The sequence below is a fragment of the Aythya fuligula genome, chromosome Z, assembly GCF_009819795.1.
Source record: "Aythya fuligula isolate bAytFul2 chromosome Z, bAytFul2.pri, whole genome shotgun sequence".
In the NCBI taxonomy this organism is placed as follows: domain Eukaryota; kingdom Metazoa; phylum Chordata; class Aves; order Anseriformes; family Anatidae; genus Aythya; species Aythya fuligula.
The window spans coordinates 56135031-56279209 of NC_045593.1; the positions used below are offsets into that span (position 1 = coordinate 56135031).

At 42.9% G+C, this 144179-nt stretch overlaps 1 protein-coding gene across 2 annotated transcripts; it reads right to left on the minus strand.

Annotated features, from left to right (window-relative positions):
* Positions 1-1336: 1336 nt before the first annotated feature.
* Positions 1337-118287, minus strand: RNF38 (ring finger protein 38). Of its 2 annotated transcripts, none has more exons than XM_032206365.1 (12): positions 118243-118287; positions 44042-44112; positions 30936-31129; positions 24649-24862; positions 22650-22817; positions 18965-19135; positions 17189-17350; positions 13872-13978; positions 13008-13092; positions 10769-10890; positions 9727-9826; positions 1337-4851 (listed from the first exon to the last, which is right to left on the minus strand). In XM_032206365.1, the coding sequence occupies exons 3-12, from the start codon at positions 31040-31042 to the stop codon at positions 4795-4797; spliced, it is 1293 nt and encodes a 430-aa protein (XP_032062256.1). In that variant the 5' UTR covers positions 31043-31129; positions 44042-44112; positions 118243-118287; the 3' UTR covers positions 1337-4794. The 2 variants fall into 2 exon arrangements, with proteins under 2 accessions (XP_032062256.1, XP_032062255.1); XM_032206364.1 differs by lacking the exon at positions 118243-118287 and adding an exon at positions 105270-105321.
* Between the last annotated feature and the right edge of the window lie 25892 nt (positions 118288-144179).

A 144179-nucleotide genomic window follows, 5' to 3' on the forward strand; every position in this document is an offset into this window, starting at 1 on the left:
AAGCAGAAAACCTACAGGGTTGGCAGTGAGAAGACAGTCTGGCAAGACAGACCTGCCACTTCACCTACCAGCTCACAAGTATGTTTTCTGAGCCTTTCCTCCCCACTCAGAGGCTTCCTGTTGAACAGCCAAACATCCTCTTTTCTTCTGCACAGAGAGGAACTGCAGAGAGCTGCCGAGGGTTTCTCCTTCTGCTGAAGGCCTGCCTCGTGCACTCACACCGTGACAGGTTATGAAGCAGGCTCCCGTTACAGTACCATCCACGCAGCACCGAATGCGCAGTGTGTGTAGAAAAGCTATTGCAAAAAGGATGGGCGTTGTGTGGCTGGGAGAGCTGCCTAACTCAGCACAGCCCACGGGAACGGTGGGTACGGCTGTAGCGTGGCTTTAACCCGGTGCTCGGAGCCTTGCACAGGTTTGTGCTGCCTATTAGATAGTCTGTGTAAATGGAAGCCTTTTAAATGTATATATATTTCTTGTTTTTAATGAGGTGATGTAACTAGAGTGCAACAACCAAACACCTACAGGACGGGCTCCTTTTTGTTTGTGTAACCACTGCTTCCTTGTGTGACCCCAAATCCCTGCAATTCAGTTTCACCCTTAACTCAGGATGATTTTCTTCCCCGCTTTTAGGGCACTGCAAAATGTAACACGTCAACAGATCTCCATGACACACTGTGTGAACTGTGTGCCCAAGGAGCACTTCCATCCCCTCAAATTTCCCTTTGATTCTGTAGCTATTTTCGGAAAGCTGATCTTTTAGGCAAGGCTTTGTGTTCTATTAATTATGACCATTTTACACCTCCAAAATACGACACTTTGCGTCATTTTCTTATGATATCTCAAAGTAGATCTTGTTTAAGTCTGTATCACATCATCCTTGGAGGTATTTAAAAGATGTGTGGATGTGGCAACTAGAGACCTGCTTCAGTGGTGGACCTGTCAGTGTTACGTGATGGCTGGACTTTATGATCTTACGGGTCTTTTCCAATCTGTATGATCCTATGCTTCTATGCACTGCAATTTAGAAGATAAACCTCGCACCTACAACACATCCCGTGGCACAGGTTGCCCAGAGAAGTTGTGGATGCCCCATCCCTGGAGGTGCTCAAGGCCAGGCTGGATGGGGCTCTGGGCAACCTGGTCTGGTGGGAGGTGTCCCTGCCCATGGCAGGGGGTTGGAGCCAGGTGATCTTTAAGGTGTCTTTCAACCCACACCATTCTGTGATTCTATGTTGCCAATATCTAGAGTTGCATCATGAGGCAGAGAAACATAAGGAATACAATAAGGAAACAACTCACCTCCTTCTAGGAGAAAGAACAGGACAAAAGTGTGTAAGTGTACATTATACATTTATTGTTGAACAACTCTCTCAACTCCAAAATTGGACACAGGGATTAAAAATAAGAGTTCATTGCACTACCTAGTAAAGCATTACTAGTAACTCTCATAGAAAATGTACAAATTTTATTAAAAATTTATCAAGCCTTCAAATGATTTGGTTACAGATATAATACATTTAAAACTACACATTAAGTGATACAATAGAGTATGATTTAAAGAAAACACTTGACAAAATATGATTCCAACAAAACCCATAAGCTTTCAGAATCATTAGCAAATCTGAAACACAAGTAGCAAAATGAGGTAACAATGCACCAAAGAAAAAAACAAAAAACAAAAACAAAAACACAGCTTTTATAAAAGGCCCAAAGATAACTCAGTCAAAAATGTGTTTTCTGTAAGTAAAATTAAAAAGGTTGATAACTGTCATCCCCTGTATTACACTGTGTGTTAACAGCTGTGAAATCACATTCAAGAGACCGTACAAAACGGCATAAAACAAAAGGCTTTTTTTTTTTTTTTTTTTTTTTTTTAAAGAAAGCCACAAAATGAGACATTGGAATTATCCATAGGCCTTGATATCCACTAAAATGTCAAATTTAATTGACAGTTTATGCCAAAACCACAGCAGTGCCGATGTGATAAAGCGAACATTTATTATTTTTAGTTTTATTTTTAAGAAGAAGGAGACAGGTGATGGCAGGAAGGGAATTAACCTAAGAAATGTCTTGCTGGATGCTGGTACCGCCAGGTACCACAGCAGGCTGTGAAATTGCACACAAACGTGTGTGACACATGGCAGTTCACAGCTGAGCATGTATCCCCCTCCCTTCACAGCCACAACACAGAGGGCTTGGTTGTAGCTCGTCTGAGCTGATCTAAAATATATGCATGTGTGCTGCTTGTATCCACTAACCACACAAAGCAAGTCCACACGCATCTGCAAGAGTCTCATGCAAACGAAAGAAACAGTCCAGGAGAGACGAGCTGTAAGAGGGCAACAACTCACTTCATAATTTTACCAAGTTAGACCCTCCATCTCCATCTCCCACTGCCTCACATAGTTTCACTAGAGAAAAAGGCATGTTACACATCGAGGTTTCTCAGTTCCAGAAAGAGAACTACTTTCCCTTGGCCTCAGAATGGTTCTTGCTCACTATGCATTTGTGTCTAGCTTAGAAAAAGTGCCCTCTTTCCATGCTTCAAACTGAATACTGAACATAGTGTTAGTTATGGTTAAATCTGTACACATAGAAATTTTTCTTTTGCAGCTATATAAAAGAGCCTAAGTTTTGTAAGACACGTGGCATATGCTTTTTTTTTTTTTTTTTTTTAAACATGATTTCATTCGTTAAAAAAATAAATTTTACTATATGTAATTTAACCTGCTAGGTGTTATTGTGAAAAACCTACTCTTTAACTCCTCTGGAAGAGAGAAGAAATTCTAACATTTTGAATTTGATGTAACAGCATGTTTTTGTTTAGTTAGTGTTCTTAGGTATGAATAGGAATGGAAAGACTCAGTGTTTTTGAGAACTACCTGCATAACTAAATGGAGGCAAGAGCATCTGAAATAGGGCAAAATTGTGCTTTTATTTCACTTGCACCACAAGCTGTGACCGGTCTGTAGAATACTTAAAGAGGGCAAGCAACACGGAGAACATGTAACACTGTCTGAAATTATAACTGATACTAAAGCACAGCAGCATACAAAAACATCGAAAGTGATAAAGAATAAACTTAAAGCTGAGACTGGCAGCAAGTAACAGCAATACTGGTAACTGTGCCACTTGTGCTGCTGAAACCAAAGTAACGACACTGAATTTAGGAGAAGCATTTTGATGCAAAAAGTGCATCCTTTGAATAACTATGGTATATGTGGACCTACATATTTTGGTGAAACATCTTGAACATGCTAACAGACTGAAATGTTATAAACGAAACTAATTTCTTTGAAAGCGCAAAGAAAATACTATTCAGAATAGAGGTTACCTCCTGTTTAATAGCACTTTCTTTTGGAAGGTGTTCCCATTTTGTCTTACTGTGGAAACTCAATTGCTAAAACCAAGGGAGTTCCTTCTTCATATTACACTCATCACGTAAATAAGGAGGGACAAGAAGCAGCATCAGGGCAACTGAGTTCTGCAATGAGTGACCAAAAACCACTCTATTTTGTGATGCAATGAAAAAAAAAGTTCTACTTCTCTGTGAAAATGATGGAAAGTTCGTTTTATTCAGTTTCAGGAATAAAATCGTAACCTCTTACAAGTTATTGTAATTGCATACGAACTCCCTAGTAAATGACAAAGAACGTATATGATTAAAGCCAATGTTTAAAAGCTAAAACACTATGTACTTAGCAGGTACAATGGTGAAAAATGAAGAGCTGTTGCACAAGACCCTCAGCGTTCTCTCTGCTTCCTTTCACAAAGGAAGCACGTAACCCTTAACTCTAATCTGAAATCAACTGAATGCAGTTATAACCCAGAAAAATAGAAAAATTGAAAGGGAGAACAGAAACACACTGATATTCAAATTACCGATTGAAAATGTTAATATTGCTAAATGATTTTTGCGGTATTGTAACTTTACATTGGTAAAATAACTCGTAAATCAGCAATTTAAACATCTGGTCTTTGTAACATAGGCTGATAAAACAAGGCTACTCATGTATGAACAATGCACTCTTCCATGGTACACACTTACAGCCTCCAGTGAAGGGGAAGCATAACCGCTTGTTTGAATAGTAGGCAGAAAAGTCTTTATACCTCTAAGTATGTCGGGGAGGAAATACTAAATGTCTGTAATTGCTGCACCCATCACATTCAGTGTGCAACTGCAAACACAAGGAAAGAAACCAGTGTACAGTCCTAGTACTGTTTAAATAACACACAAGATTATACGTTGCAGCATAATTAATACTACACACATACGTTCTCCGTACATGCTGGTATATAGGTTCTCAAACAGACATGCACACTCGGAAGCACACTTCACACATCCTCCCACTGGCAAACACACGGTCACACCACTCATTCCCACTCACAGTATCTGAAGGCTCTATATAAGGTAGATTGCTATATTGTTTGGAGCTACCACTTTTTTGTCTCTATTTTATAGAAAAGCACATGCTAAAAGATCACATCCACAGTAATCTCGCAGCAACACTCGGAATGATCACACAAACCAGGGAATGTTAGTGCACACACAAAATTAAGCTAAAGAAAAAAATCTTTGGAGTTCCAATCACACTGTTAGTATAACAATCCCTAACTGTGAAGACTAGTTTGAAGCTTTATAATTGATTAAGTCACACAGTGCAAAGTAAGGTCCATTGACCCTTTTGTGGAAAGGGAAAGGCTGGAAGCCACATGGGTAAGTTCAATAGATCATATATACATGTGACCAGGAACATCCAAAACAGATTTGTGCTCTTAGATTGGTCATTCTTAATCACGATGCACTTCTGAAGCATCAGCTCGACAAATTGGGCAGGTACGATTTGCCTGTAAAACCAGAAACAAGAAAGGGTTCATTTTACTGACAAATACATTGTTAGTGAGTACATGACGCAAAACATCTGTGATGAGAAGGCACTTTCAGTGCCGAAGAGTACTCAGAAGCAACAAAGAAGAGACGACAAAGTGTGTTTATGCCCTTTCTCAGTTTCCTTTGTTACTTTAGAGTTGTGCATTTGTCAATTCAAAATTATGTTTACAAAAGTAAGAAAAAAAAAAAAAGGCTTTTTATCTTAAGAGACAGAGGAAAAGAGCAAACTGGGCTTTACCTGTGCGATGGTGGTTATATTAATGTAGACTTACAGTCATAGTATATTGCAGTCAGATGGGTGCAACTTAGAAGTTGTACTGTGTGTTGCAGAGGAACCCAGCAAAACCAAACAAGCCACAGTGGGCCAGAAGTAAACGCCCTATTTGAAGGTGTCATGCTGTCACAAGCTCTACTGATCAGGGATCACAACTCTTTACACTCTCCTTATCCAGTTATTCTCACAGACACCCATCATATAGAATTGGTCAAAGCAAAGCAGGGAAAAACAGAAGCAGTTTTAATATAAAAATAAATAAAATAATAATAAAAAGAAGGAAGATAACCTGGCTAAACAGGTATTAAACCTCAAAGCCTAAGTAACATGCAGAAAAGGTGGTGTAAGTTTATCCCTTTGCTAAGGCACTCACTGAAAATATGCATCCTGCAACTCTTTCACAGCTTCCTTAAAAGCATAGCACAGATGAAATGTAACATTCTTGGAGTTACCAGGAGTATTTCTGTCTTCGTTTCCTCTTTTTAAGTAAAGGCATAATTTCATCTTAAGAAAGTAAGGGGAAACATCACAAACAAAACGTTACGTTTATGACAAACATTTACTTTTGGCAGGGGGAAGGAAACACTTCCCTGTCCCAGATTCTGTATTTCACAATTCCTTAAACAACAGGACCAGCCACTGTCAACTCCAAGGTTTTCAAAGGTAGACAAACTTTTTAGTGAAAACAAATCTGACAGCATGAAGAAACATGGCTCCTCAGGTCTCATTTCCAACCTCAATGCCACATGCTTGAAATCCAAGCTATAAATGCCAATGTAACATGTTATTACTGTAAAACATTTCTTACTACTGTCAGTTAAAATGAATCACCATCTTTTCTGTCAATTGCTTCTGTTTTTATTGATGTATAGTTTATATCATAGTTAATATCGCTTTATAGTTTTGTTAAAGCATGAACTGGAGAATCATTTCAGAAGTTATTCCTTGCTCTTTCTCTAGCAGTTTTATAACTACTTGAAAACAATGCCATCAGTTGGTCACTACTTTGCATTACTCTACATATAGTTCAGCTAACATGATTTCTAAAATGAAAAGGCATATTCTTTAAAATTCAATGGATTAATAAATCAAGGGGTAATTACCAAGATAAGTAATGAAGTATATACCATTTGTAGTGTGAAACAGAGCATTCAGTAGGAAAATATTACGGGGTAATTACCAAGATAAGTAATGAAGTATATACCATTTGTAGTGTGAAACAGAGCATTCAGTAGGAAAATATTACTAAGTGCAATTTCTTGGCAGAATCTGCAGAAACAAACCCACTGTGCCAGGACAAAATGAATAGCCACGCACACTGAGGCACTGCTTTTTAAGCAATTTTTCAAGATTCTCTGTTTTAAGTTTGGTTGCATTCTTTTGTCTTTCTTAAAATTCACTCCCCTTCCTGATATTTAAGGAGACTAACTGCAAAAAGAAGCATAAGATAGTCGATCCTTCAGCCAAGCCAACTTTCTGTGCTGTAACAGAGAGTTGCACCATGAATTAACCAATTTAGTTATGATTGATAGAAATTTTTAGCTAAAGTCAACTGCATTTAGAGCAATGAATCTGTAATGTCACTAGAATTCTCTGACAACCACTGCACTTCTTTAGTGTTAATTGATCAGAACCAAGCGAAAATATTTAATATTTAGTTTGTCTTTTCTCATATATAATACCGCGTTTCCTATCGGACTGTTATACATAAAATCAAGTTTTCCTTGTCAGCTAGACCTAAATCCTAAAAGTGAAGATGGATCATATTTTCAAGCTGTCCTTTTTTAGAATGATGATTAAACCTTACCTTATGAAATAAAAAGTTTCTCATGTATTCATATTTGACCAAAGGATTTATGATATTAAGGAATAACCAAATACTGTGAAATATGAGAGTCGACAATACTATGAAAAGAAAAAGGATAATCTCCTTCTTGTTAATTCTATTTCCTCTGCTCTAATACAAGTATCTCCTCTGCTCTTTCACAAGTATTTAGCCTCGTTTAACTACAAAAATATAACCTGAAGCAGGTGACATAATGCACTTTAAAAGAATTTTTCCTCTTGCTTGCATACACTATATAATGAGTGGAACTATATACAGTATTCTTTCCACTAGTTTAATCCAACAAAAAAGAGGGATAAACTTTTTTTTTTTTTTAATTTTTATTTCTTTATTTTTCAGTCAAGGCTAAACTGAAAAGGTTGACAATTTGACTTTTTAGTTTTTACTTATTTATTTACCTTTTAGGGACTTTTTTTTTTCTTTTTCTTTTTTAAGGTTTACAGTAATAAAAGCTAAGATTTTTACCTTCCTTTGGAAAACTTATTAACACTATGTTGGCTGGATGCTGTGAATTATGTAGATGTGGACATAATCATACTATCAAAATATTCAGCGATTTGTCAAATGTATAAAAAATGGAAATAAGCAAAAAATTACAACCCAAAATATCTTTGTTATCCTCGCTTCCAGATGGTTGCTGCTTTACCTGTAACCTATTTATTTATTTATATTACAATAGACTTACATTGTACAGGTAATTTGTTCTGGTTTGCAAGGCAAAATAATCTTTATTTGACATAGCATCTTCATGGATGTTCCATGAAACTAAACCTACACACATTGCTTCAGCAACTTCCCACTAGGATGCTTTATTCTTGCTAGGTCTCTTTGCATTCCGCTTTGGGATATGTTATGCAAATACAAACCATTTTTGGTAGATGTGCTTGCACCTCATTTACACTTAGATTGTATTTCTTTCACCTTATTTACCCATCTAGGTGATACTCTTATGCTTATACAGTTTTCCTGTGATATATCAAACTTTAGAATGTACCATACTTAGACCTCTTAGAAAATACATGGTGCCTAAGCTGGGACAGGAACATCAAGACAAAGCTGTTTCACCATTACTACAGTAAATCTAAGGTTTTGAAAATAAAGGCTAATGTAAGCTTGCTTTTTCTATTTGATGGTTTGAATTCACTTTCCAGTTCACTACCAGTTGAAAGTAGTGCATATAATGCTAGAACTGCCACAGAGTCCCCCAAAATCTTCATTTCACTTAATTGCCTGGCTCTTGAGACCAATAGCAGGCAATAAGGGGCACAAGAGCAGGACAAGTTGGCATGCCACTTCCCTGATGTATTTTCTTAACTCCCAGCAATTTGCAGATCAGGATCTCCATAAATCAGGGATGATTTTTTGCACTAATAGTCTAGGAAGAACTTTCTTTTTAAAATCTTTATAGTCAATTTAACCTATATAAGCCTTTAGCATCCTCTGTCTCACACGCTGTCCAATGATCCTAGTTCTGTTCCTCATAAAACAGACTTACTATTATCCATGGCTACTTTGTCAACTCCACAAATTACTTAAGTTTTATGCACTGAAAATACTTTAAAATGTTGTGTGAACACTTCCTGAGCACCAGGAGGAATATGGGGTCACTGGAGAATACCACTTTCATATACATTATCTACTTAATTAGCAGTTACCGAATGAAATATGATACATCTATGTGGTTGGTTTTTTTTGTTTTGTTTTGTTTTGTTTTTTTTAATTTGAAGATAAAACAAACAGATGTTTATATTCCTCTTGCTTATTCTCAGGTATGTACATGAATTCAGATACCAAAGGACAACAGTTCTTCTGAAAGTTAGCTGAAAGAATGTTGTCAATATTAACTTGATTATTAATTTTCCTCGGCAAGTATTTTAGTGTATACCAAAGACATATTTTATTGCCTTTATGAAGCCAAAAAGGAAAGGGCTTTTACTTTTTTTTTTTTTTTTAATTTTAGTTGTTAATTAATTTAATTTAGTTTTTAATTTAATTTTTAAGTCCTCTAGGGACTGCTTCCAACATACTTTAACATACAATCATTGCAGTTTCAGATGTTCTACAAAGATTACAAAGATTAAAATAAAGCTGAATAGAAGAAAATACAGAAGAAAGGTGAGCTGTTAGGATACTTTGTTGGCAATGTATCTGGCTAATGCAGCGTGTACAAATGTCTGCGTACTGTCTACTTACTTGTATCTCCTGTTCGTCATACCTTCTATATAGCTGTTATTTTCTGTCATCTTATTGAGCTGTCCTGATTCCAGACCCTTCTATTTTTTCTCAGATCGTCTTGAAATGTATACCATAATTATGTAAAGCCGTAACTATAATTAAGTTTTATATAAGCTTTATATTTTAAAAAGTTTTATTTAAGTTTTATATTTTTTTATATATTGTACTTTATACATGCATACACATATGTACACACATAATACATTCCATGTCCTCTAAAACCTAATGTTGATAGCAAAGCAGGGAAGGAGGGTATTCATATTTACTCTTTGCTATAAAGGTTATTGAAAATAGAATTTCCCTATGGTGAGATAAACAAATTTGTACTTTCAAGTCTGTTGACATTTCTACCATAAATAATAGAAACTTGAAGCAAGAGATAAAATGAAGCAGAACAGTAAAATAAACAAATCCCCAAATAATAACCACCCCTTCTCAAAATCCCGACATAATGAATTCTCTGTAAGATGACTTTACCTTAAGCCATTTATCGACACACTTGGCATGGAACTCGTGGTTACAGGGTAAGACTCTAAGTAGCTGCCTTGACTCAAAATCACACATGCACACCACACACCTGAAAAAAAGACAGCAAAGCTTAAATGTATCAGTTATTTGAGAATGCCGAATATACATTCCACACACAACTCTGCAGGTATGACTGCAACTCAGTAGCTTCTACAGTTACCTGTATTTGTGGTTGAAGAAGTGTAATGGATCAAGGTAAACTAGGAACTCTTTTTTTTTTTTTTTTTTGTGCTTTCACATCACAAAACCAGTGCTGCTTCTCACATGAATTTACAAATCCAATCCACAGAACAGATGTTTCACCAAAAATTTAAAATGGTGGAGACGATTGTAAAGTTCACTCAAAAAAATACAATTGTTTCCTGATATGACTGCTTTTAGCTCTTCTGGTGTAGCTGAGGCTGCAATCTAAATAAATAAAATACAGGCATATAAATTGTGTTCATTCCCTACTGCTGCTGAAGTTGAACTGAGGAGCACAGCCACTAGAATATGAAAGAAAAAAATTCTTGCAATTAATTTGGTACTGAGTCACTTTTAATCAATAGTGTTCTTCCCACTTGGTTGTGCAGATCTTGCAGACAGAATAAGTTAATGGATTTTAAAAATAAGAAAATGCACTCTTAAACCACTGACTAAACTCTATCAGAAGCACTTGAAACTTCAACACATGAAGCTATTTTAACACAGGCCAAAATCCAAACTGACAATGTTATTTTAGATTCTAGGATGCTGAATCCTAGAACACCCTTTCTTCAACTTAAAATTTTTTAAATGTGAAGAACTAAATTGAAACAATTCTAAATAACATGAGACTATGTAGACATTTTACAGTGAAGTCATAGAGTTTTTGATCTGGAAAGCAATCTAAGAAAAAACTGGTTACTGATATGACTGCTTTCAGCTCTTCCAGCGTAGTTGAGGCTGCAATCGACATAAAGTCAAATACAGACATAAATTGTGTTACCTTGAAAGACCCAAATGTACTTACAATGTCTGTTCTGACTGACGGTTGTTTGGATTGAACCTATAAGATGGGAGCTGCTCAATGTCTGCCTTTGTTAGTCCTCGTGGTTTGGCTTCTCCCAGACGTTCTGCCAGATTCAGCAGTGCCTGAAAAATAAGGAAATGAGGTATTTACAAATTCTGTTTAAACAAGTGCTGGTTCTGCTACTGGTGGAGGTGCCATAATATACCACCACACAACCTGGTAGCACAAATCACACTCTTAAGAGATGTTTAGAACCCTACAAAACAAACATCATGGCAAGTCCTGTCCACCAACATCTTTTGACCATCTTTCTGAACTAAGCAAAATACACTCTTTGGGATTTCAAAATCCAGGGCCAAACTTCAAAATGCTACTGTGGTTGCACAGCTTCATGTGTGTTTTGCTTCTGAAAGATCCCCTCATGCCGTTATGAAATTAATAGCATAGGTAAACGGGAAAAAAAAAAAGTCAACAGATTAGCTTCCTAAGAATATACTACGATTCTAGTCCTCTGAAAGAAACCAAGAACTCAACATGAACTGGCAATGTGCACTTGCAACCGTATACTAGGCTGCATCAAAAGCAGCATGACCAACAGGGTGAGGGAGGTGACTTTCCCCCCTACTCTGCTCTCTTGAGACCCCATCTGGAGCACTGTGTTCAGCTCTGGGGCCTCCAGAACAAGGACAAGGAAGTATTGCAGCTGGTCCAGAAGGCAGCCACAAACATGATCAAGGGGCTGCAGCACCTCTCTTATGAAAAGCAGCTGAGAGAGTTGGGGTTGTACAATATGGAGAACAGAAGGCTCTGGGTAGACCTTACAGTGGCCTTCTAGTACCTAAAGGGGGCCTATGGGCAAGCTGGGGAGGGACTCGTTTTCAGGGTGTGTAGTGACAGGACAAGGGGCAATGGTTTTAAATAACAAAAGGGTAGATTTAGATAAGATATCAGGAAGAAACTCTTCACTATGAGAGCAGTGAGGCACTGGCACAGGCTGCCCAGAGAAGCTGTGGGTGCCCCATCCCTGGAGGTGCTCAAGGCCAGGCTGGATGGGGCTTTGGGCAACCTTGGCTGGTGGGAGGTGGCCCTGCCCATGGCAGGGGGGTTGGAACCAGGTGGTCTTTAAGGTCTCTTCCAACCCAAACCATTCGGTGATTCTGTGATTTATTAATGTAAAGGAACAGCTTCTGATTTCCACTCCACAACGTGGGCTAGATGAACTGGGAGATGGAGACTTCATAATAAATCTGGAAAATGAGTGCATACCATCAAAGCTTAAATACTTCATTTTTGTTGAATTTTGTGTTCACTTTCTGTGAGTCAAGCTTTGCAACCAGGAGCCTCTTGTGTACTTAATTTTGCACTCTGTCATGTATGTAACTTGCACTCCCTTCCAAGGGACCTGGGGAAAATACTACTATGAACTTAACAGAGAACCAATGCCCAGAGAAGTTGGTGAAAGCTGCAAAACAGTACTAGTCACAAGCAGATTTCTAATACTGCCAAACCTAGGGGCATTTTTTACAAACAAGATGATGCTTCTTCTGAACTAGCACAGAAGTTACAACAGAAGCGCTCACTGTTCAACTGGCAATGGTGTACTGCTACTGCACAGAGGAGCACTGGAGAAGAGATGCAAAAGTAAGGGGTTTTGAAGAAGGAATTTTTAAAGAGAATCCAAAGGGAATCTGGTAGTTTCAGAACCAGCAAAGGCACACCAGCTTGAATTGCGTCACAACTGCCTAGGATGTTAGACACGGTTATGCATCTATAGATGTGAATTCCTGTACCATCCCAAGGGTCAAGAAGAAGAGCCACTAAAGCAGTTTTACAAGTGTTACACTTAGATCGATTAATCCTACAATATTAATGCTATTCTGCAGTTATGTACACAAGAACACTAACTTTTCTTTTGAATGTACTTTTCTTGTTTGATATTTAAAATCATTTATCATTAAGAAGAAGAGTAGCATGTAGAAAATAAAGGCTGAACAATTTAATGATTACTAGTTTGGAAGGGTGTTTTCTGGGAAAAAGCAACTGGTAAAAGGTAAAGCTAAGCACCTAAGATATCCAGTGCTACAAACAGATATGAAAGGATGGTTTCCGGATTCTGTCTTCATGGTTATTATATTTATTTGGAAGGCAAAACCAGGATAAAATGCAAAATATAACTCCATTTTATGTATTGCTTGATCTAAATCTATTCTTTAAATGTATTTTCATTTTGCGCACCAACCTCGTAGTTTTCTACTTCCCCATCTTCCACATCCAAGTCAAAGCTGAAAGGTGGTCCAACTGCAGGTGGCACTGGAAGCATTGATCTATGAGAGCAAACAATGATAAGGCTCAGCATCTTGCTGAAGGAAAGCACAAAAACATACAGCACAGGTAAAGTTATCTTATCGATCCCTCTCAAAATGTCAAGTTCTCAGAACTGATAAAAATGTTAAGTTTGGAATCACGAATATATATTTGATATGAAAGGATAAAGGGAAAAGCTAATTCTGCCAATTTCTGATACTGTCAGTGTGGCCTTTTTAACTGCATGCATGTCTTTACTGATACTTATAATAATGTTTAGCATTATCACCAATATGGACCTCTTGATTATCACACATTACTATAAGGTGTGATAATAATACTGACATTGCATTTATGGTCTGGACTTAAACAATATTTTATTTCTTTAAGTGTATAAAACATAAACAATGATCAGGAACCCTAAATTCTCCTAACTCCAACACAAAATTCTTGAAGCTTATATATATTTTTTAAAGTCTACAACACATAATGAAGATAATCAGGATATGCTACTGATGAACTTCCATATTGAAGTCATCTTTATGGAGAGTTCAGAAACAAGAGGTACAGACACAAAAGTATATTGTACAAAATCCTTCACTTGTGTTTTCTCTAAGTGTGTATGTTATTCAGAACAGGCTGAAAACTTCACACAGGAACTGAACTTTTCCTCCTTTTTGGTGCAGCCTATGCCTGTTCTCTGGTAGAGTTCAAGCATGAAGATAGCAAATTCCTGTTGAGGGGAATGGTTAACTCACTTCGTTAAGCCTACATGGAAGAAAATGTTCTTGGAACTTACAGCACGTAAGGTAGTAGGCTAGGATGGTAGGGGTATGGTGGTATTGCCTGCTGCGATCGGTACCTGCTGCGCCCTGTGAACCTTCGAGGCATGAACGGTGTGTACGGCTACAAGAGATAAGAAAGAAAGTGTCATTTGAAACTTGTGGAAGTGGAACTTTGAGGTTATGGAGTCTCCCTCCTAGGAAATATTCAACAGCTGCATGGACACGGTGCTGGGCAGCGCTAGGTGTCCCTGACTGAGGACAGGGGCTGGACCACAGGACCTGAGAGGCCTCTTCCAACCCCAACCACTGTTATCCTGTGATTCAATGTGTGGTTTACCTAACCATGAAATAAAAGTATATCTGAATATCAAAATCCATTTTCAATAAGACTTTATTAGAAAAAATCCAGCCTTTGCTCAAGTCCAAAAATCTAAGCCTCTCTTACAAAAATTTGAAATAGGAATTCCTATCAGGAACAAATTCATGCCATTCCATGTTAAGCAATAGTGACATGCAGCAGGAATCCTGGCAACACCTATTGTGCTCAGTCCCCATGTCAGCTGGTTTGGGAAACAGACAGGACATGAACTAGTGACTTACTTTAAGCCTGGTGCTATTATGCAGGCTTGTGCACAAGTGGTTGAGTGGAGAAGACTTAAATCTTAAACTAAAACCTTTAAAGATCTGTACCTGTTATCTTCATGAATTCTTTGGTTAGTATAATGCTTTAATGCCTTCTATGGGGCACTGCTACAATGCACTACAGCAAAATCTCTAAGCAGGATTTAAGAAAGCAGTGGCATATAATTACATTTACATTGAAGAGGCGCTGAAAGATTTAAGCTGTACTTGTGGAGTTAAATTAGTACAACTCCTGCATCTGGACCATGCCTAAAGAGATGGTCAAGCCTACAGCTTCAATTTCCATGGATAAAACAGGGCTCTTCACTTAAATACATGTATTTAGGTTTATGGTGTCATTGTTCAAAATTCCTTGTTTTACCTAGTAAAATGGGAACCTATATAGTAGAAATTTTCCACTTATTAGTAAATTATATTTTCCCAGAAATATTCAGAGTACTAAAAAAATTATAGTAATTTTTTAAAAGGAAACTCACATACCATTATTGAATTCGAATTTGAAGGCTTTAAGGCATTTATTTTTTTGGAACAAAGAGCACTCAAAATCTTCAGTAAACAGTATTTATTCTTTCATGTTTGAAACTTAAGAACATACAGAAGCCCAGCACCACCAGTAATTTAGCTATAAAATTCTTAAATTTACAACGGAGACATAACTAATAGCCATGGACTTACATATAAACACAATATAAAAAACAGGGTCTTTTTCTTGCAAGTAAGATCCCAATTTAGATGGAGTAAATACTAGGTTTACTGCTCTATGAATTCTGCAACTCAGAAATATTATAAAGTGCTGTGTTCCGTTTTCAGTTCATTGATTGAAAGAGAATCAGGCATGCAGCCATTCTACCATAACTGTTAAAGAGAACATTAATGACCACTTGAAAAATACTAAGCTTTTCTGAAAATCATTTTAAACCACTGGAGAAATTTTATAAATACTTAGGATTGCTTTATAAAACATTGTACGATTATTCATAATAAAACTTTATTCCACTGTATGCAACACAGAACAAAAACACCAGAGAGGAAAGATTATATATATCTTGCAAAAAAAAAAATGCTGTTTTGTTTTCTATCTACTTTTAATGAGTGAACATGGAAATCAGGAAAAACTCCAGATTTTTTTGATGATGTGAATAAAATCCAAGCAATTTACTGAAGTTTTTAAGTGTCTTTGAAAGTGTCTCACAGTGAATGAAAATTTCATGAAAAATGTTTGCAACTGTAGTTTAAACTATGTTGCTTGATTTCAAGAGACTGATAAAGCAAAGCTAGCAGTGTCTTCACAGGTCCTAAAATTTCATTCTTATGTAAAGGTTTAAGTGACAATGTGCTTCTAAAACCTTCCGGTGACTTGATGCACAGGTCAAAATTGAAAAAAATCCACCTAGTCTTGCCTTGCAGTTATTTCTTCAAGCATTGCACATGTGGGAAAGGCTTTTTTCAAACAAAACAACATAGCAAACTGAAGTGCACCATAGAGACCATGGAAGCAGCACAGACACTGGACGTAGCTTAACCACAAAGCACAGATTTCAGTGCAGATCTTAACCCAGACCAGGTTTCATTGTTTTGTACTGCTGCAGCTGCACTGCTTGTAGCCCTCTAGACAGGTGCCTTAAATCAACCTTGGCTGTTTCCGTAATATGGAAGTCTGTAGTATGGAAGCATTCCATACAATTGCTTGTGGGCACATGTTGTGGTTTAACCCGGCCAGCAGCTAAACACCACACAGCTGTTTGCTCACCCTCCTCCCTCCTGCTCTGAAATGGGGGAGAGAAATGGGAAAGTGAAGCCTGTGAGTTGAGATTAAGACAGTTTATTAAGAGAGGAAAATAATAACAACAATAACAATAATGATGAAATAGTACTACTACTAATAATGTGTACAAACAAGTGATGCACAATGCAATTGCTCACCACCTGCTGACCGATGCCCCACCAATACCCAAGCAGCCGGCCCCCTCCCCCCGGCTAGCCACCCCTATATATTGCTCAGCATGACCCCATATGGTATGGAATACCCCTTTGGCTAGTTAGGGTCAGCTGTCCTGGTCCTGTCCCCTTCCAGCTCTTACTGCACCCCCAGCCTGCCCGCTAACAGGACAGTGAGAAGCTGAGACCTCCTTGTTTGGGGGTAAGCACTGCTCTACAACAATTAAAACATCAGCGTGTTATCAGCACTCTCACCCTAATCCAAAACATAGCACCCTACCAGCTACTAGGAGGAAAATTAACTCTGTCCTTACTGAAACCAGGACAGCACATTACAAACACTCTGGAAAAGAACTATTTTTAAACCATTCTAGTTTTTCTGACTTGTAGAAACTCACCTTACAGATGAAGAATTAACTACAAGATAAGTGACAAGAGCTTTTCAAAACCACACAAACTAGTTTCTGCAGTGGAAGTCCTGGACTGTATGGTAATATGAAACGTTTTCAAAGTAACTGCTATCACTCACTCTCTCTGCAGATAATGTTGTCAGAAATTATTTACTAGTATCAATACATAGGTTATCCTTAACTTGATTTAAACGAGCTTAAAGGAAACACCACAGCTGCAGCTTTAGCCATTAATGGACAACGGCAAGAAGTGTTACTTTTTGACAAAATGTAGTACAGAATTGCGAGCAAGATGGTCAGCGCAGCATGAATTAGTGTGTCATGCAGAAAGCAATACTTACAACACCAAATGACACCTCCTGGTGTAAAGGATCATGGGTTAAGAATTGGAGAGGAGCTGAGGGAGGCAGTGTTGGTGGATGGGCTGAGGGAGAATACGTAAAACCTCCTACAGGAAGATGTTCACCGAGCAGTTCCACGTCATTTTCAATTCTTTGAAGTGGCTAAAAATAAAAAAATAAAAAAAAATCTTTGCTGTGGTAATAGAGATGCAATTTTTCCCCATTAAAGAACTGAAATCCCAGATGCATACTCTGCCCTTCTGCGGCCAATTGTACGGGATAAAAAAATTAAAGTACTCACTTTGACAGAATACGAACAATTCCTGTGTCATTAACACTACCAAAAAGCAAAGATAGCACTACACATTTGATATAAATTCACCTTTTCCAGCTAGCCATGCTTATTGACTAGGAATTTATGCGATCTAGCAAATAAAGGAGTGGCTGTAATTTCCTGTCTCTTGCATTTTGCAGGACAAATATTTGCTCTCCTTCTTGCCAGGCTGCTCTCACTGTAAAACTATGTGAAAGAAAAAAATAAACAACCAAAGACGAGAACTGAAATTGTGTCAAGACAATCTGAAAAGAGGAGAGTGAGCATGGTGACTTTAATGATATTAAACTGTGAATGACAGCCAGTAATCAAGCAGGTGCTTTCCTAGGAGGATTAGGCAAGAAGTCCCATCCAGAGCACAGTCCGGTGGTTTCAGAACTGTGAGATTCCAGTTCAGCATTGTAATTTGGTCAGTTGCAGCACATCCACCAGGCCCAACAGTTCTGAAGAACTTGTCACCAGAAGTTGTCACTGTTTCATTAACACACCTTTCTGTTCCTGATGCTAAATTCCACCGTTTTGAGAAATTCAGCTTACGAATCCCACCTTGTGGCAGCAAAGGAAAACTCCGCTTCCTTCTTATGCTGACCATCATCGTAACAAAGCTGTTACAATGGTTAGCCACACCTGAGATACTGCATGGATAGGTCTCAGCAACATTTGTAATTAATGAAACTCTTTCTGCATTAGTGGAATATTGGCATCTTCTGGTCAGAGGGGCAAACAAATGGATGGGAGGATACTGACAGACCCACAGTACAAGCCATATGCCAGTAGTAAAAACCTAGCTTCTCTCCCCAAATCCAGAACAGGGTCACATGTTCCTATATTTGCACAGTCCCTATCACTAAGCCAAGTCAGCATAAACAAGAAGTGCCAATAACTTCTGTAAGTGAAAAAAAAAAAAAAAAAAAGAAAAAAAGAGACTGTAGGCTCCTAAATATACCTGGAAGCCCTACGGTCATCATGTTCTAGCAAAACCACTGGTCGTTTAAAAATTAACTGATAAGTAATACTGGGGAAGCATGTAATAAGAGTAACATCCCATCCTTCCTTATCTCTCTGCTAAACCTTCCTCTACTTCTAAGTAATGTAGACCACTGCTGCTCTACACAGCTTCCTCTGGATTCTCTCTGGCTTTCTGGAAAAGAAACACCTGAAGGAACCATTGGTAAAGAAGATATACATCTTATTGATGAAGAGTAAAGGCCCCTGGAGACACAGCACAGACAACAGCTGATGAAATCTGAAGAGAAGCAGGGTGAATTTTAAATTTATTTTTTCATCTTCACACTAAGTAGCTATAGACTTGCTAAGGAAGGATCAGGGCAAAAACCTGTAACTTTAAACAAATTCCACCTGTTTCCTGAGTAAGGTATCAGCACTATTTGCCCATTCAGCCATACCAATCCTAAGGAGAGAGGGTAAGAAGCATTACTTACCGACCGCGACTGCTGTGCTTGGAAAGGAACAAACTGTCCTGGAGGAGGCAAGTGAGGAGGGTGGTGTGGAGCGATATGAGGAGGATGAAAAAGGAATGGGTCACTAGAAATGAGGGGTGGAAATGCTGCGTACGGTACTGGTAGGTGCTGGACCGAACATGCCTGAAGCATCTGAAATAAAATGAAAACAACACATTTTTGACTCTAGCACAAACACTCCCTCTAGAACAATCCATGCTTATCATGGAAAGATGTCATTAAAAGAAAGCAGTTCTCTTGCCTCCTTGGAAGAGCCTCCAAAACACACAAATAGTAACTTGTTCTAATACACAATGGTCAGTAACTAGCACCATGCAGGCTACAAAAATACCATAGTGTGACATCTGCTAGGTGCGATATAGCTCTTAGTTCTTGTGAGGTCAGTGGGATTTTCAATACTCAGTATCAGACAAACTCCTAAGTAAAAAGTGGATATGTTTACCCTGCTAACTTTTTCTCATGTTTTACCTTCAAAATGGCATCTGAAAGCAAAACTGTTCCAAACATTTTAAGCTGTAGATGTAGCTGAGGGACTCCCAGACATCAACCTGTGCCTTAAAACATATGTTGCTTTATTTATTAAGAATAACACATAAGCTCTGCTCAGTTCTGCACTTCGAGGGGAGCCTTGTGCTCTGAATCAGGTGAGATACACCTACTGTGGGAAGTAGCCCTTGTTCTCTCGTCTTTGCAGTTACTCATATGAAAGCAACTTTGGGCACTGAAGTTTGAACACACATATGATGAAGGTGTGCATGTGCTTCATGGAAGAGTTCAGTTTTATTTCCATTTCTAAACATGAAGAGGATCAAGAAAATCTTTGTTCTCTTTTTTCCTGATCTTTGAAGTGTTACCAGAATGTCAGGCGTTCCTGTTGCATTTTTAGCCATTAAAAGAGCAATTCATAACATATTTGCTACCTGTAAAACAACAGGTACCTTTGTCTTGTATAAGCAAAGATGGTTATTAAGACAGTTTTTTATTAAGACAGTTTTTTATTAAGACAGTTTTAAATTTAAAACTCCACCACCCTACTTGCAAAGCCTATGAAATTTTACAAAGTCATGTAGATGACAGTTTTGATCTCTCACTCTTTCATTGAGTCTTGTGTCACACAACATATACTAAACATGCTAACTATAATGGCAGAATGATAGATCCAGTTTAAAATTCGTTACTAGTGAAGGTGGAATCACTACTTCATTGCTATGCACTGTCATCACCAAACACATTTAGATGCACTGAAACAGTATCAGATTAATTTATTAGTTTTTCTTAAATGCTGACTATTCTTTGAGTTACTATCTTGTTTTATAAAAAAGTAAATACCATTGAGAAATGTTTCTGTTAAAACAGTTATTATAGTTCATTACATTGAAAACTGTTCTCCAAAGTAGTTGAAGATAAATTTGCCTGTCCAACATGACTACTCTTTAAAACAGGAAGTACTCTGGAGAATACCATAAAATAGTTTTCATCCCAAGACTCTGTACAGTAACAATTAGCTGCAGGATATGTTACTGCAGTATCTGCAATATACGTTGGGAACGATCTGTGCTATGCTTACTTAAATTTCAAGTAAGAGCAAATGAAGTTTCATGTCTTTCCACTTGAAAGATCATGCAAACTATTTGTTTATTCATTCAGACTTTTGGAAAACTTCTAAAACTTACAGTAGCATAAGTTCAAACAGCAGAACTGATGAAGATCTTTTATAGATAACGTTTGTTTTGTAGTTGCATATATACTGAATTACACTAATTTCGTGAAAGCAACAAAATGATACTGCAAAGTTCACAGGTGAAGTCAGGGGGAGCAAGATGATATGCTGGAGAGCAGTGATGTCTCTCAAACGTACTTTTACAGTCTGGGGAAACTAGATGACAGGAACCATGCAAAGCTCAATGAAGGCAAGATATGAAGTCTGGTACTGGGACAGAATAACCTCATGGATCAGGACACTTTGAGACTGGCTGCAGAGTGGATATACAAGAAAAACAAAGATTGGTCCTAGTGGATGGTTCTGTGTCTGGTTTTGGCCTTCTCAGTACCAAAACCAGACTCTGACATGCTGAGATGGATCTGCCAAAAGACCAAGGAGCCTTGATCACACTGCATAAAAGAAGAGGTTGCAGAACTGGATTTGTTCTGCCTTAAGAAGAGAGAACTAAGTAATGACCTTAATCCTGCCTTCATCTAATTCATAAGAATGGGTACCTGACTCTTCCTCAAGGGGCACAGTGAATGGACAAGAAACAATAGAACCAAGCTGCAACCAAGGAAATTCCAATCAGATTCCAATCAGAAGCAGCTCTTTACTGTAAGGACATACTAACACTGGAGCAGGTGCTCAGAACAATTGTGCAATCTCCATCCTTGGAAACTGGTGACCACCAGATGATTTCCAGAGCCCTGTTGTAACTTACATTATTCTGTGACTTTACAGAAAAAAGTGTAAAGTCTGCCTGCTGACATTACGTAATTTCAACCTTGATTAATTCCTGATGTCCATCCATCCTCTCAACACACTTGATTAAGTGCTTACTGTCTCTCATGGGGATAAATGGCTTCTGGACAACGTGAGTGCACATCACCCTCACTCTTCAAGAATCAGCTTGAACAAAGAAATAGGTGGTCACACCACGAGTTTTGTTTCAGTGCCACAGGCTAGTTGATATTCTCTGGTCACAGAACATGCAACAGAGGAAAAGCTAAGTTACACACTGCTAGGAAATGCACGGCTGGCAGATGTTGGCAATGTATATACCAACATTATAAGTAGTTACTGGACACTGACTATATAATTTTTATGTATGATATTGCTGATTTATACTAGAAAAGGGTTAAAAAAATAGTTGTGACTCTACCAGCAGGTTCTACAACCTTCATTTGTACAGTTAAAACTTCTCAGGTGTACCCGTTTCATTTGTTCAGCCCTGGCTTTTTTTGGCACTTAAAGGTGAAATTTTTACAGAATAACATAGCATGGGAATGCTATTAAATGGAAAGTAGTATCTATAAGTTGATATCTGAATGTTTCTGAGAAAATAGTTCAGATTCTTTTATGTTCAAAGTTGGTAAGTCAGTCAAGGCACTTTATTTCACTCCCAGAAAGGCCGAGAGACATTATTGAAGAATATTTTCATTTTTTTGAGAGCATTCCGGACAGAAGAGCACTTCTCAGCTTTTACTGATCATTCAGGATCAGTAGATCATCTTCTCAGAAGAAAAGTAAATTTGGAATATCAGACCTTTCTGTATAACCAATCCACGAGAGAGGTCTCTATAAAATATGATTTTTTTCTTGGTTAGTTAACTAATAAAAGTCTTAGAAGTGTTCCTCTAAAAATCTAGAAGTACACAAAACAGCTGTTGATATGAAATCATATAATAAACCAGCATGTCACTAGAACAAAAAGCCATCAGGACTTTACACTAAGAACAGTCATGCACTATTAAGCTGGTATGTAAGCAACATACATATGCTTACCAGTTCTAAGGCCTGCATTGCTATGCCACTACAATTTAGCACTTGGAAAAAAATATGTCATTTTCCAGTGTAATTAAAGCCACACAGATGTGGGAGCTCCAAGGTGCAATTTCTGTTTAAGATTGGATCTGGTGTAAACTACAGAAGCCCACTTACAGGCGGAGGTACACTGCAAACTGGAAGGTGCTGTCCACTGAAAACCACTGAGCACCCTGGGACCTGCTGTGCGCTGCAGGCTGGGATGTGCTGGCCTGTGCAAAGTGGTATGCCGTGTGGAGCCACTGTTGTCATTGTGTATGAGACGGGAACTTGGCCCTGATGGATCTGCAGCAAAAAGAAAAAAAACAGTTGAAATAACTTAATTACTGTAAACTCTTAACAGCATGCTGGGTAAGTTAACAAGCCTTTACTTACTTATCAGGAAAAATATACTCACAATGAAGGTCTATAAAAGGAGGCACATGACTGCAATTCCTGTTCTTTCAAATACTTTTCTCATTGGAATACTACTCACTGATCAGCAGTTTCTGGGCAGGGTGGAGAGGGATCTCTCATTTTAAAATGTTAAAACTTCCAAGGCTCTTATTTTGTTTTGGTTTGTTTGTTTAACACCAAGTAAGAAATCTCTGATGCTCTGATAAAACCAGAAAGCCTTAGTGTCAGGAAACATGGATTCACAGAAAGTAATTACTTCAGAGAAGCTCATTCTTCCTTCTTGTTCTGCTAAAACAGAACTCACTCATGGGAAATTAACAAGCAAGGACAGCTCATCAGGAAGGTGAGAATGATTAAAGACAGCTAATTTACTGAACTGGTAGTGTACAGCTAGACATAGAGGCCAAAACAAGAACACGGATCAATGTATGGAACTTAAAGCCTCAACATATGTATCACTGATGACAGAGACCACTCTCAGGAGAGACACTGAATTTGACCTGGTTCTGGCTCAGGTACAAAAATTAGGCATACAGTGTAATGCTGGGTGTGATTCAGAAATGCTCAGAATAAGAATAAAAAACGACCTCTTAATGATTCTGTCTCTGAAGTATAAAACATCACCATAGAAGACCTCAGTTAGTCTGGAAACACTGACATCTGATCATAGATGGTGCTTGGAAGGTACAGGCAGTGGGATGGAACAACTGCTTATCCAGGCTTGTCATGATGTAATCTTGCAACACAAAGCAAGAGCATGTTTTGAATTTTTAAGATGCTGCAGCAATACAGTTGTTCATCTAAACGCTACGTTGTGAGGTGGCTAGACTGGTGGTTAGCTTCCACCCTTGCACTTGGTCCCAAATGCAAATACTTCCTCACTGAGCTCTGCTCTGCAGATGTAGTACAGCGCATCAGTTGTATGCAGCTGCACTGAATGCAGGTACGCTTTCAAGCAGGGCAGTTAAGAGTTGCATTCCATGCATGTGCAGTTTGAGAAGTGGACGTCCAGATAACTAGTTCATGACTGTGTAGCAACTAATGCACTTGTGCTGCAGCCTGCTGATTTGCACAACAACAAAAGGTTACATCAGTAAGTCAGCTTCTTTTATGGGTCTTCATTTATGAACTCTGTACCAATTCCTGTCTCAGGAATTATTTGCTTTCTGGACCAACCACAGATTTCATTTTTTCATGTAATTTAAGGAGTTGATTAGGTCTGGATGACTAATTTGGTTCTGTGACAATACTGTCATGTTTCTGCTGTTATGTTCACAGCCAATTATTGGCATTGTGAATTCTACTTCTGAATAACTTATTTGAAAAATTTATAGGCTCCTGTGCTAAGGAGAGGCACTTCATGTGAAACAGAACACATTCTTGATTATCATCTTACATCTTAATCACATTAAATTAACTTCAGAAGCAAAAGCACTTCAAGGGTGGGCAGGAGGCCTATAGCACTATGCCAGTAGGTGTATTGGAAAATTGTTAACTTTCAATCTTCTTTACTAACGCTCTGAAATTTTTATTTCCCCACTGCCACTGCAGCACTTCATACATCAATAACAGTACACAACAAAAATAACTTCTAAGAGGACAAACAGAATTTAGTGATAATGTGACTTTCATAGCCAACTAATTCGGGGTGGAGAGGGATCTTAAGATTTGGGAAAAAAAAATCTGTGACATTTGTCTGTTTGTACCCTGAAACTCTTACCTGATCGTGAATGTCAACCATCATTGCATTTTGCTGTGGCGGGTGAGCAGCTGGGCGCAACATACGAGGAGATACGTTTGGTGGATGAAAGGCTCTGGGTTCTTCTATTGCTTGCTGTTGTCCATAGGAGAAACGGTGATAGTTTTCATCTAGGTTAAAGGAATTATGTCGAGACAGGCGATCTCTCCTTGTTCTCTGACGCCGAACAGGAGGACTGGAAACACATTAAAAAGATTAGAGATCATACAAATGCCACAAGCCCTTCCTATTAACTAAAACCACATGAAAATCAAATATCAAAGAAAAAAAGTAAACTTGAAAATGTTACTGGAACAGATTTATTAAACTGGAACACAATTTCTTACCAACAAACTTGCCAAGATCTTTAGAGCTGACACTTATCTCAGCGCAGAAGTGCTTAATAGAGCATAGCTTAATGCTATCAAGGAAAGCTGGAGAACTCCAATATAAATATTAACCTGTTAGAAAGATGACAGTGGGATTGCCAGGACAAATGCACAAATGACAGCAAACTTCAGAAGATTTCTATGCATTTATTCTAGGCAAAAATCCTTAACTGTATGATTACAGATTTCCCTATGCTCCGTGCTCCAGCCACACCAAAGAATGGTTGCTCACTTAGTGAGACGGACAGAGCAGTAGACTCCTCTGGAGAAACATGATTTTTTTTTCAGCTCTCACATGTTCACCAAATAACTGAATGCCTCAGAGGCATCTCCTTGGCAGACACCAGGAAATTGTGACTGCAGTAATCGTTCTTTTGCAGTGCAGGGAACTGCAGTGTAAATAGACCACAGCATCTACTTCGTTTGAGTAACTCATTTACATGTGTGGGATTTGATAATATAGTCTTATATAATTACACGTATGTTATGAGCAGAACTGCCACTATCTTGAGCCAAAACTTCTGTAAATCAGAAACCGGCAGCTCAGGCTCAACACTCAGAAAATCAGGCACACACAAGTAACAAATTCACAATTAGAAGTTTTGACTGAGAGGCTTCTCATTTATTTGGAAGGGTAAAGGACTGAATCATAGAATTATGTAGGTTGGAAATGACCTCTAAGATCATCAAGCCCAACTGTTAACCTAGCACTGCCAAGACTACTGTTAAACCACGTCCATAAGCACCGCATCAACACATCTTTTGAACACCTCCAGTACTAGTGTGAGAAACAAAGTTGTGTTTTTGCAGTAGAGAATTACATAAGGAGAAATGCTAAGTAGGTAAGTGGACAGTAGAAGGCCTCACTGCTCCAAAATAAGGTAGAAGCTTGAGAAAAACAGGATGAGCAGTGTGAGAACAGTAAAACAAAGATCACAAGTTCTCTAAACATAAGAAAGGAGAAATTAAAGAGTTGAAAAAAAAAGAAAAATTGTACACACATGGTATAGAGGAGTGTTGAGTAGCTTGAGAACCTGTAGTACTCAGGCAATGAGGAAACAGGGGAGGTGATCAGGTGTCGGGTAATAGGGAATAAAAGGTCATGTTTTTTTTTACTAAAATGCACTCCTAATTGCAGGATGCCTGCCATTGCAGTCGCAAATAAAATAGTTTCATAGAAGACCCTGTCTGAAGAAAATTATTTGAGACGTTTCTCACAAGTTCAACAAGTGTTGAGCAGTGTGCTCAGGTGGCCAAGAAGGCCAATGGCATCCTGGCTTGTATCAGGAACAGTGTGGCCAGCAGGGCTAGGGAGGTGATCGTCCCCCTGTACTCAGCTCTGGTGAGGCCGCACCTCGAGTACTGTGTTCAGTTTTGGGCCCCTCGCTACAAGAAGGACATCGAGGTGCTTGAGCGGGTGCAGAGAAGGGCGACGAAGCTGGTGAGGGGCCTGGAGAACAAGTCCTACGAGGAGCGGCTGAGGGAGCTGGGCTTGTTCAGCCTGGAGAAGAGGAGGCTCAGGGGCGACCTTATCGCTCTCTACAGGTACCTCAAGGGAGGCTGTAGCGAGGTGGGGGTTGGCCTGTTCTCCCACGTGCCTGGTGACAGGACGAGGGGGAATGGGCTTAAGTTGAGCCAGGGGAGTTTTAGGTTAGATGTTAGGAAGAACTTCTTCACTGAAAGGGTTGTTAGGCATTGGAACAGGCTGCCCAGGGAAGTGGTGGAGTCACTATCCCTGGAAGTCTTTAAAAGACGTTTAGATGTAGAGCTTAGGCATATGGTTTAGTGGGGACTGTTAGTGTTAGGTCAGAGGTTGGACTCGATGATCTTGAGGTCTCTTCCAACCTAGAAATTCTGTGATTCTGTGTGATTCACCCTGGTACATCCCTGGAAGTACAAGACCATCCCCCAATACTTCCAATTTGTATCGAGGAGATTGGAAGGTACAAATTGCATGCCCCAGTGGCAACAGCAAAGTAAAGCTACATGGGACAAAATGGTTTCCCAGTTACAGAACAGGCTGAAGGAGCCAAGATGCAGCAAAGAAACAGAAGGGGCTGCAACCACTAGAGCATATCCTCTCCAAGAGAGTGTCAAAGAGAATGTAATATGCTTCACTCTCACTATTCCTTTCGTATTAGCAAATACAACAAATTGGCAAAACAAAGCCTGCTCAAGCTGAGTCCAACTTTTTTTCTGAGTGAAACTGATGCACTCCAGAAAAAGGGGGAGCATCATACCAGTTATTCAGATGATACTGTAAGTATACGATACCATGTCTTAAGCTGCTACTTTTCTGCTCTAATTCATACAGATGTTATGCCATTATTGTCTTAAAACTGAAACAAATGGTCATTCACTCCAGGTCAGACAGAAGGCCTGATGCTGAATTATAATAGCAGAAAAAAAAAAAGCCTAGCCATCGTTCTCCTTTCAAATTATCATGTCAGAACACATAAAACATGTTTTATTCTGAGCACCTAGGACTTCAATTTACAATTTGATGTATTTGTATGTCTTAGTCACAGTTTATTTTCTGAGAAGTGTTTTCCACTCTCCATCTCTGTATTGCTAATAAAATACACATAATTTTCTCATAATTTACCATAAACCGGTAAATTCACATAATTTACCATAAAACTGGTATATACGATTTCTAACCACAAAGCTGATTAACACTTAATGCAAAAGATTTTTCTGGTAACTGAAGTTGCTTTAAAGTTATTTCCTGCTACAAAACAGAAATGGTCTAAATAAATATTTTGGCATAAATGTGTATGCAACATATTTGTTTTGAAAAGCTGTAGTAATAGAGAAAAGCTATGAATGGCAACCCCAGTGCTTTGGAAGACCAATTACAGAAATTCTCTGACACCAGGACTTAGACAAGGTAGCTTCTCATAATTACACTTTGGTAAATGTTAAATGGTGTACGTGTACTTTTTTATGGACTCAGAATCATGAGAAAGCACAACCAGAAAAAGTTTGCATGACCTATGGAATATTTTTATTATTTTTTTTAAACAAATGGATTAACATTATCTGGAAAAAAAAAAAAAAAAAAAAAAAAAAGAAAAACAGTATTTTTCCTATGCAGAATAATAAAGAAACTACAAGTTTCATTCAGCAAAATCCAGTGCGTCCAGATACACAGCTCTACATGCTTCCCAAGTTACTGGCAAGCACTTCAGATGAATAACCAGCACAGGGATCTAAACTATTACTGAACATTGGTAATGAACTTGTGCTTTAAAGTCCTTTGAAAGTAACCATGTAAAAAATTTAGACTTTTAATGCACAAAAATCATGGTACTACACAAATAATGATTATTATAAGGCTAAAAGCAGGATTGCAACCCTGGACTTTTGGAGAGCCAACTTTGACTTCTTCCAGGACCTGCTTGGGAGTATCTCATGGGCTGGGTTGCTGGAAGGCAAGGGTGCTTGTGAGAGCTGGGCTACATTTCAACTACACTTCTTCCATGCTCAGGATCAGTGCATCCCTGAGCGCAGGAAATTGGGGAAGGGGGGCAGGAAACCTGTGTGGATGAGCAAGGAGCTCATGGATAAGATCAAAAGGAAGAAGAAGGTCTATGAAATGTGGAAAAAGGGCCTGTCCTCTTGGGAGGAGTATAGATGTGTTGTCAGGGCCTGCAGGGACACGACGAGGAAGGCTAAAGCCCACCTAGAGATGAGGCTTGCGAAAGAGATAAAAGATAGTAAGAAGGGTTCTTTTTAAGTATGTAAAGAGTAAAAGGAAGATGAGGGATAATGTGGGTCCACTGCTGAACGAGGGGGGTGTCCTGGTAACAGGAGATGCTGAGAAGGCAGAGATACTGAATGCTTTCTTTGCTTCAGTCTTTGCTTCAAGGACTCCCCCCAGGACTCCTCAACCCTAGCGGGAGGACAAAGGGGCTGGGAAATGGAGGGCTCCCCCGTTTGATGACAGAGTGGTTCAGGAGCATCTGAGTGGGCTCAACGCACACAACTCCATGGGTCCTGATAGGATGCATCCATAGGTGCTACAGGAATTGGCAGAGGTGATTGCTGAACTGCTCTCTATCATCTTTGAAAGGTCCCGGAGAACTGAAGAACAGCTGCCTGAAGACTGGAGGATAGCCAATGTCACTCTGATCTTCAAGAAGGGCAGGAAGGAGGATCGGGGAAACTACAGGCCAGTCAGTCTCACCTCTGTCCCTGGAAAGGTATTGGAGCAGCTTGTTCTGGATGCCATCTTCAAGCAATTGGAAGAGAAGAAGGTTATGAGGAGTAGTCAGCATGGATTCACCAAGGGGAAGTTGTGCTCAACCAACCTCGTTGCCTTCTATGATGGCATCACCAGCTGGGTAGACGGGAGGAGAGCGGTGGATGTCATCTACCTTGACTTTAGCAAGGCTTTTGATACTGTCTCCCATGACATCCTACTAGCAAAGCTGAGAAAGTGTGGGATAGAGGAGTGGACAGTAAGGTGGGCTGAGAACTGGCTGACTGGTCGAGTTCAGAGGGTGGTGATCAGTGGCACAGAGTCTGGCTGGAGACCTGTGACTAGCGGTGTTCCCCAGGCATTGGTGCTGGGTCCAGTCTTGTTCAACATCTTCATCAACGACCTTGATGAGGGAATAGTGTCTGCCCCCAGCAAGTACGCCGATGACACAAAGCTGGGAGGAGTGGCTGACACGCCAGAAGGCTGTGCTGCCATTCAGCGAGACCTGGACAGGCTGGAGAGATGGGCAGGAAGAAACCAAATGAGGTTTAATAAGAGCAAGTGTAGAGTCCTGCACTTGGGAAGGAACAACCCGAAGTATCAGTACAGGCTGGGGGACGACCTGCTGGAGAGGAGCTCTGAGGAGAAGGACCTGGGGGTCCTGGTGGACAACAGGTTGACCATGAGCCAGCAGCGTGCCCTGGTGGCCAAGAAGGCCAATGGGATCCTGGTGTACATTAAATGGAGCATGGACAGCAGGTTGAGGGAGGTGATCCTCTCCCTCTACTTTGCCCTGGTCAGGCCTCACCTGGAGTACTGTGTCCAGTTCTGGGCTCCCCGGTACAAAAAAAGACAGGGAGCTCCTGGAAAGAGTCCAGCGGAGGGCCACAAAGATGATACGGGGCCTGGAGCATCTCCCCTATGAAGAAAGGCCTGGGTCTGCTCAGCCTGGGGAAGAGAAGACTGAGAGGGGATCTCATCAATGTGTATAAATACCTGAGGTGTGGGAGACAGAGGGATTTGGCCAACCTCTTTTCTGTGGTTTGTGAGGACAGGACAAGGGGTAATGCCCACAAGAGGGAGCACCAGAAGTTCCGCACTGACATGCGAAAGAACTTCATGGTGAGGGTGACGGAGCAGTGGGACAGGCTGCCAAAGGAGACTGTGGAGTCTCCTCCTCTGGAGATATTCAAGGCCCATCTGGGCACCTACCTGGGCAGCCTGCTCTAGGGAACCTGCTTTGGCAGGGGGGTTGGACACAATCTTTCAAGGTCCTTTCCAACCCCTACAGTTCTGTGATTCTTTCAAAGTACCCTGATAAGAAATAGCATTTTTCCTCACATTGTTCTGAACGATTATTGCTCCAGTGCATAGTAGAACAGAATCAGGTTAATAATTAAAGATGTTAATAAACACTCCTTGAGTTGTCTTCAGTAAATTATAGGATGATGAATCAATTTATATTACTTTAACTTCTCAGTTACAAATATAACAATTTACAGCTCAAAGGAAATGTTAACATATTTACCATGAGATCTGGTCTGAAATACTGATTCATCTGAATAGAGGAGTCTATTCAGAAATACTCCTCTCTTGAGATGAAGTCAGGAAGAATAAAAAACTGTTTTAAAAACAGTTTAAAACTGTTAAAAAAAAAAACTGTACATATTGCTTACCTCCTTCTGTGTCGTGCAGGTGTGTTGTATCGTTCCCCTGAGAAGTGGTGTTGGTTGGGACGAGCCAAAGAAGGCTGCCTGTTTGATGTCATCTCCCATGGTCGCATTGGTGGTGATGAGGCTGGTGATGTTGTTGTGTAGTCAAAGACTGAATGGGAAAGGCGTTGTCGTTTGGGACTAGGACTGTCTTCGCTCTATGCCAGTGCAAGAAACAAAACAAAAACCCACCTTCAGATGAGTGAGTTACAATCCACACTTCAATATCACTTTGCAGCTAGCATTAGAAGGAGGGATTTACTGCAGACTGCACTAGAACACCATGAAATTAATCAACTGCAAGTAGTTACCTACTTACAACCTTTGTAATACAAATTTGTGATTGTTTTCTAACTCCTGATGAATAACTAAGTTATATTTTAGAAGCATGAATATACTGAAATCTTAACATCAATGCACAAAAAAAAAATTGCTTCAGGAAAGAGAGTAATATGAGGAAAATAAGGCATGTCCTATTTTGCATTCCTCCTGCCCCTGCATTTATAGCTTACAGAGGCTTGAAAAGAGGTATAAGCACAGCCCTCATGATACCACTCGCGCTCTGGGATGCATGCCTTTTCAATGAGGACTGTACTAACGTGGCTGATCAGATATTAGCTTTGCTCTGCAGCCAATTTTAATTCTGCCAGCTGAGCACACAAGTGCTCAGTTTCCTACTCATTAGTACAATAATGATCATAGGAAAGTACCTGTACATGATCTGAAAAGAAATCACTTCTGTTTACGTGCGTTTACTTCACTGAAGCTCTGCTGGGACTACGTACCACCTGAAGTTTTGGTGTCAGTGACAGGAACACTGTTCACCTCCAAGCACCGTGCTCCCAGCAGGTTCCGAGTACAAGTAACTACCTCTCGCTTTCATTGTGTGCCCATGCTGCTGACTCGTTAAATGCAGACAGCTGCCATTCCTGTCAGAAGATCTCAAGGCGACCAAAAATCCAGCAGGAAAGGCACTACACGTCCCTTCCCTCCACGCTACTCTTGTGGAAGTGTAACCTGTCTTGCTGGTAACAAGCCTAACAACTGGAAATGTTCTGCTCCGGAGAGCACCGAACTCATGAACACAAACAGCCACACAAGAACAGCCATGCTGCACCCACCTTTGGGTCCAAACATCACATACACTTCACTGACACTGCCCCCGCGAGCCAGACCCTGCTGGTTTGCTGCTCCCCAGCTTACTCGCTCAGCTCACCTCACCCACTTCAGTCCCTCGCAGCGTTATTTCAATTAACAGAAACGGCCTCAAACTTGCAGACAACTGCAGATAACTGAGTCAGAGAATACCTGGCAATCCAGAGATTGTCAGAGGTCTCATTGCAGACGTACTTGTAGATTACAGACCTCTTCTTAGCTTTACAACTAAGTTAGTAATGATACTTAGCTTGTCCTCTGGTTCTTTCCAGTGCAAGCATACCTTTATGTAACTCCTAAGTTTTGTCCATGTGTTTAAGAGAAAAAAAAAAAAAAAAAAAAAGGTATTTTTCCTCTTTTGACTTCTGGGCATTTTGACTAAATTTCACTTCTCTTCAGCCTCATGCTTTCAAATATTTCAATAGAAATAGGAGTTTTCTCCTACCTTATTTTAATTCAAGCAGTCACTAGGAATGATGACTGAAGAGAAAATGATAAGGAAAAAAAAAAGTACATGTGAGGGTGCCCATTTTTAATTCCACATCTGCTTTTAGTGTGATTTACATAGGGAAACAGGCTGATCATGCATGCAACCTGCTTTTCAACTCCTTAACTCACTGCACCTGAATATCAAATTCAGTATCAATATTCAGTATCAAGCAGCGAGAGAAAAAACAGGTCAAAATACAGGCATATTCCTGAAGGTTCACAAAAGCAGATGCCCAGGTAAAGGGCGACTCTTCCAGAAGGCTGCAGGCACTTGGGATTTCAATTCATTATAAACAAACAACTGGAAGAGATGCTTGACAGTTGCCCTCAAAGCAGTCAAAGCTTCTGTGAAAATATGTATCTTACCAGATTTCAGAGAGTCTTACCATAGGACAAATCACAAACAAAGTTACAGTTGTTCTGCCACTCACAGAGCTGCTTGTTTAATCTATCCTACTCTAAGGAGCCAAAGAGAAGGATGATTTGTGGCCCAACTCTACTCAAACTGAAACAGCGGAAATAAAAATGCAGGTAAAGCAGGCACGCTGGGGTCTTGTGAGTGTAGAAGGAAAAGTCAAATGGAAGGAGGAGACACAAGGTTTAGTGAAGCTGGCAGAGAACAAAACATGGTGAAGTAACAAAATAATTGCTGTTGCCCTGCCACAACCCATACATGCCTTTGCTTGGCAATCTCCCACTGCTACTGCAATAATTTACGTCTGGCACGTTTTCCCCAAGCAGTAACACTAACACACCCTGCACTGTAGAAAGTATTTTGGGAAAAAGAGAGATTGTTATTTGATTATTTTTTCATTTTGTATCTGGATTGCACCTCTTCAAAAACAGTGGAGATGGAAACTGCCAACTAGCTAGCTTTCATCATCACTCCAAATTACTACCTCACAATGTTATTTCAAACCCCATAGCAAGTGCTTAATTGCTCGCTACATTAAGCGACCATGCTTTCACTTCAACTTGCTTCACATTAGAAAGAAAATAAAGATAAAATCATTTTTGGAATGACATATAAGTATAGTTTTAAAAAGTAATTATGTTTTCCCCCCCCCCCCCCCCCCCCATATTGAGAAAGAAAGAACCTGAAGCTAGGAGGAGGTAATGTAGGTCCTTAGATGGGAGAACAGGATTGATTGTTTATTTGCATTTCTAAGCACAGTATTTTATAGCAACCTCTTATATTCACATCTTCAAGTTGCAAGCCTGTCTAGAAATCTGTACTAAACTTTTAATTTCAAACAAAATATGCATCAAACTTCTCATTCTCTAAATGTTTAAAATGCCTCTGCTAGATGAGACTAATGGTTCAAGCAAAGAATAAGCATTCATCATTTTCAAAGAATAAGCATTCATCATTTTCTCTTTATGTTTCTAAGATGTCCGCACAATTGTACTGCCTAAGGAATAGTACTCTTGAACTTAAAAATTTGAAAAAAAAATCAATTTCTCTTGGCAAATATTGTAGATCTTATCTCTGAATCATCAGTTTTAATCTGGACAACATCTAGCAAAATATGTTCACCTACATACACCACTTTGTTTTCATACTTTCATGTACTTAAAATGCTATACATTAAAAAAGCTGAAACTCAGGAATGCCACTTTTATTACACATTAAAAACCCACATCTGGGTAGCACAATCAAAAGGATTTTAAGGATTTTAAAGTAGTAACCAGGGCAAAAAAGCACATTGTGCTTTTCAGGAAAGGTGATACACAATCAACCATTTGGAACTGACCAACTTTAAGGCCAGAATATTCTTATTGGAAGGTAGAAGAGCTCTTCTCCACAAAAAAAGTCATTCTCACTTGTCTCTTGAGTGACAATACAAACATGGCTTACACAAGCAACAAATTAATGATGTTTTTATCTCAAGCAGAAGATGACAATTAAATGTTTTGTACATCAGAGACTGAAATTAAGTCAGTATTACAGTTCGGAATCCTCCTCAAAGTGTGCAGTTTCCTTGTTTTTAAAGGAGGAACCCGAATGAAGCCACCCTGTGTCTTCCTGAAACTCTCTTCACTGCAAAAGTTGGCCTTGCCTTTCCATTCTGCAAATCCCTGTCTGAAGCCAGGCTAGCAGGGCTTCCTGACTAAACTCAGTGTCAAGGTTTCTCATTTTCCTCCCCAACAGACTTGGAGGAATGAACGCATGTCATTATTTTTCCTTCTCTGAAGAGCTCTTGTCTGACTGTCACTTTAATTATCAATTCTTAAGTTGATAACCTGGTCTGTTTTCCAGACTTGTCCTGTTTCCTGGACATCATCTTCACAGTATTTCATTCCAGTATTTCTGGTTGCTTTTAAGTATAAAAAAATAAAACTTTTTTTTTGTTGTTCTTAAACAAACAAAACAACAACAACCCATTTCAACATGTCTGAAAACCACAGGCTTCCCCACTGTTCAGATCCTTCTGAATCCAAATTGCCTGAGCAGTAGTTATTGCAGTATTTTGGCAGTTTCTCATGTATTTATATATATATACACACTTTCAAAGAGCATTTGGTTTCCTCCGTCCACTGCAAAACCACTATTTTCCTCCCGTGTTTGGTTCATGTGTGTTACCTGTACAAAAAGTCTGCTGTGATCTTTATCTTTAGTCTAAGAAACAACACTGGTGAAAGGTACTTGTACTTCAGTATAAGCAACGTGACCAGTCATTTGTACTCCCTGCTGTTCCAGCAGCTTGACAAGCCATCACTGTGCTAACATATCCCATGATTTTAACGTGCTGACAAGCTCTTGATCTCCTGCATACTGAGAATGTAAGCAGATGACAAAAAAAAATGTCCCCTCACAGACCAAGGAAAAGAAGCTGTTCAGGGATGTTATGCTGGGAGTGGCCACTGCCACCAGCAGCTCCAGGACTGGGAATTCCTCCCGTGTGGCCAGAGGAGCCCAGTCCCGTGTGTCTAGGGAGCTATGGAGCTGAGGGACGTGGCCACTGCTGTCCTGTTGGCAGATCCAAACCTAGCACACGTCTCAGAGGCACGCACCTGGAGGACAGAGGCAGCCAGCTGCACAAACTGCCACTGATGAGGGGCTGCCCATATACAAGACCCCACTGCTGAGGGGCACAGACTCGACCCCTCCTGCCCTGGTGCAGGCCCACAGGCGACGTCCCCAGGCCACCATCAGATGCACACCAGCCTCCCCCAGCCCTGCCCAGGGACCCCGGCCCACAGCCCGGCCTCTCACCTGCTGCTGCGGCCCCCGGCCCTGCCCCAGCCGTTGGAAGGGAGCCGGCGGAGCTCTGGGGACAGGCAGCGCTCCCATCCCGGGGGCAGGAGGGTGCCGGGCCCCTGCCCTGGGGCTGGCACCGAGACTCCAGGGGCTCCACTCCCTGGCGCCGCAGGCCCAAGCCCGGCCATGTTGGGCTCCAGCTGCCAGCCTCGTGGCGTTTGGTCCCCACCATGCGCATGGGACTCGAGTGGGAGCCCACAGAGGGGTCATTAACCAAGGATGTGAGGAGAAAGGGGACAGCCTGTGGTGATCAGGCACAGTCACACACCGGCAGCCCCTCCAGGCCCTCTTCTGCCTGCCCCCATTGCCCATCCCCGTTCCCCTTCCCCTGCACACCGCCTCGTCTGCTGGCATCGCTCCACCTGCTCCCTCCAGCAGCCCAGACCTCAGGTTTGCATCCCCACTGGTTGCAAAGTCCTTGTTTGCCTGCAGTTTGTTGATAACACATCAGTTAGTGCAGCTGACTGGGTTTGCGCTTGGTCTTCGTCTCTGTTAAGTTTGTCTGGCAGGTCTGAGTCCCGGCATTCAGTCCTGTTTACTGCTTCACCCCCTCGCTTATCATCCCATTTGGCGAGGTCCTTGATCAGGTCTCACTGCAGGAAGCACTCCCGCATTCCACATACTCCTATTAATTACTGACTGACCAGGTTTGGTTCCTGTCACCACCTCCCTTACCGTTTTTTGGTCAAGTTTGTCTCTCAAGAGAGCTCCTTTTTATGGCTTCCCTTCTTGGCACTGAAATGGTCCTTGACCAGACATATATATAGGGGCATACACCCTCTCCTTCCCCACACAGCTAAAAAAGAAAACTCACAAAACTTCTAGTAATTGTACAGAGAGAAATAAGGATGTCAGAAACTACAGTTCAGGAAGAATGAGATAGACTACCCATGAAAACTGAACAAATGGGCATCCCCCCGTGCTTTGTCCTACACAGGAATGTTAAACCAAAATTCAAAAGGCAAGAAAAAATAAACAGGAAAAAAAAAAAAAAAGTGGTCATATTAACTTTCAAGGTGCAAATGAAAAGCTCATCGACTTTATACAAAAAGCTTGACATTACCTTTAAATATTCCCTCCAATTTCTAGATCTAAACAAATCTAGAAGCAACTGCTAAAAAGAAGCAAACACACACAATAAACTTAAATTTAAGAGTAATGTACCAGAACTGGCAAAAGGGTTATGGATTATGAACAGATTATTTCTAAGACCAATTGCTATGCTTTTTCCAAGACAAAATAAACAAAGATTATCCAGTTGGACACGGGGCTGCATCACAAAGGAGTTGTCTGCAATTTGCCAGCAGAATCATATTGGGATGACACACAGTTTTTATTGGCAAAAGCTCTTTACAGAAACGTTAGATGACAGAATAAACATCGGCAATAAGAATCTCTTTCCAGAGTAATTGCTTTTGCCCAATGAATTTTGCTGGCTTAGTTGTGCTTTTTAAGATTTTTTTTTTTTTTTTAAAAAAAAAAAGCTTGTAACTAGTGTGCTAGTTCAGCTCCATCACAAAACCCTTTTTGCAGTGTTAACTTCTGAATTCAGATCTTCTGCTCCAACCCACCAATTTTTATACCACCATTTCACCTGTTCACGAGAGTAATAAAATACCTAGAACATAACACCATAAGAAATACAGGCAGTCCCAAACCTGAGCTGGCTCAAATAAGTCAGGTAGGTGGAAGGAAGCCCAAAATTAAGCAGTTGTTGGGGTAAGTCCAGAAGTCTTAGAGAAAAATACCTGTAGCATGGAGCTCCCCAGTACAAAACTGAGGGAGGGAGGTACCGAGAGAGTCCAGTGAAAAGACACACAGATGAAGAATGAGCTGGAGCACATAAGGAAAGGTTATTATTAACTAAACCCTTTAACTAAAGGGGAAAAAAAGGGAAAGAGGAAAAGGGATGGGGAAAGGGAAAAACAAAACAAAACAAAGGCTATATGGAAGTGCAGAGGAAAGAAATTACTCTCTGCTTCCCACAAATGAGCGATGATTGACCACGTCCCTGAAGCAGGGCCTCAACACACGTAGCCGGTGTTTAGGAGGAGGACCAACGTTTTCACAACAAGAGCCCACCCCTCCCCTCTTCTTCCTGTTTCCACCTTTTATTGCTGAGTGAGACACCACATGGTATGGAATAACCCTTTGGCTGGTTTAGGTCAGCTGCCCTGGTGATGTTTCTCTTCTCACTCTTTTGCCCATCCTCTAGGAGGGTTGGAGGGAGTCCTGGTGCTGTGTCAGCACTGCTCAGCAGCAGACACAACACTGGTGTGATACCACTGCTGTTCTAGGTACAATTGCAGAGCCCAGCACTGTATGGGCTGCTGCAGGGAAAGGTAACATCCCAGCCAAACCCAGTACAATCTGCTTGAGCAGGGGGCTGGACCAGATGGTATCCAGAGGTCCCTTCCAACCTCAACCATTCTGTGCATCTGTGACAACACAAATCAAAGCAGTAGCTGATCTTCACTGCATGCTGTGCTAGGCTTTTAGGAGTGTTTTCCTGTGAATGCAGCAAAAAGCAACTCAACTAATACCTTGGGGTAGAGGTCCAAGAAGGGCAGAGGTCCGGAGAAGTATTCCTGTGAATATATACAGTTTACCACTGAGCACCATGTACACGGCAGGGTATTTAAAATGGGATACTTTCTGCCACTGCACTTCAGAAGGGACAGTCGAGATTTAAGAAAATCGGTGGTATGTAACCAGTACTTGAGATGAAAATTTCAGGACTGATCAAGAAACACTAAATAGCCATTTCTATGGTTACAGAGGAAAAAAATAGTTCAGAAGAAAACCCCTTATGGCCTTCTCTCTGTGGGATTAGGAAATAAATACTCTGTATTTTAATTCTTGGAGACAAAATAGTCCCTAGCAGGCACATCATTCTGAAAGGAAGCCTACATTTCCTCCAAACTTGCTTGTGAAATATCACCACGGGATAAGAAAAAAATTAGTAATGACAGCTTAAAAATGGAAACCAATCTACAATGTTAGGCTGCCAATGTAAAATTTGCTGTGGCAGGTTTACACACCTCAGATTTCTGTGACTTTTGATAATGAAGTAGGGAAGTATTACACAGTATTTCCTTAAAAAGAATACAATTTGTAAAGTGAGATTAACACTATTATATGCAGTACGAAGAGGATGCAAATCCACTTTATTTCAGTGTTTCAGAACCATGATCACTGAGATCTGTGCCTCTTTCTTATACTGTCCTAAGCCCTACTCTATACTGAAAAATGCCAAAATGCGTAACCGGTCTCGCCAGACTGCATGTTCACATCTGAACACTTCTCTCAAATCCATACTCATCCACTTAGTACTTTGCCATTTGTCTTCACAAGTTCCTCCCACATTACTTAAAAGGAGTAGCTATTCTTACTGACTCCAACCTCTACATCACCTCTCGTTTCATATTCAGTTCAGATATTTTACCAACAGATTCATGCACACAGGACACCAAAACAAAACGCCCCCTTGAGCACTTAGTGTCAAAGTAGTTTTAACGTGTCTTCACGACAGGTTTCTAAGAATCAGCTTTTAGAAGTGCAGCTCAACAAGAATATTCATCACGCTACATTCTTTTAAAGTAAATCACCTGAGCAAGGAAGAAAAATTCTCAGAGAGAAGACCATTTCCGAAAGCTTTGATGAAGACTTCCCGGCACAGCCCCTACATAACAGGGACCTAAGTTGTGCTATGAATGCTCTCACCCCAGCAGGGTGACTTATGAGCACATAAGTCATAACATATTATACGTCATAACTGCTCGTAAATCATGACTTACCCTTGCTGCAACGTGAAAGGAAAAAAATGGCTAGTTCTATCAAAAATGAACAGATTTGGCAAAATCAGGCCACAAGGCTATCAGTAAGAGGCTCTGGAGGAGATACAGGTGAGTTCAAGCCACTGGTGAGTTTGCCTAGGACAGAGGCATCAAGAGATCTGAGTGACAGGAGCAACACTGTAAGACTCACCAGATGAAAGGGCTCCTTAAACAGAAAGGAAATAAAGTTTAGGATATGTAGCAGTGCTCACATGAAGAAGCACAGCACCCTTTTTAAAGAACAAAAAACCAAAAAACAAACAAAACAAAACCAAACAACAACAACAAAAAAAACACTTTTTCTTTTTTTTTTTTTAAACACTGTATGATTGTAGTGATAAATACAAAAGGCAAAAGTTATCACAAGTGAACCAAGAGGTAAAAATCTCCAGGACAGCAACCCTGAAAAGCCTGTTTTTCTGCAAGGGGAGAGCAAGTGGTGATGGAGAGGAAAGCCACCGATTTTTTTTTATAGCTGGAAAGCCTATTGAAGGTACCTGCTGAGGGCGCGCTATGCTACTTAACTATTTTTCGACCAAGTGAGGAGCAGTTCCAAAGCGGTCCAGACAACCTGGTCGGGCAGCAATCAGCAAAACACTTACGGTGCAATAGAGCTGCCTTTCTTTTCCCTCCCGCTGCTTTTAGCTAGCTGCTGCTGTTGGCGTTTCGTTGCAGCTGAAGACGAAACCAGCCCTAGCTGCAGGCGTGCTGGCCAGCAGCAGTCAGTAGAGGGCACCAAAAAGCAAAGGAAGGCTACCTGGTCTGCCAAGGGGAGCAGTCCCAAGCGAAGCCGGAGCCAGCACCGTGAGAAGTCTTCCTTGGAAGTCAGAGAAGACCCGGGCAAGTTTCGTCCACAACAGAATTTGAACATGCATCAATTAATTATTCAACTTGCCATGCAAACGCACACAGAGAAGAAAAGCACAAGCTGGAGTCCAGCGCGAACTGGCTGTCAAATCTCCTCCCAGATTTTCAAGCATCAGCGCCCCAACAATCAAACACAACTCCCCCAAACAGGAAGAAATTTCATATTCCACCTGCACCCTTACTGTTACCTTTCGTGTTCCTCCTGGGGACAGGGAGGAAGAGCTCCTGACGAAGGTTAAATTAAAGACCTTTAGGAGGGAGTGTAAGACTTACACTCCCTCCATACAAATTCCCATTGAATGCACCAGCGACTTCTTTCCACGGACAGAGACGTAAGACGGTTTTGAAAAGCCACAAGATAACAGCTTAAGTTTTAATCTGCAATAGCAGTCTTGAAGAACTATCAGAACTACTACTACAAGTAGTCCTGAAGCACTAGAATCACCACAAGACTACTAGCTTCAATAGGAGTCTCGAAGAACTCACTTGCATCCACAACCGCACAACTTTTAACTTTAGTACTACTCTTTAATTAGAGCATAGAAACCATTTAATTCTCAAGAACTTTCTTACCGGAGCCGAACAAGTGACTTTACATCGTCAACAGCAATCAGTGTAAATCATTACCTCCTACAACAACTTGAACAAATGATACTGAAAGAAATCCACGTGGAGAAGCTTAGGCATGGATTTCGCGGATCACAGCCGCGACCTGCTTCTGCGATGCACCCACACCTTGCAGAGCAGGGACAGTCACACAGCACAGCCCCCGCTGCCCAACACGGGGGGGCTTTCTCCCCAATTTGCCCGTGCCCCGGGGCACTCCGCAGGCTGCCCGTGTGCACCTCCCCATGCCCATGCCCATGCCCATGCCCATGCCCAGGGCTCCCCGCCGCTCCCCCCCGCACCACAGCTCCGTGCCGGGCGGCTTCCCGCGGGGCGGCTGTGCTGCCCATAGCACCGCGCAGCTCTCAGGGTGGCCGGGAGAGGCTGTCTGTCTGTCTGTCTGTCTGTCCGTGTGCCTGTCCGTGTGTGCAGGGGGGCGGCCGCCGCCGGCCCTTTTCTTCCCGCCCCCCCTCCCCGCTGCCGGTACCTGCGGCCGCGCCCCCCCGCTGCTCCCCGCCGCCGCCGCTGCCCGCCGCCATCTTCCCCCCCCAGCCCCGCCCCGCGAAGGAGGGGAGGGGCGGGGCCGGAGGGCGCTGGCCACGCCCCCCACCTGCGAGAGACCACGCCCCCCTCCCCCTCCCTCTTTCCCTCCCCTCAGCTCCCCCCTCCCCCCCCCCCCCCCCGCCCCGCACCGCCTCACGGAGTAAATAAATAAATAAATAAACAAACACAGAAATAAATAAATAGACATATAAATAAGCGAAACAGAACTCGTTTCCGAAAGCTTCGGACGGGAAGCCCAAAGCCTCCACGGCATGGGGCTGGCAGCACGCATCCTTCTTGCTGCCTCACACACAGGCAGGAATGCTCCTCAGGTGTGGCGTCAGTGCCCAAAAGTAAAACACGTTTTTCAGCCACCATCCTTAAAGCTGAAATCAGGATAACAATAAAGAGGCTCTCCCCCAGTTCCTCTGTCAATACAGAGGTAGCTGGTATACACTGGATGTGCTCTTCTGAAGTTTAAGCCAGGTCAGCTGCTGCCCCTTCCCATTCCCACCCCCCCCCAAGCCTGTGAAGCACCTCACAGGATTTCCAAAACGCTTTAAAACAGCATTAATAACCCCGATTCCCTCTAATCACCCCGATTCCCTCTAATCACCCATCTTCCCTCAGTTTTCTGTCAACCCAACAGAGGTGTTCCTCCACGCAACAGGAAAGGAAGAATGCTGAAGGGACTGCCAGTCTGAAGCTGGTGCACCAGGATGGCTCCGAAAGGAAATTTCCACCACCTGCCCCTCACCTTGGCACTATTTTTTTCCTCTCCCACATTTTTCCCACTTCTGACCCACCATGTGAAAGTGACCTTCAGCTCTGTCTCTCCAAAGAGGAAGGACAGCGAAGATTTCTAGTTGCTGCAAGCATGTACAGAAGAAAGCAACGCAGGAGCTCCGTCTTTAAGCATCTTCAAAAATAGCTCCAACACAACAAGAAATTAAAAAAATGATAATAGAAAAGGGGAGTTTAGCTGGTTTTGTCTGGTTGTTTTTTTAATTTACCGAGAATATTTTCAGACACTGGAAACAAAAGTAGAGAACATATCGCTGTTAGAGTTTCACAATTCATGGCCAGCTAATCAACAGAAAACAAAATAATCCCACAATCTGGATTGCATGTTTGCCCAATATCTATATATTAAACCAAGCCTCAAATGTAGCATGGTCCCTGAATACATACTTATTTTTAAAAAGAGGGAGATGGGAAAAAATGCAGTATAGCACTAAAAGCAACTTGCAGTAAAAACAAATCCAGCGCTGGGATGAGTTGGAGTAACTATAAAATTGACCTGTTCCAGGATTTTAAAACACAAGGGGTTTTGCATTTATCAAGGCGCTAAGATGCAAATCTCATTTCTAAGAATGATCCTTAAAATTTGACTAATATATGCCACTTCAAGCCAAAAAGTAAGCTAACTATGAAGTGTCATAGTTGCAAACAATGTAGTACATGTTATATGTTGAATGAATGTTTATCAATTTGCTTAATTACTCTAAAATCTTAATTACTCCAAAATCTCTTAGGGATGGTTGAAGTTGGAATCTCTTAATTACTTCAAGACAGTTGAAGTCTAAGGTAGACCCATCAACGTTACCGGTAACTTGAAGGAAAGTCTCACAAGCAGTTCAGTGTGAAAACTTTTCCCTTCCGTATGCCAGACTTATGCTACTGATCCAAGTAATGCTGAACACTGGTAGCACAACCAGTGTGCTACCAACTGTGAGCCAATCTGAGGATGTGATTTCTTGTCAAAAATGACTAGGAAAACACGCGTTACTGGACAGGTTGGTGTTTTAAGACTGCACCACTGAGTGACAGTTTCCTACCTGTAAAATCTGAAGTTCCCATTAGCAGAACAGGAAACTACAGCCGTTGCAAAACAAAACAAAACAAAACAAAACACACAAGAAAACTCCCCAAAAATGTACCAACAAAAAACAAACAAACAAATAAACTTCAACACTTAGCTAGGCTACAACTCCTCAAAGACATCCTACCTTACCTAAACATTAGCAGCAACTGTATTAACTGAGAGCATTAATATGGCAAACCACCAGTGTTTACCAAGGGAATGCAAGCAAAAAGAAAAATATTGTACAACATAAATTTCTCCTTCATTTACTAAGAGATTGTCCCGAATAAAGTATATTTCTTAACATGCCAGAGAGTTCAAAACTAATTTTTAAAATTGACTGCTACGCCTGCATAACAAACAGTCTTTATATAGTAAAAGCAATACATAAATATATATATATATATATATATGCATCTTTTGAAGGAAAAATTTATGTATGCCTCACCTTATCACTGTCATCGCTGCAAATGTGATCTTGATGGATTGACTGGCATTGAAAGGAAGTACCAATGCTACCTACAAAAGAAGGTGGGGAAAAATTGTTAAAGTGATAACCCAACTCCTGTGAATGCTAAAAGTAAAGACACATGTACCAGCCAGAATTTTTTTTCCACACACAGAAGAGAGATTTATTTGCTGAAGACTTATGTCTGACAAGTCATACATTTAAATCTGATGCTGGAATAAGCATCAGAGATGCATTTTGCACAACGTGCCAGCAGTATCTCCACGCAGACTTTTTCCAAATATTTAAACGGAACAAAATTAGAACTAACTACTTCATCCGTCCAAGGCAAACATATGCAGCAAAGTGCATATGCACAGGCACAAACAGAGAGAAGCTACACGCTCCACGTTAAGGTAGTGCAGTCCTGCCCCGTATCTTTTACTCCAGAAAATTTTCAGCACCCTGGTTAGCCACAAAACAAGTCTCTCTCCAATGGTATATTAGGAATAAGAGTGAGCGGAAAAATCCGAGGTCAAAGCAGAAAAGCTTTGCTGTGTTGTTATCAGTCTTGTCTATAGTGGAGTTTCTGCCTTCTTAAGTTTTTTCAACAGGTTTCTTTATGTCACATTCTCTTATGTGGTACAGCACACCTCTACAAAGGCTCACCCAGTTGTGGGACTTTTGTCTAAGGAGAGAACCAAACTGAAGTTTGATCATATCCACACAGATTCCCAAACTTTTTAGATTTACAAAATACACTCACAGAGCCCTTACACCGTAAAGATTTATTTCACGAGTTTTTTCCTTGCTTAGAAACTACAGGAGTCGGGTAACAGCTATTGTTGGTTTTATGCTGCCATAGGCAGAAAAAAAAAAAACTCTTTTTATTCAGCCACAGGCAGAAATCATCACCAGTTAACGTAAGCCCCTTAAATCTTGCTGTAATTGGGCGAGGGAATGTTTGTCCCCCATTATTGCCATCACTGCCTCAGATAAGACTCAATGTGTTTACCATTAAAATTGCATTTTTTTCCTGACTTCTATAACAGAAAGCAAAGAATGGGTGAGAGGGAAAACGAGTTTCCTTCCCCTCCACTGAGTTGCAGGCTCGCTGTAGCCAGAGCAGATGTTCCTGAAGGAGCCACTGCTGAACCCTGCAGCACAGGCACAGCCCGTGACGGCACACTGAGCCCGATCCAGCACTTCGCCTCTGGATGTTACTCATCATGGTCCTCAGCCAATTCACAACATTTTAGGCTTGAATCACACGCTTGCAGACTAGCCAGCTTTACCACAGCTACTGGGAAACAATTCATGTCACGGCTGCATGTAGATGCTGTCCTGAAGTTTCCAAGCTTCATACAATATCTAACAGCCTCCAGTTTTTCTGTCCAAAGGCTTGAAGTTGCACGTGCTAGCTGAACAACATTCAGTCAGAAGAACTTTAACATAAGTTTACTCATCCACTTAAACATTACTTTTCCCAAGAAAAAAGTCTCCATCCAAGCATTAAATTTAATCCACGAGAAAACTCCAACATGCCCTGACTTTCTTGAACATAATAAAGCACTTGACTTCCTTTTTCCTGCCAGGTACTGCTAAAAATTTCATCCCATCAAGTGATACATGTACGGTTTCCTCCTGTTCCAAATCTGAGTTTCTTTTAGAGCTGACAACTTTCAGAAGCTCTTAATGTGTAAGAATGCACAACAGTATTTTACAAATGCTCACCGTTAGCACATTTTAATAAACAAACAAAGCAAATATCTTAAAAAAGGTGGTAGCAGAGGATCCTGTAGGGTACGACATCTACAGCTCTGTTTGGCTCTCACACGCAGAAGGTGTTGTGCTTGGTTTTGTTTTTATAGCAAAGCACAGGAATCCACACTCGTGTGCTGGGTAGGATTAGAGCTTCCTCACACTCTGACCGATCAGAAATAGAAGCTTTGGTTCCTTGATAAATACTTTGCTGTCTGGTAGTTTTGCAGAAGCATGTTACCTCTGAAGTCAGCTAAAAAGCCACGTGCCTTTAAAGGCTGCAACTTTGAAAGAAAAGAGCACTTTTAAACGTGTTGCTTGGTTATTCCCCTCCCTCCCCCTCAAGACTCACACATTCAACTTCTTACAAGTTACCAGAACTGTATGTTATTGACGGGATGGGATGGGACTCTCCCCTGCCCCCAAGTTCCCCTGGCATTTCCAGGATGGAATAGCTCTTCAAGAAAGCAGATGTCAGTTAAATTCTTAGTAATCCCATGGTCCCATTCTCAGGAAATAAATTAAAAAAAAAAAAAAAAAAGGAACCAGAACACACTGCCAGAATCTATATATCCTTCTGGAAAAAAATCCCAAACAAGTAAACAAACAAACTAAAACCTAAATTTTCCACGGAAGTTACCAATTAGTTACAGTTTACATAAATAATGCACCAATATAATAAAAGATCATTAAATATAGATAAAAAGGCCACATATTTATTTGGTTTGAGATAACAAGAACAGCTTCAGATGTCATACAGTTTTCTTTTTGGCATCTGTTCCTAGTACCCAAACTAAAAAACTTGACTCAGCTGTCACAGCTTACTGCAGACTGCTAGGCGTTTGGGCTCACAAGCAGACTTTGAACTGAATCTAGTGTTGCACTTTTCACAGCTATTTTGCTCTAGCAGGTTAGGATGAAAAAGACAAGAAACCTATTTCAGAAAACCTATTATGGATTTTTTTTGTAGGCAAATGTGCTTTCAAATGCTGAAAATTTGTGTTACCACAAACACAGCAGATAATGCAGAGAGATAAATAACAGCATTCTGGTGCCTATCTACACAATCAGTTTTAGATGCTGCTCTCACGTGGCTACAACATGCACAAAAAGTTTAAACACACACAGAAAAGTGTATTGCCTGAAATTCAGGTGAAGAATTTGCATGTCTACACCCATCTTGTCAAGCCTGGATTATATTAGATGCAGCTTAATTTTATAGGCTGCACGAACACAGTTACTCCTTACTGTTCTGAACGCAGGAGACACACATGCTTGCTTCCTGAAGCCAGTCCCATGTTAACTTACAAGGGTTAAAAGAGGACTTCATGTAAATACATGCACGTACTAAATAATAAACACAAAAGTGTTATAACTCCTGCAGACCAGCTCTGGAGTGGCCACGCAGCAGAAAATCCTCGTTAGCAGCGTGGCTTCCACATGTATGAATGTGCTGGGAATCCTCAGGCTGAAAAGCCTGACCCTCTTTTGGAGCTGGGGAATGCGGCTGCTGGTGGAAGCGGTCACAGGACTAATACCAGAGGAATGAATGTGGAGGGTGGGTGGAGTGAAGGAGATGTCTGGGAAGCACATGGCTGGCCCCAAACTTGGAAAAAAAAAAATAGAATAAGTAATAAAGTCATCTGTAGAAGAAAGAGGAGGAGCGCCGACGCCTCCAGGCAGCGATGAGGAGGAGCTGTGGAGCCAACCCCCTCACACAGCCTGACCAGTTCTCGGTCAGGTCTGCACCTCTAAGACATGCTGTGGGGCATGCTAGCGGTGGCGAGACACATCGCCGTGCTCCCACAGCTGCAATTCAGTGGTCATTAGACTGCAAACCTACAATTAGCAGCTACCTAGAAGGGCATAATCATATGCATTGGAATATAATTGCGAACTTCTTTGATGGCCTACCAGTGATGATTTTACTGCTGTACCAGTTTCCCCGTAACTAATTAATAAATTCCTTAATTGCTTTGCACCAGTTATGACTCAAGTCTCCAGTCAAAAGGGTGAACTCACATCCTGACAGTAATGCAGACAGGGAACTACAGGCACCAACACCAACAGGTTTCATGAGATTTGGGGTTTCCCTTAAACATCTCTCTTCTGCACTGTTGTAAACAACTCTGAACCTTCCTGTTTTAAATTTACAAACAATGTACTTGAAAAGTGTAAAAGAAATTGAATTGTGTTGATTTTGTGGGAGAAACACATCAGAGAATAAAAGAGTTTACACACACTCACACAAACTCGCACATTTATTTAAGTTCCCCTTTCAAAGGAAAATCCTGGCTTTCTTGTGCCCAACTCCATCTTGCAAATTTTTTTGAGCTGATTGTATCAAGAATTGCAGTAACAACAATTCAACGCAAAGGTATTAAAAAAAATGGGTTTAGAAATCTCTAATAAAGTATGTTAGATGAAGAACAGATTGTGGAAATCAAAAGTAAACAACACATATGTGTACATGTACACATATGGACATAGGTGTGTATATGTATGCATTTATCTGTGTATGTGTATACATACAAGTGTTTATATAGCCATATATGCAAAATATAGTTTATAATTCTATCTATAATTCTATTCTATTATTTCTATAAAACTTTCCAGTATTTATAAGCATTCATTATTTAGCATCATTCACTCATGCTGTCAGGATATTCAAAGCATGCTGGGCTTAAAGGATAGTGGGATATAAAAATCAGTTCCTTTTATTGTTCAGACGTGAAAATACAACACTTCTAGAACTTTGGTATAAAGGCTTGGCACGTAAACTGAAGATGGGCACACAGAAATGGAAAGGGCTTACTGAGCTTTAGCCATGTAGTGATAATTCATCTCCAGTTTGTGAACACAGAACAAGTTTACAGTAAGTTCCCTGTATTCAGCTCGTGCAGGCAGGGCGAGCAGGGGGGGCAGAGCGATCCCCCTGCCCACAAGAACAAATCCTCTAATTTGCAGGGAGGGGTAGAGAGAGGACACAGAAAGCCCCCCCTGATAAACACGTGGATCAGAGGCTGGTGCCAACACAGAAATTTTGTTTTTTTTTTTGACCATGGGGCACTTTACTTGGCACCCGGCCTGATGGCCGCAGACGGGTCCCTGTCTCTAAGGGGAAAACGGATCCTAGGCCAGGAGCTGGCGGGGCTCATTGAGAGGGCTTTAAACTAGGTAAGAAGGGGGACGGGGCTGAAACAAGGATTGTTAGAGGTGTGCCAGGGGTAACAATGGCAAGGCTGGGAGAGAAGGCAATGGCCCAACTGAAGTGCATCTACACCAATGCACGCAGCATGGGTAACAAACAGGAGGAGCTGGAAGCCATCGTGTGGCAGGCAGGCTATGACTTGGTTGCCATCACGGGGACGTGGTGGGACCACTCTCATGACTGGAGTGCTGCAATGCCTGGCTATAGGCGCTTCAGAAGGGACAGGCAGTATGGAAGGGGTGGTGGTGTGGCTTTCTGTATCAGAGGGAGTTTTGATGTCGTGGAACTTGAGGCTGGGAATGATAAGGTTGAGTCCGTATGGGTTAGGATTGGCAGGAAGGCCAACAAGGGAAGCATCCTGGTGGGGGTCTGTTATAGACCGCCGAACCAGGATGAGGAGATAGATGAGGAGTTCTACAGGCAGCTGACAGAAGTTGTGAAATCATCAGCGCTTGTCCTTGTCGAGGACTTCAACTTCCCTGACATATCCTGGAAGCACAGCACAGCCCAGAGAAAGCAGTCTAGGAGGTTTCTGGAGAGCGTGGAAGATGCTTCCTGACGCAGCTGGTTAGTGAGCCTACCAGGGGTGGCGCCCCGCTAGACCTTCTCTTCACAAACAGAGAAGGACTGGTGGAGGATGTGATTGTCGGGAGCTGTCTTGGGCAGAGTCACCATGAAATGGTGGAGTTCTCTGTTCTTGGCGAGGCCAGGAAGGGGACCAGTAAAACCGCTGTATTGGACTTCCAGAGGGCTAACTTTGAGCTGCTCAGGACACTGGTTGGCAGAGTCCCTTGGGAGGCGGTTCTGAAGGGCAGAGGGGTCCAGGAAGGCTGGGCGCTCTTCAAGAGGGAAATCTTAATGGCGCAGGAGCGGTCTGTCCCCATGTGCCCAAAGATGAGCCAGCATGGAAGAAGACCGGCCTGGCTTAACAGAGAGTTGTGGCTTGAGCTTAAGAGAAAAAAGAGGGTTTATAATCTTTGGAAAAAAGGGTGGGCCACTGAGGAGGACTATAAGGATGTTGCGAGGCTCTGCAGGGACAAAATTAGAAAGGCCAAAGCTCATCTGGAGCTCAATCTGGCTACTGCTGTTAAAGACAACAAATGTTTTTATAAATACATCAGCACAAAAAGGAGGACTAAGGAGAATCTCCAGCCTTTACTGGATGTGGGGGGAAGCTTAGTTACAAGAAATGAGGAAAAGGTGGAGGTGCTTAATGCCTTCTTTGCCTCAGTCTTTAGTGGCAATACCGGTTGTTCTCTGGATACCCAGCACCCTGAGCTGGTGGAAGGGAATGGGGAGCAGGATGTGGCCCTCACTATCCACGAAGAAATGGTTGGCAACCTGCTACGGCACTTGGATGTGCACAAGTCGATGGGGCCGGGTGGGATCCACCCAAGGGTACTGAGAGAACTGGCAGAGGAGCTGGCCAAGCCACTGTCCATCATTTATCAGCAGTCCTGGCGATCGGGGGAGGTCCCAATGGACTGGCGGCTAGCAAACGTGACACCCATCTACAAGAAGGGCCGGAGGGCAGACCCGGGAAACTACAGGCCTGTCAGTTTGACCTCAGTGCCAGGGAGCAGATTATCTCGAGAGTCATCACGCAGCACTTGCAGGGCAAGCAGGCGATCAGGCCCAGTCAGCATGGGTTTATGAAAGGCAGGTCCTGCTTGACAAACCTGATCTCCTTCTATGACAAAGTGACACGCTGGGTAGATGAGGGAAAGGCTGTGGATGTGGTCTACCTTGACTTCAGTGAGGCTTTTGACACAGTTCCCCACAGCATTCTCCTCAAGAAACTGGCTGCTCATGGCTTGGACTGGCGCACGCTTCGTTGGGTTAGAAACTGGCTGGATAGCCGGGCCCAAAGAGTCGTGGTGAATGGAGCCAAGTCCAGTTGGAGGCCAGTCACTAGTGGCGTCCCCCAGGGCTCAGTACTGGGGCCGGTCCTCTTTAATATCTTTATTGATGATCTGGATGAGGGGATCGAGTGCACCCTCAGTAAGTTTGCAGATGACACCAAGTTAGGTGCGTGTGTCGATCTGCTCGAGGGTAGGAAAGCTCTGCAGGAGGATCTGGATAGGCTGCACCGATGGGCTGAGGTCAACTGCATGAAGTTCAACAAGGCCAAGTGCCGGGTCCTGCACCTGGGGCACAACAACCCCAAGCAGAGCTACAGGCTAGGAGATGAGTGGTTGGAGAGCTGCCAGGCAGAGAAGGACCTGGGAGTATTGGTGGATAGTCGGCTGAATATAAGCCAGCAGTGTGCTCAGGTGGCCAAGAAGGCCAACAGCATCCTGGCCTGTATAAGAAGCAGTGTGGCCAGCAGGGCTAGGGAGGTGATCGTCCCCCTGTACTCAGCTCTGGTGAGGCCGCACCTCGAGTACTGTGTTCAGTTTTGGGCCCCTCGCTACAAGAAGGACATGGAGGTGCTTGAGCGGGTGCAGAGAAGGGCGACGAAGCTGGTGAGGGGCCTGGAGAACAAGTCCTACGAGGAGTGGCTGAGGGAGCTGGGCTTGTTCAGCCTGGAGAAGAGGAGGCTCAGGGGCGACCTTATTGCTCTCTACAGGTACCTTAAAGGAGGCTGTAGCGAGGTGGGGGTTGGTCTGTTCTCCCACGTGCCTGGTGACAGGATGAGGGGAAATGGCTTAAAGTTGCACCAGGGGAGGTTTAGGTTGGATATTAGGAAGAACTTCTTTTCTGAAAGGGTTGTGAGGCATTGGAACGGGCTGCCCAGGGCAGTGGTGGAGTCACCATCCCTGGAGGTCTTTAAAAGACGTTTAGATGTAGAGCTTAGTGATATGGTTTAGTGGGGACTGTTAGTGTTAGGTCAGAGGTTGGACTCGATGATCTTGGAGGTCTCTTCCAATCTTCTGATTCTGTGATTCTGTGATTTACTTTTCTCATCATTGGGACCAATATTCTGTGCCCTTTTTTGCAGTAGTACACCTCAATGCTAAGCATAACTGTACTGATCCTTGCCTTAATGCCACCCAAAATTAATTAAGATTATAATGCCATTTTAGAAGATAAATTCTAATATTAAAGAATATATTCTATAATACAAATATTTATATATAATATATATATAAAAAGAAAAAGCATCTAAATAAAGATAAATTCTAACTAAATCCTAAATAATGCCATTTTACAAGCGAAGATAAAGACTAGAACTGAAATAGGACTGCAGGTATTTACAGCAGAACTAAATTATGCAGTGTGCCTGTGCATTGAACTGTGGAAAACTACAACAAACTTCCTTTTTCTCACATACGTGCTTTGAGAATGGGTGTTGCTGCAGAGGAAAGGGCACCTGCATAAGTTTCTGCATCACTGTACTTAAAACTGCTGCACAGCAGACAGCAAACTCCGGACAGCAGCAGCAGCAGCACATTCCTCTGGGTCCCTAACATCGTTAGCAGTGACAGTGTGGAGACGTTCCCGCAGCCAGGCTGTCACTGCCATTGATTTCTACCCCCCTCCTCCCTTAGCAAGACTGCCTTTCAGAGTCTGTTACTTCATGCTCTTGAATGGAAACCTGACATTTAGCACTGACAATTCTGCCTGCTGAAAAAAAGTTTAAAATTCAGAAGAAGGAAAACTAAATCTCCTTTTTCCTGCTTGCTCTCTCTGCAAGTTTCTTTGCCGTGTTGTTTACAGATGTGTATTTGCTAGCAAATGGATCCATCACAACATACTATGTTACTGAAATTAAATAGATGTTAATGCCTGATGGAAGGTGGTAGTAGTGGTGGAGTTCGTTCTTTCTCTCTCTGTCTCTCTCTCGCTTTCTTTCTTTCTCTTCCTTCCTTCCTTTCTTCCTTACTTACTTTTTCTTTTAATCAGAGACTTCCAAGGGCAGTGGAAAATGTTTATAACAAAGCAAAATCTTGTGTCAGGAATCCACCTGCACGTACTGTTTGCCACTATGTTCTGTATTTATCTATGCACAGTCAACTACATTCTATATACGCACACATACAGCCTTGTATGTATGTACATACAGATGTATACACATGTGCATACACATGCATATATATATAAATATTTTACATACGCATATACACGTATTTTGTGTTGTTTATTACCGATTTCTACAATCTATCATTCAGTTTTAACACTGCAACCAGTTGCTAGGAGGGTAATTATCAACTCCAGTAAGGATCAGACAGCCAGAACAGATAAAAAAAAACCTGAGGAGTCTGTTTTCAAGTAAGTGTCCATAATTACACAAGAATCCCGAACTACAGAAAATGTGATTTGTGGGCAAAACTGTCTCCAAAGCTTCATTATTTATTTCTTACAGAACAGCAGAGATTGAAGTTATTTAACTAGGTAAGCATAAGTAATTAGCAACAGGAATAAGCAGTGTTTATAAAAGAAGGCTCAGCAATGCTGGTAAAGAGGTAGGATTCTAGATTAAAATTTTACATATCTATTTTACCTAGAATTATAGCTGATACACCCAGCTTTTGCTTTAATAATAAAATACAAGCTTTAAGTGCCTTGTTTACTCTATTTCCACAAATCATTCCAGAATTTGCAAGTTGACAGAGATTATCAATATCCCTGAGATCAAAACTTATCTTTTATTCAGAATTCATATAATCATAGAAACACAGAATGGTTTGGGTTGGAAGGGAGGGACCTTAAAAATCAGCTGGTCCCATCAGCTGGTCCTGGGCAGGGACACCTCCCACTAGACCAGGTTGCTCAAAGCCCCATCCAGCCTGGCCCTGAACACCTCCAGGGATGGGGAAGCCACAGCTTCTCTGGGCAACACTGTAAGGTTAAAAATACAAACAAACAAACAAACAAAAAAACCCACACAACAAACATATTTAGAATTAGAACAGTTCAGTTGGAAGGGGCTTCCAAAAAGTCATCTTGTCCAGCTAACCAAAAGTTAGAACATGCTATTGAGGGCACTACCCTAATGCCTCTTGAACACTGACAGGCATGGGGGAGCAACCACCTCAGTAGGAAGCCTGCTCCAGCGTTTGACCACCCTCACAGTACAGAATTTCTTCCTACTGCCCAATGTGAACCTCCCTGGCACAGCTTTGTGCCATTCCTGCACATTCTGCCATTGGTGACCAGGGGAGCAGAGACCTCTGTGCTTCCCCTCCTCAGGGAGTCACAGAGCCATGGGGCCACCTCTTGGCCTCTTGTCCCGACTGAACAGCCCAGGTGTCCTCAGCCTCTCCCAGAAGGACATCTTCCAGCCCTTTTATGCAGCTTCACGTCTATTTCTTTGTTGTGCTTCATGCTGCTGCTGACTGCGCAATGCTCCAGTCCAACCAGATGCCTCTGAAGGCCCCTCCAGTGAGTCTACAGCACCTCCCTGTTTAGTGTCATTAGTGAACTTGTGGAGGATGCATTCAACTTCTGCATTCACTTACCACTGTTGTTCTAGAAACACATACCAGAAAGACACTTGGGAAGAAAAAAGGCAGTGTGATAGAACAGCCTGGACTCCTCCACATACACAGGTTAAGGCAGCAACACACGCCTCCATTCACTCCTCAAGCATGGTCTAGTAAAACCACAAATAACCACACCTGACGTCTGCAGCACCATTAAACCTACTCGTTATCCATTACGCCTTCTGTTTTTGCTGGAAACCATAATGCAGCAAGACCAAGAACGCACATTCTGAGAACCCACAGCTACCTGAAAGACACCAAGGAAGTTTAGGAAATGCACCGAGGAGAGAAAGAAGCAGTCGACTGAACCCTGGAGAGGAAAAATCAACAGTATTCACCCAGAGGGCCTTTTCTGATGGTAATACTGATCAGCTGAATGCAAGACACATTAAGGCAAACATGAAAATTCATTTAGTTCTTTTCACAGGGCAGGAAAAAAAATCACTTAGCCTCAAACTGATAATTCTGGACAAAACAGTAATTGCACTCTGCAAGCTTATCACTCCGTAGTTCAAGATACAATCAAGACTTTTGTTGTCAAAGTACACAGGGATTGTCAGTTAGGTTTCTTGTCAAAACTTTTATCAATGCAGATGCAAAGACTGATGAAGATATGTTAGAGTAATGAGTTCCTAGTGAGTTAGCTGGCTGGCTGACCTCTTCAGACAGAGCTGACAGTTTCCAAAAAAAAGAAAAAAAAAGAAAAGAAAAGAAAAAGAAAGCTGCTTTTTGGAAGGCCATCATTTTGAAAAACAGGTTATTTTCCTCCAAACATTAGTTTCATAAAATTAACTTCTGACTCATCACTTTGGAAAGAAGTAACTTTGCCATAGGATTCACTGACATTGGCTTACACAGGCCATAAGAGATCCAGAAGACTTCCTGTGTATTTCTGTAGGAAGTGAGAACAAAGAAGAAATCATTATTAAGTTTAAGTTTCAGGGTGTGAAGTTAAAAAAAGACCAGTTTTAAACTGCAAAACATGCTAAGCTCATTCCCATTTGATTTAGACCTGTGCAAAACACATGTATTTTCACTGGAAACACTCCACATGCTTTACTGAAATCTGGAATCAATTCAAGCTCAAAGGCAAACTAAAAAGTCATGAAAATGGTCTTAAAGATAAGGCTTGGCAGCTTTCTGTCCATTACTCTGGATGCAGAATTAAAGTATAATATGACCTCTTGAATTAGCCTAAGATAAAACTGTGGAGCAAGTTCAATTCTGCCAAATCATGACAAATACTTATAAGCATGTTTTGGGCATCTGTGCCTTTGGATAACAAAGGATGATTCCACAGCTGGTGCATTTATGACATCTGTAGCTTAAGTCTAGACTCAACATCACCAAAAACTTGTTCTCTAACAGAGTAAATTCACATACATGGACGTTGCATCACACAAGGAGAGGCAGGTAGCACATGCTGTTCATTTACAGATGCAGTTTTCAAGAACAGTGATCACACACACATTGACAATCAGAAGCTGGCTGCACTCCAGCTGTAATTGATACCAGCAGCAGCAACACAGCTGCCGCAGAACAGATTTCGGCTAGCAAATACAAACCTTTACAGCATCTGGACAGCCCACTACATTTCAGGTCACCAGAGCCACAATTCCACCAATGTCCACATTACTAAGAAAAAAAGCTGGCTTGGGATAAATCTATGTGCTTCACTCATACTCAGCCGCTCCATAAGCTGAACCGTGTACCACGGAGTGCAGTTAGCCACAGACACAGAAATGCCTTCTTTCTCTTTCTTTTGAACAAGGTTTTCCATGGTCTTCACGTCGTATTTGTTTCATTTCTGGTCAATGGCTTATTAAGCATACTGAAGTGCAAGAGCATGATATAAAGCATGACCCCATAACTGTCAGGACTTTACAGACGTCCTGCCTGCTTTGCACTAGTGAGCTGGCTGAGCTCAACCACAGCCTCCCCAGAGGCAGCCTTGCAGAAGGGCTTCCTGCTTCCTTCAGAGACCATGCTGGTAACGTGGTCCCCCAGATGGGGCCAGCAGATGCAGCAGAGCCCGGGAGCTGGGACAGGATTACCACCAGCTAGAGGCTCAGCTTTGCAGCCGCGCATCTATAATGTTCAGTTACACAACCAGCAACTCCTGTAGGAGTTGTGGTTCTTTTTTTTTTTTTTAACATGTTTTTAGTTTTAAACAGACAGGTTTAGTAATTGGGTTATCATGCTTTTAAAGTATCTTCTTTCTGAGAAACAGATAGCTTCTCCTTACACTGAGGCAACCCTGAAGAAAGGTGAACTGCATTTCATGCCTCTGTAAGGAAGGTCAGATGAGCCCAAATCCCAAAGGTAACATCAGCAGCTCCCTACTCTGCATCACCACTTTTCAACCGTGGTTCAACTGGGATACAACACCAGAGCTGCTGCAGGGGCTCTCCATGGGCCGCAGCCTCCTCCAGGCCACATCCACCTGCTCCACCGGGGGCTCCTCCACCCATGGGGGGGCTGCAGCGTGGAGATCTGCTCCATGTGGGACCCATGGGCTGCAGGGGGACAGCCTGCTCCACCAGGGGCCTCTCCCTGCACAGCCCGCAGGGGAACTGCTGCTGCCTGCCTGCAGCACCTCCTGCCCTCCTGCTGCACTCACCTGGGGGCTGCAGGGCTTTCACACTTTCACAATACTCTCTCCCAGTTGCTGTAGCACAGCAGTATTTTTTCCCTTTCTTAACTCTGATCTCCCAGAGGCCCACCCAGCATCACTCCCTGTCTCAGCTCTGGCCAGCAGCAGGTCCCTTTTGGAGCAGCTGGAGCTGGCTCTGCTCTGACATGGGGCAGCTGCTGGACTCTGCACACAGAGGCCACCCCTGCAGCCCCCCGGCCACATAAGCCCAATGCACAGACTGAAAGTGGGGGAAAATGCCAATAAGACTCCTGTGCAGGTGACAGAGCAAGGCATGCAAGCTACTGTCCCCACCACCTTGCCAAACACATTTCCTTGTTGCAGTGTTCAGCAGATGCAACTGTGAGGCCTAATGCCTACCTTTTCCCTATGAAACCTCCTAGGTTGTACTCCCCCACACACAACCCAAAACAGTCTCTCTCCTGCGTTAATAACAGGGCAGTTTGTGACAGTCAGCAGGTTTGCTCAAACTCACAGCTTCTAATACGTCGGTGACAAAACTGTGGCCTCAAGTTACATTGAGAGGCCTCCAAGAAACAACAGCCATCTGTGACACACCACAGCAGCCACCCCTTCTGCATCACTGATACTGAGAGGATGCAGAGTAATGCCCTTCAAGCGATGCACACACAACTTCTGCTTGTATATGTATGTGTGTACGTGTATCTAGATGTAATACATGCACCTCAAAGACATTTAAAGACAAACTTGCGTTTTCCCTCTTCAAACACAGCTAAATTTTTTCAAGTCCCTTTTTCAAATCCAAGTGAGACATGCTGTGTGGTATGTCTTGAATTCACGAAAAAACATCAGCTATACTGTAATAAGCAAGAAAGAGTGCTGGGCTCCCCACCTACCACAGGAAGGGGATTGTTTTCCTTCTACACCCACACATTAAACAGAACAGCAGAGAGAATCTTCTGAATTTCATGGTTTCGACCTAACTCGTGGATCGTGATAAAAAGGGAATCAATATCAGTTTCGAATGGCTTGCCTCACGCCTATCAATATGAGTTCAAGCTCATGAAGTGGTAATGCAAGGGGAAGAGGTAGGAGTTCAGTCCTTGAAATGCACTCATTTCAGAGCTACTGTACACACCTCGTTGCTTAAATGAATGACACCGATTGATACACTCATCCCCTTCCCAGCACCAGCCTGAACAGGAAACCGCTTGTATATGCCACATAAAGTACCACCACATATGCCACATAAAGTACAAACTTTATGTGGGATGATGCTGTGGAGCTCCACTGACTTACCTAAGTCAGAAGAGTCCCAGGGTGAGTGTTAGCAGGTTTGAAGGCTGGAGAGCAGATTTGAAGGCTAAAGTTGCAAAGGCACGGAAACAAAGCTTGAATTGGAGCAAGTTTAGGCTCTTTAATCAACTGTTCCTTTGATAACACCTGTGAGCTGAGAGGAGGATGTACTCTCATGATATGATACAGCCACAGATGGCCAGTCCACCTCTGAACATACAAGGAAGAGAAACAAGTTCCCCGTGATACAAAAATTTCGTCTTCCATACACAATCCAAAAAACACAGGCACGAAAAAAAAAAAAAACAAACAAAAAACTACAAAACACTCCTGCAGATGTCTATTATCTGCTAGACAACAATATTCCTGTTTGTAACACACTATTTGTATTTTAGGTGCTCCTGAGAATTCAAGAACCCTGAAAAGAACATTCACCACAGTGAAAACACTATTGACAAGGCAAGTGGAGTATTTCACTATTAACAAAGAAAAGAAGTTAGAGATGAATTCACAAAATGCCAATCACAACGTCCAATCAGTTGGGGTGAGGAAGAGATGTCTGTAAATCAGCTGTGCTGCAGAACTTCTCCCCAGGAACAGAAGTCTCACCACGACGAAGAAAAGCTCCCTCTCAGTAGCTGTCAGGGAAACAGACTGTCTGCCTAACAAGGATCAAGAAAAGTTGATGAAAATGAGACCACTGCAAGCTCACAGGGAAGTCTGTGCCCGTGCTACCTCACACTCGCTAAACGTACCTTCCAGTCACGCTTCTGAGTGCCACCTCTCAGATACGCCAGGGGAAAAGCAGAGGAATGAAGCTAAGGGAGGTGCCTTGGCTTTTAGGAACTTAGTCTGATGTCACTTCAAACACTACACAAATTCTATTTTGAATTCCATGCAAGTGCTAAATGAGTATTTTAAACATAGTATTTCCCTATCTATATAGTGCACATATACCAGCCAGCAGCATTTTCCTTAAGGTTACTCACAGGCGGTTGCTTTGCTCCAAGGATCAGCTTTCCCTGCTTGTTCAAGGAGCACTTCAGGAAGAAGCCACTTGGGGCAAAAAATTTACAGCAGCCATAAACCTTCAGGAAATTAGGTTAATGCAGAAATACTTTTACACCCACAAGCACACTGCCACCACTCTTTTGCTGGTAATCTCGGTACTTAGAATTTCAGGAGATGAAGTGCAACTGATGAGATTACACAGCAAAGCGCCAACAAAATCTGTTAGCACATTGTCAGTCCGGCTTATAATAGTTAGGCACCCTCAGAAAAAAAATACTTAAAGCAGTAAGGTCAAAGGACTACTTGTGTCAAATAAGCCAATTAATCTTACGGCCAAAAAGAGGAAGTCACCTTCTGTTCTGAGGACAACCTCTCCAGTCTGAGCACTGATGTTGCTAAAGTCACAGATTAGAACTTTATATGTGATGTAATTGCAAATATATTCTTAAAAAAAATCTAAAAAAAAACAAACTCATTTTGCTTGTCTTAACAGTCTATACTACTCCCCTCAAACAGCGTTGTAGATTTCATTCGAGACCCATTTTTAAATAGAAATTCAAAAGCCACTTCTTGATTTTCTTACATAACATGACACTGCTCATAACTTTACTCCCACTTGCTGTGCCACTCGAGTAAAACTTCCATCAAGTATTGCAAGGATATGTATTTAACATACCCTGTTTATAAATACAAGCTGTTCAGTTTTTTTTTTTTTTGTTTGTTTTGTTTTTTTAAGACTAGAAAAGAGTTAGACCGTTCACCCTTCACTGTATCAGGATTTTAAATTAATTGGCTGTGTCACTTTTGTATCTTCCTGTCTCTGACGAACTGGATTCGGTAAAATCACCTGGTTTCTGTGCTATCTCATTCAAGCCTCAAACATGAAACACTACCAACCAGTAAATGGAGATTAGGAGCTGTTTAAAAATGTTCAGCAGCAAGATCCACCTCAGGTGACGGCCCAAGTAGTCCCAAGGGAAAATGACAGTGGTGCACATAATCAATCAGTAGGGCACGAGCTTATTTACAAAAGAAGGCCAACAAAGAGATGTGCCTGTGTGATTACTGCAAGAAGGCAGATCCAGCTTGACTGCTCCCTGAGCATTCGGAAACACCACCTAACACATATACCAACCTTTGTGTGGGGAATTGAACCATTTTCCAAAAAGCTGCTTACTCCCACAACCGTCATGTTTGTTAAGGTGCAGTCTACCTACACATTTTGGAAGCCCCCTTCGCACATTATTAACATGCTGCTGCAGACGATGCCCCCAGACTCAGAAGAGGCCATCCCTGCTGGCCTTGGCAGCTGGATGCTTGAACCAAGCCAGCAGCACAATGACCAGTTCCTCCTGTGTCAGTGATCACTCTGCCCAGATCTTCTCTCACAACAAAATCATTCTGAGGATACTTTCTGAAGAATTGGCATCAATGTAAACTGCAGCTTGAAACACGCTGCTACTGTAACATGACAACATACTTCCTCCTTCCTAGCTGCTGTCATTACAGGAATCACACGAGACTTACCTACACAGAAATCAATGCTTGGAGGGATGAGAAGCAGCTGAAAGACAAGTACTCTTGTATTTTTCCATCTTCCTCTCCTTTGCTGCACAGCAGGATCCACAACTCCTACACTGGAATTATCTTACCAGAAGGAATTTTTAAATCGCTATCAAACTAGAATAAACCTTGTTTTCTTCGTTAAAACTCTGTGAGAGGCTGACACTACTGCCAACACACTCTGAATATGGTGTCTGGCCCCTGTGACACCTTATTTTGGAGGCTAGTTACACCAGCCCCTGGCTGGTGAGGGGTGGCTATCTCACCAGGTGTGCTCCTGCACAAGTTATACTTTCGCTGAGGGCCACTGAGCTCTGGATCGTCTCATCCTGCAAGAGCTGGCTGTGGAAACGTGCTTTGGGTGAACTTCCAGAGTGAAGCACAGCATTCATTTATGCAGATACATAGTGGGGTGAAACCCACCACAGAAAACAGTTCCTAGGAGCCAAAATTTAGCACTTCTTCCTGCTCTTGTCATCTTACAAAAGGAGGCTAACAGCAGCACCAAAAGACAAAAAGATATGGAAACATAATTATTTAAAAGCATGTGCAGATAGATACAGAATGTAAAGAAAACAAGTTTTTCAGCAACTCAGGGCTGACTTTGCTGAGACCCCGGACCAAAAAAGTATGACATGCAAGCCACACAGCATTTGTAAGAAGAAAAATCATTTAATCTTGTCATGGAATTCAGTGTTCATCATCAGCTGTTTGGGAGATGAAGCAACAGGAGAAAACACCCTGTTAAAAGCTGGGTATGAGCAGACGAGCCCACAGACATCCTTATCCATCCTACAGGACTGATACTAATGGTTCTGAAGATTCAGCTGACTTCCTGAGACACCTGAATGCAAGTTATTTTCATAAAGCTAAAGGTACCTGAAATTTCAAGCCATTTGTTATTCTCTATTCGTAACCAGACCACTGAAGTGATTTTCTTGAAATTCACCTTCTCTTGAGAATCTCATTAAGACTGACGAATCAAGGACTGCATATGCAAATTGTCTGGAAACGTATTTTTGGATGCAGCAACTAAGAGTCCTTTCTTTGGTTTAAACTTATTGTCACATATTCATCATTATAATAACTACAACAAAAGCAAACAGGCATAAGTTTAAATGTTAAGCTCTAAACTTCAGAGGCTCGCTGCCTTCCTTCTGTTTCTTTGTGGCATCACCCAACAAAGCATCAAACCCATCGCTAATTTGCACAAAAATCCAGCCTATTCTGGAGAATAGAAAGCTTTAGCACTGAAAATGTTCCTACTGCTGTCTGACTCACACAGGCTTTAGTCCAGATAGGAAACAGTAATCTAGATCATGCATTTGTGATCAACTTTTTCCAGTTTCCTACTTCTATAAAGAAAACAAAAATGTCAGTGAAACCTTGGGACAAAAAAAATCAAGCATATCTCATTTTTATTTTGTTTTGTATTTTCACTACCTGTTCAATCTAGCCATGAAGCAAAGATTACCAGCGAGGCACTGCCTGCTTAGGAACTGACCTTGGAAGCACCTGCTTGAAGCAGGGCCAAGCTGAAAGCTTGTTTACTTGAAGCTGTGTGATCAAGCCATCTCTAGGAAAGTATTTCAAAGGAAAGCCCAAATTCTCTCTCACGACAGATTATCTCCAAAAACAGGAAAACCTGAATATAATTAAAATTGGTTTCAGGTCAGAGAAGCCACAATTAAGTAGCACTTTGTTACCCTACATGAGTTTTCTACAACCCTGGTCTCCTGGCAGCTGATGAAGTGCTTACTATTGCAACTTACCAGTTACTTATTGCAACTAATCAGTAGGACTGACTTGCCAGGACAAAATGATTATAAATTAAATTAATTTATATTTGATGGGCCATGAAATAACTTTCTCTCTTCCCATCGTTTTTCGTCTCACTCCAATTAGCGAGCGTTGGTCCCAGCCTTGTTTCCAAGGAGGAACGCTCAGCACTTGACTTGCCTTTTTCTTATTACACCTGCAGAGTAAGGACATTAGCAGACACAGATACCGTGCCATTCTTTCAAAAAATGAATAAAATATTTAGTAATGTTTAGTTATCTTTTTGTCTGAGCAAGTCAGGTTCTAATGATAAAACACGGGTTAGTTGGAGGGAAAAGAAGAAAAGACTGGCAGCACGCCTATTTTATCTCAGCCCCGCACACGGTAACAGAGACATCAATTACATGATACCACACTATTCCCCCCGTTCTGGATATACCATGTCGCAAAATGACTGTGTTTCCCTAGGGAGAGAAACGTTCCTAAGGAATCTCAGTTTGCTAAATCATGAGCAGGCCTGTTATTGCAAACAACAAGGCACAGATCCTGAGAAAATGACAAGCCAATGTGTTACCAGCACAGATGAATGTTTCTCTGGTAAACCAGCTTCTGCTTTTTTGGAGTACCATTCAATAAGCAAATTCCATCAAGCCTTACAGCACTGCAATTCTGTATTAATTTGTTGCACCTCTCTTGGAGGAATGCTGCAATTCCTTCTGACTTTTTTTTCATGCTCTGTTTTTTTTTAAACCCAAGGTGCATTACCACATACTTCAACCCATTTTGGTGCTCCTTTCCTTGCTGCTCCCTCTAACGCCTTTATCCAAAGCATCCCTACAGCTCCCAGCTCCTGTCACCACCTACACCCCTCCAGCTTGCTCTTGTCCAGACTATACTCTTTGGCAAAAAGCCTTTCTCTCACATTGTTTAGTCTGAGAAGAAAGGACATAAACGGGTACACAAACTCCCCAGTTTCAGTTCTGGTGCAAATACAGTACACATTGTCACAACCTGTAGTTAAAACAAGGTAAATCAGCCAGCAAACAGATAAGCAGGAGGTACCATGCTCATGAGTCTCAATTTCCAGCATTTCTGAAATCTGATTTGTTTTTTAATTATTTTGATATTATTATTATTTTGATTGTTAAGTACTCTTCCTTTCTCTAACTGAAATGAATTTCCACAGGGATAGTACAACACTGACACAAGAGTCCAAGCCTCTCCTAAGTTTCAAGGAGTACACAACTAAAAAAAATTCTCATAAACAAGTGCTCTGAGAACCAAACCTAACCTGGAAAAATGCATTTCTGTCTGTCCTGGACCTTGAAGATAGCAGAAAATTCCTTCTAAAGTCTTTTCAGATGTTGTGCTGGAAAAAATTCCATCTACCATGTCACAATTTGGAAAAAAAGCTCTGAATAACTGACTGCTACCTTGTACAGGGAACTACTGCCTCTTAGCAGCCCAGTTATCAGGGATTCATACGCATACTTTATCTGCACACAAAACTCCTTTTTTTTAAGTATCCTTTTTTTAAGTAATGCAACTCTCTTAATTCTAAGAGCTTCAACTTCGAATTCAATTTCAGAATTCAAAAATCAGATTATATTTCCATTCTGCCTCACTGCTTCTGTTTGAAAAAGCAGCTGGCCAACATTTAATGCACATGCCACCGAACACCACGTCCTGCCCCTCCAGACCATTCATCTCGTCATGCCATTTCTTCCTTTGTTTTGCAAGCCGATAATTTTATGTACTACAGCAATAGTAGCAGACAAAAAAGAACCTCTGAATACGTGCTACAACAGCATGCATATGGGCTAGGAGAGAGGTGAAAGGCTTCCAGGGTTTAAGTAGGTTTCTTTTCCAGTATCACAAAACACACTGCATCACCCCATCAAATAAGGCAACTTTTTAGCATGCTTAAGTCACTCACTATTTTTGCACACTGTTGCCTTTTCTATTTTAAAATACAGAAATTCTTTGGCCTATCTTTCCTGCTTCTGTAGGTTACCAAGTCTTAGCAGGCTTATTAAATGCTAACACAGGCACTCTTTTGATACATATTCAACATTAGAAGCCTGTCACCCAAGGAGTGGGCTAGTTTCATGCACTGAAGCACACAGAAAAAATAAACAACAAAAAAATATGTTTCCATTTATTTTGCTATTGTTAGACGTCAGTAATTCTGGTAAGGGCACTCTAGAAACCTGTTACCAAAGAACACATACTCAAGCTCAGATGGATGGCTTGTTTAAGCTTGTGTCTTGTTTCACTGTTGGTCAACAACAGATCTGTCAGGAGTGAGCACAGAAGAGCAGCACAATTTTCCTTTTCCTTTTTTTTTATTTCTTCCATAGCCTATCAAAAATCTATAGTCCGCGGATCCCTGAGCTGCAAGTTGCATGTGAATAATGGTGTCTAATAAGCAGTCATGGATCCATCCCTCATGAATTTGTCCAACCATTTTCTGGGCCACTTTAGCCGATTTGAAATTGATTTACAACTTCCCTTTTTATAATCCCTGCATCTTTCAAAAATCACCTAAGGTTCTTAACAAGAGTTCCTAAGGTTCTCAGCAGAGAAGGACATCTTCTTCAAAAGATCATATTAAAAAAAAAAAAGTTCTAACTTACAATATACCTTTCTACAATCATAAATTTGCCCTCTATGTAAGCAGCTCAAGTCATGCAGAACTCAAACCCTGACGTGTGATAAAAGACCAGTGTTACAAAGAAGCAGTCTCAATATTTATTCACTTTATAGTTCTTCAGAATTAAGTTGCTTGAAATCACTGGACTTAATATCAAACAGAAATTTCATTTACCTTTCTGCAAAGCACAGGCAGGCTGTGTTGCACCCATTCATTTAAATTATAGAGCACTGCCATGATCAAAATCAACGAGGTGGATAATAACAAGACTAAAGGTAAGGTGCCTCTTGGTTCTGAAAAACATTCAGCACACAGTCAGGTTAATTCACAGCATGCAGAAAGACTCCTCCCACCCGGAGGACTTCTGAGACCCAGAAACAGCCTCACAGCACCACTGTCTGGACCAGACATTCAACTTTTCAATATTTTAAAGCACGAGATTACTCGGTTCGGAAGAAAGCAACTCCATTCCAAACCCTTTCATAATTAAGAAAGAACAATGCAGAACAATGGAATTCCATAATAATACATCGTTCAAGAAAAATCAAGACAAAGCAGAACAGTGATTGTATGCACAACCTTGATTTCAATCCCTGATCTAAGGAAGAATATTTGAACATCACAAGCTAGGAGGTAAAAAGGAAAAAATTTAAATTAAGATGCTGAATTTAAACATAAAAAATGCTACTTTAAATGTACTTGAAATAGCAAGAATTTATATTAAGGCCTAGATTTTATTTTTTTTTTTAAGTTGAAATCTGAAATGGTACATATTAATCCTGAAGTTTTAGCATCAGTCAAGCCTCTGAAGGAAATTCTTGGTTGCGCAAATGAAGTCAGAATTGTTTAGGGTGTGCTTTCAAAAGCTGTAGCCTTTTTTCCTCCTTCTGGTGAAAAAAGAGTAATTTTCCATTTCAGGATAATGGCTTACTTGTTCAAAGCGAGGAAATGTATTACAAATTGTAGGAGAAAACAGGATAATTTTTATAGATTAGAAAAAGAAGGCAAAGCACAAGCAAATTCTAAATCATGAGTTCTACAAATCCCACATATTGAGAATGACTTTGAATTTGCAAGTTCCTCAAATATTTTTGTTTTCATTTTCCCGAGTTTCTTAAGCTGATTTTTTTTTTCTCAGCACACTGACTTATCAACATATGCCTTGCTTCTAAGAGTGCTTTAAGAAGCTTTTTGACTAAGATTAATTGTATTACATTATTATTCAACACCAGTACAGCATCAATTATGAAATAAAAACTAATCCTAGCACGGGGGAAGGGGGACACACTTCACAATTTTCCAACAGAATAAACCATGGAACACAAGAAAACAATAAATTGCTACATGAATTGCTCAAGTATGCCTGCAGCTTTCATAAAAATTATTCACAAAATTTAGCAAAAAAAAACCAAAAGCTATGTTCAGTTGGAAGTGTCATTAAGAAATAAGAATAAAATCTTATTCAACAGAAACCTCCAAAATATTAAGCCAAAAAAGCATCATTCAAACAGAGGCATCCTAAATTAATTAAAACCAACGCAGCTTAGCTATTGGGTGAAGGGTTGTTTTTTGTGTGGTGGGCTGAAGGCTTTGTTTGAGGCTTTGTTCTCTTGAAAGGAGGGAAAGAAAGCACACACAACAGTGCCTGTTGCCTTTGAGCTGCCAGAGCACAGACAGAGCCTCTGATTCCATTCCTGACTCTGCAAGCTTCTGTTACCCATCCACGCCAACAGGCTTCTCCATTACGGGGTGCATCCTGACCTGTCAGTCCACGCTGTTCCGTGCTGACACCAGTGATCCTCATCACTGCCAGGACTGCCACCCCGTGGGCGGCATCCAGAGGCTGCCACATGTGGTGCCAGATACCTGCAAGGCGTGCTCTGGAGTATCTGAAAATGAGAGCTACCCACAACTGGAGAGCATCCTGACCCACAGGCACAAGGGGGAGCAGGCAGTTGCAAGAGGAATTTCACTCGGGCAGGCTTTAAGCTTGGTTCTGGGAGCACCCTGCCAGCTGTTAGAATCACCCAGGTTGGAAAAGCCCTCCAAGATCACCTGGTCCAACCATCACCGATATCACCCACTGAACCCTGTCCCCAGGCACCACGTCCAACCTCCCCCTGAACGCCTCCTGGGACGGTGACTTCACCACCTCCCTGGGCAACCCGTCCCAGTGCCTGACTGCTCTTTCTGAGCAGAAATGTCTCCTCATTGCCAACCCAAACCTCCCCTGGCACAACTTGGGGCCATTCCCTCTGGTCCTATCACTGGTTATCTGCAAGAAGAGGCCGACCCCCAGCTCCCCACACCTTCCTTTCAGGTAGCTGCAGAGAGCAATGAGGTCTCCCCTGAGCTTCCTCTTCCCCCGACCAAACACCCCCAGCTCCCTCAGCCGCTCCTCACAGGCCTTGTGCTCCAGGCCCTTCACCAGCTCCATAGCCCTGCTTTGGGCACACTCCAGGGCCTTGATGTCCTTCTGGCAGTGAGGGGCCCAAAACTGAATATATGTAAATGACTCAGTGGCTCAGCTGTTGAGTTTGCAGGTGCCTGACATGGAGCAGTGCTCCTGCCCCCAGCCTCCCTCTCAGACAGGCCCATGCCTCCACAGCCGCATTAGCCCAGGCACCGTACGCTTGCTGGGCCTTGCTCTTCTGCCTCCCACCTCCTCCTGCAGCCATCAGCACAAGCAGCCTGGGATGCAAGCAATGCCCAGAGCCATGTGTGACCAGCAGCTTGCACACGAAGTCCTAGGACCTTGCCACTACCTTCCTCCAAACTATAGTTTACATCAGACGGATTTATCAGATGCTAGGTAGAAGGTGAAGCACCTTCAACTGCCAGACAAGTGAACTAAAATGGGCCACAGGGAGCTCAACTTTTATTTTTATTTTTTTTTTCCTCCTGTATAACTACACCAGCCTAATGCTCTCCTGCCTGTTTGAGAGTTTTTAATACTTGGGGAGCAATCTGAACACGATGTTTACTGTGACACTAATTACAATTTTAAGATCATTACTTCACCATCAACTTTACAAGGACAAGGCAATATATATGAACACAAGCATATATTTAAAAACACATACACCTTATTTTTCAAAAGTAAACTTGGGTTAAAGAGAGTTTTTAGATACAAGACTGAAGCAGTTCTCATTGGTAAAAAGTGTTTTTGCTAACATAAACCACCTCAGTGCTGGGGACTTGGTTTCAGTTACACCATACTAACCTGAAACTAGCTAACCCTATCACACGACACCCATGCAACTCCCAACAAATCAAAACTTTGTCAATTTTCCTAATCCTGTTATTCTTCCATAACCACAGCTCTAAACCCCACTCAGAGTTCAAGCGTTACACCAAGGTTCACCTGCGGTATAACAGAATGGTGTAAGGTAGCAAGCAAAACCAGAAGTGGATGCAGAGCTACCCACAGCTGAATAGCACAAATCTGCTGAAGAGGCTCCCCTCCAAAACATCCTCTTATGAAGTAATTCACAAATGGAGATTTCCTTTTAATCACCTGCCTGAATCACCGAGATGGCTGCAAGACGCCTGCAGCAAGAGCTGAACAAGGACGACCATAAACGTGCACACGCTGGCAAGGCAGGGGGCCCAGCCCAGGATGGCTGTGCTGTGCTGTGTTATCAGCTTCACCGAAATTGCTCGCTCACAAGCACACGCCAGCAACATGAGCTGCTGAAGCCACAGCTCCTTTCTCTTCATGAACTGCATGCGCCTGCGCGCCTCTGTGCGAGCACAGGGGAGCATCAGAGTGCATTTGGTTGGGTATAAAGTAAATCCTGCAAACGCCCTCTTGACAGAGGTAACTACCGGTAAACACTCAAGTAAAAGTTTAAGACTGTGTACATATAATGGAAACAAATTAGATCACATTACTGAATTAATGACCCAGCAATCCCTATATAAACAAAACAGCTGTAGGAACTACAAACACCAGCCAAAACCATTAAACCTCTACTACTCGGGCTTTTACAAATCAAAATAAAATGATGGTTTTAAATTAAAATAAAAACCCAAATGAAAACAAAAGAAAAAAAAAAAACAAACAGCAGCAGCATTTCCTTGGGCTCTGGCCAGGAATGCCAAGTTTCATTGCCCGCAGTATGTTTTTACCACAAAGTAGTAAGTGCTGCCATGGATGAGGTTATAGTGGAAGAGTGCGGCAATTATTTTAACTGCAGTACTAGTAATGGGAACAGCTTTAAACAGGTTTCATGAAACCATTAATTTCATTTAAGATTTGAGTTTAATAACCAAATATTTTCCTTCTCCTCCGTTTCTTGAGTGGTTTTCAAAGAAAAAAAAAACACACGTAAGAAACCAAACAAACCAGCAAACAAAAAACGAAACAAAACACACCATCACAGGCACCCTTTTCCCTCTCCAAGAAGAAGCCTTCTCCCACACAAGGTTCTGCCAACTTCCAGGCAGTACTCCGAAAATAAGTTGTTTCATGAGTTGGGAATGCAACATCAACAGCAGCAGGACAGCAAGAATCATCACAAAGTCCTCTGTCAGAAGAAGGCTCTCCAGCAGCTTTTAAGGAGAATCAAAACAACACTCAGGAGTTTGGTTCCACTTTTTTTTTTTTTTTTTTTTTTAACTGACTGACCTGGTTGTAGCCTTTCTACCTTGTAGAGTTTTTAGATCAAAATGCAAATAGAAATCCTTGCTGGTACAAAAAGCTGAAGAGGATCCTTTATTTTGAAAAACCTTTGTTTCCATTAAATAAGCATCACAACGTTCTGATCATTCTTTGATTGCTGCACAGTTCCCTTACACAGAGCACAAAATTGCATCCATAACCACACCAGTACAGCATGGCACAAAGATCCTGCTGTCCTCAGGCAAGCTGGTGCTCCCTGCGATACTTCACTAACACCATGGCTGAGGTACCACCTCAGATGTTACAAGGGCACTCCGAGTGCTACCTTTAGGCACAGGTGGCAGAAAGCAAAAAGTCTGTTACTGTTTCTTAACAGTAACAGACAGGGACAAAAAAGCGCTGGCTGAAGCAGAGCTACATGAACTGGTCGCAAAACTCAAGCAACCTCTGAGACCAAATCCCCCAAGGAGCCCAGCCACCTAAAACTCTCCAGGGACTCTCAGCACCATGAAGCAAAGTCGCTGTTGGAAGCATAACAGAAGCCAAGGGCTCTTCAGCTACGGCAAGCTGTACTAACCTGGTGCATTCGGCATGCACAAGGAGCATCACCAGCTGTCCAAAAGAACACAAAAATGTCACAAACACAGTTAATGGTATCACATGCAGCTAACAGATACAGAAAACTGAAGGCAGTGTTAAATTTAGGCAGTAAGTAGGTCAGCAGCACGAAGATTTGGGCACGGGAGGAAGGAATCAGATACAGTGGGCAGAAGGTAGCCAGCGTGAATGGTCCCAGGATATTACACTTCGTACTTATTTCTTTGCACAGCAACATCAGTGAATGCAATGCATTTTTTTCCAGTTAATTACTCTGTAGCTTGCAGCATCTCCAACAGGAAAAGGAGATTTTGACCTTGACCTAAAATTAAGAGAAGAACTAGGGAGCAGTAGCAGCAGCAAGTGAAGAACTCGGAGTGAGAGGAACAAGAGGCACCTCAGGAGCACCACTACGAGCTGAGGGATGCCTGCCTCAAATATGTGTGCACAAACACTTGCAGATGGGAACAGTCAGGAGGAAAAAGAGCCCTGCAGCTGATTGCAACACAGCACGATTGGAGTAACTGAGACCTCTTGAATGACAGTGAGCATCATCATAGGCATACAGGTGCTCTTCAGGAGATGCGGGCAGGGAAGATGAAGAGGAAGGGATGCCTTCCTTCACGCAAAACAGCAGTTTGATACAGGGAGCTCTTCCAGGGGACAACAGCTGGGTGAGAGCTTGTGGGTCTGGATCAGAGAAGAGGCCAATAAACATGGCATTGTGGCAGGAATATCTTTCTTACAGATCCAAGCTCCTTCAGGACATAATACCTGGTTGCAGTCTGGAAGTAAGCTAACATAGTATTAAGCATCTAAAATAACATGGGGAGAACCCTCGTGCCTGAAGAAGTCTCCCTTCAGGAAATGTCTTTAAGCAGCAGTGGTTCATCACAAATTCTGGCTTAGTTCCCAGTCTCCAGAATAAGCCTGAGAAAAAGATGATGTGTACAGGAACTCTTTACCAATTTACATTTATTTGGTAAGCACCAGGAATAATAAAATGTCTGCTGACTATATTTCCAATATTCTTCATTGGAAATATAATATCTCATGACACACGTGATTCTGGCACCTGATGTTTTTGTCACTGCATAGTTTCCCTTCACAACTTTGCAGGTGTGCCTCTTGTACATGTTAAGGCTAGATCACTAGACTTTGTTTATGCTTAAATATATTTACTTTAAATTTTCAAGACAAATTTGACTCCCAGTCCTGCCTGCCCCAAAGCTCTCCCAGTCATTAAAGTCAAACAGAAAGAATATAATAAAATACTCCAACTTTTTGCACTCTTTCTGTTTGCAAATGTGAGGTGAGATGCACGCTGACAGACTTGCAAAGACAAATCCTGAAACAACAGCATTCTAGTTGACAGCCCAGCTTAATCTGCAAAAAAAAATTTTTTTTTGCAGCTCCCATCTGCCCTCTCCCCATATCTGAAATTCACCAACGACAAGCATCGGAACTGAAACACATCTTCTAAACAAAGAGAATGGGCTGCCCTTTTTAAACAGGGAAGCATCTCTGCAGATGCTCCCAAAAATCCCTGCTGGAAGCTCCCTGGCAGCTGCAGGCAGCTTGGAAGAGCTCAGCTGGGACCCAGGGCCCTTGGCACCAGCACCTCCCCAGTCTCAGAGCATGACACGAGAGCACCCCTTGAGTGCTGACCCAGACAGTCCCCAGAGAGAAGAGGCTTGCACTCCCCTGGGATTTACTCTGAATGTCAGCTTCTCCCTCATTATAGTATTACTGTCCAGAAACACTCACAGAGAGCTTCTGAGCAATCTGCAACTTCTGTGATGAGAGAGGCCTTCTCTCTCAGTCCACCTCTATATTGCCCTGCTGGCACATCACACTGGCTTAAAACCATTTACTGAAAACCCATGCTCAGATCACTGAGAACCTGTGGTGCAACACCCCATCTGAAGTCTCCCCCTCCCTCCCCTCTGCCTAGGTCTGTTATATCCAGGGACCTCCCTGGATGCAAAGCAACATTTGCCAGTGGAGCACTGCTATGAAGCATTCTTTTAGTGCAGTTTCAGGAGACTAATTCCAGGGGTGATGTACACATTTCTGTCTGTAAAAGCTACCTTAGCCTCTGAACAGTGCTGTACTCAAGGCTCAGCCAGTGATGGCTGCTGTCTTGGCATGAACTGTGGAGCTGTTGGAGCCCTGGCATGATTCAAGCATCTCTAAACGAGGCTTTGAGCACCTCATGTCCTCAGTGTGCTGCCAGAGAGAGGGCCACAAACCGTACCTGTGTATGTGTTTCACATCAGACAGTGAGAGAAGCTACGTTAGCAGCCACAAAGCATGAGTCAGCTTGCATCTACCACTAGGTTTTTCTGTCATGGAGAGTAGTGAGCATACTGCATGAATCTCACACGTGTACTTCAAGCCACAAGAGGTCTGAGAGACCTGAAGAGCTAATGCTACAGCCAACATGTGCTGTCAAACAACCTGCCTGGGTGAAAACCGAGCCTGGAGATCAGGTCTATGTGGTGTCTTTTCACCAGCATGGATGTGTGTATCAGTTTGAAGGAGAGATGATCCTTACCTGCAGCAACTGTGCCCAAAACAACAGAAAGAACGCACGCAGCAACACAGCAAAACTGTGACAGGTGCCTGACTTTTATTTTGCATAGATGAGCTTTGTTGTCACTGCCATGCTCAGCCCAGCAGCACTTTGCCATTTCAGCACTCCAGGGCAGTCACACCTGCCACATGCTCTCGGAGTCAGAAGCGGTGCCAGGCGACTCCATAGCTGCACAACCAGTGGGATGAAGGCTGATGCCAGCAACAAGCCACGGAAAGCAGTGTGGAGTGCAGGGTATCTTCCTGCTTCCCCCTGTCTGCCACCCACATGAATAAGCTGGAGAAAACATCCACATTGTAGTTCAGCTGCTAACAGATATCATGCAGAGGATTCACAAGCAGCCAGAGCCCTGCATAATGCCCCAAATCATCAGCATGGCTGAGACTGCCCCACTCACAGAAAGGAGGGAATCTGAACATGACTGTGGTAAGAGGGTGCACAGCACAGCACGAGACTTTCATCTATTACATGCCCGAAGAACTCGAGAACTTCAGGAGTCCATTGGGTCAGAGGGGCATGTTCCAACTCACAAGGCTAAGTTACATGGGACAATGTCACCACCAAAGTGACACCAGGGAGTCTCACCTAGCAGGCAGAGTGGCAGCAGAACTTACTGACTATGCTATGCCATCCTTTTTTTTTTTTTTTTTTTTTTTTTTTCCTTTTTCCCTTTTATCTTTCCATAGAGAGGAAAGGGTTGCTGTGTGCAAGGACAGCATGAATGCTAATCTGATAAAAAGCAGCAAGTGATCTGGCAGAGCTGGAGAACGGAAAAGCAAAGCCAAGGATTGCACTGTCATCATTTCGCTACCAGCAGAAGGGGTGGGGAAAAGGAACCCACCCACCCAACAACCCTTGCCAAACAGTAAAACTGCAAAAAAAAAAGTTTGAGACTCATCTGTGTATAGGTCAGCTTGTGTTGGACTGCCTCCCCCCTTGAGGCTTGAATTGAGAAAGTAAAAGATGGAGAATGAAGGACAACAGCCATCTCTTCTAAAAAATACCCACATGTACATATGCTTGCTTATTTCTTAGTTTTTTTTTCCTCCTGATCAAAGGTAGAACGTAAATGTGGGGAAAAAAATGTCAGAAAAAGTGAGGAAGAGGATATGCAGTAAAAACAATGCTGGGCATTCTCTCTCTCTCCATCTACGCGGGACAGTGAGGATCATGGAGATGCTTTTCCTAGTATCTGTCACATGTAAACAGAACTGATGTACTCAGATCTTCAGCAAGAAACCCTTGCTATTCAGAGCAAAATTATACAGTGTTGGTATCCTAATCAGGCTGATTTATTTAGTTAAGTTTTTATGTCTCATCCTCTTTAACCAGAAAACTTTTCTGGCCTTATGCAAATAATTCTTTCATCATGATAACGGGAAAAAAGGAGGTGTGAGCTGGGAGAGCTCTCCTTTGTGTTATCATGCATAGCCCTAAAGAAAAAGCCCAGAAGCATAGTCGAACCCGGCACAGGTATATTAATAAAAGCAACAGAAACAGGATGTCAAAGCATGAAATAAAATCTCTGGTATTCCAGCTGCAGGAGGTCATGTGCTAGGAACCATTCTGACCTTCCTGGATTAATCAGAAAACCTGAAGGAAAATAGTCAACATTCAAACCTTGAGATTGCACCACTCCCACATGCCCCAAATGCTGTAGCAAACAGAAAAGGGAATGAAAGGACTGCATATTGGTAAAAATAGAAAGGCAATGTTACAGACCTTCTCTGAAGCCTTAACTACTACAGTGCACAAATCATGTCTTCAGTGAGTAACAATTTGTCAAATAAATCACTAAAAAAAAGAGGAGAATGATAATATAGCCATTTACTACATGCAGGACATGCTCTCCCTCAAGCAATTTAATTTCTAATTCTAATGTGCGATGCACAGCCATAGAAACACAAACTGAGAGCTGCAGGACATTTTGCTGGGCTTCATAAGGAAGGGACAGGTACAAATTAAACCAACTTTAGGCTAATAAAAAAGCCAGCCTAAAAGGAAGCCCAACTGCATTTCTAAAATAAATTAATTTATTTAGGAAGGCAGGGAATCACTCAGGAGGACCAGCTGACATGGTCCTGCTCGACCTCGCAAGCAGCGCCTTTCCCTACTGGCTCCACCTCCCCAGGTGCCCTTACACAACAGATTTGAGGCCCTGGAGCTTGAGAGACCAGTGGGTGAGGTTCAGGTAGATAGTCTACCCAGGAGAATGCCTAGGGCGAGGAAGTCAACTCCACGCCTCAACATTGCCTCCACCAAGAAAGACATAAGGGTGATCATTATAGGTGACTCCAGAGGGCCCTATTTGTTGGCCTGACCCTGCCTATAGGGAAGGAAGACTGCTGCCTCTCTAAGGCCAGGGTCAGGGACATTGCCAGAAAGCTTCCCAACCTGGTTCACCCCTCTGATTACTATCCTCTTTTGATAGTCCAGGCGGGCAGTGATCATGTTGAAGAGAGAACCCTGAAGGCTATCAAACAGGACTTTAGGGACGGGTAGTGGATGGAGCGAGAGTACAGGTGGTGTTTTATGTCCATCCCTACAGTGGCAGGGAGGGGTACAGAGAGGACACGGAAAGCCCACCTGATAAACACGTGGCTCAGGTGCCAACACAGCGATTTGGGATTTTTTGACCACAGGGTGCTTTACTCTGCACCCGGCTTGATGGCTGCAGACAGGTCCCACCTATCTCTAAGGGGAAAACAGATCCTAGCCCAGGAGCTTTCAGGGCTCATTGAGAGGGCTTTAAACTAGGTAAGAAGGCTGAAATAAGGCTTGTTGGAGGTGTGCGGGGGGAAACTTAGTTACAAGAGATGAGGAAAAGGCGGAGGTGCTTAATGCCTTCTTTGCCTCAGACTTTAGCGGCAATACCAGATGTTCTCTGGATACTCAGTACCCTGAGCTGGTGGAAGGGGATGGGGAGCAGGATGTGGCCCTCACTATCCACGAAGAACTGGTTGGCAACCTGCTACGGCACTTGGATGTGCACAAGTCGATGGGGCTGGATGGGATCCAGCTGAAGGTACTGAGAGAACTGGCGGAGGAGCTGGCCAAGCCACTGTCCATCATTTATCAACAGTCCTGGCGATTGGGGGAGGTCCCAATCGACTGGCGGCTAGCAAATGTGACGCCCACCTACAAGAAGGGCCGGAGGGCAGACCCGGGAAACTACAGGCCTGTCAGTTTGACCTCAGTACCGGGGAAGCTCATGGAGCAGATCCTCCTGAGAGTCACCACGCAGCACTTGCAGGGCAAGCAGGCGATCAGGCCCAGTCAGCATGGGTTTATGAAAGGCAGGTCCTGCTTGACGAACCTGATCTCCTTCTATGACAGAGTGACGCGCTGGGTGGATGAGGGAAAGGCTGTGGATGTGGTCTACCTTGACTTCAGTGAGGTTTTTGATACCGTTTCCCACAGCATTCTCCTCAAGAAACTGGCTGCTCTTGGCTTGGACTGGCGCACACTTTGTTGGCTTAAAAACTGGCTGGATAGCCGGGCCCAAAGAGTTGTGGTGAATGGAGTCAAATCCAGCTGGAGGCCGGTCACTAGTGGCGTTCCGCAGGGCTCGGTGCTGGGGCCAGTCCTCTTTAAGATCTTTATCAATGATCTGGATGAGGGGATCAAGTGCACCCTCAGTAAGTTCGCAGATGACACCAAATTAGGTGCGTGTGTCGATCTCCAACCTAGATGATCCTGTGATTCTGTGAAATAATACCTGGTATTGTCCTTGGCTGTTCAGTGTGCAAATAAAAGTTTAGCCAGAAATTTCACTATCTCAGTGCCACAAGCAGGCTACTTTTTCAAGGGTTTCAATTCTCCAAAGATTTGTTTAATCAAAAGCAACGCAAAGCCATGCTGATACGTCTTCGCTATATAGCTGATGAGTCCTTTTCCCTGTCAGGGAGGAGGGGACAGCAAAAACAAAAGCGAAATGGGCACACAAGATCCAGCCCAGCTCTCAGGTAGAGCAGGATGCACAGGGACATAGCTACAAAACAAGGACAGAAACAGAACTGAAAAGACACACAAAGAAAAGCCAGCCAAAGAGGTCATGCCAAGATGCAGAATCCCAATGAAAAAGCTATGTCTGCATGCTGAAGCTGATTTCTGTCTCCCAAGACTTAGTCTAAAAAGGATCTGGTACCTGACAAGAGACTGAAGGAATACCAGTTTCTAAGTAACAATAAGTTCATTATCAAATCTGATTCCTAAAATATTCTCTAGAAAATGAAGAACTGGAAATTCTTTCAAGACATGAAACAGCACAAAGCAAATGAATACAGCATCTCTCCTAGATTGCACCCCAATTCCACCCACTTTCTGCGACCACAACACAACAATCATGTCTCCTTCTCTCATGTTACCTTGGAGCAAACCTAAATCAACCTGATCTCTCTCTCTGTTCAGCCCAGCAGCCTTAAATAAGCATGCACACAGCCTCTGTTTAGAATTTTATACCACATCATTACTTAATCTTCTGGGGGGGGGGACGACATAATCCTCTTGCAACTGCAGCTGAAGGGGCTCAGAGCTCACAAATGTCACAACATTTGCTCCACGCTGTGCAGATGAGAGCAGTCTCTGTGTTGGTAGGCACCTTGAACCCATTGACAAAAATCAGTATAATGGTTCTGCAGTCACACACCCATACATGACACAAGACCTGGGCAGCAAGCTCCCTATAGTTAGTTTCAATTCCTGTTTCAAGACTAGAAAATGTCAGTAAATCAGATCTGTACACTAAGGTCACGCTGCCTCTTACTTGAGTTAAGCACAAAGGCTGCCCATTTCACTACCTCTGTAAATAAGGAACAGCAAGAAAGCTTTTACTCCTTGTGTTTTCAGCAGTTAAACGCATTTCGGCTATTCTAGCTCACTGGCGCCACCTTCAGACAAACCATTCATGTAATTTTAAGTAAAAAATTGGGTGTCATTTCTTAAGTAGTTACAAAATAATGACTGAAAAACAGTATTAGGTACTGCACAGGCACCTCCACCTCCACTAGCTGCGAAGCAGGGACTATGACTGTTCATTTAAGCAAGATAACATCCTTTCTCCTTACTCTATTGATACATGAAAGACAGACACACACAGTAGTCAGCAGGAAACATCTACTGAGGGTGATGGAGTGGTGAAAACTAGGACCCCTACATCAATTGCTGTCAGATACTAAAAGTAAATCAATTAGAAAGAATGCTCCAAACTCACCAGTGTTTTCTGATCTTGGTAATTTCAAATGTTACACGTAACAGTTCATGTATAGCACAAAGAAATGCAACCTTTATGCAGAGAAATGCAACGTGACCTAGTGGCTTGGCATCCCTGCCCATGGCAGGGGGGGTTGGAGTTACATGATATTTAAGGTCCTTTCCAACCCAAGCCATTCCACAATTCTGTGATTTTAAAGGTCATAGAAGAAACACGTACATGCATTATGCCTACAAAGTCTTACCAGTTAGTACAATGGATAATGATTTGAGGGAAAAATTATTCTCTCAGGCTCTTTTCATGAAGAAGTTATACACTGCATGTTCTTGTTTATTTTCATTTATTTTGAATAACAATGACCCAAATGACATCTTTTGGACTACAAGACTCTTAAGCAGTCCTAGTGCTATAACATAACAACATTGGCATCTTATTTCTTAATTCTGACTTACAAGAAAGGGCTCTAATCACCTCAAAATTACTGTGTACAGTTGACAACTATGAGTACGGATCTTTCTCAGAGTACCTGAATTTAGAATGCACAGTGCACTCCACAGCTTTTTTTTTTTTTAATATGGAAAATTGGCAACACTTAACTGCTGGGGATCATGTGTTTTATCTCTTAGGAAGAAAAAGAAAGCTAAGAAACATTTCCCTGATCAATACAGAATAGTTCAGTAAGAGAAAGACTGCCTGATAGTGCAAATCCCTTCCTCCACATCCCTCCACAAGGATCAAGAGGGAACATTCTGCAGAAAATGCATTTTGTTCACACAGAGGGAAGAAAGAACAACTAATTCCCCTTTCTGCCTCCACACAACTTAGTGTCACTCAAATGCACACAACATGACAGAATTACAGGCTGGGGAAAAACATGTTGTTAGTTACTGAGAGATCAACACAAATGAAGAATCAAAATTGGTCCAACCTTGTTTGTGAAAGACCTGTTCTGTTTGGCTCTCTAACACATAATTCAGCCTTTTTCCACAACAGCCATGCTGTGACAGAGAGGCCTTGCCTACATAGCAAAAGTCACAGCAGTTGGTACCCTGAAATTGTTTTCAGGATCTGGAGATATTCAAAACCAACTAGGCAGTGTGTTGGGCAGCCTGCCTACATGACCCTGCTCGAGCAGTGAGGTTAGACTAGGTGCAACAGGTGCTTTCCATCTTGCTGACAGAGATTACTCTGGGATAATTAGGAGTAGAATGAAGGTAGACATTAGGAAGAAAGTCTTCACTCAGTGGGTGGTGAGGCACTGGCACAGGCTGCCCAGAGAAGCTGTGGATGCCCCATCCTTAGAAGTGTTCAAGGCCAGGCTGGATGGGGCTTTGAGCAACCTGGTGTAGTGGGAAGTGTCCCTGCCCATGGCTAGGGGTTGAAATTAGGTGATATTTAAGGTCCGTTCCAACCCAAACCATTCTATGATTCTCATTGGAGAAGCCACCTCCTCCATAACGACTTACATGTTCCCACACAAACATCATGGGGTAATTTAAAGCTTGCCTTATCCCTTTGTAGACAAGCCCATATGAAAAGGCATTCTAGACAAAAGCTGCTACACTGAATAGTTTAAACTACTCTGTTTATGATCTGATTCAAATTTTGATCACTGTCTTTCATTCTCCTGTTTTACATCTGAGCAGAGAGCCTGTTTTGTCCTTTGCCCAGCTTCTTCACAGGTAGAGGCAGACCACTACTACATAATCCCGCTTCTGTCTCTTCTGCAGGTCAAACAAGACTCAGTCCCTCAGCCTCTACTAACCACTACTCTCTGAGCCAAAATATCTAACCAGTTTTTCACCTGTGCACACAATATCATCCCAATTTGGATGCAAGGATGCCATGGGAGCCCATATCAATAGTCTTACTATAAATCAAGGGTGATGACAGCCTCTGCTCTCCCATCTTCCACAGATCTAGTTGTTTCCCCACAGAAGAGAATTCAGGTTCATAAAGCCTGAGTTATTCCTCTCCTCCTTCATGCATAAGAAATGGTTTCCAGGAGGATTTATTCCACTCAGACCAATGCCATCTAATTCTCTCAAAAATGAGGAACGCCGCGCTGTTCTGTTTCTTTTCACAGCTCATTAAAGATCCAGCTCACAGGGAGAGAAGATATTAATTCTCCACCAAGCGGAGGGGGGGTGCTATAAATGTTTTATGAGACTAACATGATAACAGAAGGCGTGCATAAATGATTCTTTAAAAAAAATAATAGCGGTGCTAAGGCAGCTCCCCAACACAGCATTCTATCTCCTAAGTCAGTCTCCTACAGTTTCACAGAGCTTGCATTTGTTGGCATGGTAAGGTTTACATCATTTCTTGATGTACTATGCAGAGCTTTGCACGACCTTGCTGAGCATTAGTTTGCAATCTGCATTTAGAGGAGGGAACGCCTGCATTTTGTTAGCTTCCGTCACTCACAGCTTTCACTAACGCTGGACAACAGGGGGCAGCTCAGTCATCTGCACTGCACACACCTGGGGTATATGCCCATGGTGACAAGTTGGTTTACTGACACTCTGGGAGTTTTTAACACCTTCCAATAAAAAAAGTATCACAGGTTACTACTACAACTCTACAACTCGCCCTGTTGCACCCCTGGGGCAGATTGCTCATTTAACTGCTCTGCAATGAGCAAGAACTCCCAGCACAAGCAATGACTGCTACAACAAACATCCTAGCTTTTAGTTCACACAGCAATCAAAATCAACAGTATTTTGAACTACATAACTACTACTGTCAAGCATACTGAACTTTTTGACAATTTTGAGAAAGAAGTGTGATGCAGCTCAGTAGATTCAAATGGGTTTTCTCTGTTAGAGAAACGTGTTTTTCACTGTAGAGCAACATGCTAAGGATGCTTTCCTTAGAGCACAAGAGGTCCTCATTCCGCTGTGTAAGAAAGCAAGCAGGGAGGGCAGGAAAACAGGATGGCCGAGTGAAGACCTGCTGGTCAGACTGAGGTGCAAGAAGGAAATGCACAGGCAGTGGCAGCAGGGACACATGGCCTGAGAAGAGGACAGGGATGCTGTTCAAATGTGCCAGGGTGGGATCAGGAAAGCCAAGGCACAGATGGGAGCTGAGCCTGGCAAGGGATGCAAAGAGTAACAAGGAGGGATTCTACAGGTACATTGGCCAGAAAGGAAAGGCCAAGGAGAGTGTGCCCCGTGTGATGGATGAGGAGGGAGAACTCATAACAACAGACATGGAGAAGGCTGAGGTACTCAGCAACCATTCTTCCTCAGCCTTCACTGATAGTCAGGCTTCCCACGTCTCTCCAGCCCCTGACCCTCTAGGCAAGGGCTGGGGGAGCAAATTCCCTCCCGCTGCAAGCGAAGAGCAGGTTGGAGACCCCCTGATGAAACTGGACAGGTACAGGGTCTGTGGGGCCCAGTGCCATGCATCCCAGGGTCCTGAGGGAACTGGCAGATGGAGCTGCCAAGCATTTTTCCACCATATATTTAAAATTCATGGCAAGTGAATTCAGGTCCCCGGTGACTGGAAAAAGGTATTCATCACTGCTATTTTTAAAAAGGGTAGAAATGAGGACCTGGGGAACTACAGACCAGTGAGCCTCACCTCTGTGCCTGGCAAGATCATGGAACAGATCCTCCTGGAAGCAACATTAAGGCACATGCAGGACACGGAGGTAATCTGACACAGCCAGCATGGCTTAATCAAGGGCAAATCATGCCTGACAAATCTGGTGGCCTTCTGATGGTGTGACTGCATCAGTCAACAGGGGAAGACGGACCAATGTCATCTACCTGGACTTCTATAAGGCCTTTGGCACGGTCCCACACATGGTCCAACCGTGTCCTGCACCAACAGAGGGGTGGCCAGCAGGGGAGGGAGGTGATTGTGCCCCTCTGTTCTGCCCTGGTGAGGTCCCACCTGGAGTGCTGTGTCCAGGCCTGGGGCCCCAGCACAAGAAGGACACAGACCTGTTAGAGAAGGTCCATAGGAGGACCACAAGGATGATGAGAGGGTTGGAGCACCTCTTATATGAGAAACCTGGGGATGTTTAGCTTGGAGAAGAGAAGGCTCCAGTGAGACCTTATTGCTGCCTTCCAGTACTTAAATACAGCCAACTGGAAAGATGTTGAGAGACTCTTTTATAGGGAATGTAGTGATAGGATAAGGGGGAATGGTTTGAAATTGAAAGAGGGGGGATTTATATTAGATGTTAAGATGAAATTCTTCACTCTGAGGGTGGTGACAAACTGGAGCAGGTTGACCAAAGAAGCTGTGGATGCCCCATCCCTGGAGGTGTTGAAGGCCAGGTGGGATGGGGCAGCCTGGTTGAGTTGGAGGTGTCCCTGCCCATGGTGGGGGTTTGGAACTGGGTCATTAAGGTCTCTTCCATCCCAAGCTGTTACATGATTCCAGATCATGAGAACAACAGACGACCCTGTGCCACCCTAACAATCGAAATAACATATTAATACATGGGATTGTTACCAGCCTCAGAAGGGACACATTGTCTGACATTTGAGAGTCAGCTAGAAGTCTTTTTCCTGCTCTCTGCTAGACAGAAGACACTAAGCTGCAAAACACTGCAGTCGACATCCTACAGAAGTCCTCGTATTAGCTGAGCAGAGGGACACTGCAAGTCAGTTACTGTACAGTCACTTGGGCCGATGAAAAAAGCAGAAGAAAGCAGATGTACATTAAAAGCAAGGGAACACTAAACATGATTTCAGGGTCAGAAGTAGAGCAGATCAGGAGAAATTCTCACTCAGCATTATTTAAATGGGAACCTGCCAATCAATCAAAATCTTTTGCTTTTGACAGTGCTCCAGTGAACGCTTTTGGTCTCCCCCCACAGAAATGCCCTGCTCCTCAGTAGACTGCTTGGCAGGTTCTCCAGGAGCATGAACCCCAGCTGGGTCTCTGGGGCCACCTGCAAGACTGCCCTAAGGCTCCCACCCATTCACTATCTCTGCAGTAATCAAATCCTCTATACAACACTTCCCCAGCTCACTCATCCAGAGCCTTAATTAGGGACATAATGGACACAGTAACTACCATCTATGTATGCTCCCACTGTCATCATCGCTTCCGCATGCCTCAGAACTAAGAACAAAAGTAAGGGATAAGGAGAAAACAAACGAATAAATAAAACCAGCACATGCACAAAATTTCAAAGAGGTAATAAAGTAAAAGAGAAAACGATAAGAGATCTGTAAGGAACACTACCCAACTAGCTAGAATAGGAGGATGGCTGAGGACAGGAGGGCAGGCTGAAGGGGAAGAAAAGTTTCTAGACAATTTTGGAGAAAGACAGGTCTTTTTTTTTTTTTTTTTTTTTTTTTTTTAAGTGAGGGGGAACTTTGGCACAGAGGGTAATGCACTTTAAATTCCCACCCTTGGCTGCTCTTCCATCTTAAGAAAAAAATATCCCGTGCAAAGAACAACATTACAGAAACATTCTGACAGCAGAAGTACATGTTACCTTCAAGGTAAGCACTAAGACCTTCTGCACTCTCACCCTAAAGCTAGACCCACAACCCCAAGGTTTCTTGAACGGGGACCCTTCTGCTCCAGTAAAGGTTTGGAGCATTAGCAAAGGCTCTTCCCTGACACAAAACAGCATCAGAAAGACCTTTGTTTAAGTAACATGGCCCAGTTACTTTACTGCATTCTTTAAAATGTGCTTTCTGAGCACTTCAGGTAGGAGAGAAACATTTTCCAACACAAGACACAGCCTACACCGTGAGAAGTGGAGGCTGTACTGGTAAGGAGCAGGAATGATGAATAAAATCCTAGATCCTTTTAAGTGTAATAGGACACACAGAGCACTCCACCTGCAGTGCTGTGTCTTTTTAAAGCTGCTCTACTAGGGCATCAAACAGCTACTGCACAGCGGCTGCAGTAGGCTGCTGGAACTCCATGGCTTGATGAATCTCTCCCCAGATCTGAGATGCAAAGGGGTGTACTGGCCACTGGAAATGATTCCAAGCACCAGCAAGTCAAATAGCCATGTATGCGACACATGCTGGTGGAGAGGAACACCTTAGGAAGCAGCCTTTTTGCTCAGCCAAGCCTCCTGTGCTGCTCTCCTGGAACTCTGACTTAGACAACAGGCAATAAATACCGCTGAACTGTTTATTGGTGGACAATTTTGGTAGCACACTGTCAAAGGAAGAGCTCAAGGAAAATACCAGTGCAACAGAATTACAAACCATTCCTCTTGGCTTCAGTTCGAAATCAGAGCACAGAGCCTGATATAGGGCATGTGCAGTTTGATGTGAGCCATCAAAGCTGCTGCAAAACATGGATGTTTGGTTTCTAAAAGAAGATACTACTTTAGATTACCTCTAAAACAAACTCCACCCTCACCAACTTTCCCAGCATCTGATTACATAAACTTAACAATATCAAGAAGGTAGAGGTATATGATAAAAGAAAGTGAGGTCCAGCAACCAGACACACCCCAAAAAGTCTGTTTTTCTTATGTCTTCTGTACAATTTCCAGATTCAAAGTGGCTGCCAACAGCCATTTATAAAAACACAGGATCTCCATCAAATGTTGTTAGTTGCAGTGCACAAAGCAGCCAGGCCTGAAGCCACCAGGGGAGTTTTGGGGCACAGGAAAGGTGTTCACTTGATTCAGTAACATTATCTTCACTAACCAAGGTGAATTCATCACAGTCTCTAGGACTGAAGAACTTGCAGCTGCTGCAGGGTCTGATGTGGTTAGTTTTTCTAAAGAGCTCCGCTCTTGGGCAAGTACTCTCTTCTACCATCATCCCAGGCTAGCTCTGCAAGGACATCCAGATTTCATTTCCTTGTGAAAGCTCTGGTGAACAGGCAGCTCATGCCATCTCCAATGAGCAGACCACTTTTCTTTTGAACCATTTTTGCTGCTAAAACACCTAAAAATTTCACATATGATCCTTCCCCAACAGATGCTCAGAGAAATTATAATCATTAAAAATGGGACCAACAGATCTTTTTGCCTTGTACATTCCTCTGCAGTGGCATGGGTTTCTTTTTCTAGCAGCTCTTCTTTCATACTGAAGGGAGAACGTTTTTGCAAGGTAAAGTGCTATCTCAGCACGGAATTAAAGAACAAATGAGCAGATTTTCCTGAATGATCAGCAATTTACACTGCTGACACATCTGAATATGTGCCTTAGTTAGAACCACCTCATCTATCTGCCACTCCAGAGGCAGAATATGCATGTTCTCTTCACAGACTTGTAAGAAATAGCTCATTTTTCAAATAACTTTTTCCTTTTTTTTTTTTTATTCTTTCCTAAAAGGTATTTTTTCCTCCCATAAAACTGAAGAGCTTTAAAAGCTCATAATCTCAACCTGGCAAAACGTCAGACCCAGATGCCAGCTAATTCATGACAACCCAGAACAGGAAAGAACATGTATCACCTTACCTTCAAAGAGACTCTCATCAGAAAACAAGACCCTTCTGCGATAAAGCCAGCTGCTTTTTGAGCCAGCTAAATAAAGGCTTAGTAGGTTTCCGTTGTCCCCAGAGGAGTAGTTCTCACTCTCTGATTGTCACAGATCTTTCATCCATCACTTTCTCTCCATGGAGCAGAAGTTTTTCCAGAAGGTTAAAAATGAGAGTAGGCTTGCCAGCTGACAAAGCTTTAGAGAAATTAGGCTTTTCAACAACAGAAACAGGATGGTGAACCCAGCCATTCAAATGAAAACATACCTCTCACCTTCCATTACAAAATTCCAGCTTGCATGTTACTTAAGTTTATCAGTAAGCAGAACTTCTGGTCTGTGAGAAGCTGATGACCATTTTTATTTCAATTCCAAATCAGAACAGAAGTTGATAATCTCTCCCACTTCCATCCCTGATCTCTCTTCCTCCTGCCCCCTCCCAAGAAAACCAAAAAGTTTTGAACTTGTAACCAAATATATTACCAGGTGCAAACTCTTTAACAGAAACATGTGTTTGCTTCAGTTTTCCCTCTCCTTTACAGAGCTTATTATGGGAAGCTGCTTTCCATCTTTGCCATTACAATCAGGCTTATGGGCAGAGGCAGCAGCAAGAAGTACCCTCCTGCAAGAGGACTTCCAACTACAAAGCAGAAGTCTGAATGCTCTACCTGAAGTCATCATCACCTACAGTCTTCAGCTGCAACTGGACAATAGCTGAAGAAAATCTTGTCCACCCTGCTCTGCTCAAGCAGGGTCAGCCAGAGTAAGTTACCCAGCCTCACATCCAGGTGGCTCTTGAAGATTTCAAGGAGAGAAGCTCCACAATTTCTTTGAGCAACCTTTGCCAGTGCTCAGTCACCCAGTGAAGATGTGCTTACTGATGTTCAGAGGGAACCTCTGAACACCTCCTGTGCTTCAGTATGTGCCTATTGCTTCTTGGACTCAATTCTACAACCAGAATCACCTCAACTGATGGCAATACCTTTTGCTCCACTTAGCGGTTTTGGCCACTTCTCAAGATAACCCAAAAATGAGGATGCAAGAACATACTATACTGTCCACTTGCTTAAGGGTGAGAATACACTGAGGCATCAGAAAATAGAAGTATTCTAAAACCACAGTACTGTTTGCCTATTTGGAGAATAAGGAAGAAAATCCAGCACTTCTTTCTCTCAGGATGTATTTGCAAAGTGTCCTGCATATTCACACCAAAATACAAAAAATATTTTCATTTTCAGTAGGATGTTAAGTGTATCTGAGAAAGATAAGTATATCAGAGGATGAGAAACATATAATCAAAGAACAGTTTCCCAATTACATACATTTAGACAATGAAAAGCAGTGAATTTGGAGTCATAGAATCATACCACTCCTCATACGTCTTGTCCTCTAAAAGCTTCACCATCTTTGCAGCCCTCCTTTGCACAGGCTCTCTGATAGTTTTATGTCCTTCTTATGTTGTGGCACCCAAAACCACACACAGTACTGAAGGTGAGGCCACACCAGCACAGGGCAGAGTGGGACAATCCCTTCCTTCACCTGCCTAGCAGTGCTGTGCCTGATGCACCCCTGGGTACAGTTGGCCCTCCTGACCACCAAGGCATGCTGCTGCCTCACGGTTAACTTGCTGTTGACCAGAACCCCCACATCCCTTTCCATGGGGCTGTTCTCCACTCTCTCATCCCCCACTCTGTACATACAACCAGGGTTGCCCCAATCCAGGTGCAGCATCCAGCACTTGGTCTTGTTAAACTTATTATTGATGATTGCCCAGCTCTCTGTTTTGACAACATCTTTCTGCAAGGCTTCTTCACCCTCGAGGGAGTCAATAGCTCCTCCTGATGTAGTGTCATCCACAGACTTATTTGAAGTATACCTTCACCTCCTGCATCCACATCATTTATGAGAACACTGAAGAGAATTGTCCCAAGACAATACTCTCTCGCCTAGTGGCGTCCCCTAGGGCTTGGTGCTGGGGCCGGTCCTCTTTAATATCTTCATTAATGATCTGGATGAGGGCATTGAGTGCACCCTCAGTAAGTTTGCAGATGACACTAAGCTATGCGCATGTGTCGATCTGCTTGAGGGTAGGAAAGCTCTGCAGGAGGATCTGGATAGGCTGCACCGATGGGCTGAGGTCAACTGCATGAAGTTCAACAAGGCCAAGTGCCGGGTCCTGCACCTGGGGCGCAAGAACCCCAAGCAGAGCTCCAGGCTGGGAGATGAGTGGTTGGAAAGCTGCCTGGCAGAGAAGGACCTGGGAGTGATGGTGGATAGTCGGCTGAATATGAGCCAGCAGTGTGCTCAGGTGGCCAAGAAGGCCAACAGCATCCTGGCTTGTATCAGGAACAGTGTGACCAGCAGGGCTAGGGAGGTGATCGTCCCCCTGTACTCAGCTCTGGTGAGGCCGCACCTCGAGTACTGTGTTCAGTTTTGGGCCCCTCGCTACAAGAAGGACATCGAGGTGCTTGAGCGGGTGCAGAGAAGGGTGACGAAGCTGGTGAGGGGCCTGGAGAACAAGTCCTACGAGGAGTGGCTGAGGGAGCTGGGCTTGTTCAGCCTGGAGAAGAGGAGGCTCAGGGGCGACCTTATCGCTCTCTGTAGGTACCTCAAGGGAGGCTGTAGAGAGGTGGGGGTTGGTCTGTTCTCCCACGTGCCTGGTGACAGGATGAGGGGGAATGGGCTTAAGTTGAGCCAGGGGAGTTTTAGGTTAGATGTTAGGAAGAACTTCTTCACTGAAAGGGTTGTGAGGCATTGGAACAGGCTGCCCAGGGAAGTGGTGGAGTCACCATCCCTGGAAGTCTTCAAAAGACGTTTAGATGTAGAGCTTAGGGATATGGTTTAGTGGGGACTGTTAGTGTTAGGTCAGAGGTTGGACTCGATCTTGAGGTCTCTTCCAACCTAGAAATTCTGTGATTCTGTGAAGAACAGAGCCCTGGGAATCCCACCTAGTGACTGGCCACCAGCCTGATGGATCCCCATTTACTATAACCCTTTGAGCCCAATCCATCAGCCATTTGTTTGCCCATCATATTATGTACTTGTCCAGCTGCGTGCTGGACATTTTGTCCAGAAGGATACTGTGAGAAACAGTATCAAAAGCTTTACTGAAATCAGAAAAACATGTTTCTAATTTCTGCTCAATTTAACCTTAGCAAAGTTCAATGCAAGAACTAGTAATAATTATGCTTTAGTTGTTTTTTTTTTTCTCCCTCTTAAAAAAAAAAAAAAGGCAAAAAAAAAAAAAAAAAAGCTAGCATGATTTTGGAGAAACTTGCTGACCTTGCTGGGTTGTGGTAAGAGTTCTCAATCCACAATTTTAAGCATGCAGAATCTATTATTTTTGGCCGGTGTGCAGACAGCGCTAGGAGGGGCTACGAGCTGGAACAACCATTGTTCACTGGAACTCGGATGGCTCGTGAAGGCTTTCCACAACATGCTCCCTGCTGTTCGGCTTGCTGATTTCTATGTACATTTAAGTAGGATCACCACAGACAGTTACCAAGGAGAGGATCCTATGTAAGCGAGTACAAAACAAATTGAGATATAATGCCAAATATGTAATCAACATAAACAGAGAATTCACATGTACAAATGCTCTTCCTTCAGAGTTGTGAAATCTGTGGAAGAACATTCATGCTAAGGAGATTCATTACAACACTGCTATGCTGTCACCTGCAAAAGGTAAAATTCAGTGATCCAAAAAAAAAAAAAAACCCCCCAAAAAGGTAAAATACAGTGATCCAACAAAAGAACTGAGAACTACTGGAAAAAAAAAAAAAAAAAAAAACAAGCAGTGACTTCTTACATTTCCTGGTTTTAAAATGGCCCTTTTCAAAAAAATAATTATATATACTAGTGGTTTTCTGCACCAGGATTCTGTTTCTCATGAACTTAAAAGTCCTGGTAATTTCAAACAGAAAACCTGAAGATAGCAAGCTCTAAGAGGAATAAAAAGACAAATTATCAACACTGCTCAGAAAAAAAGAGTCAATATTGTTCCTTAGTTCAGAACAACAGAACTTTTTTGTGAAATCATGCATGGGTGACAGAGAACTTAACCTGGCCTGCATTGTTTACTATTATTTTTTATTATTTTTAGACATTTTGATTTGCAGGAAAATTCTGCTTGCAGTCAAATAAATCTTTTCTACCCCAAATGAATCCATTTGATAAGGAAATGAACACACACACACAGAACCCCGTTGTGCGACCTTTCCAGAATTAGTACGCTTTCTGAATCACTCCCTGCATCACAAAAAAAGTGTGCAATTAATGAAACAAATTATCCAGGCACAGGGATAAGGACTGGTATATGTGACAGGCTCTTTCACTGGCTGTCAGCACACCATTCCCATGATCTGCTAGCTGAGGTTAGGCTAGCTGGGGATTTGCTAGGCAGCTCTAATAGCTCATCTATAAAGAAGATGCCAGAGCAAGGCTTCAAAATTCAGGAGAGAGTAAGCTGGTAGCAGGAACTCATTCAAGACACAATGCAGTTACACATGGATGTACTTCTCTTCTTTGCCAGGCTTCAGCGAACAACATAGTGTGAACATTACAAGAGAGCTGAATTTGTCAAGGAGGCGGATGCAGAGCACCAGGAGTCAATGGCGTAGGTGGTGTTATACCTCAGATCTGGAAGACAGCGCAGAGACATGCAGTAAGAACGATCAAGACATGGAGAAAGCACGAGACCACCAGCAATTTTCAGCTCATAGAAGATATAACTAAGGGGCACTACACTGAAGAGTGAAATGTTCGCGTGATATAAATAAACAGGTAACAATTACTCACTACTTCTCTCAGGACACCTGTCAGCATTGATGTTGTATGGTTGTTGTTATATGGTTAACTCACAATTTTTCTGCACAGCCCCTGTCTCAGCTCTGAACTTTTTGCTTCAGGGTGCCACAGACAGCTGTGGATCAGAAGTGATTATAGACAATGAGATCAACATCCACTACTAGCTGCCAAATAAACTGGAAGTACAGACCTTGAAAGGATCCCTCACTGCTTTTGATCCTAAGATTCTCCCAAAGCACCCACTAGCTGCAACTCATCAGAATGAAAGACTAAGTGAGAGGGACATGGCCCAAGGACAGATAGACTTTTTTTTCCTACACAAATAGAGATAACAGATAAAATTTCACTCTTTTACAGCCACGGACAACACATGCCACAACAAAAGCAACAATTTCCCAAATTCTACTCTAAACACCACTCAGTCAAAGCCAATCCCGAGGTCAAACTACTTATCCTCTTAAGATGGTTTGGCAACTTCAGCACTCTTGAGCGAAGGCATGACATCTGTAGCCAGGCTGATCTGCTTCTGCTTACAGTACCCACTGGAGTCTACAATGCACTTGTCACATTCAGGAAAGCCAAGATTTCTTATCAGGAAGAAGGAACTAGAACTGCAAACTGTTGTCCCAGGTTAGCTGGACCACTCTGCAATCTGCTAAATCCACTGCCAAATGACTGTTTAAGCAGAGGAGATGGAGTTACAAATCATAGGATCATACAATGGTTTGGGTAGGAAAGGGACTTTAAAGATCAGCCAGTTCCCACACTTCCCACCAGCCCAGGTTGCCCAAAGCCCCATCCAGCCTGGCCTTGGGCACTGCCAGGGATGGGGCATCCACAGCTTCTCTGGGCAGCCTGTGCCAGAGCCTCACCACCCTCTGAGTAAAGAATTTCTTCCATATATCAAATCTAAATCTACCCTCTTTTAGGTTAAAACCATTACTTCTTGTGTCCTGTCACCACAGCCCCTGACAAAGAGTCCCTCCCCAGCTTTCCCATAAGCCCACTTTTGGCACTGGCAGGCCCTGTAAGGTCTGCCCAGAGCCTTCTCTTCTCCAGGCTGCACAACCCCAACTCCCTCAGCCTGCTCCCTGATCATCCTCTTGGCCCTCCTCTGGACTTGTTATAATAATATTTCCACACTCAATGCCACAGACAAACAAGACAGCCTACATCCTATTTATCAAACTAAGAGAAAGTGAAAATGTACACAGTGCATTTTTGTAAGAAAAGCCTGCAGGAAGTCCCTTGCCTAACCTACTCACTCAGACACTTCAGGGGGATTTCTCTTTTCATTATCTTTTATGGCTACCATAAAAGACTCTAAAATAACTTTAAAAAGGTTTGGGGGGGTGACCTGGACATCAGGTTAGAAGAGATGCATTTCATGGTCTGGAGACAGCATTTCAGTGGAAAAACAAATTAAATCTCTTTGTGCTTAAACCCTCAACTTCCGTAAGAATAAGGAAGGGACTGCAAACTGTATTGTCCTCCAGCCACTGGTGCATCTGGTTTACTCCATACATTAACCGAACAGAGCGTGAACCCCAGAACATCTCTGTTGTTGCTGGACTCCTGTGCCATTCACAAGGTAATATTCCATTTTCATTTGCCTTTGTTTGCCAACATGAAGACTAACAAATGAAATCAATTTATCTGTTCCTGCTACTTTGCTGGAGAACCATTCAGATACATAGCCATTAAATCAGCTTTAAGCAGTAGTGTTTGGAGTGACTTGTTTTGGAAGCACAAAGAAACAAAGAACTTCTTCTTTTAACTATTCCAAAGATGTTCCTATGAGTGGCAAAGGTTGGTGATCTGGATTCCAGTTATCAAAGCAGACTGTGAGAAATGGTGCTTTCACAGTTGTTTCTGCTTTACAAAGCTCTGAGGAAGTATTTGCAACTGGACAGCCATATTCCTCTACATTCAGTAGGCACTCTTAAGGCACACAGGAGATTCTGTGTTTTCCACATGCACTGTTTTACACACCTGCTAGTTTAAAAGGAGATCAGCCACCAGGGAGGCTGAGTCTGAATGACAAACCTATAACCCATTTACTCCTGCATACTGCAGTAAAAAAATAAAGAGATGTGACTGCATACGTGTCCAAGCATACATGTGTGCACAGGAGACTAACACACCAACTTTCTGTCTAGGCTGCTAACAGATTTTCTGGTTTGTCTGTTCCTAAGAGGACGCAACATTACATACATGACTTCTTAAAACAACTGAAAGTACCTAGTGCTTAACCCTATTCAGAGATCATCTTCACAAATTCACAGGAGCTCAAGAGGCCTGCTAGCAAACTGGTAAAACAAAAGTGAAAGCATAAGGAAAGATTCAATTCAACTTGTTACTAACATTCTCACAAAGCAATACACAATTCTGTATTAGCTCCTTGGTTTCACCTTTTACAGAAAAAAAGGTATCACAGCCAAGAGAAAGCAGAAATTTTTCAAAACCCCATACATGTTTCTAAATTCCAGCTGAACTTTTCAAATGGCCTTAAAGCAAAACCACATTACAAACGAGAAGTGATCTTCAGGAAATGGCTGAATTACCATAACTTGCACAATGCTAATTTTAACCTCTCTGGATATTATGACAGTGGGAAAACCACCGTGTTTCTCCCTGCACTCCTCCCTCAGCAAGCGGACGCTTGGCACAGAGAAGGGTCATCCCCTTTCGCCTCACCTTTCACAGCTCACCACCACACACCAAACCTGCACAGATCTCGCCCTCAGTTTCCCCATGATCGTATCTCAGATGCCAACAACATTAACGAGTCCACCATGTCCACAAGACCACAACCCCCTGCTGCCATTTTGCAAAGAGTTGACTTGGCAAATGTGTGCCTCCTTTTCTGTCTGATCCTCCGGCGCTCGGCGCACGCTGACAGCAGGCTCGTTTCCTAACCTCGACAGGACTGCTTTCATTGATCTCAGCTGCAGTTACACATGCCCAGAGATCTGCAAAACCAGACAATGGGTTTATAGGAGGGGAAAAACAAAGAGCTCCTGCAAAAAGCATGGGCTGCACAGTTTATTTGCCTGACATGAGGTATCGGAGGCAGGAACAGAACTCAGTTTACCATGGCAGCTCCCACTGTCATAGCCACCACAGCCTTTCTGGGCTAGAAGGCTCTGTCCCAGCCACTGCTCATTCTTGCATGTGACACGAAGAGGGGATGCTACAGGCCACACGCTCTCGTGATGCACCCTGATTCGTTCTGCAGCAGCATCCGCTGCCTGCTCTGGACGCAAAGCTGAAGTGCAGTAAAAAAAAAAAAAAAAAAAAAGTCTTATGTACTGTTAGGCAGCATCGTAACTACATCTCAGAAAGTTATCTTAAAGCTGTCCATGCAACTCAAAGGTTATAGAGCAAGAAATCCAAAATATCACTGATTAACTCTTAATGCTGCACTTTAAAGATACCTTTGTTTTCTTGCTCTTTTAGACAAGAGCTCACCAGAAATTTAATTTTGCAGAATGAGGACAATGCACAAACTCTGTTCCACACAGGAAACCTCAGCAAAGCAATTGGGATTTCAGCCTCCTGAGTTTCCTACTGACACAGCAAGTGAGCATCCAGAAGCAGCTGGAATCTGCAAGGACCAGCTAACAGACTGGAAGGATGCAAAGACTTCCACAGGTCGCTGCTACACAGCTCACTGTGATCCCTAATCCGACTCTGGAAAGAGAGATTTACCCAACTGCTACAGTAAGGTCTTGCCCTTCTGCCAAAACCTCTGCATATTTCTAACCATAACCTTCTGCAAACTGCATCACATGGCATGAAGAGCTCCTTTAAGCCAGGAAATTACAAATTTCACACTGCTCCACTGCTGCTCATGCAGCCAAACTCAGGAGCTGTAAGGGCTGCGTGCCCTGTGGCCACACGACAGCCCAGCAGACAGGAGTCCTCCTGGGCAGCCGGCACACTCGCAGCCTTGCCATGCTTTCACATGGGGGACAAAACATCCAGCACTCCCACCCACTGCTGGTTTCCCTAGCTGAGACCCAACAGCTTCTTAATGAAATCGTTGCAAGAGTACATACAGCACATGGGGAAGGAAAGGAAATGTGGGGTGTTTTTCTTAATCCCATTCCACTCACAACAATTCCACAGCCAAGCCTGTGAAACAATTCAGTTTCAGGCACAGTAAGCATGAGAAATAGAACAAAAAAGTAATATTCTCCCAGTTCTTGCAGAGTCTTATTACCCAGAAGAGCTGAGTCACATTAGGTGCTGTTACCTAACACCTCCTGTAATCATGACTACATTCATCATGTTTTTGGTGTGTGTGTTTGTTGCTGTTATTGTTTTATTTTAATATTTATTTTAATAAAATTACAAAGCACAGTGCAATGCAATAAATGGGTTTCTTTTCCTTATAAACAATCAGAGACATTTGGTGTGCAGACTTTCGTGTTTTAGTTTAAATTTTGTTTTTTTTGAGCATTATTCTTTCTTCATGCTTGGAATTTTTTCATGAGCTCCACCAAACTGGTTACTCAAGCAGCTAACAGCACCAAGGTGTCCACAGAAAATATAAGCTTTAAAAAAAATAAATATAAATAAAAGCAGGAAATTGCCCTAAGGCAAACCGAAAAAAAAAAAGGAAAAAAAAAAACCCTCTCTGGGCTAAAACTGCACATACAACAAAATGAGCAAGCAAGGAGTAAAAAACTGCAGTAACACCATCAAACTTGACATAAGCCTTGAAAGAAATAAAGTATAACTTCTTTGAATCATAAAAAAGATTTGTCTTCACTCAGCAACTACCGACTATATGCAAAAGATCCACTATGAAGCTCATGACTACAATGTTAAATAACGTGAAGAGCCCAGACATTCTGCATCTTTAAGTCTTAAAGCACTTTAAAGGTAATTAACCATCATTATGCGTTATAGTCTGTGCTTTGACAACTGTTTTATGACTTCAAGGGAAAAAGTTACAGGAACAGCTGTCCAAGGCATTCTGTGCTAGAAATGCTGACTTCCCAGACAGTCTGTTACAGCTGATGTCATTTTCACTCAATGATGACAGTAACCCAATTGAAAAGTTAAATAAATTATAATTAATAATAAATTAAATTGTTAACAGTTACAGCATTCACAGAGGCCAGAAAAAACAGGCATATAAGAAAGACACATTAGCATGCACAATTTAGGAAAAAAAAAAAAAAAAAGAACGGGAAAAGCATAGCTAACAAAATACAACTACACCAGGAAAGCTGGGGAACGAAGAACACATTTCTCCAGTACATTTCAGACAAATGTATGACAGGAGTTTAACTATACCCCTGAAATAAACTAACGATGCATCAAATGGGAGGTGAGAAACACGTGTTGGAAAGGGAGGATTTCAAATGGACTGCTTTCCCTTTCAGCACTCCTCTTTCAGCTTGTTGTCTGAGAAGCTCCTTGCTCCTGTTCTGGCAGTCTCTTTCTGAACAGCCCACCAAAGTGCTGCTCCTGAACAGTGTCTTCGGCAGCAGTAGCCACCAAAAAGGACTTCTGTCACCCACTGCAACCCCTGCAAAGCTGTCGTGTTATAAGGCAACTCCTGGCCCTGCTACCAAGACACGAATGAGCAACATGTTTCAACACACAACACTTCTGGAGCCATTTGTCTGAAACTCCATTGCCTGGAGATCCTTGCAGTCCCACAAAAAACAAAACAAAACAAAACAAACAAACAAACAAACAAACAAAAACAAACCAAACCAAACCAAAACAAACAAACAACAACAACAACAAAAAGCAAAGGGCACAAAACCACCACCACGGCCGTCTGGTTCCAGTAGCACTGCCTTCAGTTTTCAGTGCCGTCACTGAAGCTGCCCACTTTAAAGGCGCCCAAATCCATAAAACTGCACCCCAGTCACACAGGCTGAAAGAAAAGGGCCCACGCAGTCTGTGTACAGAGGATGGCAGCACAGTGGTACCACATCGCTTACTGCCAGGGGCGAGGAGCACACGCCACCGTCCCCACCACCCGTGTGAGGTAGGCCCTGAGATGGCGGTGGTGTCCGGCCGGCCACAGCCTGCCCTCTGACAGGCACCAGAGGGACAGCTTTTCTCCTGTGAGAGGGCAGGTTCAACGTCCAGCACCTCCCAGATCTCTGCATATGGATAGTAATATTTCCATAATCTCACTGAGCAGAAGGCTTTGCAGCCTGTATGCAAACACAAACAATGCTGACTTTATTTGTTAACTTATACGGCATCCTCTGTGTCTATGGACAGGAGGCACGAAGACAAGTTTCAGAGACAAAAAACAAACAAAAACTCAGTAGTCGGGACACAGGGCTTATTAAAGGCATTTCATTAATAGAACTTATAAGTTCTATTAAAGGCATAGAAACATACGTATCACACAAAGTAATAACATCAGATAACTGCATGGAAGTCAGTGATTAGACAGGGAAGGGTGTCTTTGAAAGTTACAGGAAGGAAAAACCATAGAAAAAGCAGGGGCACATCTGAAGATTAAGAGGGGCAATTTTGCAAAAGGTCCAAAAAACCCAAAAACAAACAAACAAAAAAAAACACAACAAACAAACAAACAAACAAAAACACACAACAAACAAACAAAAAAAAACCTCACCCAGAAGGAGCTTTCACGAAGGAGGAATAGGTAAAAGCAGAAAGTACATCCAGCATGAGATAGTAATTGTAACTATTTATGAGACGATCACACGTAACAAGATCTAACCTGCAACACCTTAAGTTATGTAAGATATTAAAAAAAAAATAAGATTTACAGGGACCAGAGGCTGCTGATGTTATTCACAAAAGAAACAGATGAACAAAATGAAAAGGTGAAGTAACTGCCTAGCCCTTGAGAAGCTGAACTGTGTTCACTAAACAGTCTTTTATTCCCTGAAGCCAGTTTTGCTAAACCTACACCAGCTTGGTAAATCATTTTGCCTGGCATCTTGCTTACTCCATCACCCTGACATGCTGTGGAAAATCAGTAAGGGATGCTCTTCAGAGGAAAACTTACCCTGAGCTGACAAACAGAACAGCTGTCCTGCTTGTACGCTATAGCAAAGACTGAACCACAGCAGAGAAGTTCACCTTCAAGCACTAAGCAGTAGTTCAGTACCACACTTACTGCTTTAACTGATCAATTTTCTTTCTTTCTTAATCCCAAATGTGCCAGAGATATTTGATACTATGACTAGGTATGCTGTCACATCCAACACCAGTACCAAATGCCCATTTCTCTTACTGCAGCACTTTTTCACTTATTTCACTCATCCTTCTTTCAGCACAGACATTAATGATGAACTGAAGTACACTGTCAAATAATACAAAATTAACAACATGAAGGTAAACATCTAGCCAGTAACCTAGGTCAACAAGTATATTAATGACAACCTGCATTTCAATTAAGGCTTATTTTTAATAGAAGGTATTAATGCTATCCATAATGGCCACTGTGGCTTCCCCATCTGACAGATGACTCAAATACTCACTCATTTCTTAAGCGGGACAGCAAGCAGGCTTCATGTATCAAGAAGCTTAGAACTCCAGGAGAGGCTTACTGGGGAAACAAGAAGGACGTGGTTGCAATGCTTAGGATAAGCAGCAGCTACCTGGAGTGAATCCTTTTGCCTTTTCTCTTCCGCAGCCTCAATTGCGGATGCAAGATACGAACTCTGCCTCCAGTATTTCTACCACTGCAGAAGCCCTTAAGGGCTCAGCCCATCCCTCTTTTGTGACGCTGCCCCAATTAGAAGTCAATATATTCACAAGCACATTGTCAGTACAGCGTTTACTTTGCCTCTGAAAACCAAAGCTTTCAGAACAAGAAGACTGCGCACAGTGTGCCACTACCACATACAGTCAGGAGACTTTTCCACAATAGCATTATTTAAACCTTATTTAAGGAACTTACAGCTCTCAGGATAATTACTGCACGGGAATGATTCTTTTGTTCTCTCTTGAAGAGAAACAAAGCAGACCAAAGACATACTTTTTGGTATTACTAATTTCAAGGAAGCCGCAAGATGTTACAGCTAGGGGACAGAAGCCAAACTCCCTAAGCAAGGTGGAAAAACACAATCTGAAGCGGAAATAACAGCATACAACTTGAAGCAGCTCTCACAGCAACCTGCTAGACTCAAGCAGACAGTTTTAAGATCTTCTAGCCTCTGTCTGAGTTCAGTGAAGCAACAGTTTTGAGCTCTGGCTTGACAGCAAGATCACCCAGTGGGACCTCTCTATAGAAAAGAGGTGATGCCAGCAGTGGGATCTGCAAGGTACACATTCCCAGAGAGCAGGTGAAACAGGGATCAGTAGATTCAGAGTTCATCATGAAGAAGCAGTGAGGGGCGTAATATAAAAGCTTAGTAATTATTCACAGCAATTAAAATCAATGCTGTTGACCAGAAAACTGGTCACATACCATTTTAACAAGGAAAAGTGGTTTAAGTCATTTAATAAGTGAAAGTGGGAAGAGGGCCAGCAAATATGTTCAAGGAGGTGGAAAGGGGAGCAACAAGATAGAACCATGAATGAAAAGAGAGGGAGCCACCCCTGCCACAGACCTCTGCCACCCCTGTCAGGCACTGCCTCCACATTTTCAAAAGATCCTCAGGCCATGCTCAGCTCAGGAGCAGGCAGAGCAGCACATTGGCAGTAATGGAAATAGGGTAAGCGTGCCTGAGCCAGCCCCACACAGACATGCAAGCATGCTAGATGAAGTGGGCTGAACTGTTCCTCTAAGGAGTGCTCAGGCGCATCTTTCCAGCATGGTTCTGCAAAACCAGACAAAGATTTAAAAGCTTCAATGCAATCCTTGTTTTCTAGTCTACTAAGGTCAGACACAACCCGTGGGCAACACAGAAGACAGACAACAGAGAGTTATGAAAGGATTTAACATGGGATTTAACACATTGGGCAAATAAAATGACAGATGAAACTCAGTACCAATACATACAAAGGAACCCAAACAAGGAGGAAAACAACCCCAGTTGCACTTGTGGACCAAAATCTTTCTTCTCCTGCCTCTCCTTAAAATGAAAGAGACTTTTTGCTTCTGATAGAATTAACAGATAAACATTCAGAATCAGCAGAAAAGGGCCATGGAACAAGACTGAAGATGCCATACAGTCAAGGTTAGCTAGTACCTTGAAAACTGCATTCTTGAGAGCCTACAATTCAAATCACAAAACAGTGGTGAAATAAACAAGAGGGGAAAGAGACAACATACAGACCTGGACCATTCTGCTTTGAAGACAGAAGGCTGACTATCAGTTCATTAGTACCACAGAGAAAGTAGACAAAGTTAAGTTACTCGCTGTGCCTCAAAAAAGGTCCAGTTACTGAATACAATGTGCCCAATGGTTAAGTGGGTGACACGGGTAGTAAGAGGAGGGTTGGAACAGATGATCTTTGATGGCTTTTCCAACCTTAACGATTCTATGATTCAATACAACTTCCAGCTCGGAAGTTCCCAGCCAGGACTTCCTGAAGCTGGGGTGATGCAATGAGAAGGATTATTTGGTCTGTGCTTCTACACAGACCAAAGAACCTACTCACAGTAGGTTGAGTAGGTTCTCAAGCACCTACTGTGGACCACCAGCAGCAAAAAAGGCGCAATCTAGGCTGACCTAGGACCAACCTGTATCTGACAACATGAGAAAAATCTGTTCCAAAAATACTGTTTACCTTCCAAAAAACATCCCTCCAGATGCTTAAGTCCAGTTATAGATAGGTTCCAGGTTTTGCAAAGCACTTTGGTACTTGTGTGAGGCCTCAGTAAAATTGCAGAACAGACCAGGTTATCACCAATGCAACCAACAGCAGTTCCTCTCAGTGTAGAAAACTCTTTTACAGGCATTGTGTGGCTTACTGGGCATAAGCAGTTTTACACTGTTGGAGGAGTCCTATCACAGACTGACAGGTGCCTTAACAGGGCAGCAGAAACCTCCTGGCATGAGATCAGACAAAATCTATATGGCACTTTCTCCCCACTTGGAGAGTGGTCTGCTTGATTACCACTTTTTCTCCCTGCTGTGTGCATTTGCTGCGTTTTGCAAACTAAAGCTTCTCTAAGCATGACAGCAATTTAAGTAAAAACATTCTGACCCAGGAAGCAATAAAGTACGACACATTATTTCCTGGTTCGGGAGCCAGGTACCAAGCCCATGATTTTCCTGGAATGTGACCAAGTGCCAGGTGTTGGTTTCTGGCAGGATACACGGACTGAGGAAAAACCTGAAGTTTGTTTTGATTGCTCAACGCTTAGTACGTGACAGACGCTTTTTCGACCTGGTACCTGGAAAATGAAACTAAAAGAATGGCAAATAAAGTTGAGGCTGGAGAAATTAAAAGAGAGAAAGACCTTCTGAAAATGGTTTCCCTCCCTCGTCAAATCACCCAGAGGAGATGGATGGACGGTAAGAGAAGCTGGAATGGACAGGAACACTGTTAGGAGAGGGGGTTTCAGTACCAAGGAAACAGCCACAGACTACTGGGTTCCAGACCACCTCCCAGAGACAAGATCAGCCCAAGGACTCTCCCATATTAAAAGATGAAAAGATTCCCCCTTCTGCCAACAACGGGATGTTACAACAAGTTCAAAGTGTCTGTTAATAGGAACCCAACATGGAAAAGCAACTGAAGTAAAAGTGCTTCCAAATGCACAAAGTCTCTCAGAAGCCATCAGAAGCACTAAAGACCCTGCTTACTTCTCCTAATAGTCCTACATCAAGACCTTCTTCTTTCAAGAGCTAATTTGAGATAGTAAACCACAATCCAGCTTTCACAACTCAAGTACTATCAGTAGCTGGCTTTAATAAGCCACTGAACATTAGTTCTCCTAAAGTAAAATGACGAGGCTTTATACTCTGGATTTCTAGACACAAATCCTCACTTGTCTAACTGCCAATGCTTTATATGTTATTTTCATAACAAAAGCAGCTCTTACGGTGGGACACTCTCCCAACTTTAACACAAAATTGTTTCCCTCAAATACTGGCAACCATACTACAAAGTTGAAGAGAGTGTACTCTAAGATGAAACTAGCTGATACTAGAATGATGTTTATGAACAGCTTTGCCAGAAAATAAAGTCACTCGTTTAGTTTTATAGGAGAGGCTTATGAGAGTTTTGTGAAGGGATGTCATGCACTTGGGTTTAAAGACAGGTTTTCTGCACTTGTTAAGAAAGAAAAGCCACCAATTTTTCCGTGTGTGCCTTAAGCACAGCTTACATCATATTCGTACCTGTGCATACCAAAACACGAGGCAAAAAGCACCCAAAAAATGTGTCTGCTGAAAGCACAAGAGGAAGGCTACCTGAGCAAACCACATGAAGCCCTGTAAAAACTCCACTCAGCTGCCGAGGCTGGTGCCTACCAGCCTGTGGCTTGCTGAGCTGCGGGGGGCGAGGCGGGATCGATTGCTACCCGCACAATGGCAGGGCTCTAGCCTCAGACTCCTGAACAGCGAGGATTACTCAACACAGCGAGTGGAAACCAAGCTATTCTATCCGATTCATGCAGCAACTGAATCGGATGAATGGAGGTGCAGTTCAGAGAAATATTATCTGCACACTGAGGACATTCCATCTACACAGTCATTTTAAACGCTGTTTTTCGTTCACTTTGCATTACCGTAGAGCTGCAAGCAACAGAAAACAAAACCTTTACCTCTGATGTACCAAAACACTCTCCCTCCCCCCACCAAATATATGTCCCTTCAGCATTGATGCTGCCTCTATCACTACTAATCTCTACATGGGGAATAAATGCATACTTTATTAACAGCCAAAAATATAAACAACTCTCATCTGTACTTGTTTACTTTTTGCAAAACACCCATTTACTATGTGAGTCTGTCTGAAATTTAATCTGTATATGCTAAAAGCCCTCTAAGGACTCCACAGACATTACTAGTTATGGCAAACTATCTTTCAGTGTATTAAAAAGAAAAATTCTCTATATTCAACAATGCAGCTATCAGTCCTTCCCTGTTACTCAGTGCCCCTATCAATTTACTAGAAGGTACCATGGATGAAGAGAGACAGAAACAAGCATCACTTAGAAGTCACCAGGCAGACCGAAAAGTAATTGCAAGGTTTTTGCTTTGTTTCTTGATTACACTCTAGGGCAGCACTGTCACTGAGAGAAATACTTCCCCCCCCCCCAATATAGCATGGGTAAGGATCATGGGATCATCTACACAGATGCCCTGTGAACCCAGACAAGGGATTTACCTCATTTAACACTTCATGTCAGCGTTCATCCAGCTTAGGATGGAGGCGGTCAGAAGCCAGGGTGATAGATAACAGGCAGCCTTTTCTGCTTCTCCAGCTGCAGCTTAAGTGCGCATGACGTTATGATCTGAGAAACACGCTTAATTTTCATAACAATCCTTATACTGTTTCTAGAAGGTTAATAAAGGCGTGGATGCCTGTTTCAGAGCTTCATGACATCAGCTAGAGAAAACACACACAAGAGAGATAAGGGAAATGCTTTATGAACTCTGAAGAGACCAAAGCTGGTCTTGTCTGCCTTTTATGCAACTGATTTCAGCCAAACACTCCAAGGCTTTAGGATAAAAAAAAAAAAAAAAAAATCAAAAACAAAAACAAGGAAAGGTCTTGCAACATGCCCTAATTTCACCTGCCTCCTGTTTTGCTGTGAAGGCCACACAGCTTTGTGCTCAGTGTGAAGACAGCGACTGCCTAATATTGAAACTCTCCTAGCGAAGATGCAGACAGCGTTCTTTACCCTGCAGACTGTCTGTCATCACAGTAAAAGCCTCCTGGAGGAACCGCCTGCTTTAGAGTCTATGAAAAGGCCTCACACCCGCTCAATCCAGCAAAAAATTGATCCCTTCAAATGTATTTCACAAAATTTTCTTTGAACCATACTAATATCTTGGATAAGCCACAGCACCTGCATTACTTCAGATGGCTTGAAATGGGCAGCTTTTTGCCGTAGCACACAATACCAGAGGGGTCGCCTAAAGCAACACACGCTGATCCTTACAAAAACAAAAGCCCTTAACCATTCATTCTTGGTAAGCAAACCAAATGCTCCTTGGAAAGCAGCACTTCCTTACAAACACAAGGATAGAAGCCATTTCCCCCTCCTCCTCATTCAAAAATGCCATGCAGCCTTCTAGAGACACGGTCTGGATGATTAGGAAAGATTGTTACTCTCAATTATTGCCAGCAACTTGGATGACGTCTGTCCTGACATGAAAATCTGTAACAAAGCTCCTTCTGTCCTTGTGATGGGCACAACTGCTGCCTGAAATTTACTCTGAACATCACAACCCTCAGCATTTGACCACAAGATATGTGCTAGCCACATGTAATCCACTTAAAAGGTTCTCACAAAAATGCATGCAGAAATCTCCATACGGCATTTACAAAAGAATACACAAAGTGCAGCAATTCTGTCAAATGACAGAACAGCAGGTCACTCTTAAGTAGATTTTGTTGCAAATCACACATCAGTCTGAACACTCCCGTTCCCATTCCATTTACATGGCTGGATTATTTCTGCATCTTTGTTAGTCTTGCAGGAGACTTCCGTCTGCTGTGCGAGAAACAAAACAACAACAAAAAAGATTTCTGGAAGCCTGGGGAAAGTTAAAAATCTCAACACCCTCCCTCCCCCCCTCCAAATGCTAAGCAAAAAGCAAAAGTCATAATTCAGCCTTTAAAGATCTGTAAAACATCAAATGGTTTTGGTTTGGCACTTTGTTTTGAATTTGGTTATTTTCTTTTCTTTACAATAGCAGATTCCCCCCCCCATTTCAAACTCATAAGTATACATATAGAAATCCTAAGATTTCTGGCTAGTGGGTAATCTACAGAGCATTAGCAGGATTCACAGCCCTTTTCTGCAATCTTCTGCATATACAAATGACTTTATTCAAAATAATGGCTGCTGTGCAACTCACTTTCAATTTTAGATGTAGGCTATAGGATGAGGAGGCCAGAAACACCTGCCTTTGGGGTCAACTACATTACCCTTTTCAGCTGTAGAGCTTCTCTAGGCAGCAAATGGCATAAATCATAATACAATAATCACACACAACGCAATACAGGGTGCTGAGTTCATTCTGCTGCCCTGCATTAGCTTTTTTAACACAGCTCTTCCCACACCTCCTCTTGCCCCAGGACACCCTATGGATATTAGCTGCATTTCCTTCTTCTAGCACCTGTCCTCGAGTTGTGTTAAAATTATGAGCTTAAATTCCCTGAGCAGCTAATGAAGAGATAAGCACACACAGACAGGCAAGGTTTGTCTGCATTAGTTATCATAGTAATTCCAGGTCTCTTTATTCCAGGCCACAATGAGGCCTTGCACACAATAACCCTTTTTCTTCACAGATTTCCACATTAGTTTCCACAGTTTTTAATTTTTTTTTTAAGTTCGGCATAAGAGAACTGCACTCTTCGTGTCTCTTGATTGAGTACAGGGCTAAAAAAGTACTCAGCTCACTTTCCTTTCTAGTGGATTTCTTACTGTTTTCTTCTCTGTAGTTTCTGATTCTCAGCTGCTGCTATTTTCACCTCTGAACTTAGCTACGTCTCTCATTTTCTCATGGTCTAGCCTCGCTAGTTATCACCCACTCTCACTCTGTTCCATCAGGTGTCCCCAAGCCCCATCACACTCTTACCTTTCTCAAGTATACAAGACCCAGCTCTCCCAAACACTCCCATTACCATAGCTCCTTGTGCTCCAACTGATACTGATGGTAACATCTGAAAGCAAAAGCAGCAACACAGATGCACGTCAGCCAGTACCTGTGACAGGTCCACATAGCTCAGTAGTTTTCAATTGTTCATCTAGCAGCTTAACAACAAAAGTACATATTGTAGTTCAAACTGTCGTAGATACAGGAAATCCAAATTTGATCTTAAGGGCAAGCAATTATAGCTACTCAACATTTTGGCCATTTTAAGTGACTAATTCCTTCTGATGGGGGACCACTATTATGTTTGTATGACTGAACACATTACCTCTTTTGCTTTTAATGAGGGCATAGCTGTATCCAATCCAGAACAAAGGGCTCACAGACGTAGGCACAATGCATATACACAGATTTTAAAACATACATATTGCGTTCTAGTTCAGTTTTAAATACACATGAGATGAAGCAAAGATCTTGTGAAGTAGTGTGCAGAATTGAAGAGAAGTAGCTCAGCAGCCAGGTCAGCCAGCCCCAACAGCAAGTCATCACACAGCAGAGATGGATACTGCAGACAGTTTCACAAAAGAGCCCTGCAACGTTTACAATGCACTCAGCATGCATCAATCTAAGATGTTGTAGAGCCAGCTTCCTCCCCACCAGTATCTCTTTTCACATCCTAAATAACGCACTGATGCAATCCGGAGTCAAAGAAGTCGCAGCTGTTAAACCCTCTGATGTTTAAGAGGTGACTGTTTTAGATATAGCAGTGTGTAAATCCATGTGTGTGCCTGTGAGGGTTCCCCATGCATGGGGTGCCTGTCTCGAGCAGCAATCAAACAACTGAAAAGATGCAAGGCAAAAGAGAGTCCAAACTTAAGATGCTGTGCATGTTTTGAACTCTCAACCCCTCTTTAAGAGCAACAGTATGTTAATAACAGTAATAATAACATGCAGGAAAAAAACAGAATATTCAACAGAAATGTCTATTTAAAGGAGACTTTGAACAGGTAATGACTTGTAAGATATCCATCTTTCTTGCAGCACACTACCATTTATTGAGGATATTTTTTACATCAACTGCCTGTGTGTCATCTCCAAAAGCCAAAAGAGGCCGTCCAGTGGCCTCTCCACAGCAATGAAGCTCAGCCACTGGAATTAAGGAAGTGTACAGAAATAATCTCTCTTGCCTTCCCCTCTCCAAATACAGTGCTCACAGTACACAAGCACATGTGACTCCTTTAACATAGGCATGAACAGTGAAATCAGCACAGACCGACAGATCACGGATCAATATTGTTTTCATAACATTTGATTTGCAAAGTTGAAGCATGAGTATTCCTGGTTACAAGGAGAATTATGCCTACACTTCTGGGGACAGTAGAGCAAATCTGATCCCAAAAACCTGCCTGCATCTGCTCTGTTTCACAATGGTTTCTGGAAAATTATATCTGCACTGCAAGCGTGAGCGAGTGAACTCACTACCCAAGCTTCTGCAACACAAAATATGCCACTTCCAGAGCAAAACTCCAGGAGCTCAGACACATCCAGAGACCAAATTGCTACATTTCTTTTTTGTACATACACCAAACAAGATCCACTTCCTCTTCTTTTTGCAAGTTGTAATTTGTAACAATAGCAGTTTTCTTCACATACAAAAACCTTCCTTATTAACACCACAAATACAAACTTTAAAGCCTAGTTTCACCAGAGTTTTAGCATGAAATGCTCACAGAGACTCCAAGCACTTGGAGCAAGACAGCTTTTTGTTTACCAGAACTCAGAATCACTTTCACATTCCAGAAATGTGTTTCGCAGAGATGTTTTTTCAGCCTCAGCCTGCTAACTATACTTTCCAAGAAGACCTCAGTACAGCCCTGGAGAACACAGATATCCACAGGCATGGGTGTCCCCTCTCCTACATGATAGGTCTCCCACATCGACACTGCTTCTCCTATGATATAACGAACAGCTCCACTAGCCACAAAGAATGATGGACACAGTAATCTTCAATAGGTGTGACTCAGCCCACCAAAGCATTTTTATTACACTTCAAAATTTGTTGCTTCATCAGTTGCCTTGAAAATGACAAGCTTAATTGAATTGGGATGGAGCAAAAGCCAGGAAAAAGCCTGGGAAGTCTGGCTATCAATCCATGTAGCTCCAGCATGACTTGTCAAATGAGTTGAGAAGAGCACAAAATTTTTGAACACAAAGGCCAACAAAACCAAAAGAGCAGAAGTTAGGCAAAGAAGAAGCTAGGCAATGCAAGATAAAAGGAAACAAACAAACAACAAATGTTTTGGAGGAAACCATCTCATAAGTTCATCACATGGGCTGCAGGAAAACGAGGCTTAAACCAAAAGGTACCATGTGTTCCCAGCAAGGCTGGAAATTTCTTTGCAATATAAAATGTAACTAAGCAACTTCAGATTTCAAGAACTTCTAAGCTGCTGTTCTACACATAAGAACTGGCAAGTATATTGGTGAGCAGTGAGGTTCCAGGTACACCGTGTCTGTAACTCTGTGTTAACAGATCAAAATGTTCTTATCGATGGCTTATCCTGTTTCTCAGAACAGGACAAACTCTCCAAGAATCAGCAATGCAAAGCCACTTTCATCTTTGAGAAGAGCATCTTTGTCACTTTACCTACACTGATTAAATTAACGTGTAACTTTCCAGCAATGACAAAACCTATGCAGTAATGCTGGACAATGTCAAAGCTTCTCAGTACACCGACAGTCAACAATGTCATCCTCACTGTAGTAAACACAAACAGCATTTAAGGATTTGTACCTACTGCCATCTGTGGAGTACATAAAATCTTTACTGGTTGTCCTGGGCCTGCATCTCTTCTCCAAATTGTAAATTCTGGCTCTAAATAGAAAATAATTTTGATGTATCTTTGCTGAACAATTCACCTGAATTTGTGCATCCCTTCAGACATAAAAGGCCTTTAAAAGTAGACATGCTGCCTTGAGTGAAGCTCTCCTACAGCTTTGTACAATGATAGATTGATTTCCTACGTCTTGCCGTCTGATGCAGACTATCAGACTTCTTCGCCACTGCCCTGTTTGTCACTACGAAATTTGAGAGAAAAAAGAAGGGCAAAGCAGTAGAAAAGGAAGAAACACCAACCTAAGTAGGAACTAAGATACCAGAAACATTTATCTGCCAGGTCCAGATAGAAAACACAATATCCAAAACATGCACCAAAACAACAGCAACAACAACAAAAAAAAATGCCAGGAAACATGCCCACAATAATATGGGGAACTCGACAACTTTTAAAACTCTTTTTCATAACATGGCTGTTTCAAGAGTGCTCCTCAGACCAAAGCAGCAGTCACAAGAGCAGCAGTCGGTGAAGCCCGGTTTCCATGGGCCTTCGCTCTGTACTTCCATGCTCCATCCCTGCAATAACCCCGCTGTCCCCTGAGCCCTCACGACCCCCTGCCATTGCATTTCCCTCGGCCTCCCATGCCCCTGCCGCCCTCCACTCCTCCTGCCTGGAGGCCTAGCAGGCCTGTGGCTGCCAGCCCGGCTGGGCACCATCAGCACCCATCACGCTGTGGGGACACACCGCTCGATGGCTGACTTCTCCCAAGTTGAGCATTTCCAAGCCTCCCCCCAAAAACTCTGGAGTTATTTGCACAGAAACAGGACTAAAAGAGCAAGCAGGCAGCTTTACATTGAATGCTGGCTTTGCATTTACATGAGAAAGCAGCCCGAGGAGGTCACATACCAGAGTTTTTGCTCTTTGCTATGCCCATGTTCTGTGCTACTGATAGAATTCCTCTTTGTACCGCTACAGATGATTTCTGCTCCAGTAGATTCACCACACCACAGATACTGACAAAGTAAAGGCTAACGGACAAAGATGAAACTGTCATTGCATAACTTTTACTTATTTTATTTTTTACTTATTTTACTCACACACCTTACAAACTTCAAAAAAACACCTTCCATTACCAAACAACACATCCCTTGTTGCATTTAGCTGGCACCTTCTGAGGCAGCGCACCCAGTCTGACAGCAAAGACCAGACTCAATATCCCCTACACCTGTAATAAACAGAAATAAAAATTGAGGTGCACGCTTTTGTCTATGAGAAGAAAACAGATGCTTGTAGGTAAACCAGCAAGCGCAGAAGTTAGGAAGAGGTGCTGAAGGAACGTGGCTCTGCTTTCAGTGCTCATTTAAATATAAACAGCTAATTATGTTTTAATCAGAAGCATTTATATACAAATTATGCATCTCAAAAGGTTTTCCGGGGTGTGTGGGAACGAAGTGTGTTATGATGATCACAGGGAAAAATTCAAACTTAAAAAAAAAACAAAAAACAAAAAACAAAAAAACACCACACCACCTAACACAACAGAGGTGGCACTTGTATGTCCAAGAAAGCTGAGTCCTTGTCGTTACTTCTGACTTCCTGCAATTAGAGCAGTCCCGAGTTACTGTTACTTCTCTATGTGAAGTCAGAGAGCTGCTCAGGTGGCAAGAGACCGACTGCTGGGGCTCACTTAGTCCAGTCCCCCTACCATTCAGGCCAAGCTGCTCAGGGCCATGCCCGGCTGAGTCCTGAGTGTCTGCAAAGACGGAAATCCCACAGTCTTCAGGTCTCTGCTCCAGTGCCTGAACACCCCAGAGAGAAAAATATTTGTTCCTAACACGTAGTCAGAAATTCAAGCATTCCAGACTCAGTCCTATCTGCAGCCTCCTGTCCTACCAGCATCCAAGCATCTGGCTCCCTCTTTTCTGTGTCCTGCCATGAGGGACAGCAGACATTGCTGAGATCTCCCCTCGAGCCATCTCTCCTCCAGCTGCCCACTGAAGAGCACGGCTGCTATCCAGCATACTGGCTGGTCACCACAGCTTGGTGTCATCCGTGAACCAGCTGGAGGACCGCTGCTCCGCCAGAGACACGCTGCTGAGTAATGGGAGGCTTTACGTAAGTCTGCAAGGTGACTCCACCCTAGCCACTGTTGTTACATCATTTTCACCATATTTGCCATTCTCGCAGGTTTTGCCTGTTTTTTCATATTCACTATCCCCTTTTAAACAGAAACAGCCAAAATGCAGTAAGTCCTTTAATTAATTTTTCCTTAATGCTGAAATTCCTAGTTACTACTACTTTTGGCATCACACTGTATAAAAACAGAATCAATAAGATTTATGTCAAAAAAAACACCATACAAACAAAAAGGATATTTGTTTTTCCAAACCGGCAAATAACCAGCATACCATGAATTTACAGACTGGCTGAACATCTCCCGAGAACTCCTGTGCAGGTTTCAGAAGTAAACAACTCAACGGTCAGATTCAGGGTCATTCAGGATGGCTGAATTTCTCCCACTGCTAGACTTAATTTAAAACTAGAAAAGAGGAAAAAAGGAAAGGAGAAAAAAAAAAAGGTCCATTTAACATATCCTTAATCTAGAACTATTGCAGATTATTGGTTTGAACAAGGATTTGTATATACACATCTATGGCTTAGCATCATGGATGACCATCCAAAATATTATACAACAAGTGAAAGACTCTATGGGCACAAAAGACTGCCCTTGTTTTAAAAATAAAATTACATTCTAATGAAGAAGGGAGTATTTTTCTGGGTGTGTCTCCTTCACTTTTTCAGTCCAACTCCAGCAGGCACCTACCAAGAACAACATCAAGTGTATCCTGACTCCCACTTTTTTGGAAATACACTGCTGCAGCATGTGCCACGGTTTGCTGCTTTGCTACTTCATAAGCACAGTCACAGAATTCTTACTTCCAGCATGCTTTTTGTACCAATGACTAGAAGCATCCACTCCTGTATCTCCAAAAATCAACAGGAATTTCTGGAATTGCTCAGAAATACAACCTGTACCCAACCTAAAATAGCCCACAAAAGCAGTTTTCATATCATATCGCGTCATACACACTCTATGTAACCTTGCTCAAAACCACACACAAACCACAAGGATCATGGACTCCCGGCACTTCAGTGCCAGAAGGATCAGTAAGCTACTGCTAGTAAACCTGCACCAAAACTCCTTCCACAAGATACCTCTTACTCCTGCGTGGCTTGCTGCAGTATCAGCTCACAAACAGGAAAAAAGCAATGCCACTTGGAAGATCTATAGAAAGCCTGCATGCACCAAAAATAGGCAGACAAACAGGTTATGTGAGGGGGCATAAAAAGCACATAGAAATATTGAGCCGTAGGGACAAAAAAACACAATTCAGATCCTGCAATGAGTTGCACGTGCTCTTAATGAATGCAGAAGCATCCACATGCCCAAGAGACAAATCTTGGTGGAGCACAAACCCAAGCAGCCTATAAACATAAGCCTCTAGCATTTTCACTGTGGAACCAGAACGTACCCCAGCTGCAAGAAAGGATGAGAGGGGACGGTTTTCAGCTGTGGCGCAAACAGGCAGCAAATGTTCACAGCCCATGTGCTGCATCTCCTTGGTGTGGGTCCAGCCAGACGATGCTCACTGCCGCTCCACACGTCCCCCAGCAGTCCCGGCTGCTTCACTTGCATGGTTAATGCACTTGGCCATACTCGGCGGGTCAGGAATCCCTCCCCAGGCTCTCCTACTAACAAACATTATGCACACAGATGTTCTCTGTGACTTTTAGCAATTTTTAGGCTATTTAAGTGTTTGTAACAGGTAATTTTCCAAGTACTCAGATCGGGAGGTATTTAAAAAAAAAAAAAAAAAGTCACAGAATTCATATTTAGTTCTATTCCTCAACACACAGATTGACAGAAAATGTATTTTTTAACATAAATGACCACCTTTCTCCTGCCCTCCTTCTGGTAAAAGTTGCCCTGGGGCACACATTAATAGCGTAAGAGAAAAGTGCAATTCCATATTCATAAAGAGAAATGCCAAACAATCTTAAGTACACCTTTAACAGAGTAAGTAGTGTTCTTTACGGTACGGCTGTATACAGCAGAAGCCTCTTGTGCTACACTTGTGCACATTACACAAAACAATAAAAACTCAAAGGTTTAAGTGAACTTCTTGATTTTTATGCAATTAAGGAGATGGAGCGTGTCTTCTTTCAAGCTCATCACTTCCCAATTTTCTAGCAGCTGGTGACCAAGCCCAAATGTACGAGCTCAGAAACACTGGGGTGTTACACTAAAGGCTGGCTATGACAGCACATTCGCATCCCCTCTATAGAGATGAACCGCAAGAAAACCTCACCAGCTTCTGGGCAACGCAGCCACAAACATCTGCATCATGGCACGAGAAATCCCAGAAAGGGTTTGGTGTGCTGGACCACTGACAGATCGACCCCAGGTGGCACCTCTGCATGCATCCTGTCTGCTGAGGGCTTGTGTGAGTGAAGGGAGGTGGAGGCTCAGCCAGAACGCCGTAGTGTGGCACTGGGAGGTGAGAGCTGGGATATCAGGCTCTCCACAGGGCAAGATCTAAGACAGGGAGTTTTACGAATGAACATTTGGAGCGCATGCACGCCTCTGAGAAGCCTGGGAAACAGAAATGCTGTATGCTGTGCTTGCTCATAACACTTAAAATACGTATGACTTACAACCACTTCCTGCTTCTTTCCTTAAATAGAGCAAAGTATTCATTCTTTGCTATGCATTACACATCAAATGACTTCTGAAAGAAAACTTGATCTTTAGTCACCAGACCATAAGGACAACAATATTTTTCCCCTCAAGAATGGAAAATGTTTTCCACATTCAGGGAACTTCAACATCCAATTGGTATTTATGGTTCTCCATATACACAAAGAAAAAGAAAGAAATATTTTTGAGCAAGCATAAATGAGCGCAAGCAGAAGGTGTTAAAAAAAAAAAAAAAAGCAACAACAAAACACAACAACAACAAAAACAAACAACCCAACCCAGGAAAACAAAGATGGAAGAAAGCAGCACCCTCATATCAGAATATTCATGCAAACAGTTTCTCACCGCAAACTTCTTACGATGCTCTCAGGTAGTCTGCCTTCTCATCATCCCACCCATACCTTGCCTGACACAGCTTCACCTGGACTTCTGTTATGAATCAGATGGCACAAGAGACCACCTAGAATACCCACGGTGAAAAATCTAAGACAAAAATAGCTGCAGTGCTATTGACAGAAAAGGATTTAAACTCTTTTTTGGAAACAAGCGAGCAAACAAACAAAAAACAAAAAACCCACAAAACTGACAACCCTGGCTCAAAAAGATCCTGTGCACGTGTGGATTTAATTTTGCCAATTAATGTTGTGGGTGGAAAAAAAGGGTTGGATGAGCAGCAAAAGTGAGTATGAAAAGGCAAGAAATTGTTTTGCTGGGTTTTGTTTTTGTTTTTTAAATTGAGCACAGTTCTTCCAAGGATTTTCAATGTTCACACTCATGTTTAGTAGTATGCTTATTAAGCAACTTCTCATTTTAACCTTTTTCTGTGACAAGGCAAACATTCTTCTCTACGCTACGCCTGTGAAATTTCTGTCACAGAATTCCAGTCCTTACACCTGTCTTTAAGCATAATCCCTGTGTGATGTAGCGAGAGCACAAAATCTGCCTTGCTGCCTTATTTTTTTCTGTAGATATTTCACCTTGGAAGGAAGTAGCTTAAGGATCAAATGGTACATGCAGCGTGCCTGGGATGTTGACTTCAGGTGGACGTAAAAAGGCAAGTGTTGTAGTTTTGTCATTAAAATACAGAAGAATCATGCAGACATAAGAGGGAACTGACAGGACATGAACCAGGATAGTACACACGAATATATACGTGTACTTGTAATTTTGGGTGACATTTCATTTCTCTGAAGTGAGACTTTACTGCACATTGAATTTTCAACTATTTGTTATTAGTCAGGATGGATTTATCAGTTGCAAAATGGGACAGACCAATACAAATTGTACAAGATATTAGACCCAAATTGCTTTCTAGCTACATATCCATGAAACCTTCACTAATACCTGTGGTGTGACACCAGCAGAAAAAGCAACAGAGAGAAGAAGTGTTTGTCACCAGTTATATACGCACACTCACGTCTAACACTTTTTTTGTTTTGATGGAAGCACCTGAATTTATCTTTAATTTGGAGCAGCAAACCTAAGAAAGTATAGAAGGAGATGCAGATAATTACTTGCCCACTTCCGAGGCACTTCACAACTTCTAGCTGAAAAAAGACAGATGAGTTTGCAAACCAGGTCAATTGACAGCCACACCACTGCTCTTCACCACGTTTTTCTGTGTGGGCCCCAAACTCTCATCCTTCTGACAGCTGAAGGATCCATTCCAGGAGACCATGCAGTTCAAATCCACAGACACTGACAGAAACTGGTATCCTGACAGATTACACCAAGAAGGTAATTTAGGTTATTTTGTAAGCAGACATTGCAAAGCAGAGTACGCATTTCAAAATTAAACATTTATCTTTGGTCTTCTTCCTGATATTATTCAGATCTTTGTACTGTAGAGACAGTTCAGATTTTTTCATTCCCATGCTCCTGCCTATCCTACATTTGAAAAATGCCAGTGTAAACAGGCATAAAGTAGTTTGTGCTGCTAAGACTACAGCTTAAAGACCCACATATTCATTTTATTTGATTTCTTCTCCTGCAAATGTAGTCATCCTAGTCTGACACTACCTTTAAATACTTAAGTCTGGGGAAAAAGAAATACTTGCTAGCATTTGCTTGAACTGGTTGGTGCTCACAGCACCTACGAAGCATACTTCTAAAACAACTTTATACAGTATATTTATAGCATAGAACAATTTTATGTCATAAAATTATAATTTCCAGTTTACATAAATACTGCATATTTATTAACTTACTAAAGTAAGCCAAAAAGAAATGAAAGTGATAGGGAAGATAGACACAGAGCATGACTTAAAAGCAAAGTGCACATTACCTGAAAACAACTAAATTACAAAGAAGTACATCTGCATTTATTTCCCAAAGCAGTCCCATGAATATGCAACTTATTTCTATTAACGTCTTGAACTAAGTGCTCAACATATGTCTGCTAACTTTAATTCCACTATTACCAGGATCTAGTCAGAATACAACTACTTTATGTAAAAACCAAGGCCTTCTATCTTCAATTTTAATTCAAAACTAGCAAAAACAATGCACCAACGTTGCAATATGTAATTCTGAGATAATAAATGCAATTACGATTTAGTGTCTGAGATAAACTGTTTCTACACACCGAATATACACAATAAAACACTGCAGATATACAACAGTGTGGTAGTCCTAACCAAGAAGTACCACCAAGCCATGTACTCCCGAACACTGCACTTTAAACAAATTCAAATACAGGTGCTGTGAAGTTTTAGTTTGTTGTTTTTGTTTTTAATCTACCCAAATCAACCAAGATACTTGTAAACCATCCACATACTGGATGCACTTTGATTAGGAAGGAGCTGTATGTGCTTCTTGCCCTATTTCACACGTTTATAAAGCTGTGCAGGCATCACTGTGACACAAACCAGAAGACCTGCGCCCATCTCCAGATCATCAGGTCCAACCATCCACTTAACCCTAAGTGTTCACTGCCAAACCACATCCCTTGGTGCCACATCCACACGTCTCTTAAACACCCCCTAGGACAGGGGCTCCGCCACCTCCCGTGGCAGCCCATTCCAATACCTAACCACCCCTTCCGTGAAGAAATTCGCCCTGATATCCAACCCAAACCTCCCTTGGCTCCACCACACATCCAGAGGAACTGCCCCACAGCTGGGGCACGGAACCAGATGCACCACATGCAGGTAATTGCTCGAGGCACACAAGCTCATGTGGGCCCATCCCAAGAGGCAGGGTGCTGGCACTTGGTGCTCAGCACGTGCTGCATTCGGCAGAAGCACCGCGAGCCCGGACAGCCTCCTACCACGCTTAGCGAGCCGCCCCGGGGTTCTGCAGGGTGGGTTATGCTGGAAAACTGGCACCCATCCTTCCATCAGCACTGCCAGCTTCTCCAAACAGAAAGACTTTGCAAATGATGAGTTATCTGCCCAAATATGCATCACCCGTTACTCCTTCTAACAATGTTTCCCGAGAGGACTTGGCCTCATGTGCATCTTAAACGTTGTTTTTAGTTTTAACATGATACTAGATCAAGACTTTGTGTTGTAAGGAAGACGTTAACTAACAGCAGCAAAATTCAGCAGGTGACATCCAAAGGGCCAACCTGCGTAGCAAAGGTGTTTAAGAGAGCAGCTGTTTTCAGCAGCGTAGACATCACCTTTATACCTTTGGTGCCAAGCACATTGCAAGTTTCAAAGTTACTTTTCAAACGCTGCAAAGCCTCAGAACAGTAATATAGACCCCTAACAAAAAGTGAATCTAAAAATTTCCACTGCAGCCACACTTTCCTCCTCCCAGCCGACAACCACGCCTCTAGGTCATTTTCTCTCTTGCACTGAGAAGATGCACGAACCCCGGTGGAAGCAAAGTACTTTACTGAAGGTGAAGTGCCTCTTAAGATCAGGATCAATTTCCTGAATGAAACAAGGAATCAGCTCTTCTGTGTGGTGTTTTCTGGTCCAATATCCTTTCACTAATTTGACAGCCATGAATAGAGACTTTCCCTTCTGCTGACACACAGGGGGAGAACAGACACACACAAAGAAACAACAGCAGCCAAAAAAAGAACCAGACAACACCAAAACTACTTCTGCCGGGGGAAAAGAAATAAAAGAAATAGCACGTTCTCTCAATCCTGCTCATAAATTATGCCACATTTGCTAGCCTCTCGCACTTGAAGGCTGGATCGTAAGAATACAGGCTCTGTTTGTTTGTTTTATTTTCCCCTAAAGTTAAAATACTGGGACCACCAATGGGAGACTACTGCTTTCAACAGCAAGTCCAGGAGGATGCTCAGCAAAACAATCCAAGCTTGGCCCTGACGCCACAGCTTGGCACATCGCTTTTTTCCTCTGGTGGCAAATATCTGAATGGGACAGGGAGAGTGCCACACGTTTGGTACGACAGCCTTTCCCTTTGGAGGAGGAGAAAAATACACACTTCTCACCCGCACGCTAGAAATCTCCTGGATCGGCCCGTGAATTATGAAATTATCTCGAAAACAGAAGATGAATCAGAGATCACACTACATAAAAACAATTTCTGTATTTCTGAGATCACGACTAACAGCCAGCATTCACCCACTAACGGCACCCGAAGCGTGCTGTAAAACTTCACCATTTCACCCGGGCACCGGCAGCAATGACTCTGAGCAGAGGTTCTGGCTCCCCCGGCTACCTCCAAGCACGGGAGCGCTGCCGGTGAACACCCAAACTTCGGGACAAGCCCCCAGAGCCCTCTTCATTTTTGGGAAAAGGGAAGGGAAGGTGCTGCCCGACCCGACAGCCAGCTGTGGGTGCAGCAGGGCTGCGCTGAGCTCGCCCACCGCAGGGTGCGGGCTGCGTTTCCTCCTTCCTCCCTCCACCCAGGGCCCCCGGGGCACGCAGGGGCATCTCCCACCGCAGGACGCTTCAGGCCGGCAGCGGGACCTCCACCCCCCAGCACCGCCGGGGCAGTTTCGGGACAAAACGCTGCAATACAGCTTCGGGCAGGCGAAGCCCCTCCTGCCGCCGGGCTGTACCTGCGGGCTCGCCTCCTCCCGGACACCCCACGCGTGAGGCCCACGCAGCCGCGTGTCCTGGGCACCTCGGGAGGGCGATTTTGGTTAACCCCACCCCCGGCGCCCACCCAAACACCACCAAACTCCATCCCTGCCTCCCGCTGCTGCTCGGCAGCCCCCCGCCAGCCCGCAGCAGGCCGCCGTGCCCTCGGGCAGCCCCGCCGGGCGCACGCCCACCCCATACCCACCCCAGGGACCCTCCCGCGGGCACCCCCCGGCTTAGGGGGGGGTCCCCGCACCCCCGCTCCCCGCCGGCAGCTCCGCCCCGCCCCGCCCCGTCCCGCCGCGCCCCCCCCAGCCCCGGGGGCGGCAGCTCGGGGCCGTGCCCGCCCCGCTCACCTGGCGGCGAGCCCCTGGGTCCCGGGGCGCTGCGGGGCGCGGCGGGGCTGCCCCGGCCCTGGCTGCGCGCTCCCGGCTCCGGCAGGCTCGGCCCGTGCAGAGGCGGCGGCGGCGGCGGGGGGCAGCGGGCAGGGGGCGGCGGCGGCGGCGGGGGGGGGGAAGCGAGCGGCGCCGCCGCTCATGGCGGGTGCGGGGCGGCCGGGGAGGGGGCGAGCACGGGGCCGGGGGGGCGCCGGCAGGAGGCAGGGAGCCGGGGGGGAGGCGGCGGCGGCGGCCTGGGCGGCGGGGGAGGGGGAGGACGGGCAGGAGGAGGAGGAGGAGGAGGAGGAGGGGGCGGGCGCGGGGGCGGGGGGAGGCAGGAAGGGGGCGGTGGCAGGGGCCGCCCAGCAGCCGCGATCCGAGCCGGGCGGAGCCGCCCCGCGCTGCTGCTGCCGGCGGCGGGCGGGGGGACGGGGGCTGGGGGCGGGCTGCGGGCGGCGGGGCACGGGCACGGGCATGGGCATCGCCCCCCGACGGGACGGGACCGGGGCGCTGGGGAGCCGCCGCCCGGCGCTGCGCCGGGGTGGAGGACGACAAGCAGCAGGAGGAGGAGGAGGAGGAGGAGGAGGAGGAAGTCTCCCCGCCTGCTTCCTCCCTCCGCCGGCCCGGCGCCTTCCCGGGGCCGCCCCCCGCCGCTCCCGGTGCCGGCGGCCGCCCCTCGGCTCGGCTCCGCTCCGCTCCGCTCCGCCCGGCCGGGGGTGGAGGCGAGCGGGGCCCGGCCGGACCCGGCTCCCCCCCCCCGGGGCCCCGGAGCCTCCGCCCGCCCCGCGCAGTCGCGCCGAGCCCGGCCCCGTCCGCGCCTGCGGCTCCGGCTCCACGCCCGTGGGGCTGCACCTCGGGGGTCTGCAGCCCCGGTGCCCACAGGGCATGGGTGTGTTGGGCTGCTCCGTGCTGCTCGGGGTTTGTGGTCTGAGCTCCACGGAGCTCGCCCACGCCTTGCTGAGCCCCGTCCCGTCGCCTGTGCCACCCGTGTGGGGTGCCCGTGCCCCTTCCAGGCGGTGTGTGGTGACGGTCAGGGCCGCTGCGGGGTGATTCATTTCTGGATGGCTTCCTGAGGGGAAGCTGCTGCTGAACGGCTCCCCAGCCGAAGCGGTTACACAACGCAGCGCTGTGGCACTGACTTCCTTCCTCATCAGCCCTCTGAAGCGGGGCAGAGTCAAGGGCTAGAGGGTGGCTCTGCTGCAGGAAAAGGCCCAAAAACAGCGTCAGTCGTTCAGCTAAATCCAACTTGGATGCACATAGTTGGTCTGACAGAAACAAGGAAAAGCACTTCAACCACTGAGCTAACGTGCACCCCTGACCACGGGCTCTCAGGGAGGTCAGGGAGGCCGCTTCTGAGGGGCTCAGGTCGGTGGGCCCATGGATGTGTAGCTGGAGGGCTCTGGTGCCTGGCACTGCGTTTGCTCCTGGGGCTGGGCTGTCCCGTCCTCCTGTCATGCTGGTTCTGAATAAAATCTAGAGCATATCATTACAACAGCCAGATCCAGCCTTTTTCCAAGTGTCTTTTAGCTCAGAGGGGACGGAAAAGGTGATCCCTTTAGCCCAATAACTTATTAGGCTGATTAGTGTATCTGGAAAACAGACAAGCTTTTGACAGGAGCCTTCTTCAGGTCTATTTAAGGCCTCCAGATACTTAAAGACGAGGTTTTCTCTCTGTAATGTTGAAACAAGTGGTGTCTCATTTCTCTAACTAGAAATGAACTGACAGAAGTCTAGAGGTAAACTCACTGGTGGGTTAAACTCAGCAAGCAGACCCAGGCAAAAGTTAAGGTGAGTGATTTATTTATTTATTTTATGTTACAGCTTTCATTTTGTTTTAAAGTTTACAAACTTGAAATACTGCAATGACCAGACAGCTAATGCTCTCAGTATTGTAGACGTAGGTGAACTCAAGAGTTCACTGGTTTGGCTCAGAGCAATCAGTATAACAATGTCTCATGCTGCTGCAAGCCACCTTGCAGGTCAGGAGCGCTTGTTTCCTCCAACCTCATAACTAACTCTGTCTAAAACAACAACAACAAAACCCCACAAAATTTGAGTGTGGATTTCTGCCAACTGGTCTGCCAGAATCAGGCATACAACACAGTTCGCAGGTTTCCAACCAGTCCTGAAAAAGGTGACATTAGCTATATTGTTTCATTAAAAATTGATCCAGCTGAGCCTCCACTGCACCCAAAGGCATCTCGTAAAGACTGATAGCAGCTGAAGTGGTGTTTAAGGCTTTGTGTCAGCCACGCATTGCAGTGGGATGCTATTTACCCTGAATACTTTGTTTTCTCTCTCTCAGTGATGCTGAAGTGCCCAATTATGAGGGGTACACGTAGAAAAAAAAGAAAAAAAAAAAGCTTAATCCAAATATGACTGACACAATGGCAGTTAATTGAAAAAAAAAAAAAAAAAAAAAGGATCATCAGAGAGTTGTGTCAGATTAAAAAAATAAAAAGTTTTCAAGAGAAAGCTGATATGCATGTTTTAAAAGTGTTTTCTTCATGGGCAAATAAGCATGTTCTTTCAGAAATTCCATGTAGAGAATATCCATGTCCAGCTTCCTGCTGACATTAAGCTATCTTCTAACTAGTTAGAAAGACATTGAAATCAAGAAGAATTAAAACAACAGCTTGACTGCAAAAATGCAGGTGTTTGCAACAATGCAGGTACCCCTGCGAGGTATTTCCAGTGGTGCTAGCTCTGTTTCTGCTGCATGTTCAATGTCTGCAGCCATCCATCCCTCCTTTACTGCAGGCTAAGAGACCCTGGGGGTTGCGCTCAGCCACCTCCTGATTGGGAAACAGAGGGGACGCAGAGCAGAGGACGTGGAGCAGGCAGCAGGGCTGGCCCTGCTGGGGACAGAGTAGGTCAGTTGCTGAAGCTGCTGATGAGACATTGCTAACCTCAGTGAAAAGTGAGGTATGCAACAGGTAGAAGATGTAACACATTTCTCAAGAAACAAATTTTAGCATTAGTAACAAATGGAAATATATCCAGATCCTTTACTCCTCCTACAAGATAACATTTTCCTAGTAGGCAGTCACACAGACAGTGCGGAGCTTTCAGATGGGCCCTCTGATTTTCCTTCCTCATGCTGCATCCCAGCATTCACGTGCTTTGAAGCTGCACTGTTGCTGGACTCCCCGCTCACAGTCATTCCTGTACTCTGCTGTAGGTTCTAGCCGAGCTGCAAAAACCTCACCCTAGGCAAAGCTTCATGAGGAGACAAGAAATCATGTAGCTGAGCATACATAGCTGAAGAGCACGCACAAATACTTGCTTATCTCTACTCAAACAGGAACAAGGAACCTAAGTGAAAAGAGAAGGGCTTTGCCTGTGCTTGGCAAGAACTGTCTGTACTGTCTGCAGTTCTTCCAGGACATACTTCTTGCTTCCTATCTTCACACTACCAGTGTGTCACTCCTAGTGGACTTTACTGAGTGACTTCAACAGTGTAGATGCAATGTTGTGATAGGGAGAATGTCCCAAATGGCAGACCTTAGAGACAAAGGAGTGCCAAATGTAGCAAGTTCTTTCTCTTTTATATTTGTGTTGGGATGTGCTGGAGAGAGCTCAGTCAATTGCAGCACCCCGCTGTGTGAGGTGCTGTACAAACATGTTCATAGTCCTGAGGAGGTTGCAATCTATTCAGAAGAAAGGGAATAAGGGAAGCTAAGGCATGGAATAGTGCACTGATTTGCCTCTAGAGACAGGGCATCTCAGTGGCAGAACTCACATGCAATGTCTCAGGTTTGATACTGCCTGAAAGCACACCATCTGCCTCTGGCTATGCTTCACCTCAGAGTGGAGAATGAGGTTGGGATGGTGCCCTTCCTGAAAGTGCCTTGGACCAGCAGGAGCACTGAACTGATCACCCTTCATCCACAAGCATGAAGTGATCACCGCTCATAAATGCAAAATGGCTAAGGTGGCTGTCAGTACTCCCTGATGTGCGTTCAAAGTCAAAACCCTTCAGAGAAAATCTTACAGGTCTTATTTATCACTGTCTCTGCTTCAGATAAAAGGGTCTCAGTCTGGTGAGCCGTCCTCTCCATCAGAGTTCTCCTTCCTGGAGGATCTGTGCTGACAAGAAGAAGAAATGCACTGGCCAGTGTGACCTAAGGTGAGGGTTGGCATGGGTTCACTGCCCTGGGGTGGCAGAGACACCCACACAGTGTCAGGTGCAGAGGAGAGGTGCTGCTCTTTTTTGACCTGCAGGGGTGAGCACAGGAGTCAGTTGCCTACAGGGCAACTTAAACCAGTGGAAAGATCACACTGGCATCAGGCTTCAAGGCTCTTTGCATCAGTGGCCACAGAGAACAGTGGTTTCTATTTCAACAGACAAGTGGGGAAGCTGTAACTTCTGAAGTTACATCTTGACCAGTAGGCTCAAGTGCGTGAGTACAAGGGGAGCACAGCGTTTGGGAGGCAGAACCAAAGAATAGGGAGGCTGGGAAGGCAACCAAACTAGAACTGTCCCGGCATTCTTGGGAACCCTTCCCAAAGTATGTCTCATCCCTCAAATATGTCAAACCAACACACAGGCAAACCAACATCCTGCATGCTGTCACAGCAGCACTTCCCTCTCGCTCTTCTCCCTGCCTTCTCAAAGCTGCCCGCCCTGCCTGAACCATGCGTTGCCTTTCCGGCAGAGGTGTGTTGATGTATCATCCTCTCAAACGACCAAGGCTGTGGTGACCAGACACACGGCTCAGCTAGACAGGATTGTCAGGTGCTGCTACCAGTGTGCTGGCTTAACCTAGTCCCAGAGCAGCACCTGGAACAGCCCAACAGGATGGGTTTTAGCACACACTTGCAACAGGAAGGTTGTACCCCTGTGGGGGCATTGATCTGCTTGCTAGTGTGTGCTGAAGACCAGCTGTTGCATCCTCACTGCTCTTTTTGTGTAGATGACAGTGGCACACTGATGCTGGATGTAAAACATTCTCACCCTCTGCTTGTGGGGCTGCACATCTTGTTGGCTGGCTGCTGTGCTTCAGACCCCTATGTACAGCTGGTTCTGGGCAATCTTGGGTTGCAGTACACTTTGAAGGAAAAACAATGAAAGGACTGGTAGCTAAGCTGGCTTTGTACCTTTTTCATTGCATCTGTAAATTAAAGCTATGCTCTCGCACTAACGGGGGAAAAAAAAAAAGCCATTGTCCCCTGCTTTAATCTCTGCAGCCTGGATGGTAAGAGGAACCTCCATACACTCTCACACAGAGCTTACACTAGATGAATGAAAACTAGCCTAGTCAACGAGGTGCAAGTCTGTGCACAGATGGCTGATACTGAAAAATGAAGTGAATTTTAAAGGAAGTAGGAAACCTCAGGCGTCAGCCCTAAGCCAGTCTCCAAAAGGTTAAAGATAAATTCTGTCCAAAGAACAGATTAGACTACAGCTGCCAGCAGTGGGCTTCTTGTAACTTCTGAAGTGTCTGGTGTTGGCTATAGTCAGAGAAGGGTTCCTAGGAAAGGTGAACCCTGTGCCAGAGACATTAGCAAATTGTCTGACAATGTCAAGGTTCCTTAAAATAAGTAGAATTATGATTCACTTTGTATACATAAATAGCTGTAGTATAGCTATACCGTATTTATTGCTGTGTAAAGTACCCCTGTAGCTGATGCAAAACCCAAGCTAAGCTGCTGGTATGTTAACCAACTTTTGCAATACTTCAGTCAGAGCAGAGTAAGGCAGCAAAATGACAGAGCTGGCACACTAGGCTTCTCTGCAGTGTTGGTGCTTGGCACGATTCACCTGCCACATGTGTCTCCAACTCAAGACCAAATGCCCACCTATATTTTATGCCAAACATCTGCGTTGTACAACAAATTCATGTTTTGCTTCCAAGTATAGAACAAAGCATCAGACCAGCTCAACATTAGAACAGATGTTGGTTACATGAACAATCTTATGTGAAATGTCACTGTGGTTTGATTAGGAAATACTCGAAAAGGAAATATGCATGAAATATTTCAGTACCTAAGCCAGACTCTAAAAGGCTTAGAGATACCACATGAGGAGCAGGCAAACTACGTGACCATTTTGCTATAGGCAGGACTCTAGTGATGATAATGCATGTCCTCTCATGTTGTCATGCCTCTACATACCAGATTAAATACAAAACAAAACAAAACAAAAAAAACACAATATTTTCTGTTTATTTTTTTGGGTTTTGTTCTGTTTTGTTTTTGTTGGTTGGTTGGTTGGTGTTTGTTTTTGTTTAAAATCTTTCACTGGCAAGGGGTAATACTATGATTTTTAATTTTTATTTTGGATTAGTATATATTTTTTTAGCTTGGTTTTCAGAACATAACGGCACATGTGCAAACCTTTCAGTACACTTTGAAATATTCTTTACATTTTCAATTATTAGTTCTTTGTCCTGCATTTTCCTCCCTTTCTATTTTTTGTCACTTGATGTAGTAGGAATAGCACTGGGCAGGTTTTAAAGAGGGCAAGTTAAAGCATTTAATTTCTCTCCCCCCCCCCCCCCCCCCCCCATCAGGTTTCTGAAGTTTAAACAGTTTTGTTTAATTACAAACAATTTAAACGGTTTTCAATGGCAGAAGAAAAAAATAAACAGTTTTTAGTCTTATTGTTTCCTTTCCAGGGGTTCTCTTGGAAATCAAAGAAAAAACAAGACAAAAAACCATCAGAATTTCAAACATTTCCAACTTCAGAATAAAGGCATCGAAAGCAGCGTGGCCAGCAGAGCTGGGGAGGTGATTGTCCCCCTCTGCTATGCTCTCATGAGATCCCACTGGAGCACTGTGTTCAGCTCTGGGGCCCCCAGAACAAGGAGGACATGGAGGTATTAGAATGAGTCCAGAGGAGGGCCACAAAAAATGATCAGAGAGGTCTGGAGCACCTCTCCTATGAAGACAGGCTGAGGGAGTTGGGGTTGTGCAGCCTGGAGAAGAGAAGGCTCCAGGCAGACCTTACAGGGCCTGCCAGTGCCTAAAGGGGGCCTACAGGAAAGCTGGAGAGGGACTCTTTGTCAGGGGCTGTGGTGACAGGACACAAGAAGTAATGGTTTTAACCTAAAAGAGGGTAGATTTAGATTTGATATATGGAAGAAATTCTTTACTCAGAGGGTGGTGAGGCCCTGGCACAGGCTGCCCAGAGAAGCTGTGGATGCCCCATCCCTGGCAGTGCCCAAGGCCAGGCTGGATGGGGCTTTGGGCATTGTGGTGTGGTGGGAGGTGTCCCTGCCCATGGCAGGGGGGATGGAACCAGGTCTTCAAGATTCTTTCCAACCCAAACCATTCTGTTAGTTATGGAAACTAACCCTCTTCCCCCCCCCAATATGTATATGTATATGTATATGTATATGTATATGTATATGTATATGTATATGTAAATTTAAAAGATATTAACCAGCTACATTAAAAGAAGTGCAAAACAGTTAGCCTGAAGCATTTCAAATTAAGTTTTCAATTTACATTTACAAACAGCTCCATTTTTAAAGTGTGCCCTCCTCTCAATGCACAATAAAAGAACCTTTCTAATCTCTGAAACTTGTCTTTCTTAGATGCAAAGTATTCTGGAAAGTCGAGCACAGTTGGGCACTCTGGAGTGGGGCAGAGAGTGAAAGGGTTCAGCACGGGGGAGCTGAACACAGCTAAACCTGCTGTGATGAGGTTTGGGTTCACTTACACCCTGAGCAGCTGGCAAGGTGTTTGATCTGTGGTTAAATGATCAGCAACCTACTTCGTATTTTTAAAGTCTTGGTCTTGGTAAGATTCCTTTATTGAGAGAGTAACACAGATATAAGGAAATAATGACAAAATTTTGAATATGTCCAGCCTGAGCGAGTTTTATTTTGGTTTAGGAAAAATCAAAAGTGCAAAACAAAGCCAAGAAAGAGCGCAGGTATTGTCTCTACCAGAGGCTGTAGAGGTCACGTGCTCTGAACAGCATGTATATTATTTTCTTGGCAGAAAATAAGATAGGTAAAGAGAGTTTGGGAGCATGAGATGCATCTACATTAAGAAAACACTAATACTTACCTCCAGGGATATGGATTGGCAACTCCTACCACAAGCCAATCCCTTTCCTATGTTAAAGCTTGGCAGGGGAGACCTCAAGAGCTTAATTCTACAGAGAAATTTTACTCCCAACACTATCAGAATCAGGAGTGATGCACATGTCATATTGTAACATATCCACAGAAGGCACCATAGCTGCCAGACTGACACACCCTGTGTTTGATGTATTTGATGAAAACAGAGTCGGTATTTTTCATTCTGGGTTTTGCATGCCTCCCCAGCAGTGTTTGCAGAGCATTCAGTGCAAAGGGATTAGACAGGGACACCCTTCGGCTCTATTTCTCCCCACCATCATCATACAATGTCTCATGGTGCCCTCAATCTCTGGACAGGTTTTGGGGGCAGAGAAATCCCTTCAGACCCGAATCTGTTGTTTTCTTATTTTCATTGCTTATATTGTCCTCATCCCAATCACTGTGCTGGAGCACTAACTGATTTCTCTATGCATTGTCCCTGTTCTTTATCGACTGTCCATCTGCAAGCCATGGAAAAAAAATACTGCTTATTAATTCCCCAGAAAGAAAGCCTTTCCCTCTGTTTCTAAGAGGCAAGATGCCTGAAATCCTGTTGTGAACTTGTACAATAAAAAAGATATGAGACAAACCACCCCATGATCTACTCTAACAGAGTTCCTTGCCAATAGTCAGGCACGTAGACTCTCTTTTAAAGGAAACAGGATAGTGTCACAGAGTGAAAGAGAAACCCAATATGCCAAGCACACATATGAGAACAATGGGTGTGAAGTGTGGAGTGAAGACAATGTTAGGAGAGCTCTGCTTGGGTAGCATAGGGAGGAGAAACCTTCCCAAGGCAGTACCACACACCCTGGGGCCTGAGACCCTTCAGGCAGCTTGTGCAGTTGCAAAGGTTGACCCAAAAACCCAAACACCAACTTCCAGGGTGTCTCTGCACCTCACTGTGAGGACAAACATATTGCCTTTAATCATGCTCATTGGCTTTTCTTCTCTTCTACCTCCATGCTCATACAGGGCAATCATCACTTTATTGTAGCAGTTATCAAATAGTTAAATCTGTAAGGCATGCCACTTTTCAGTTTGCTCTTCTCAAGACAAACAAATATGAAAGTGTTCACTTCATTTGGATTAAATGCAGAGATCCCATGCTCCGTTCAACAGACCCATACTGTAGGGTGAAGATTGAATACCTTCCTTAAATTGCAATGGCCAAAATCAAATCCTACTTGTTGTTGTTGTTATGACTCTTGCTACTCTTCTTTTTCTGACTGTAATTTTTGCTGAGTCTCCTTCTACTTGCTCCCTGTAATTTTTTAGAGATTTGTTTTTACTCACAGCTAGCTCTAGCAACGTACTACTGACGTTTGTAGGTATAGGCAAGTAACTGCTAAAGAAGGTCGCTGGTGTTGAGGCTTGCTAGAAATGACTCTTTTCACTACCAAACAAACTGAACGTATAGCTGTGCACACGGGGAGAAGAACGGCACTTCTGCTTCTCCACAGGTGGTACATCCCTGCTGCAGCTGCCACCCAGTGGTTATTTGTCATCAGCATGCCTATTGTACTTTTTCAGTCACGCTGAAGCCTTGGAAGTCTGTAACAAGGTTTTGCTGGAACAAAACCCTTTTCCTGAAAAACCTCCTTGTTTTAGCTGAAGCACTGATTTTAGTGGGTAAATTTATCTGTATCAACAAGCATCCTGTTTGGAGCTTGCAAACACAGGAAAAAAAAGTTTTTGTTCTGTTCTGTTTTGTTTGTTTGTTTGTTTTTGAGGAGGGGATCAAACATGGGAGCCAGCCCTGCAAAATGAAGGAGAACTGAAGGTGTCTACAGTGATGCGACCTGTTTGTTTTTGTTTGTTTGACTTTTAATTTAAATTACTGCTTTTTAATGTCTTATGCCCACTAATGGCAAGCTGCAAACACCCTAACTAGACAGGCAGAACAGTCCTGGATTGAATTTGTTGTTGCATGTGCTTCACCCAGGATGCTTGCCACACTGCTTTCTGCTGTAAGTGTTCTTTAAACCAATATTTTGAAGGATAATAGTTTGCATTATAATGCTGTAAAGACACAGAAATTGTTCTTGAGTAAATTTTGTTTTAGGTGAAACATGAAGGACATAGTACTTCAGGGAAAGAGTTTTTCTTTGTAGATAATGATTAACTGCTTTATGGACCAAAGTTAACAGATACTTTCCTGGCTGTAGGTACACTAAAAGCAAAATGGCAATAGCCTATAACGTTGTTTCCATTGCTCTCAGAATATGAACATGCATGAAAAGGAGGAACATGCAAATAGAAAAGGAGTAGGCAAGATGAGCATAACACTTGTAGCAGTGTCTGTTTCTCTGTAATTCATTGCAAATTGGCTCCTTAGGGCTGCACCGAATACTTTCCCCCTCCCTGCACCATCTGACCAGCACAGCGTTTGGGATGCCCAACCACTATTGCCACATAAGCTCCTTGCTGAAGCATGAGACTGGACGTCCACATCCAGGTGACTCAGCTGCTGCTTTTAAGACTGTGGAAGTTCTCAGAGACATATGGGCGACTAACGGGGAAGGTGTGATACAGTCTCACTGTCTTCTGGTGGACTATTTCCAGAAAGTTGGGCTTAGCAGCTGTTTCACATATCAGGAGGAATGTCACAAGAATTCCTTCTCCACAGTGTAATTCTACAGATCTCTCTGCCAAGTACTGGTCCCTCCCATGGTGATAATGCAGGAAATTCTCAGTAATGGACACAGCTTTTGATGTAGCAGTCCAGTGGACACGAGTTCAGTGGCTCACTGGCAAGTTTTTCTTCTGAGACCTGCACTTATGAATGGTTCAGACCACTGGCACTTCTGAAAGCAGACTTCATATCTGGCTGTGCAATTTCAGTGCATCCTAAAAGCATTGAGGCTCCTTCAGTGTATCTGCAAAGGCTGGATGCTTTGCCATTAAATTCCCTTTGACTTTAAGAGAGAATTACATCAGGTATCACTTCCACAAATGGATCTGAAATACTTTGTATTGTTTGAGGGCTGGGATAGAAGGGTATGACAAGATATTTTTTCAATACAGAAGGGCGTTGCAATGTGGAACACTAAAAAAAAAAAGAGAGCTGGGCCACTTCCTTGGGCACAGAAATAAAGCAACCATTTCTAGTCAAAATGTAGCGCCACATTTTTGAGTGTGGTGACTTCACAGATAGAATCATAGAATCATCTGGAAAAGATGTGTTAAGATCACTAAGTCCAGCCATCAACCAAACCTAATGAGTGGCATCACCCAATCTAAACCTCCTTGGTGCAGCTTTTTGCCATTCCTGCACATCCTGACATGGGTGACCAGGGAGCAGAGACCTGCACCTCCCTCTGAGCTTCCCCTCCTCAGAGAGTTGCAGGGAGCCATGAGGTTGCCCCTTGGCCTCCTCTTCTCTGGACTGGACAGTCCAAGTGTCCTCAGCATCTCCTTACAGGACGTCTGCCAGCCCTTTTACCAGATTTATTGCCCTCCTCTGGATGCTTTCAAGGACATTTTCACATTGTGAAGCTCAGAACTGCACACAGAATTCAAGGTGAGGCTACATCAACGCTAAATATAGTGGCAGAATCACCTCTTTTAACCAGCTATATGTCACACTGTATAAACACTGTAGAACATAAATTCACCTGAGACCAGATTTTCTTGCCTTTTGCAGATTACACCTTCATCTCATGCAATAAAATTATATTCAACCTTTAGAAAAAATGCCTCCAGTCCCCACCTGTGGGGTTGTGAATGGGGAGAGAAAAAAACAGCTGATAAAATCCAATAAGTTGTTCACACGCAAGTGTGAAGCAACCCCAGGTCTCATGTACAAATACTGTGGTAGAGTAGAAGGGAAATGCCACAGCTTCTAAGAGGACACTTCTAGGGACTGAACAAGGTAGGAATATCTGTTGGTGTGGCAGCAGAAATCCAGAGACCAGGGTGATGTATTTAGAAACTGCAAAGAGACCAGGTGTATGCACTATTCAGAAATTGCAAAGGAATATTTCATCTTAGTATAACATTGGAAAGGGGGAAGTAGAGGAGGTCCCAAGAAGAGAAAAATGGACATGAAAAGCAATATAATTAAGCATTATACTGTCAGCCCAATAAAATGCTGGGCTAGAGAAACTTGTCCGTTGTACACTGCCAGCACAGCAAAGTGTTGATCCTGACAGGAGCCTCAGGCTACTGCTGTCTTTTATGAATGCTATGTAATAATAATAATTATCTGAAGAAAAGAGAAAATGTGATAGTTATGGAGAAGCAAGGCTTGGCGCTACTGTAAGCTCAAAGCACATGAAGGGAATTTTTGAAGAACAACATTGTCTAGGTGGGAGATAGAAGACATATTGATCAGGGATTCACTGCATCACAGTTTTTCAGATGATGCAGAACAACCCTGTATAAGAAGAGGAACATTAAAAACATTTTCTTCTTAATAACAGTATAATAAGATAACACGATAATATAACAAGACAATAATATAATAACAATAAGATATAATATAATATAATATAATATAATATAATATAATATAATATAATATAATATAATATAATATAATAACAAGATAATTTCAAAGGTCTGATTTTCAAGAAGGGTACCTATGCATTTTTTTGAAAGATGGACACTGTTGGGGTCTTTATGCACTGGTACCCAATGTTATTTTTAAAAATCCGCCTTGGATCCAGAAGACAAATGGGAAATATCAGTGGCCATTCTTGAGTCCAAGGATGAAGCAGAAATTGTTGGGACAGCTCACAAAACCATTAACAATCAGAGACACTGTATAAAGCTTCTCCTGAAAGATGCAGTTCTCTCCACAAAATGTTTTAATGAATGCATGTTAAGGAAGGGGTTATAAAGCACCGATTCAATTACAGGAAATATATATAGCCCATGAAAATAACCCTGACTGCAAGAATTGGTTTACTTTACAGCAAGGACAGCAATTGCATCTTCAATGTAGTGCAGTGATAGGTATTATGGTATGTTTGGAAGTGTCCAGTACACTCTGAGTTTTGTTCCAGCAGCCAGTGAGAAACACCACCTCAGACCAGCCAGCTCACTACACATATATCAAAGTGCTGAAGAAACCATCACCCCCTTCCCAGTGACAGAAACTAGAGCAGTTCTTCCCATTGCAGAGGGAGATGAGAGCTTCAGCCTGTGTGCTCATCTGTTGCTTTGTTGTTAAAGGAGAGTCAGTAGGTTGGGGAAGAGCCCAGCTTCCAGTGCTTGAGTTGCCACCTACAACAGAACCTTGTTGAATCACCCTGTTTCAATCAGTTTTTGAAATACATGTATATGCACCCATTGATTTATTTTTCCATCTGTTTTTGTACTTTAGTTATACCAGGTGTTCAGACAAGGCTCTTGTGAAACTTTTTTTGTGATAACACAAGGCTCTTGTGAAACTTTTGCAGGTCATCTTGCTTTAAACCCAATCAGACAAAGCGCTCTTTGAAACAGTGAAAAATATTTTTTGTGGTCTCCTGTAGGAGTCATAGGAATGGCTCATGACTCTAGTGGGCAAAGGGCTGTACATGTTAAGAACCCCTAAACTGAAATTTTGGGCAAACTTGTTCTTTTAAAGCTAAAACACTACCACTCAAACTCAAACCCTCTTTGGTGTAAACTGCATTCCTGCCTAAATTAGAGTCTTGGCAGAAATTAATATAATATTTATATATTTTCACAAACATGCAAAACCAAAATAAAACAAGTAAATAAAGAAACATATTTTCACCAGAGAAGTTTGTGTTTGTCTTTTGATAAAGAAGAAATTGTTTTTCCATAGAGGAAACTTGCAGACTGGTAGGCATATATCATGTATATAAGTATATATTTCAGTATTAAACTGAGTAGAATTAGATAGAATGTATCTGGATTAAAATTAAATCCCTAAAACCCTAACTTTTCCGAATTAAAATTAAAGCCAAGTGTTGTTAATTTAATGTTTTTGACAAAATTTATTTATTTATTTATTTTGACACAGTGGTATTGCTGTTTCATCGATAACAGCAATCACACTCAGGAATTTTAAACATTGTTTGGAATGACAGAAGCCATCATTGCTGACTGTGTGACTGTGAGGAATAGGGAGAAATTACGAGGTGTCTACAGAGTGAGAACATTCAGGATTGACAAGCACTGACTCAGTGCCTCTGGAGGCTGAGTTTCACTATTAAGCACATCGAATAAGTAGTAAAGAAATTACCCATTCATCCACTAAAATCAGAAGACACTCCTACAGAGTGTGGCACTGATTAATGTGACATTTACCTCCTTGCTTGGCTGATCTAAATATCTCATTGATGCAGATGCATTTCTTCCCTCCACATGCTGTGCTACTTTGGTGAAGATAGTCATTGAGAAAGAGTTCTGCCAAACAGGGTGGGAGCAGCCTGCCCTGGTAATGGAGAAACCTAGCACTGATCTTTCTTCTTAAGTGCAGTTAGGTCTTGATATGAGAAGAAAGCCTAGGATGAGGTGGCAAAGGAGGTGCTCCCATTGCTTGTTTTACTTACTAGATTTTGAAGGCTTTGTTAGGTATAAACTAAAAAATAGCCACTTAGAAAAAGTGGACCGAATCCAAGTGTCATGTGATGCACATATATGCATTTACCATGGAGATGAATGAGGACTAAGGCAGAGTCAGGCATTTCTATTTGCAAGAAACCTTTGAAATCTTGATGTGACAGAGGAGCTAAGATGACCTCACACCTCCTTCTGGAGCTGATGCAGGGATCCTCCAAGCAAATGGGATTTATTTCAGTGGGCTGATTAGGTTTGGATTTCTGCTGGTGAATGGCTACATTCATGTGTGTGCATGTGCAAGTCCATTTGTGCAGGTTGTGTAACAAGTTTCCACCCAGGAGCGTAAGAATAAAAACCTCTCTGTGGAAACAGAAGATAAAAGAGAATGTGCAGAGAAACTGCAGACAATTCCAGAACATGCTTTACAAGGGATGCAGAGGAAGATGCTAAGAGGTTTTTGGTAAAAGTAACTGCAAAGTAACTGATACTTGATTCTTGTTTTGTGTTCAGGCAAGTAGGAATTTATACTACTCATGAGTAAGCGGGCAATGGCTGTTGGGGAATTGTTATTGTATCCCTTGAGGTAAATTAAACATGTCTTTATGCTTAAGTATAAAGTGATTTAATGAACAGTGCATTGCACCGTCCTATCACTGTAAGCAGTTCCACAAGGAGTCTGCAAAAATATGTCATGAGCCGATTACTTACATACTAGCCCCAGCATCAGTTGTTAGTGTTAGCACAGCACACCTTTGCCTGATGTTGGGTTTGTGCCCCAGCACCTACCTCCAATCCCCACAGGTGTCCTCCAGCACCTGCACCACACAACCACTACAGGAGAAAGCTGCCACGTCTTATCTCATCAGCAAGGGGAACTTCACTCCCTACATGGAGTTGCTCTGTCCCTGGCATTTCTGTTTCCCCTTGGCTTAGCCCATCCGGCAGCCAGCCCTTGCCTTCCGTGCCAGAGCCTCCCCTGGTCACAAGTTACCATTGCTATACTGGGCCTTAGTGGGTTTTCTGAGAGTTCCCTCTGTGACCAGCCCTATCTCCTTTGCAAAATCACCTCCATAACAAGATGCTTCTTATAGCTTGAGTAAAAAAAGGCAGAACTGGACTCTAAAAAGAAAATCCCTTACTGGCTGCAGTGATGCAGGTATTATTTATATTCTAATTTCTGTTTGTCTGAGGAGCCTTACTTCCTGGCCAGTACAGCCCTGCCAAATTTCTCTCAGAACAGTAGATTCTGTGGCTGGGTTAAGTCAAGCCAATGACTCTTTGCCTGAGGCAGCCACAATCACTGTCAACTTGCTGATCAAGTTATTGGTCTGCTTTTCCACTGAGCTGTTTCCAAGCCATTCAGCTTGGCACTGATGAATGAGATGCATTGGAGGATTCCAACTCCTCAGTCAGGAACTAAACCAAAATGTCATTTTTGACTTTATCACCACTTCTTATGAGCAGCATAATTTGATAATGGCAGGTGGAAAGGAGATTAAACTGTCCATTTCCCCACCCCTCAGATATTGTTATAAGTCTTGATTTGTACCTGCCTAATGCAGGACAGGTAATTATGGCTTTATGACTACAGCTCAGCAAGTAGCAGAATGGGGAACTGTGTGAGGGATATGTTTATGAGAGGGTTTTTCTGGCTGAACACATGCTACATCCAGACAGCAAGAGCATCACTGGTAACCGATGAACAGCTGGATTTCACTCCATTCACCACCACTCTCAGACACACACAAAGGTATGTTTGGACAAAACAAATTCTGGATATGCAGAAGCTTCATAAACTCTGAGAACTCTAAAGAAGGTAACAGTCTTTTTTTTTTTTTTTCCTTAAAATACAGATTTTGCCTATGAGCAGTCATGTTCCCTGCTAACTGGGACACAAATCCCACTCTGTCTGCTGCTCCCAGTTTATCCTTCCCATCTTCTCCTTAAGGATGGCCTGAGCAAACTGCTGTCGCTCCATGCAAAATGCAAATTTGAAACCTGCGCTGTTGGCTATCTTAATTATAGGATCATATTTTTTTCATCCATTTTGCACATAGAAGAATGTTAATCATGTGAGTGACTGCTGTTTCAGGTCTCATTTTGAAGACGTGGGCTGATTTATGCAGCAAAGGCTGCTTATTCTGAGATACATGCACCCTCCTTCTCTTTTTCTCTGTTTGGGATGAGTAACATCTGATTCTGATTTACTAATGAGAAATCTAAAGTCACCAAACAACTGTCCTCATATGACCTGTTACTGAGCCTTCCAAGTGACAGCAGCAGGAGTGCAGTTTAGCCATCAGAGCATTAAGGGAATAAAGAAGTTTTGTCCATTTGTGATGATTATAGTTCACAAAATATAGTTGAAAAAATACCACTTAGAATAAAAATATATTGCTCTGTACTTAGATTAGGTAATTTTTTATTTATTTTTTAATGGTAAATCATCACCACATAAAGCCTAGCAGAAAGTTTGCAATAAATCTAGCATATATTAATGCTTCTTTTATAAAACATATTGATAGCATGATTAAAAGATTAAAATCCCAACCTCTCCTGGCCTTACTGACATCAGGAGGAGCTCATGTCTGTGACCACAAAGAAGAGTGTGCACATTTAGAAATTAAAATTGAGAATCACAAATAATCACAAGAAAGTAATGGTTTCAGGGGACAGTATTTAGAACATGATCCAGAGCAAGTAAATAAGTAGTCCTTTAAATTACCACAATTTAACCTCTTAAAGTATTTCTATGAGTTTCTGTGCATTGGATTGTGTGTTGTATATCCTTGCTATTGATTTAATCTTTAATACATTCTCACAGCAACAAACAATAGAAATGACACCAGCAGTATCACAATGATTTACACTGATGGGACCTAGTTCAGATTATTTTGCTGTGGATTGGATGTGAAAGGTTATTGCCTTTCATGGAGGGGTAGAAATTGCACAGGCAGATTATTTTATATTAGGGTGGAATCTTGGTTCAAGGATAAAATATGAAGCTCTCACCTTCTAGAAGTTGAATGAAAGCCAAGAATACTGAACAGGCTATATATAAAATGTAAGAATTTTATTTTCTTTCTCAAATAACTAAATGAAAGGAAGAAAGGTCCAAAAAGACCTGAACCCCACTCAGCAAATAGCCACGCCATTTATAAAGACATCATAGTTACAGCTAAAGTTACACAACACAGGACAGACAGTAATCAAATTTAGTATGGATAAACAGAAGTGGTACAGAACTGAAGAAGCAGCAGTTACAATTGACATACAAATAACACAGTCAATATTTTGTATACTTTTACAGTATAAGTTTGACTTAAATTACATCTAAGAACACAAATCAGATCTTTGTAGAATATTACCAGTCAACAGGTTGGCTGAAATTTGTCCTGCAATGGAATAATCATCTGAACACAGCTTACCTTCAAATCTGACAGCAAACAACTTTGAAAGGAATACAAGTTACAAGCAAGTAGAAGTCATCAAAAGAAAATGAAATGCATGAATAAAATGAAGCCAGCCAAAGGGCTGCAGCATGCTAGTTCTTCCCTGCATCATCAGAATCAATGAAGAAGAAAATAAATCATGCTGCAGAGAAGCAGACATGAGGTAAATTCAGATGCTGTCAGGGAGAGTGTGATGAGTTTTATGCAAGGACCTTGCTGTTTCCTATCAATACTGATGAGCCCAAGTCTGATGTGCTTGCTCACAGCACGTACCCTGGGGGGACCTCAGTGGGAGGGCAGAATAAGATGCTCTCCAGCGTGGACATGAGCACCAGAATATACCTCATTATGAATGTTTTCATGATTTGAGAGTAAGCACACTAGTCAAGTAGATTTTCATCCCTTCGTATGCTTTGCAGTTGATAGTAGGATGGTATGAATCCCAAATCACCAACAAGCTGCCCTTGCCTGACTGGAAGGTGCTCTGTGGACACAGGAGATCTGGAGACAACCCCTACCCCTCTGGCCCTGCTGCTGGAACCCTTCTGGCTCATACTGGGGTACCAGGGAACATAACCAACACTGAAAGCCCAGATTTCACAGGTATTTTAAAAATAAGTAATTAGGAAAATATACTGCAGTCCAAAAAGGAGATGAGTAGGAGAGAAAATTAGTGCTATGACCTTACCTTTATATTTGAATCATTTTGGGCCAGATTGGGCATCATGAGAAGAGCACAAAACTGCAATGTTAGCTTCTTGATGAGACCGGATTAATGATGTAATACATTTTATTTAGTTGCTTTAATTTCTGTCTGGAGTTGAACAGACAGAATGATCAGCCAAGCCAGATCATTTGCTTATTGGCTTTCAGTGTTAAGCCTCTACAGTATTTAGATATTTGTCAGCTGAATAACTTTTGTATAGCTGCTACAGTTTGGTCAGTTTAAATTACTCTAGGGAACCAGTCTCCTCAAGACCAGGATGACTTCAAGAAAAGAACATGAGAGTGAAATAAAACAAGATTTTTTTTTACCTGCATTTCCCAACTCACATAGGCAAGAAGGGCAGAAAGAATTATTCTAATTATACTGTCAACCCCATAGTCAGAAACCTAGTAACCCCACTGCATGTGCAGGAAGCAGTATGAGGATATATCACACAGCTGCTCTGTTTTCATGGCTGCAAGCTGATGTCAGTCGAACAGCTGTTTGAGTTATACTCCTGGAAAGCTAACATTAGCCAAAGTTCATCAAGAGGGCCCTCTCTCCCTCACTTCCCTGGCACAGAAAGCAGATTTCTCTGCCATGGAACGGGTCTGTGTCCTTCTGGTAATGTAGGTAAAACTAGTACTTCTCTGGAAGCTATTTTCAAGCTGTGAGACAAATGAAACATAAGAAATTACTGTAACTAAGGAAGAAGAAGCCATGTATTCTGAGAGCTTAGATATGGATTTTTCATTGCACAAACTGTAAACTTAGCTTTAAGGAGCAACGACTGGCTTGGATTTGGGTTCCTTTATCTTTCTCGCATATATTTCTCAGATTGAAAAGAGCCCTGAGGAGGAGGACCTGGGTGGGTTGGTTGCTGAGAAGCTCAACTTCAGCCAGCACTGTGTACTTGCAGCCCAGAAAGCCAACTGCATTCTGGCATCCTGGCCAGCAGGGCTGGGGAGGTGATTGTACTGCTCTGCTCTGCTCTCATGAGACCCCACCTGGAGCGTAGCGTTCAGCTCTGGGGCTCCCAGCACAAGAAGGACAGGGATGTATTAGGATGACACCAGAGGAGAGTGATGAGGATGATCAGAGAGCTGGAGCACCTCTCCAATAGGCTGAAGAAGTTGGGGATTTCAGCCTGGAGAAAAGGTGGCTCCAGGGAGACCTTATAGTGGCCTTGCAATACTTAAAGGAGGCCTACAGAAAAAGCGGGAGGGACTCTTTGTTAAGGGGTATAGAGACAGGACAAGGAGTAATGACTTTAAACTACAAAATAGTAGCTTTAGTTTAAATATTAGGAAGAAATTCTTTACTGTACTGACGGTGAGGCACTGGCACAGGTTGCCCGGAGAAGCTGTGGATGCCCCATCCCTGGAGGTGTTCAAGGCCAGGCTGGATGGGGCTCAGAGCAACCTGGAGGTGTCCTTGCCTATGGCAGGGTGTGGAATTAGGTGATCTTTAGTGTCCCTTCCAACACAAACCATTCTGTGATCCTATGATATCCTGTTTGCTTTGGGGCAAAGACCAAACAAACTGAAGCCATCTTACACAAGAGGGTGAAAACAAGAAGAAAGCAGCTTTTGAAGGACATATCTGAGAGATTATGCATATCAAGTCCAAGAAGCGGAGGAAAAACCTCGCTCTAAACTGAAGTTGAGACAGAAGGTTGGGGAAGACCACACTGCACATGTGGACCAGGTAGAGCGAGGGGTGCCAGATGCCATTGATTCTCATTAGTTGCATGAGGTTCCTGATATCTGCTCCTTTTCTTCCAGCCGTTCTCAGACTCCAGAAGGCCAATGCCAAGTCTGAGGTACCCAGCAGCACAGAATACATAACTACAGTTGCCTTGTATACAAGGAAGAAGGTTTTCATGGGATCTTGATTTTAGGGATCAGTATCTGTTCTGACTCAAAACTTTACAGCTGATCATTATTTCTGTAATCACCTAGGCTGAACTCACTGACTTGGGCACCTGTGACCTGGGAAATGCAGATTCAGGTACAGATTCAACATGACAAATGCTTTGCTGGTATAAATACACTTGCTGGCTGGACTCCCTTCGCAGGTTCTTGATCTCACAAGAAGCTGAATGCCTCCTGACTTGGAGGCAGGGGTGCTCTGCGCTGTGGAGCATTGACCCCTGGATCAACAAGCACGAGTCCATGAATCCTGCAGCAGATTGTGCTTTCCTCATCTGCTGGCAGGAAGGGGAGTTTTGGTAACACTGATGATAACACACCAATCTTAGCTGCTGCTGAGCAGTGGTTACACACCACCAAGATCTCTGTTTCCCATGCTGTTCCACCAGCACGGGACAGGAAAGGAAGGGACACAGCCAGGACAGTGGACCTCTGCTGACCAAAGGCATGTCCCATACCTTATGACATTGTACTCAGAAAACAAAAAAAAAAAAGAAAAAAACGGGGGGTGGGGGGGTGGGGAGGTGGGAAGAGAAGGAGGAAAAGGGGACATTAATGGGTATGGTGTTTGTTTTCCCAAGTAACTCTTATGTGTGATGGATGCTTGTTTTCCAGAAAAGTGGACAATCATCTGCCTGCTGGTGGGAAGCAGTGAAAGAATTTCTTGTTTTGCTTTGATTGCATATGCAGTTTTTGCTTTTCCTCTTAAACTGTCTTTTTTTTCCATCCCACGAGTTTTCTAGCTTTTACCATCCAGTTCTCTCCCCATCCCACTTGGGGGCAGTGAGTGAGCAGCTGCGTGGGGCTCAGCTGCGTGCCGGGGTTAAACCACAACACCCTGCAAACCGTACCTAAACCCTGGCCATTGTGCCGAGGAGGGGAGCTTTCAAACACAACAGCAGTTAAAAGCCATAAGATATTGATACGTGGTTTATTTTAGATATTTCTAATTTTAATGTTAAGGCAGTCCCGTGATTTCTGAGCTGATGCTGTGACTGGTGTCTGCAGCCAGCCATGGAGCTGCAGTCACATTCTAGCAAAACACCGATACCTGTATCTCCTTCAAGCAAACCTCAGAGGTGTTTTATGAGCAATAAAAACACAGGGCTGGACTCCAGAGCTCTTGTTAAGCAGCATCGTCTCATGTTTCTCCTGGTGGAGAGTGATACACACTCTGCCCACATCTTCTTCACCCATTTTCCATTTAGCCCTCCTCCTTCACCAGTGAAAGGTACTCTGAGACTCGGTGTAGGTGTTAAAGAAATAACTCACCAGGTAGCCCTGCACAGCTAATGGGACTGCCTGCACAAGGCTGACCAAGAAGGGCATTTAGATTCACTGCCTAAAAGATGGGAAATGTTTAGATATCTGCTCAACTTGGGACATACAACCCTGTTCTAGAAATATTAGGGCCAAGGTCTTCAAAGATACGGCTGTGCCAAATTCTCACAAATCTGAGCAGGAGTTAGGCACACTGGGTAAGATTTCAAAAGATGTTTAAGTACTTAGCACAGCATTAAAATTCTGGCCTTCGGGGATCCCAAAGTACTTTCAAAACTTGGACTGTCAAACTAACATGTAATCATCCACTCCCCTTTTCCATGGTTATATATTAGATTTCAGTATTTTTGATTTTCATAGAACACCCATTTCAACAAAAAGTCAGTTAAAAGTGTACCTTTTCTACTAATCACACTTTAATGAGGTCTGACAAATGGCATTAATAATTTTAATTAACATACTGTCTATAAACAGAATGAAAATTCAAGGCATAATTAAATTACTAACAACAAAAACTCTGGGAAATGAACTCTGATAAAAATGAACTCTGATAAAATGAACTCAGGGCTCAGACTTTGCCATGAAATGCTGTCTGTCCACCACTGACCTTTGCTTTGGCTCTCTACAGAAGTATGTTGTGGCACTACCTCTCATTTTGCCACACTGCAGATTTTTTCTCTGTAGGCAATTTACCTTAGTGGTCTTACAGGATGGACCTATTCTGGGTGTCAGCAATGGTTCTCCCACTCCTATGAACTTTTTCTGTTTTTATTTTAATAAGGAAAAACCTTAACTTGGAGGATGATTGCCAGTTTTGATCACAGTACCGTAAAAGCTAATTTCTCATGAATATTTGCATTTTCTAAATCAGCAAAGATAACTGTTACATTAACATTGGACACAACTGCTGCAGGGAAGCATGGTAAATTGTTATGGAGGTAGTCAGTGGCTTCAGGAAGATGTGCAAAGCATTCTTCATGACCTCTCCATCGCATGCACACTCCTTACTAAGCTTTGATTCTGCTGATGGGATTCCCCTTGGCACTGAGTACATCCCATTCCCTATTTATTTCTGCTCCTGGCTTCTGCCATGCTTTATGTGCCTGGTACTGATTAAGGAAGGAAGTTTTGCTGGCTCCTTTCCCCCTCCCCACAACACATAAAAAAATCTTGTGGATGCCTTTGGTGGAGCTGTGCATCTTCTTGCATGGGAGTCTAGAGCTCAGTTAATGAAATGTTACTAAATGGGAAGCTGAATCAGAATATTACCAAGCATGAACTACATGGTAGGACATACCTATAGACTGCGGTATGTAAAGCAGTGCTATGCTTTCCTCTGCTGTGGTCAGATTTGCCTAAGTCCATTAACACTTTATGACCACATTTTCTTCATCCATAGAATAGAAATAACCTAGCCTGTGGATTAAGCCCTGCAGGAGGCTTTTGAAGCCAAACTGATATTTGTTTGTGTGCTATGGAAATAGAATTTAATATCCACTGCTCATGGCAGCTCACAACCATTTGTGGTTTGTGATAAATGTAACCAATCAGTAAATCAAAGGCTGGAATAAACCACCAACTTGTCTATAAGGTGTACTTGGTGAGCTGAAGGTTTGCCTCAAGCCACGGATAGTTGTGGCTTGCTAGTGTTATAAAAGAGATCAGTTCTTAGAAAATGTGTTGCCCAAACTGGTTTGTATGTTGGAGGCGCCAACAAGTATAGCATGTCAGCAAGTGCAGTATGCCAGAATGTCATGCCAGGCTGCAAGAAGAGGAAGGGAGCTTGCTGGTTGGAGCAGTATTCAACCTGAGCCTAACATCAGCCGCAAGACAACACCCTGGAATGCTTCTTCATTACCAGTTGTATTCATTCTACTAACAGCTTTTGTTGAAGAAATTAAATATTGTGGCTCAGATTTTAAACTGTAGAACCATAAAATATCCCAAGTTGGAAGGGACCCACATAGTATAGTGAAGGATTGCTGTGCCAAAAGCTGTATGACAGTATTTTCACAGAAAATCTCTCAGCATTTGAGAACAACTGTGGCAAATGCACACAAAAATTATGCATACAGCAAAACATCCAACTCATTTCAAATACAGGTCAAGCACAGTATGATTTTCTGTCTTCTGAGAATATTGATGCAAAACGAAATGAAAACTGGTAGTTATTTTTATGAAACAGTTTCCAGTGCTTTTGTATTCCCAGTGCCATTGCATTGTTTAACACTATCTGTGCACACAGCACTCACCAGATTTGGCTGGCAATCCAGCCCCTTTTTAAAACGGTATGAGTACTGCAAGTCTCCACACAGACAGTTCATGCTTGGTGAAGACATCCACCATCTGTAGTAACTTAGAGGGTAGAAGCTTCATCATTCTCCCATGACTGGTGTTTGCTTTGACTGAGTAATATTTTGATGTTTTTGCTTCCAAGTGAGGGAAATGGCATCAAATTGTGGCAGGGGAGGTGTAGGTTGGATATTAGGAGAAATTTCCTTACTGAAAGGGTTGTGCAGCATTGGGATAGGCTGCCCAGAGAAGTGGTTGAGTCACCATCCCTGGAAGTCTTCCAGAAATGGGTAGATGTAGAATTTAGCAAAATGGTTTATTGGTGGACTTGTCAGTACTAGGTTAAAGTTTGGAGTATGTGACCTTAGAGGTCTTTTCTACCTTGAATGATTCTATGATTTTATGATTCTATGAACAGACCATCTGAGAAACTAAGTGGGTAAAAACATTCAGATCCTATGGCAGGTGGTGCATGCTCACCCAGTCATGGATGCTTTCAAAAGGAGCAGAGGCACAACCACAACAAATCAATTTGCTATTCCATGAAAAGTCTCAAGACGGAAATTTAGGAGACTCCAGGTAGTCAGAACAATGCTGGGCAAAGCAAAGACCACAGAAGTGCCAGTATCCAAGCAATAAAAATATCCCAGGTACTTCACCTGCTTGGTAATGGTGTTATTCTGTTAGTATTGTGTGTTTGGTTGGGGAGAAGGGGTGGGTCTTTGATTTTCAGCAGCACTGACCTAGGCTGGCTTCAGGCTGGTTACTGCATTGTGAAGTGCACACTGGTGGTTGAATGGGACTCTGATATCAAGGGAAGTTGATGGCTTTCCTCTGATTAGTCCATGACCATCACAGTGGGCTCAGCATGGATCTGCAATGGAATTTCAACAATGTACATGGGGCTCAAAACAGCTTGTGTTTAATCCACATGAACAGTTCAAATGGGTGCAGATCTTTCCTGCCCTGGATTACAGAGTAACTCTGTCCTTGTACACACAAATGAGCAGCATTATGATTGTCCTCCCTTTTGCACCTCTGATTGAGGAAAATATGAATAATATGTCTGCACTGGGGAGGGAGCAGTTTTCCAGTGGTGATCATTAAACCAGTCTTCTTGTTCCTACAATTTAGAAAATAAAAAAGAGTTTCATTCTCAATTATCAGCAGCTTCCCTCCACGCCTGCTCTTCAAAATCTGAAGAACCATGGTATCACACAAAATGAGACATCGAAGTAAAGCCTATCCTACCAGCAGACCCAGTCACAAGTTTGAACGGGAAGTCTTCAAGCGCACTGGTCTGAGCAGATGCAGATGGTTGCAACTCTCTTTATGGGCCTTCTGTTTTTATACCAACAAATACAATTTGCTAGCAGAGCAGAGCAGCCTTCATGATAACTCGAATTCTCCTTGGGACACATCCTACTGATGTGAGAGAATGGTGATTTACACATTCCTAAAACTTCTCATTCAATATACAGTTAAACCCAAATGGCTTACCGTGGCACATTAGCAATGTTGTGACATCTAACCTGCTCTCATGGGGCTGCCAGCGAGTCACACCAGTGGTAGGACTATGTCTTTGACTCAGCGTATGTTTGGCCTTCACTGTAGACAAAATGTGCCAACCTAATCCCCACACGACAGCGTACAATGTCATGCA

What these genes read in the sequence shown, in the direction of transcription:
- RNF38 (XM_032206364.1), bottom strand. Translation starts at nt 105,318, where the DNA reads ATGGTAATGGGAGTGTTTGGGAGAGCTGGGTCTTGTATACTTGAGAAA. An exon ending in GCAGCGATGACAGTGATAAG is followed by an intron (nt 31,130 to 44,041) that starts GTGAGGCATACA and finishes GCACTGGCATAG; the next exon opens with AGCGAAGACAGTCCTAGTCC. An exon ending in TTTGCAGTGTACCTCCGCCT is followed by an intron (nt 19,136 to 22,649) that starts GTAAGTGGGCTT and finishes ATTTTATTTCAG; the next exon opens with ATGCTTCAGGCATGTTCGGT.